This window comes from Leuresthes tenuis, unplaced genomic scaffold, assembly GCF_036924035.1.
Source record: "Leuresthes tenuis unplaced genomic scaffold, fLeuTen1.0.hap1 SCAF_3, whole genome shotgun sequence".
Taxonomy (NCBI): Eukaryota; Metazoa; Chordata; class Actinopteri; order Atheriniformes; family Atherinopsidae; genus Leuresthes; species Leuresthes tenuis.
Genome location: NW_027325357.1, coordinates 835,855 through 979,575, shown reverse-complemented (window position 1 = coordinate 979,575; position 143,721 = coordinate 835,855). Strand labels below are relative to the sequence as shown.

Below are 143,721 nucleotides of genomic sequence, written 5' to 3'. Positions count from 1 at the left end.
CTCTGGGTGTGTGATTCATGTTAAAATCTGCACTCAGTGACTTCAGCTCAGGCCTATTTCAACATCTTTAATTAATGAGCCAACAGGAGGAACCACAAACGCAGCATCTCAGCTCCAGATGAGAGGCAGGTTCGGGGAGGCTGATGTGCCATAAAGGCAGAAAGCACAGAGCCAGCTGTGACACGGCGAAAGCGTGACAGTGGAGGCAAAAAGACAAGGAGAATTTTTATGAACCTGTCCCTGGAGTTCCCACAGGTTACAAGGCTTGTATGTCACGCTGTAAAAGTGGATTACAAAGACGAAGCCGAACAAAACTAACAGGTGTTGGAAAGGCAGTCAGAAAGCTCACATATTCCTTCAATTTGGTTTGGTTTGACATTGCTTTGCAACAAAATCATGTTGTTTACCAGAGAAGAAGAAGAAGAAGAAGGGCTGAGAGAGATGCTGCAAATCCCATCCGTTGGATTTCAGAAACATTTATTCATCGCAGGAGGTCAACAGCGAGCTGAAGCTCCTCAGTTGAGCTCTTTTAAATCAGCAGACGCCACAGCTGTGCATCAGTGGTACCTTCACCCAGATGAAGCCCTCCATGCCCTGGACTCTGCTGCAGCCCCAGACCATCACAGACGCTGCTTTAAACCTTCCTCTGAGAACAGCTGGATGCTCTTTCTCAGCAGTTTTTCCCAGAAGCAGCTGAAACGTGGACTCATCTGCCCACAGAACACGTGTCCACTGTCTTTCTGTCCCTCTGAGATGAGCTGGAGTCCAGAGAACTGGGCCGTGGTTCTGCTCAGAGCTGATATATGGCTTCCTCCTGGTGTGATGCAGCTTCAGCTCACATTTCTGGATGCAGCCGTGGACTGTGTTGAGTGGAAATGCTTTTCCCAGCTCCTCCTTGTCACGCTGTAAAAGTGGATTACAAAGACGAAGCCGAACTAAACTAACAAGTGTTGGAAAGGCAGTCAGAAAGCTCACATATTCCTTCAATTTGGTTTCTTCTGCGTCACACGGAGAGTCAATCTAAAAGGAGGATTTTGGTTGCATGACATTGCTTTGCAACAAAATCATGTTGTTTACCAGAGAAGAAGAAGAGCTGAGAGAGATGCTGCAAATCCCATCCGTTGGATTTCAGAAACAGTTATTCATCGCAGGAGGTCAACAGCGAGCTGAAGCTCCTCAGTTGAGCTCTTTTAAATCAGCAGATAATCACTTAAAGTTAAATAACTAAAGGATTTTCTGGCAACAAAAGCAAAGAGAGGATAATGACCGGGATGGATTTTCATCAGTTAACTTCATGCAAAAGGCAGAGACCAACAAAATAAAAGGAGGTGATGTAAGGAGCTAAAGTTTAGCTTTAAAAAAGAACCCAAAACAGCGTTTGGTGTAGCTTTAACTGTTGAAACGACGGCCTCATCGTGCAGGACTGACTCTGGACTCTGAGTTCTGCTGCAGAACGTCTTGCTGCTGAAGTCCTGGTCCTGGTTGGGATGCTGGGCGCCACCGTCCTGCTGCAGAGTGAAACTCATGAGACGCTTCCTTAGAGGCCCGAGGGTCAGCAAAAAAGGAACCGCTGCTCGATCTCTGAATAAAGCTTAAATAAAACTACTCCAAAGCAGAGCTCCTCATCTCATACTTCTCTGCAACTTCTGCTGGTTTTTAACAGCTGATCAGGAAAAAGAAATATCTCTGATGTTTTAAACATCTGATTATGGCTAATAAGGGCTATATTTCACCCTCTTATAGCTTATTATTGTCACTCCATTTCAGAATGAAACGTCCGTTATGTGGCAAAAGTGAAAAGCTATAAGAATAAGTTCAGTTATTCAGTTGGTTAAAATGAGCCGCCCTGTTATTCCTGTTCTAGCTCTCCTTATCTGTCAGAAACCCTCCCTGATCCCACCTTTACTGACACCAAAAAAGAAAGAAATATCCATTTAAAACTTGAAACACTTATTTCCATTTTAATTATCTGAGATTTTGACTCATCTCTGTTGTATTCCCACTCTTCTTCAGGCATTTTCAGCGCTCTACACGACTGCTTCATGGCCACAGGAATAATTCACTGTGGCCCTAACCTTTGCTCTTCTTACTTCTGGAGTCAAATCATTTATTTCCTAATGAATTCTTCAGCTGAAATGTTCTTGTCGAGACTCTTTATAGGTCTGAGGAGTAACTGTCAGTTTAATTCCATTCAGTTTTATTTAGATTTCTAATCACTGCTTAAAATCTCAGGGAGTTTTATTTAACGAGGCCAAGACCTGACGGCGCTGAGAAATCCAACGTTGAGCAGCGCCTGGTTAGAATAAGGAGAACCACCTTTAAAGTGGGAGAAACCTCTCAAAGAGCCTGAATCAGCCAGTCTGCAGGGGGGAAGCAAAGGAAATCCATCCATCCAGTTTCTATACCCGCTTAATCCAGCCCAGGGTCAACTCGGGGGGGCTGGAGCCCGGTCCAGCCTGGGCGGGTCGCCGGTCCATCACAGCCCAGTGAAATCGATCATAGGAAGTAAAACGTTTGGGATCATTCGTAATTAACCTAATGGGGGCAAAGTAAAATATTAAAACAAAGCATTTTCATCCAGAATAGACACTGAGGCGAGTCCCTGAGCAGCAGGTGCCGTCGTAGTTACTCTGAATAAAAGCATCTGTGGGAGTCATGCTGGAGGACACTGATTTTCTGGAGTGAAGTTCAGCTCTCTGCTGCTGTGTGGATTAGCAGCAGAAGAAGAGAGTGAAGCTGCATCTGCAGACTGGAGTCTGACCGGCTGCGACCAGCCAAATGTGGGGGGAAAGCAGCTGTTCATTAACCTGCATCAAACACCGCTGAGCGCTTCAAAATGCAAATGTTTCTGCTTTTATCCTTCACTCAAAGTGACGATGCAAAGAGTAAACTATGCTGAACTTTATCTTTTCTGCGTCAGAAGAAGTCGAGTCAAGAGAGACAAGATAGTTTAACAAATAACTGATAAAACGAGACAAAGAAATCAGAAAATATAAAACAAAAGCCAGAACAACAACTAAGGCAAATCATAAAAGAGAGACAGGAAGCAAAGAACAGACTGAGACAGAAAGAATGAATCCTGATTCAGAGCCAGAACTTCAACATCCTGAGAACATAAAGAAGAAAGAATCAAAGAAAACACAGAAAAAAACAAGATGAGGAGATCTGATGCAGAATTACTAATCAGTTTCTCTCAGATTCTCTCAGTTTCTCTCAGTTTCTCTCAGTTTCTCTCAGATTCTCTCAGATTCTCTCAGATTCTGTCAGTTTCTCTCAGTTTCTCTCAGTTTCTCTCAGTTTCTGTCAGTTTCTCTCAGTTTCTGTCAGTTTCTCTCAGTTTCTCTCAGTTTCTCTCAGTTTCTCTCAGTTTCTCTCAGATTCTCTGTTTCTCTCAGTTTCTCTCAGTTTCTCTCAGTTTCTCTCAGTTTCTCTCAGTTTCTGTCAGTTTCTCTCAGTTTCTCTCAGTTTCTCTCAGTTTCTCTGTTTCTGTCAGTTTCTCTCAGATTCTCTCAGTTTCTCTCAGTTTCTCTGTTTCTCTCAGTTTCTCTCAGTTTCTCTGTTTCTCAGATTCTCTCAGTTTCTCTCAGTTTCTCTGTTTCTCTCAGTTTCTCTCAGTTTCTCTGTTTCTCAGATTCTCTCAGTTTCTCTCAGATTCTCTCAGTTTCTCAGATTCTCTCAGTTTCTCTCAGTTTCTCTCAGTTTCTCTCAGTTTCTCTCAGTTTCTCAGTTTCTCTCAGCCTGACATATTCCTGACTTACGCCAGCTTCCCCACCAGAAAAGGCTCATACTTGATTAGTAAATCAATTTGTTGATTTATTAATCTCAACAGTCAGTTAAACTGTTGAAGAGCAAAACATAGACCTGATAAATGTTTGAAATGTGTAAAATAACGCTGCGAGTCCCAATTAGTTCCACTTCAAAGCGGGAATGTTGTCTGGAAATTGGATCTGAGAACATGTTGGATTTGATGAAAATGAGATCAAGACCTTGAAATCTTCAGCACCAGGAATCGTAATGCGGTGGAGGTCGTGATGCAGAACGTGATGGAGACGCGCTGTCAGAGTAGACTGGGCCTTCAGGAGGGTTTCACAGTAAATATGAGGCTGCAGAGAAGCTTTTAATGGATGCTTTACACCTTTTTCTTAATTAATGAACAGACGGAGCGATTTTCAGGAAGAGAAAGCTAAATTTTACCAGGCATCAGAATGTGTTCCCCAGCTGGACTCATCACTTCAGTGCAGGAACCGGCTACAACAGACCTCCTCAGGTGTTTCAGTGGACACCCCCCTTTAGTCTTCGTGGTTATTACATCATTACTGGGTTTGCTTTTCCTTCCCGTTTGTCTCCAGCTTGCGTCTCACTGCCTCTGAACACACCTGCTCCTCTTTAACGCTCTGCAGCCATTATTGTGATGGATAATTCAGTATATGCTGCATTTGGTTGTCATTATGTGTGTTAATATTAATGTTAATGCATCTATCTATAGACTGTGGAGTCTGCAATGTTCATCCGACACTTCCCGTCTGTCTTTGAGCATCTTTCATGTGTTCATGAGCTGCAGCAGGCGTCTCAAAGAATGAAGAACAAAGAATTCTCCTGATCCAGCTGTTGGTCTGAGCTTCATGGGGTCTCCTCTGATCAGCTGACAATAACAAATGAGACCCTCAGAGGGTCCAGATGCTGAGATTAACTGGGTTACAGCTACAGTTGGGTTCTGCTCCTTATCTGAGGGTAATTATCCTTGGATATATGGCGGTGAATGAATGGAATCACTGGCACAAAGCAGGTCATACCCCGGTACCATAGGTGGCGCTGTCCCCATTTCAGCTATCGCTAATAGAGCCACTTCCTGTTGGCGTCTTCACCACCAACAACAACAAACTCAGGCATTCAGAAAGATGGAGAACGCAGAGCGAGATGAAGCTGCGTCCCTCTCCATCTGTGATGAGCTGGTTATGGAACAGACGATGCACAACGTTCTCCATCGCCTTGTTTCTTTCTTTCTGATGACAGCAACAGGAATATCGTCTCCTTCCACTTCCGGGTGACGATACCGGGAAAAAATCTGGAGCAGAACGCTCGATCCGATCCGCTGTCGTCTGTTTGGATCGAGTTATCTCGGGTCTTAATTCGATCGTGAGTAACCCGATCCGATTCTTACCGGGGGCTCACACCAAAAGCATTTATTTCTTCTGCCGCCAGAAGCGGCCAAAGGGGCGGGGCTTATATGTATAGCAACTAGCAGATATATAATAATCCATCCATACATCGGTTCCCTCTTTCACCATGGATCGTACTCTGGGCTCTTTGTGTTTCTTTGTGTTTGCGCTCTGCCGTTTTTCGCTTTTTTCTACCTTTTTTCCGCCTTTTTTCCCACCTTTTTTTCCGCCTTTTTTTCCACTTTTTTTCCCACTTTTTTCCGCCTTTTTTTCCACTTTTTTTCCCACCTTTTTTCCGCCTTTTTTTCCACTTTTTTTTTCACTTTTTTCCACCTTTTTTTCCGCCTTTTTTCCACCTTTTTTTCCGCCTTTTTTTTCACTTTTTTCCCACCTTTTTTCTGCCTTTTTTTCCACCTTTTTTCCACCTTTTTTCACCTTTTTTTCCACTTTTTTTTCCGCTTTTTTTTCCACCTTCGGAATCCAGATCGGCCCTAATTGGCTGTCGTCGCGTAGCGTCACTGCTCATTTGCATAAAGTTGAGCCTTTCTCAACTCTTGAAGCTCACAACGCCAGCTTACATTGAAAATTAATGGCAGCTGGCTGCTCACAACGCTTTTGGTGTCAGCCCCCGGTTAGTCGGATTAATGTGTCTCAATAACAATAAAATTAATGATTTAACCATTAATCCGATCCGATTGCCCGAATGTAACCCCACTGACTGTGATCCGACTGGGTCAGGCTTGGTGGTAATGACATTTTTTACATCATCTACAGGATTTAAAGCCGTCATCTTTGAAAATAATCCAGCATTGAGATGGGGGGATTGCTGTTCTTCTGATACCTTTGCAGGAGACCCTTGAATGCTCAGATGAGGGTTTTTGGCTCGCTGTGATGGGCTGGAATGACCATCCTGTTCTGAGTCCATTGTTCCCTCTCAGAAGTGGATGCTCTGCTGCCTTCGGTGGAAACTCTATCACAGGTGCAGGAACTTCAGTGCATCCTGTCCTGCTCAGATTTCACGGCAAAATGAACTGTGGCACTGACTCAGGTGCAGCTTCTGCAGCGATGTGGCGCCTCTAACTGAAGATGAACCATAAAAAACAACAAACCAAATGTCAGTTTGTCTCATCTTTTTTCTGTTTTGTCAGGTTCATGTTCAGTTTATATTTATACCTGCTGTTTCCAGCCGGATGCAGCTTCTTTGATTGTATTTTTTAATCAATTGTGGAGAAAACCTGTAGAATTTCGATGGATTCCTCTAAATCTCTCACCGTGAACCAACTGGGGCACTGAAAGGGTTAAATGTCAGCATGCCTGGTGTGAGTTTCTCCTCTGCATTCACTGTCCCCGTGTCCCGGGCCAGCTGATCCAACTAATCAGTTCTAATCAGGTAACCAATCAGGGCACAGGTACAGCAATTAGGACGCGCCGGGGATCCTGAGAGTCCCAATTATAAAACCTGATTTGGCTCTAATGTAGAACAGCTGCTGCTGAGTGCTCTGGGTGACGGCTCGTATTCCCCTGGCCGAGGACAGAGGTTCCTGCACCTCTCTCACACAGAGTAGGATAATAATAAAACTATTTACTCAGAGTAGTGATGCAGAACCACCCTGAGTCGTTTTCTGGCTGATGCTGTCTCCTCCTCACTCGTCCAACTGGCTCTTACTCTCTCTGCTCTCCTCTGACGATCAGAGACAAAATCAGAGTAAATTTCTGCTGCCTTAAGTGAGGAAAAGTGGTGTTTCAAACCTGCAAAGACAGACAGAAACTGTTTGTATGGGAGGCTGAAAAGCAGGCTGTGAATAGGAGATGATGTCATGAGTTAAAGCGGGTACATGAACCCAGAGTGACTACATGTTGCTACGAGCTGCGCTGACTCAACCTTACCTCACTTAACAGATCCTCTTGAGCCACAGCTGCTAATGGTGTGTAGATGTGGGATGTTTTAATGGTTCCCAGTATAAAAGGCCAGCCTGGAGCTGCTTTAAATCTCTGAGACTTTATTATGCTTAATGGTTTTGGCCTGAGCAGAACGCTGCAGCAGTCAATAAGTCCCTAATGAATCCCCCGAGTAGCTCTTAGCCGGTAGCTGCTACATGCTTCAGGTTGTTTGTTGCCTGCTCTTTGGCGCCTTTTCAAAGATAATCGGCTCGTCCAGATAACCTCTATCGGTTCATTTAAGGCAACGAGGCTCCGGCACGCAGACGTGGAGCAGCTGCCTGTCACCTTTTACTCTTGGTTTCAGGTTCTTTCTTATGTTTTTTTCACTTAGACTCACTCAAGTCACTGATTCTGTCACTTCCCACAGTATTCAGCTTCCTGGTTTCATTCATTGCAAAATCCTCACTTAAGTCCATGTTTTATGCCACGTTTTGTCAGGTCAGGTTTTGGCTCACAGTTGATCATGGTCTTGTTTATTTTAAATTCATAGTTCCATAGTCTGGTTTTGTTTGTTAACCATAATCTTAGTCTTCTTGTTTATTTCTTTGTCTCGTTAGTTTTGCCACAGTTTAGGTTTTTGACAGTTTAGGTTTTTGACAGTTTAGGTTTTTGATAGTTTAGGTTTTTCACAGTTTAGGTTTTTCACAGTTTAGGTTTTTGACAGTTTAGGTTTTTGATAGTTTAGGTTTTTGACAGTTTAGGTTTTTGACAGTTTATGTTTTTGACAGTTTAAGGTTTTTCACAGTTAAGGTTTTTCACAGTTTAAGGTTTTTGACAGTTTAGGTTTTTGACAGTTTAGGTTTTTGATAGTTTAGGTTTTTGACAGTTTATGTTTTTGACAGTTTAGGTTTTTCACAGTTTAGGTTTTTGACAGTTTAAGGTTTTTGATAGTTTAGGTTTTTCACAGTTTAGGTTTTTGACAGTTTAAGGTTTTTCACAGTTTAGGTTTTTCACAGTTTAGGTTTTTCACAGTTTATGTTTTTGACAGTTTAGGTTTTTCACAGTTTAGGTTTTTGACAGTTTAGGTTTTTGATAGTTTAGGTTTTTGATAGTTTAGGTTTTTGACAGTTTAGGTTTTTGACAGTTTAGGTTTTTCACAGTTTAGGTTTTTGACAGTTTAGGTTTTTGACAGTTTAGGTTTTTGACAGTTTAGGTTTTTGACAGTTTAGGTTTTTCACAGTTTAGGTTTTTGACAGTTTAAGGTTTTTCACAGTTTAAGGTTTTTCACAGTTTAGGTTTTTCACAGTTTAGGTTTTTCACAGTTTAGGTTTTTGACAGTTTAGGTTTTTGATAGTTTAGGTTTTTGACAGTTTATGTTTTTGACAGTTTAGGTTTTTGACAGTTTAGGTTTTTCACAGTTTAGGTTTTTGACAGTTTAAGGTTTTTCACAGTTTAGGTTTTTGACAGTTTAGGTTTTTCACAGTTTAGGTTTTTGACAGTTTATGTTTTTGACAGTTTAAGGTTTTTGACAGTTTAGGTTTTTGACAGTTTAAGGTTTTTCACAGTTTAGGTTTTTCACAGTTTAGGTTTTTCACAGTTTAGGTTTTTCACAGTTTATGTTTTTGAGAGTTTAGGTTTTTCACAGTTTAAGGTTTTTCACAGTTTAGGTTTTTGACAGTTTAGGTTTTTGACAGTTTAGGTTTTTGACAGTTTAGGTTTTTGACAGTTTAAGGTTTTTCACAGTTTAGGTTTTTGACAGTTTAGGTTTTTCACAGTTTAGGTTTTTGACAGTTTATGTTTTTGACAGTTTAAGGTTTTTGACAGTTTAGGTTTTTGACAGTTTAGGTTTTTGACAGTTTAGGTTTTTGACAGTTTAAGGTTTTTCACAGTTTAAGGTTTTTCACAGTTTAGGTTTTTCACAGTTTAGGTTTTTGACAGTTTAGGTTTTTGACAGTTTAGGTTTTTGACAGTTTAGGTTTTTGACAGTTTAAGGTTTTTCACAGTTTAAGGTTTTTCACAGTTTAGGTTTTTCACAGTTTAGGTTTTTCACAGTTTAGGTTTTTGACAGTTTAGGTTTTTGACAGTTTAGGTTTTTGACAGTTTAGGTTTTTCACAGTTTAGGTTTTTCACAGTTTAGGTTTTTCACAGTTTAAGGTTTTTCACAGTTTAAGGTTTTTGACAGTTTAGGTTTTTAACAGTTTAGGTTTTTCACAGTTTAGGTTTTTGACAGTTTAGGTTTTTGACAGTTTAGGTTTTTCACAGTTTAGGTTTTTCACAGTTTAGGTTTTTCACAGTTTAGGTTTTTGACAGTTTAGGTTTTTGACAGTTTAGGTTTTTGACAGTTTAGGTTTTTGACAGTTTAAGGTTTTTCACAGTTTAGGTTTTTGACAGTTTAGGTTTTTCACAGTTTAGGTTTTTGACAGTTTATGTTTTTGACAGTTTAAGGTTTTTGACAGTTTAGGTTTTTGACAGTTTAGGTTTTTGACAGTTTAGGTTTTTGACAGTTTAAGGTTTTTCACAGTTTAAGGTTTTTCACAGTTTAGGTTTTTCACAGTTTAGGTTTTTGACAGTTTAGGTTTTTGACAGTTTAGGTTTTTGACAGTTTAGGTTTTTGACAGTTTAAGGTTTTTCACAGTTTAAGGTTTTTCACAGTTTAGGTTTTTCACAGTTTAGGTTTTTCACAGTTTAGGTTTTTCACAGTTTAGGTTTTTGACAGTTTAGGTTTTTGACAGTTTAGGTTTTTGACAGTTTAGGTTTTTCACAGTTTAGGTTTTTCACAGTTTAGGTTTTTCACAGTTTAAGGTTTTTCACAGTTTAAGGTTTTTGACAGTTTAGGTTTTTAACAGTTTAGGTTTTTCACAGTTTAGGTTTTTGACAGTTTAGGTTTTTGACAGTTTAGGTTTTTCACAGTTTAGGTTTTTCACAGTTTAGGTTTTTCACAGTTTAGGTTTTTCACAGTTTAGGTTTTTCACAGTTTAGGTTTTTCACAGTTTAGGTTTTTCACAGTTTAGGTTTTTGACAGTTTAGGTTTTTCACAGTTTAGGTTTTTCACAGTTTAGGTTTTTGATTTTCCGGCTCAGCCTCAGTTCTCTGTTTTTGCCGTTGTGCTTCTTTTTTTTTTTAATAAATCAGTTTATTTTCTGCATCTCAGTCTGCATCTGGGTCCTCACTTCTACGCACCACAGCCGTGACGCTACCGTTGCATTTATGTCGACCACAAACAGGCTTAAAGCCGTGTTTTGACCACAGAATTATCCATCTTTGGGTTTTCCTGTGTCCTTCCCCTGACTTTCTGCATTTCCACTGCAGGACTGCAGAAAGTAGATGGAAAATAACCTTGAAAATGAGCGGGGTGAGGGGGCGGTACTGTTGAAACTACCCCATGCCTTTGAGCTGAATATCTATGAAAGGTTAAGTGCTTTCAGCATCTAATTTCCTCCTTTCTGTTTCAGTGAACTCACGGTCAATCTCCTGCAAAACTGTTAAAGTTTCAGTGCAGAATTATTCAGTTCTTATGACAACAACATTCAAACTCAAACATTTCTGCCCTCATCAGTGAGTGGGAGAGAGAAACATCGACCTGAGGTTGTCAGACAAGATGTGAGAGTAATGATGCAGCGATGATGGTTGTTTCGGAGCGGTTTGGGTCAAAAGTATGTCAAAAGTAAGCTGTTCACCTCACATCAGGTGGTTCAACCTCACACTTTTGGTTCAAATGTGGGTCTACATTGGAAAAAAGGAACAAAATGGAGTGTCAGAGAAATGGAGATGAGCTGCCCCTGTTTTGTATGACAGCATTAGCTGTTCTGATAGTCCAAACATGCTGTGATGGTGAAGAAATGACCTTCCAGGACCCGATTATCACAGCTTTTCACTGACCTTTGGAGTATAACAGTGTTAAACTGAGACTGAAGAACTTTCCAGTCATTCTTCTCCGGCTCTCTCATCCACAGCATCTGTATTAAGTATTTATGGCAAATATAAAAGCTATCCTCGAACCGCTGGGCCTTTGGGTTTGGACAGTATTTCCACTACAAACTGCGAGTTTAGGGACAGAAGAAGAAGAATCATCATCATTTCTGATAAAGTGTGACTGGACTGCCCCCCCCACTGATAATGTCATGTGATTTAAGGACACTGGGATTTCTGAAACATATGCTATAAGTTTGCATGAACATTAATGCTTCATACATGTGCTGCATGGAAGCTCTTCAGGCTTCACATGCACTGATTTGTCAGCCATTAACCACTGAGAAAGTGTTATCTCAGAGCTCCGTCCTGCTTTCAGCTATCTGCACTAAGAGAGTCTCTGATCCACACATACAAGGGCTTCTTGATAAGTCACCTGGACTCTCAGCTCCCCACTTATAACACACAGCTTTATTTGGCCTTCCTGCTTGCCACTGATAATCAGGGAGCTGATAAATCTGCAGCCGATATTGGCTTCGTGTTGATAACTCGCCTGCCGAACTGCAGCCGAACGACACTCAGACAAACGTCTCATTTAGAGGCTTGTTGTGTTCTGAGCTGCTGCAGTGTGGGTGGTTCCTGACACACATGATTATAATTCACTGGCCTTGCTTTGCAGCCACGGCTGCAGCAAAACGCTTCCAGGGTCAGAGGTTTGAGTCCCGGAGGAGCAGCCATGCGGAGTTCCAGGAGTGTTGGCTCTCCTGCAGACTCCATCGCTGCTTCTATTGTCCTTTATTTAGTTGAGTTTTGTGTTTTTCATCATTATGATTGTTGAAATGTAGATATTGCGTCTGGATTTGACGGGTTTCTGTTTTAAAATAGAAACCCTCTGGATCAGAATCGGCTGCACAGTTACCATCTGAGAGCATGTGATGCCTTCACTTACCTGTGACCTGTCACCTGAGTTTTCCACCTTTGTGCTTCAGCTTGTTTGGGTCAAACATGAGATGACCCCCGCAGCTGAACACTGAGCTCAGGAACAATATATGTTTTAGATGCTTGTTTTAACCAGACCTTTGGAGACCTTGATGCTGCATTTGTGATGGAACTGAGTGTCTGAGTCCTCCATGTTGGGGGGGGGTAAACTAACGATGACACTGGGATGCAGATATTAACTCGCTTAATTCTGATTAATTCTGATTAGTAAGAATCAATGTCATCTGTCAGTAACGATGGTGCGGGGAGGGAGGACCCAGATCCAGACTTCTCAAAAAATCTAAAGGTTTATTCCAAAGGCAAAAAGGCAAAAACAGAAAGCGCCGCTGAGACGGATTATTAAAACTCTCAAACTGTAAATGTAAGAAAATAACAAAACTGCAAACAGAAAACAGGTGACTTGAGTGAAAAATTAATTAATTAATTTACTAAGTAAAAAAACATGACGAGAAATTAACATGGAACTGAAAAAGAACCTGAAACATAACAAAGAATCAGAAAATAAGGACGATCAACACATAAAACTGTGACATCATCAAGGTGTTTGAAACAGCCATAACTAATAAAGCATTAACTGTCACAGTTTATGTTTTGATAACCGTGTTTTCAGATCATTTGTCATGTTTCTGTCATGTTTCTGTCATGTTTTTGTCATGTTTCTGTCATGTTTTTGTCATGTTTCTGTCATGTTTCTGTCATGTTTCTGTCATGTTTTTGTCATGTTTCTGTCATGTTTCTGTAATGTTTCTGTCATGTTTCTGTAATGTTTCTGTCATGTTTCTGTCATGTTTCTGTCATGTTTCTGTCATGTTTCTGTCATGTTTCTGTCATGTTTTTGTCATGTTTCTGTCATGTTTTCTGTCATGTTTCTGTCATGTTTTTGTCATGTTTCTGTCATGTTTCTGTCATGTTTCTGTCATGTTTCTGTCATGTTTCTGTAATGTTTCTGTCATGTTTTTGTCATGTTTCTGTCATGTTTCTGTCATGTTTTTGTCATGTTTCTGTCATGTTTCTGTCATGTTTCTGTCATGTTTTTGTCATGTTTTTGTCATGTTTCTGTCATGTTTTTGTCATGTTTCTGTCATGTTTCTGTCATGTTTCTGTCATGTTTCTGTAATGTTTCTGTCATGTTTTTGTCATGTTTCTGTCATGTTTTTGTCATGTTTCTGTCATGTTTCTGTCATGTTTCTGTCATGTTTTTGTCATGTTTTTGTCATGTTTCTGTCATGTTTTTGTCATGTTTCTGTCATGTTTCTGTCATGTTTCTGTCATGTTTCTGTCATGTTTTTGTCATGTTTCTGTCATGTTTTTGTCATGTTTCTGTCATGTTTTTGTCATGTTTCTGTCATGTTTTTGTCATGTTTCTGTAATGTTTTTGTCATGTTTCTGTCATGTTTCTGTCATGTTTTTGTCATGTTTCTGTCATGTTTCTGTCATGTTTCTGTCATGTTTCTGTCATGTTTTTGTCATGTTTTTGTCATGTTTTTGTCATGTTTCTGTCATGTTTTTGTCATGTTTCTGTCATGTTTCTGTCATGTTTCTGTCATGTTTCTGTCATGTTTCTGTCATGTTTTTGTCATGTTTTTGTCATGTTTCTGTCATGTTTCTGTCATGTTTCTGTCATGTTTCTGTCATGTTTTTGTCATGTTTTTGTCATGTTTTTGTCATGTTTCTGTCATGTTTCTGTCATGTTTCTGTCATGTTTCTGTCATGTTTCTGTCATGTTTTTGTCATGTTTCTGTCATGTTTCTGTCATGTTTTTGTCATGTTTTTGTCATGTTTCTGTCATGTTTCTGTCATGTTTTTGTCATGTTTCTGTCATGTTTTTGTCATGTTTCTGTCATGTTTCTGTCATGTTTCTGTCATGTTTCTGTCATGTTTCTGTAATGTTTCTGTCATGTTTTTGTCATGTTTCTGTAATGTTTCTGTAATGTTTCTGTCATGTTTCTGTCATGTTTCTGTCATGTTTTTGTCATGTTTCTGTCATGTTTCTGTCATGTTTCTGTCATGTTTTTGTCATGTTTCTGTAATGTTTCTGTCATGTTTTTGTCATGTTTCTGTAATGTTTCTGTAATGTTTCTGTCATGTTTCTGTCATGTTTTTGTCATGTTTCTGTCATGTTTTTGTCATGTTTCTGTAATGTTTCTGTCATGTTTTTGTCATGTTTCTGTAATGTTTCTGTAATGTTTCTGTCATGTTTCTGTCATGTTTCTGTCATGTTTTTGTCATGTTTCTGTCATGTTTCTGTCATGTTTCTGTCATGTTTCTGTCATGTTTCTCCCATCAGCTTCACTCATGTCACCTGCTTCATTGTCATCAGCTGCATTCATTCAGTAATCACTCCCTCCTCAGTATTTAGTTTCCTGGTTTACTCATTAGTTACATCTGGTCTCCTGCCTCATAGTCTTGTTATTTATTCATAGTCTTTTTATCATTAATTCACAGTTTAAGTATTTCTGAATCCAGCTCTTGTTTCTGCTTCCTGGTTTTGTGTTTTTTTGGAATAAACCTTTTGATTTATTGAAAGAACTGCATCTGGGTCCTCCCTCCCCATCGTTCCTGACATTAACAAACAACCAGTTTGGGCTGTTTTCTGCATATTTGTGGAAACTCTCAGAAGGTGAAGGCTTTTCGTCTCATTTCAAAGCAACGCAGATGTTTTCCTTCACACTCGAGTTGGGATTCCAAGATGGCGGCTTGCACAGACACAGCGATCGCTGAGCTCCTGTTCAACGCTTTGCTCGTATTCATGTAACAACTCATCCTGACGACTAGCAAGAAAAAAAGAATTCAGGAATCCTGGAGACAAACATAAGCAAGAACAAGCAGAGACGTGATTCTTCTGCTGAAGAACAGAGATTATCGAAGTGACCTGTTTAAACCTCATCAGGTAATTCAGTTTCAGCAGGTTGCTATCTGCAACTTGACCACTAGATGTCAGTCATTTTTACACACTGCTACTAAAATAAATGGGAAAGATAAATAAAATCCAACCAGTGTGGATGAAAGTTTGAAACCCACACATGGATCCACATGAAGCTGCTTCGTTCTCTGATGAGAAAACATGTCTGAAAAGCTTGATGAAAGTTTAGTTTTAGTATGTTTCATACACATTTAAAACTGTCATTCAGCCCATCACAGGTCTGATAGTAGACTTCAGCCTAAACTCTGAAGGGTGACTCCTCCTTTCTCCTGTTTCCAGTCAGCAGACAGAAAGTCAGAGGTCTCTAAAGGCCTTTCTGCTTCTTTACGGGTCAGAGAAAGGTTTGGCCTCATCGCTGTGGCTGCACACAGACAGACGGCTGCACATCGTTTCTTTTTAAAGACGACTGCTGCTTCTCTCCCTCTCTGAAATTATGCACACATGCCTCCCGTGCACACGCACACTTCCACACATACCAAATTAGTTCATTATTATTGAAGGTGACACAGAAAGGTTGTGGAATAAGAGGAGCTCTAATGGTGCTGCAGATTGCAAAATAGGGAGGAGGACAAGATAATCAGGTTCCATTCTGTCTTTAGATTTTAATCTAGACTGAACTGTTGTCAATTATCACCACACCTCCTGAACCTGGCCTCAGCACAATGGCTGCTTAACGAGAGTGCAGGTGATTGGAGAGAATGGGCTCATGTTTAGCAATAACAACCAGGAGGACATTTATCACTGATTAGGCCGTGCATTGCACCTATCAACAGCTCCAATAATCACAGTAAAGCACAGGCTCCAGGTTTAATGGCTCAGAGAAAAAAGAAAAGAGGCTCAGCTCAGTTAACCGGAAAGTTCTCTTCATTAGCATTAAAATGGAGTAATTCTGAAAGTGCACAAAGAGCCAATGTACAGAATACAAACTGAAGGAGATACAGTTTGAATGCAGAATCTTGTCTAAAGTTTTCCTCCAATCTCATTTGACGTTTGAATATTTCTACAATCTGTGTTGAAGTCGCCATTTGAACCCGAACAAACCTCAAAGGTTCATTAACTAGTTAATTAAATCTGTAATCTGTTGGTTCCTTCAGTCCAAAGAACAGAAACCAGGAGCAGGAACTAATCGGACAGAGAGGAGGAGGAAGGTGAAAGACATTATTATTAGTTTCCCAGAGATATGGTGACAGGAACAACTCCAACACTTCTCTGCAGACGGAGACTGCAGACAGGGAGATAACAGCAAAGGAGGAGGATTACTTTGTATAAAACTACATTGAACTGTTGAGGCATAGTAACTATAATTTTAATGAATTAATTAGTTGTTTTTTTTTAAATCTCTAATTATCAGAACATTTCCCGGACATCGGTGTTATAAATACTGTATTATGCAGAATGTATTGATCCTATCTGTGCATGTAATTAATTCTGTTTACTGCTCAGCTGGATCAGAGCATTAAATCAGAACTGAAAGCAGAAGAAGAAACGGCGTTCAGCACTAAAAAGGCTTCTGGAGAACAAAATAAGGAGGCGACATCTTCCTCTGCTGACACAGCAGCTGCTTAAACTTCATGTTTTTCCTGTTGTTGAATAATATTCATCGATAACGTTCATCATCTTCCATGAATTATGTTAAATAATCCCTTAAAGTCACAGAAAAGCTGCATCTTTAGCTACAGCTTCACCATCCAGGCATCAGCTGTGAGGCACACAGCAGCCAGTTGGCTCACCTCCTCGTCCCTGCAGCCTGTGCAAAGTCCTTCTCCTTGTCTTTAAATCTCTGCACCCCCCCCCCTGCCTATTCCCTTCCATCTGTTCCCCACCCTGCGGTGTTGTTGGCCCAGAGCTCTGGAATGTGACGCCTCGGGTCTGCGCCCGTGCACATCTGTTGCTTCTTCAAAGATGTGCAGAAACGACTCTGTGGACCAGCAGCTCCTCTTTCTGCCTCTTAATAAGAACGTAGCTCCGCCCCTCTGCATGCACACGTTCTGCTACTGTCCAAGGTTTCTTCTTCAGCTACATCTTCTGGGCTCTTCTGCCTTCTTTTGTCTCAATCTGAGACACTGTTGAAGCTTCTTGATGGATTTACTGCTCAGTTTCTGCTGATTCTTGGGGGAGAGTCTTGCATCAATCTGCTGATGTCAGTCTTTGTTTGAGTTATTTGGATTTCGAGGTGCTGCAGACTGGGATTTGTAAATGATAGCATCTGTTAGCAACCTTTCCAAAACCCGAGATGTTCTAATTAAGTCTGGGTTCTTTCTGACTGAGTGAAAAGCATCTCACATGATCCAAGCAGGCAGGAATCTGGGAATCTTTTAGGACCCCCGTCTTTGTCACATGGTCTGTGTCATGAGGTCCAGTGTCACGACCTTTAAACCCTCCAAAGCCGATTGGAGGATCCTCACCAGTACAGAAGTTTAGTTTATTCCCTCAGAATAAAGCTACACACGTGGACAAAATTGTTGGTACCCCTCAGTTAAAGAAGGAAAAACTCACAATTCTAACTGAAAGCACTTGAAACCTACAAAAGTAACAATAAATAAAAATTAATTGAAAATTAAATAATCAAAATCAGCCATTACTTTTGAAATGTTGATCAAGATAATTATTTAAAAAAAAAAAACTAATGAAATAGGGCTGGACAAAAATGATGAGAATTGTGGGTTTTTCCTTCTTTAACTGAGGGGTACCAACAATTTTGTCCACATGTGTATATATGTATATATATATATATATATATATTTATATAGCTTCTGAGGATGTTCAGCATCACTTCCGTCTATGATATGAATCGCCAGCATAGATCATTTAATCTGATGCACCAATATGTGGATCAATGTTCATCACAAAGAGCTAAAACAGGCTAAAGTCTTAGTGCTAATCAATTCTGCGTGCATGTGCGTGTGCATGTGCGTGTGCATGTGCATGTGTCCGACAGTCAGGTCTCTCATACAAGAAGAATGAAATTAGAATTGATTGATTGACTAAATATCTCAGTTATGGTGAAAGGTTACCCATCACATGACGATATGTGTGCACAGCAGCAGAATATCAACATTTATCGATCTCAAGCTGACGTGCACAGCTAAAGCAATTAGGTGATCACCAACATGCATCTTCTGATGATTAGATTTAGCTTTAAATTATTCTAACACAGCAAATTAATGGCGATCAATCTGAGAGGTTCTCTTTGTTCTCCTCTGTGATGATTACAGTCAGTCGGGTTTAGCTTGTGGTGACAGCTGCTAAAGTATAACTGAAGCTGAAAATAAAAAGGAACCTAAAGGAAATACAAGTTCTTCAAAGGAAGCATGTAGTCTTAAAAGCAGAGTCAGCGTTTCACACAGTGCTGGTTCCACAGGAGACGGGTTCTGCAACGAGATATCTGAAGTAAGCCGGAGGTTTACCACCGGAGGCTGTATGTCAACAGTTCTGCAGCTTTCTGAGACCTTTAAAGTGTCCTGATCAACAGTTCTGCAGCTTTCTGAAACCTTTAAAGTGTCCTGATCAACAGTTCTGCAGCTTTCTGAAACCTTTAAAGTGTCCTGATCAATAGTTCTGCAGCTTTCTGAAACCTTTAAAGTGTCCTGATCAACAGTTCTGCAGCTTTCTGAAACCTTTAAAGTGTCCTGATCAATAGTTCTGCAGCTTTCTGAAACCTTTAAAGTGTCCTGATCAATAGTTCTGCAGCTTTCTGAAACCTTTAAAGTGTCCTGATCAATAGTTCTGCAGCTTTCTGAAGCCTTTAAAGTGTCCTGATCAACAGTTCTGCAGCTTTCTGAAACCTTTAAAGTGTCCTGATCAACAGTTCTGCAGCTTTCTGAAACCTTTAAAGTGTCCTGATCAATAGTTCTGCAGCTTTCTGAAGCCTTTAAAGTGTCCTGATCAACAGTTCTGCAGCTTTCTGAAACCTTTAAAGTGTCCTGATCAACAGTTCTGCAGCTTTCTGAAACCTTTAAAGTGTCCTGATCAATAGTTCTGCAGCTTTCTGAAACCTTTAAAGTGTCCTGATCAACAGTTCTGCAGCTTTCTGAAACCTTTAAAGTGTCCTGATCAATAGTTCTGCAGCTTTCTGAAACCTTTAAAGTGTCCTGATCAACAGTTCTGCAGCTTTCTGAAACCTTTAAAGTGTCCTGATCAATAGTTCTGCAGCTTTCTGTAACCTTTAAAGTGTCCTGATCAACAGTTCTGCAGCTTTCTGAAACCTTTAAAGTGTCCTGATCAATAGTTCTGCAGCTTTCTGAAACCTTTAAAGTGTCCTGATCAATAGTTCTGCAGCTTTCTGAAACCTTTAAAGTGTCCTGATCAACAGTTCTGCAGCTTTCTGAAACCTTTAAAGTGTCCTGATCAACAGTTCTGCAGCTTTCTGTAACCTTTAAAGTGTCCTGATCAACAGTTCTGCAGCTTTCTGAAACCTTTAAAGTGTCCTGATCAACAGTTCTGCAGCTTTCTGTAACCTTTAAAGTGTCCTGATCAACAGTTCTGCAGCTTTCTGAAACCTTTAAAGTGTCCTGATCAACAGTTCTGCAGCTTTCTGAAACCTTTAAAGTGTCCTGATCAACAGTTCTGCAGCTTTCTGTAACCTTTAAAGTGTCCTGATCAACAGTTCTGCAGCTTTCTGAAACCTTTAAAGTGTCCTGATCAACAGTTCTGCAGCTTTCTGAAACCTTTAAAGTGTCCTGATCAATAGTTCTGCAGCTTTCTGAAACCTTTAAAGTGTCCTGATCAACAGTTCTGCAGCTTTCTGAAACCTTTAAAGTGTCCTGATCAATAGTTCTGCAGCTTTCTGAAACCTTTAAAGTGTCCTGATCAACAGTTCTGCAGCTTTCTGAAACCTTTAAAGTGTCCTGATCAATAGTTCTGCAGCTTTCTGTAACCTTTAAAGTGTCCTGATCAACAGTTCTGCAGCTTTCTGAAACCTTTAAAGTGTCCTGATCAACAGTTCTGCAGCTTTCTGAAACCTTTAAAGTGTCCTGATCAATAGTTCTGCAGCTTTCTGAAACCTTTAAAGTGTCCTGATCAATAGTTCTGCAGCTTTCTGAAACCTTTAAAGTGTCCTGATCAACAGTTCTGCAGCTTTCTGTAACCTTTAAAGTGTCCTGATCAACAGTTCTGCAGCTTTCTGAAACCTTTAAAGTGTCCTGATCAACAGTTCTGCAGCTTTCTGAAACCTTTAAAGTGTCCTGATCAACAGTTCTGCAGCTTTCTGAAACCTTTAAAGTGTCCTGATCAACAGTTCTGCAGCTTTCTGAAACCTTTAAAGTGTCCTGATCAACAGTTCTGCAGCTTTCTGAAACCTTTAAAGTGTCCTGATCAATAGTTCTGCAGCTTTCTGAAACCTTTAAAGTGTCCTGATCAACAGTTCTGCAGCTTTCTGAAACCTTCAAAGTGTCCTGATCAACAGTTCTGCAGCTTTCTGAAACCTTTAAAGTGTCCTGATCAACAGTTCTGCAGCTTTCTGAAACCTTTAAAGTGTCCTGATCAATAGTTCTGCAGCTTTCTGAAACCTTTAAAGTGTCCTGATCAACAGTTCTGCAGCTTTCTGAAACCTTTAAAGTGTCCTGATCAACAGTTCTGCAGCTTTCTGTAACCTTTAAAGTGTCCTGATCAATAGTTCTGCAGCTTTCTGAAACCTTTAAAGTGTCCTGATCAATAGTTCTGCAGCTTTCTGAAACCTTTAAAGTGTCCTGATCAACAGTTCTGCAGCTTTCTGTAACCTTTAAAGTGTCCTGATCAACAGTTCTGCAGCTTTCTGAAACCTTTAAAGTGTCCTGATCAACAGTTCTGCAGCTTTCTGTAACCTTTAAAGTGTCCTGATCAATAGTTCTGCAGCTTTCTGTAACCTTTAAAGTGTCCTGATCAACAGTTCTGCAGCTTTCTGAAACCTTTAAAGTGTCCTGATCAACAGTTCTGCAGCTTTCTGTAACCTTTAAAGTGTCCTGATCAACAGTTCTGCAGCTTTCTGAAACCTTTAAAGTGTCCTGATCAATAGTTCTGCAGCTTTCTGAAACCTTTAAAGTGTCCTGATCAACAGTTCTGCAGCTTTCTGAAACCTTTAAAGTGTCCTGATCAACAGTTCTGCAGCTTTCTGTAACCTTTAAAGTGTCCTGATCAACAGTTCTGCAGCTTTCTGTAACCTTTAAAGTGTCCTGATCAATAGTTCTGCAGCTTTCTGAAACCTTTAAAGTGTCCTGATCAATAGTTCTGCAGCTTTCTGAAACCTTTAAAGTGTCCTGATCAACAGTTCTGCAGCTTTCTGTAACCTTTAAAGTGTCCTGATCAATAGTTCTGCAGCTTTCTGAAACCTTTAAAGTGTCCTGATCAACAGTTCTGCAGCTTTCTGAAACCTTTAAAGTGTCCTGATCAACAGTTCTGCAGCTTTCTGAAGCTCTTTCACAGCTTTTCTTTGGACATTTTCTGCTTTTTCCCTCATCTTCAGTCCTTGTTCCTGAGCATTTTCAGTGTTTTTTCTTTGTTCAGCCACTTAACTCTGACCTTTGACCCATTCAGGCAGAAAAAAGGCTCCTAACTCAAGGGATGAACCAGTGTTGTGTCGACACAGAACAGACAACTTAGCAAAGAAGCCATTTTAAACTGGATCTTTAGGCACTTTGTCACAAAGACACATCATTTCTTCCCATTTCTTTAGCTGCATCTATGAAAAACAGCAAAGAAAACACAGTTTGACAGACAGAAAATAGGATTTCTGCAGCAACAAGGTGATTCCCAAAGAGCTATTAGCTGAAAACTTGGCATATCTCAGCATGGTGTGCAGTGTGTCCTTAAAACATTTGATGAAACTGGACAAGTGGAGGACAAAAGAAGAAGTGTCAGGCCTAAAAAACTATCTCCAGCAGATGAACAGGATCTGAAAGTGATGTCCTTAAGAAAGAGGAAAAAATCCAGCTGTGACCTGACAGGACCTGAGAGATGCATCTGGACCTTCAGCTGATCCATCTACTGTTGGCCCAAGCCTCATCAGAAATGGTCTCCATGGAAGGGTGGCTGTCAAGAAGCCGTTCTTAAGGAAGGGAAACAGGGAGAAAAGGCTGAGCTGTGCCAAATGACACAAGAAGTGGACTGAAAATCAGTGGCAACAGGTCTTATGGAGGGATGAATCCTCCCCAGAGCCCGGACCTCAACATTATTGAAGCAGTGTGGGATCATCTGACAGAGAACGGAACAAAAGGCAGCCCACATCCAAAGAAGAGCTTTGGGATGTCCTTCAAGAAGCCTGGAGAACTATTCCTGAAGACTCCTTAAAGAAATGACAGAAAGCTTGTCTCAGAGGGTTCAGGCTGTGTTGGAGAATAAAGGAGCTCAGACCAGAGATTCACTTTAAAGCTGCTTAGAATTTAACTGATACACTATATTTACACACGTTTTAATAACTCATTGCACATATTTCCTGTTTTCTTAGGGCTTAGACTTGCACTCTACTGTTTCTCTTAAGGCAAACACATACAAAATGAACCAAAACTCTCAGATTGAAGGGAAAGATGCTGGAACTATATTTTCATGTCTGGTCAAATCTTATTATGGCCCAAGCCTCATCAGAAATGGTCTCCATGGAAGCGTGGCTGCACTGATCATGTTTGTGTCTTTCTCTGATGATGTCAGGACTCCAAAGACCTGAAGATGGAGATGATTGAGAAGATGAAGCAACTCGAGTGAGAGGAAACTGAAAATAATATGAAGTGACTCTAATCTGCACCAAGCCTGTCAAAACTGTAAAACCCTCCTTCAGAAACAGTCCTGAGCGTCTTGTCCTTTTTGCATACTTGTGAGAAATATTTTAAACTCCATGCTGGCTGTATGAAGCAGCCGGGCTCCTCGGGAGCTTCTACCTGCTCCAGGTCTCACAGGCTCAGCCAGCAGCTGGCCGCGGGCTGTTAGCCAGCTGTCAGTGTTGCTAGTTCAAAGGGAACTTGAAAGAAACAACCAGCGCCAGCAGCAGTAAGAGAAGCGCCGACTGCTGAGTGATGTCTGGCCTCATCGTACGTGGGGCTGTGAGCGGGAAGGAGGAACGTGGAGCCATGTTTGGCTGGCCAACAGTGGCTTTTTGCACACGTTCTTTCATCAAACTTCACTTTAGCGCTCCAAACTTGCGTTTTGATTTTACATTTCATGTCAGAAGATGAGGATTCAGACGGAATTCAGTCGAATTAAGTGATTTTTTCTGCTCTTTTCTGCACTATATTTCACAGAAAATGTTGTGTTTCACCATCCGGAGCAGATCTAAGATCTGGTTTCATTATTTCACTCTGTGATTGCACAGCCTAATCCCTCAGATCGCATGTCTGACTGCAGTTTCAGGCAGATAAACTCACGTCTGGGCAAGATTATATTGTTAAAGTGACGTTGCCAGAACTGCTGCCTGTGGGAGCTGTGACTCTTAAGGCTTAAAATGGATTCTTGCTATCCTGATTAGCTGCAGTCACAACCCCAGCACACACACAGACTGGCTTCAGTTGCTTTTCACTTCATCTTCAGTCCGTTTACTTCAAACTTTAAACTCCTCTGTCTTCAGGAAAGATGCCGCTGGACGTCCTTCTGTTTCTTCTGTGCCGAAGCCCTTCTCCTGCTCCCCTGGAGTGTCGGTAGGTGGTGATAGTTTAGTGGAAGGGCACGTTTTAAAACCTTTGAGTCCTTTCCAGTTTGACTTATTGTGGATAAAATGGCACATTTTGCAGCTCTGAAGTCACGTTAACTGAAAGTTTCATCAATTATTCACCATCAGCAGGTCTTTTGTCCACAGAAGTCTTTGTTTGCAGATGTTCAGGTGATGCAAGAAGGATTAAATCAAACCATCGAACTTGATCTGGACTTTGATATAAACGGCTGACATCATGTTTCTTCCTTCAGACACGTGATGAAACCCGATTCCACCGTCAGGATGTTGTTTCACACCAAGCTCATAGGATTAGTTTTCAGGCTGCACAGTTAAATAAAAACTATTCATCTGAATGTTTTTTACTGATGAATCACCTTGAAGCGAACAGAACTTTGTGTTGCTGGAGTGAAAATATCCAACTTTAGACGTTACTTTCTGCCTCTTCTCTGCTATCAGTGAGTCCTTTTCAGAGGGTTGATGTTGAAACATCTGTTAAAGGACTCAAAGCTGCGCTGGTTGGTTGCGCTTTAAAGGTTTCAGAAAGCTGCAGAACTATTGATCAGGACACTTTAAAGGTTACAGAAAGCTGCAGAACTGTTGATCAGGACACTTTAAAGGTTTCAGAAAGCTGCAGAACTATTGATCAGGACACTTTAAAGGTTACAGAAAGCTGCAGAACTATTGATCAGGACACTTTAAAGGTTTCAGAAAGCTGCAGAACTGTTGATCAGGACACTTTAAAGGTTTCAGAAAGCTGCAGAACTGTTGATCAGGACACTTTAAAGGTTTCAGAAAGCTGCAGAACTGTTGATCAGGACACTTTAAAGGTTACAGAAAGCTGCAGAACTGTTGATCAGGACACTTTAAAGGTTTCAGAAAGCTGCAGAACTGTTGATCAGGACACTTTAAAGGTTTCAGAAAGCAGCAGAACTGTTGATCAGGACACTTTAAAGGTTTCAGAAAGCTGCAGAACTGTTGATCAGGACACTTTAAAGGTTTCAGAAAGCTGCAGAACTATTGATCAGGACACTTTAAAGGTTTCAGAAAGCAGCAGAACTGTTGATCAGGACACTTTAAAGGTTTCAGAAAGCTGCAGAACTGTTGATCAGGACACTTTAAAGGTTTCAGAAAGCTGCAGAACTGTTGATCAGGACACTTTAAAGGTTACAGAAAGCTGCAGAACTGTTGATCAGGACACTTTAAAGGTTTCAGAAAGCTGCAGAACTGTTGATCAGGACACTTTAAAGGTTTCAGAAAGCTGCAGAACTGTTGATCAGGACACTTTAAAGGCTTCAGAAAGCTGCAGAACTGTTGATCAGGACACTTTAAAGGTTTCAGAAAGCTGCAGAACTGTTGATCAGGACACTTTAAAGGTTTCAGAAAGCTGCAGAACTGTTGATCAGGACACTTTAAAGGTTACAGAAAGCTGCAGAACTGTTGATCAGGACACTTTAAAGGTTTCAGAAAGCTGCAGAACTGTTGATCAGGACACTTTAAAGGTTTCAGAAAGCTGCAGAACTGTTGATCAGGACACTTTAAAGGCTTCAGAAAGCTGCAGAACTATTGATCAGGACACTTTAAAGGTTTCAGAAAGCTGCAGAACTATTGATCAGGACACTTTAAAGGTTTCAGAAAGCTGCAGAACTATTGATCAGGACACTTTAAAGGTTACAGAAAGCTGCAGAACTGTTGATCAGGACACTTTAAAGGTTACAGAAAGCTGCAGAACTGTTGATCAGGACACTTTAAAGGTTTCAGAAAGCTGCAGAACTATTGATCAGGACACTTTAAATGTTTCAGAAAGCTGCAGAACTGTTGATCAGGACACTTTAAAGGTTACAGAAAGCTGCAGAACTATTGATCAGGACACTTTAAAGGTTTCAGAAAGCTGCAGAACTGTTGATCAGGACACTTTAAAGGTTACAGAAAGCTGCAGAACTGTTGATCAGGACACTTTAAAGGTTTCAGAAAGCTGCAGAACTGTTGATCAGGACACTTTAAAGGTTTCAGAAAGCTGCAGAACTATTGATCAGGACACTTTAAAGGTTTCAGAAAGCTGCAGAACTGTTGATCAGGACACTTTAAAGGTTTCAGAAAGCTGCAGAACTGTTAATCAGGACACTTTAAAGGTTACAGAAAGCTGCAGAGTCTGGAGCCGGAAACACAGACAAAGATGCTGCTTTCTGGCCTTTTAAAAGTAAGAAAACGAATTTGAACAGAGATGAGCTTTTGTTTTCGTTGCCTCCTACATTTCAGTTACTCATTTCCTTTCCTGCACCGAGGCCTGGAGCTGCACAGCAGCCAAACAAAGGCCGCATGCCTCAGCATTTCAGACGGTGCAATAAAAGTGAGAAGAGAAATGGATCTGAAAGCAAACACCGTAATTAACCATCACTGTGAGACAATGCTGCTGAAGGAGGAGCGCCGGTGGCATTGTTCGCTGGCAGGGACGCTCACACAATGTGGCCCAGGCTTAAGCAGTCAAGCTGCTCAGCAGGGATTGGGGGGGGGGGGGGTGTAAGAGGATTGGCTGTAAGTGACCTCCAGATTGCTGCCTTTGGTTTGTGACGACTCAGAGAGCTGTTCTACAACGTGGCTTAGTTCATAATGAGGGAGAGGGATAAACACAGGCTGCAGGAGACGGACCAAGATGCTTTTACTTCCCAGCGAACATGAGGCGGTTTGTCACCTTAAACTCACTGCTTTTTGCTAATTCTGTGCTCAGATTTAAGTCTTTTCTACGTGACTCCTTCCTCCAAAAAAGTTTTCTACCGTTTCAATCATTTTTTCTAATGTTCAGCTTCAAAATGTGCACAAAAGCCTGGAACCTGGTTTTATTTATCCAATAAACTGCTTAACTCTTTAAAGTTTAAAGCCTTAAAGTTTCCAGTGTTTGGATGATGAACCAGTCCTGATCAAACTGACAGAAGAAGAAAGAAATACTGAACAGAGAGTTGTAATACAGAGATTTTATCTCAGTTGAAGACGACAGAAAAACATTTTTAATTGCAAATTGGGATTTTTTTGGGGCAGATTTTACACTTTTCTCATGTTTTCTATTGATACTGTTTTATGGGATGCTTTTTGTTACAATAATCATCGTGAAAATCTTTGATATTTGGATAGTTTGGATCCTCTCTGATGATAAATGAATAAATAAAATCCCATTAATGTTTAATTCTTTAGACAAAGAGACAGAACAAGCGAACCTCAGTTTAAACTCAGAATAAATCCGTTTTTACCTCTCAGGCGAGCAGCTGCAGGTCAGCAGAACGAACACTTTATTAACTTTGGATCTTTTATTTTTATCATTGTGTCACGTTGTTTCTACGATTTGACGCTTCAGAATAATTAAACTCTGTGTGTTTGCATGCGAGTCAGGCGGAAATCCATTAATTCCCGTGGGAATCGCTGTAATCTCCAGCAGGTGTGCAAAGCTCCACCTTCGGTGTCGCTTCCCGTCTGCAGGTGCGTTGAGAAATTTAAATTTTTCTGGTGGATTTTGGAGAGACTTGGTGCCTGAAAGACAGATAAATCAACTCGTGAACATGTTCCTGCATCAAATTAACTTTAAACTGGACTGAAAACCTGCTGCTCTACTCAGAGCTGCTGTTAGGAACAAAAATATCCTCATTATTTCATTCACCTGATTAGATTAAAGTTTTTCCAGGACATATCTTTATTTTGTGTGTTTCTGAAACTCACAAAAGGAGAAATTTACCAGCTTTTACTAAAGTTAAAGGTTGTTCAGGCTTCAGTTTGGTGCTGGAATTACAGTAAATATTATCACTTAAAGATCTCACCAAACATCTTCTGGTAAAATATAAAAGATGCACAAAGCCAAGTCAGTCCTGTTCTGGTGAGTAATAGAATTATAACCTTTATTTAACCAGATAAAAACCCATTGAGATCAAGGCCTCTTTCACCAGGGCGACATGGGGGGAAACGCACGCCATGGTGGTCAAAAACAGGCAAACAACAATCAAACACAGACAGTAAAAAACAACTAAAATCTTAAAAGGCAAGAAAATAAGAAAAAATAAAGAGCAGAAGTTATATATAATATATAATTTAGAGATTATTGTGATTATTAACAGCTGAGGGGTCGCCTCCCTTCAGCAGTGGAAGGACAAACGCTGACTTTAGGTGGTGATTAACTTCAATAAATCTGAAGGAAAGAGATTTTAGGCAAACTCAACATCATCAAGGAGGGGAATTTAATTTGGGGAATACGTTCCCACTCAAAATTAGATAAATCATGCAAAAAAAAGTCTCTTTTAAGTAAGACTCGTGGTTTAGTTTTGGGGAATTTTTGGGCATTTATTGTAATAAGATCAAGAAGCGATGATCTTGAAGGGTATTTAATGTTAGGCCAGGCTTAGGTTGGGCTGTCTATTAATTGGCTTAGATTTAATGAATCACAGATAGATTTCATCTGAAGCTGATGACAACCAGTCAAGGTTTAAATCCCCACAATGACAAACTGGAGTCTGACTCTGAGTTCTTTAAAGAACTTAAAGCCCATCTTCAGGCTGAGGGAGGCCCATAGCTGTAAGTTTCAATGCCAGAAACTGTTTACTAATGGATAAAGAGGAGAGAAGCTCAGAGGCTACACCTCCACCTTTCCTGGGACGATCACAGCAGAATACGTTGTAATAAAGATTTCCTGATCTGAGACTGATTTATTCAAAGTTTCAGACAACACAGGAATGTCGGTTCCAGTTGTCTGGACCCAGATCTTAATTAAATCAGTCATCAGGGTACTAATATTCTTCAGAAAGGAGTCTGGGCTGAACATTGCCTGATAGTAGAAGGAGGAGAAGGATGAAACCTTTTCGTTTTATGTTGGAAGTTGACTCCTTGTCAGTTACCAGGTCAGTAAACGAGGATTTTGTGTACATAAAGCTGTCAGATATACACCTCAAAGGGAGAAGATGAACTTCTGGTAAGCAGCAGGACAGCCTTGGATGTTGGGTCAGATGACCAGGTGCAGGTCGCCGACCTGGAAGGACCCAAAGGTCCATGAACCCACAGCTCGACAAAAACGACCCGCGAAAAGCAAAGAAAACACAAGAAACAGCACAAAAACGAGCTTTATTGTTTCTGTCCTCAGGCAGATCGATAAGGAAGGCAGCAGCAGAGAACCTGAAATCATTTTAGGAGTAAAAACTAAAACTTTACATGATCCATCACAGATATGTAAATGAGCTTTTTGTCAGACTGGTTTTAGTTTGTTTTTGACAACAGCTGCCGGCCCTGTGCTCAGGGAGTCCTCTGCCTCTGCCTCAGGAGGCCTATCACCGATCCCCTGCCGTGTTTCAGCGGGCTGCGTGTGTTCAGAGGTTAGTGGAGCGTGCACGTGTGTCATCGAGTCCACGATAACAGTGCAAGCAGAGCTGTCTGCTGGTGTTCCTCATGCTGTGATGTTCCCCCTGATCCAGGTTAAGGTGAGGAGAGACCAGGTGGCTGAGTTATGGTCGGTCAGCCTCTGTGTGCAACAGAACCAATCACTCCTCACTTCGCAATTACAGAGAGCAGAGGGCTGCAGGTAATCACCATTGATCACGGTGCGTGTGCACGTGGTGGGGGGGGCGGGGGATTGATCCGGCCAGCCCAGCCTCCGGGGAAGATGCTGTGAGTGAGAGAGGCGATACGATAGATCCACAGACAGAGACACGGAGATCAGAAAATACAGCAAAGTGCCTCTTAAACACGTCTAAACTTTGCATGCATTTAAAAGATGGGGGGGGGGTGTCCTGCAGCAGCATGCAAGGATCCCCAAAGGCAGGGAACTGTTAAACATGCCCAAGAACAGCCTCCATGGCAGCATCTTCTGAGCTCAGCAGAGAGCTCTGGGCTGAAGCTCCACGCAGACAGACAGTAAATCAGGTTCAGTGTTGCTCCTACATTCAGAATTACACAGAGAGACGTCTTCCTCCATCTTTAGTGGTTTTAGGACGGAGTTATTTGTGCTTTCAGCCACTGTTTGCTGGTTTAGGATCAGGAGGATGTCTTCTTTGGACAGTCCAGAGTCCAGAGAGAATCTTTTCACAGCAGCAGTGGAATCGTCCACCTGGGATGGAGCTTGTTTTCAAGGAAACTGACAGGCTGGTCTGACAAAAACTGAGTTTGTTTTCAAGGAAACTGACAGGCTGGTCTGACAAAAACTGAGTTTGTTTTCAAGGAAACTGACAGGCTGGTCTGACAAAAACTGAGTTTGTTTTCAAGGTAACCGACAGACTGGTCTGACAAAAACTGAGTTTGTTTTCAAGGAAACTGACAGGCTGGTCTGACAAAAACTGAGCTTGTTTTCAAGGTAACAGGCTGGTCTGACAAAAACTGAGCTTGTTTTCAAGGAAACAGGCTGGTCTGACAAAAACTGAGCTTGTTTTCAAGGAAACTGACAGGCTGGTCTGACAAAAACTGAGTTTGTTTTCAAGGAAACAGGCTGGTCTGCCAAAAACTGAGCTTGTTTTCAAGGTAACCGACAGGCTGGTCTGACAAAAACTGAGCTTGTTTTCAAGGTAACAGGCTGGTCTGACAAAAACTGAGCTTGTTTTCAAGGAAACAGGCTGGTCTGACAAAAACTGAGCTTGTTTTCAAGGAAACTGACAGGCTGGTCTGACAAAAACTGAGTTTGTTTTCAAGGAAACAGGCTGGTCTGACAAAAACTGAGCTTGTTTTCAAGGTAACAGGCTGGTCTGACAAAAACTGAGCTTGTTTTCAAGGAAACTGACAGGCTGGTCTGACAAAAACTGAGCTTGGCTTATTTAAAATCAGTGGAGTAAAAGCTTGTTGTTGTTTAAGGACGTAGTTCATTACCTCCATCGTCTGCTGTCCTTTCAGACTCCGGAGGTCCCGTCTTTTCCCCTTTCTTTGGTCGAGTTACGCTGCTCCTCCTTTTGATTAATCTCTCCTTGTGGAAACGGGTATAATTTAGTCAAATAACGATTTATTGAATAACATTAAAATGGCTTATTTTGCTCTTTAATATTTCACATTTTCATTATATTCGCACACATCCACTGAAGGATGCTTTGGGATTAACATGGAGGCTCACCTGAACTCATCAGTTTATATCAGAGCTGCGTCCACTGGAGGCATTCGTGCGTTTTCCGTGCGTTTTCCGTGCGTTTTCCGTGCGTTTTCCGTGCGTTTTCCGTGCGTTTTCCGTGCGTTTCTTCGCCACGCAGTCCTTCAGTGAGCCTGAAGAGTGTTATCTGTGCTCATATTGAGTGTCACAGCTGCAACAAACCCATTGATCAGAGTCTGAACAAACAACCGGGAGGATCTGGTGCTTTGGGACTCCTAAATATCTCTTTTCCAGGAGAGAAGAACGGGGGGGGGGGGGTGTCACCATCAGAGACTGTCCGTTCAGTGAGTCACTACTGAATTTCAGTGTCAGTCTGCTGTTCCTCCAGGTGTGGGGGGGTGATTCATCATAAAGGAGAGCTGAAGGTACCGAAAGTGAGCCGAAAATCCTGCCATTTGTTCCAGTGTTATTCTGCGCTGTAAGAACTCATCATGTGGTTAATTATGCTGGTCTTTATGTTTCATTAGTTCTTTAGAACTAAACCTGATATCAGACAGAACTGCAAACCTGTTACTCTCTTTATTCCAGCTTTATTATCTCTGAATCATATCCCAGGTAGAAGGTGTTTTCCCCCGACCAATCAGAAGAGACCTGCCTGAATTAAACGCAGTTTTCTCAGAGTTTAAAGAGTTGAGTGGACTGCAGTGTCTGAATAATCACAAGGAAGCATCCATCCATCCATCTTCTTTACCCGCTTAATCCGTCGGGTCGTGGGGGGGGCGGAGCCTATCCCAGCAGCATCAGGCGAGAGGCGGGGTCACCTGGACAGGTGTCAGTCCATCACAGGACCAGAGACAAACACACACTCACTCCTCAGGAGGATTTAGAGTCACCGGGTAACCCAACGGCATGTTTTTGGGTGGTGGGAGGAAGCCGGAGAACCCCGGAAGTTCAAATTAAATTAAAGAATAAATCAGCAAAGCTCATGTAAGAAATAACCACGTCTGTTATTTGAATTTGTTTAAACGCCATAAATAAGTCGGACCGAGACCCATTCTGTGAAGCAGACTTGGTTTGGTTGCTTTGTCCACATCAGCCCAGATAGACTTTGATTTATCGACATCAGGAGCTTAAAGAACAGAAACTGTCCCCATTTCATACATCTGCCTCACGGTGAACACCGAGCCTCATCATCTGGTCTGTGTCAAGCACAAATAACAAGAATAAAAGTTATTATGAGCAGGTTGGTGTTCAGCAGGTCACATGGAATGGGAGGCAGGAGGCTCAGGGCAGCAGTTAGTCCCAGAACTTCAGTGTTTTCTTGAGATATGTTGACAATATAAAATGTTAATCCAGGGGTTTAAAGCAGCTTTGACCATCAGACAGTTTATCTGTGCAGTGATCAGAGCATAAAACAGTAGTTTGTTTCACTGCTGAAGTAAGCAGGAGCCTCCAAAGTAAGAAGTCTGACTTTGTGATGTGGATTCATCATTATCCTCCGTGTTTTTTCCAATAAAGACATGAAGAACATTCACCTTCTTTAACCTTATTCCACACACTTAACCTTGTTAACTCCAGACACAGATTAACAAAGATTAATTTTGCTTAATGAATCAGTCTGAAAGGCCTCAGTAAAAATCCTAAAATGAATAGATGACAGATCTCTTCTGAAAGCATCTGTGCAAATGGAGGTTACCAAACAGAAAAAGATGTCCCAGAAACTGATGGAAATCAGAGGACGACAGACGAAGCTCGTGTTCTGGTCAGATTTTGTCTAAAGCCCAGGTGTTTTATTCCTGAATGTGGCTGAAAGCGAACCTACCTGCAAACACTGAACTCCAACAGAAGCTTTGTATCCGTACACAATAGAATTCAACACCTGCAGATGTTCCATGCCCATTAGTCCTCTTTGCCATTCTCCTCAGGCTATGACACATCAATGTTATTCTCAGCAGAAGCTGTGGAAATCACATTAAAAAAGCCTGGCCAGCATGCATTAATCACTTCCATTATTCAGGCGAAAGCACCAACACTGCACAGCTTTAAATGTCCAGTTAGGACTCTGGTTGAAGGGACGATGAATGTTTTTGGAGACCCGAATGCAGAAAGAAGTAGTCTGGAAGCAACAAATGTAGAACTAAAGAATTTATTGAAGAACAAACCAAAAGCAGAGCTGAAACGCATAACTTCAGTTGACCTTTTGCTCCTTCTTTAGCTCACTTCCTGTTTTATTTTGTAGTATTTTCCCCATTTTGCTGCGCTTACTTCCTGTTTGACTCCTGGTTCTCGTCTCAGCAGCTATTTGTCTGCAGTTTACGCCCTCAGTCGACTTACCCCGTGCTTTTAGTTATTACCTGTCGGGTCATTTCATGCTAACATCTCGAGCCTCCTGGGTGTTCGCTGCGTTTTTCTGGATTTATCAAAGAAACCTGCCGGCTGGATTCCATCTCTCTCATAGTCCTGCATTTGTCTCTGCTCCTTCAACAAATCCTGACAGTTTGTGTCGTTAAGTGTAAAAATGATTGAAAACTTGACTTCTTGTCTTCCAGGTGATTTGCATCCGTCTTCACGTTGCCATGGCAACCACGTCTCCATGATCCTGTCTCCAGGAGGGAAAAGATGGAAGTTAGTTGGTGAACAGAAGCCTGATGATATGTTGCCTCGTCATCCTTCAGCAGCACTTTGTTCCCCGACTGAAGAAGTTAGATTCAGATAGTTGATCAACTGCTTCCTAAACTTCCACACTTTGTGCTCTGTTACATGTTCCTTCACATAAAAAACATATTTATCAGCCGTGAAACTTCCATCATACGTGCTTAAAGGGGAACTCTGGTATTTTTAAACCTTTTAAACTCCGTGACAGTCGGCTAACTTCACACAGAGTTTGCTGCTGATAGTTTTGTGCAACATGGCAGGATATTTATCAGATTTTGAGTAAGATGGAGGTTCTTACCGGAGTGAATAAACTGTGCTGCAGGGGGGCGTGTGGATGAAGTGGTCCCAGTAGAGTGCCTGTGTAGAAATCCCTCCGTTAGCTCTCCTATAGCTGCAAGTAGCCACATAACAGCAGCTATGAGCTAACAGAGCTATGAGCTAACAGAGCTATGAGCTAACAGCAGCTATGAGCTAACAGAGCTATGAGCTAACAGCAGCTATGAGCTAACAGCAGCTATGAGCTAACAAAGCTATGAGCTGACAGAGCTATGAGCTAACAGAGCTATGAGCTAACAGCAGCTATGAGCTAACAGAGCTATGAGTTAACAGAGCTATGAGCTAACAGAGCTATGAGGTAACAGAGCTATGAGCTAACAGAGCTATGAGCTAACAGAGCTATGAGCTAACAGAGCTATAGCACACGTTCATTCATTCATTCTTCTTAAAGTATTGGTGAAATAAAGACAGATAATGCCTTATTTAGAGGCTGCATCCTCTAAGCCCCGTTCTCTCCGTTATATGGATCTCCAGTTATCTAAATATCTTCCGAAGGACGCCGACTTTCACCAAACTGTTCTTGGTGAGCAGATGAACGTATTTCATGCCAGAAATAAGGTCCAGGTTTAAAAATACCGGAGTTCCCCTTTAACTATGGGATGTTTCAGGCTCCCCTGAGCCATCCCTAACTATAAGCTTTATCAGAAAGGAAAGTTTCAGCCTGATCTTAAAGGTAGAGAGGGTGTCTGCTTCCTGAAGCCAAACTGGCAGCTGGTTCCACAGAGAGGGGCCTGATAACTGAAGGCTCTGCCTCCCATTCTGCTTTTAGGGGCCTGATAACTGAAGGCTCTGCCTCCCATTCTGCTTTTAGGGGCCTGATAACTGAAGGCTCTGCCTCCCATTCTGCTTTTAGGGGCCTGATAACTGAAGGCTCTGCCTCCCATTCTGCTTTTAGGCGCCTGATAACTGAAGGCTCTGCCTCCCATTCTGCTTTTAGGGGCCTGATAACTGAAGGCTCTGCCTCCCATTCTGCTTTTAGGGGCCTGATAACTGAAGGCTCTGCCTCCCATTCTGCTTTTAGGGGCCTGATAACTGAAGGCTCTACCTCCCATTCTGCTTTTAGGGGCCTGATAACTGAAGGCTCTGCCTCCCATTCTGCTTTTAGGGGCCTGATAACTGAAGGCTCTGCCTCCCATTCTGCTTTTAGGGGCCTGATAACTGAAGGCTCTACCTCCCATTCTGCTTTTAGGGGCCTGATAACTGAAGGCTCTGCCTCCCATTCTGCTTTTAGGGGCCTGATAACTGAAGGCTCTGCCTCCCATTCTGCTTTTAGGGGCCTGATAACTGAAGGCTCTGTCTCCCATTCTGCTTTTAGGGGCCTGATAACTGAAGGCTCTGCCTCCCATTCTGCTTTTAGGGGCCTGATAACTGAAGGCTCTGCCTCCCATTCTGCTTTTAGAAACTCTGGGAACCACAAGGAAACCTGCAGCCTGAGAGCAAAGTGCTCTGTTGGGGAAATATCCAACTAGCATGAAGGCTGCAGGTCCATCTGAAGGAAGCAGGGTTTTACTCACCGATCTGGACTCGTATCATCCCAGAAGAGTTCCACAACCAGTTCATGCTCCCAACTCATCTTCAGCGCACACGAGTACCCTGAAGTGTAATGTTTGAACACGAAGGGCGTTGGGAGCTGAGAATCTGATGTTTATGGTACTTATTATCATGGGAAATTGGAAAAGGTGGTTTTCTGCAAACAAAAAAAGACTGTAGAGTGAAAGAGGGGGAAATAAAGACATAATGAAGAGAAGGAAATGAAAACCAGTCCTTTGTTTGGGAGTCAGGCGACTCTTGTCTGCGTCCTTCACTGGATCACGTTGATAAGTGAGCAAGACGGAGCGACTTTTGTTCACAGCGTTTACGATTGACACGTGGCTGTAAAGCAGTTCCACATGTGCTGAAAACATCTGTAAAAGGCCTTAAACCGGCTGTCAATAAGTGACGTTCATGTGCTGCTTGTATGTGATGCACGACGTTTCTTCTGAAAAGAATTCACAGGCTTTGCTGCCAGCTTTGCCTGCTCTTCCACGATCTTTAGCGGGGCGTTGAGCCACATCTGGGTCACCTCTGAGACGTGCACATCTGGAATCAGCAGATCCGCAGCCGGTGTGTGTAAACAGGAGAAATCATCCCGTTCTGCATGTTTTTTATTTGCATTTACCTGAGTTGGAGGCTGACTTCTGCCTGTCAGTCCTTCCAGAGGGAGAAGGTGAACACGGGGTTGTGTACACATCCGGCCCCAGGTTGGGCAAGTCGAATCATGAAGGCACTTAGGGGGCAGTTCAGCCCCCGTTTGCTTCCCACGGGGAAGAACGGTTCATTTAGCTCCCTCCTCAGCTCTGGAAAGTCCCTCTGGAAGAATGATGACACACTCACAGCTTGTGTGCAAATAATCCTTTTAGATATTCCATTCTGTGGTGCATTAAATTGAATATTTTCACTTATTTATATACTTTTCTAGAGCCCTGGTGCTGATGTATTCCATGTAAACATAATTTGCATTAATGGTATGAGACAGCAGCAACTTGTTATTCATCCTCCGCTTCGCCGCCACCCGGGCTCCAACAATCCAGGAGATTTGTTCTTCGTATCTCCGAGCAATGGGTGGAGAACAAGGTCTTTAATGTGCACATGTGCAGACAGGGTCCCACACTTTGTGCTGCAGCAGCTTGAGTAAACTCAGCTGTACACTGAACCTGCTGCTTTTCAAAGACGACTCAAAGAGTCGACTCTAAAGCACAAAATTAGGCAGTTTCACACATTACTGGCTGCAGCGAAAGCAGGTGACTGAAAGGGGAAATGTTGAAATGTTAATTGTAATCATTTATTAAAACTCTTCTCTGAAGATGACATCTGGAAGAAAAGTTCACCTAATGATGATAATCATTTGAACAAACGGATGGACCGGTCTTAAGAGGCTTTCTGTTCTCGCTGTCTTTATATATTCTTCTCTAAAAATACCACCAGTGTTTTACGCCTGCGGCAAAGTATTTCAGACCAGACTGTATTATTGTCTGTCTTCACTATAACTGGGTCAGCCGTTATTGGTTTCTGCGTGAATCCTCTCCTTTAAGCTCAGGCAGAGGAAGCTTTTACCTGTTTGTGGACTCCTCCGTTCAGACTGTTACCTTCACAGAAATGCATCCAGCTGTAAATTAGTCAAACGGATGATAAAGAACATGAGACTCAGGTTTTTCTCTCCTTTTGCAGGAATCGTTCGCATCCAAACACAGTTTTTGGGCACTGATACCAAACATTTTGGAAAAAAACAAGGTTTTTTTACTGTTTATTGTCTTTGATTGTTGGGTCTGGAAAACCAGACCACAGGCTGCATTGTGACATCAGATTTTGTGCCATTATTTCCTTGGTTTAATACCACAAATATGCGCCAAACACCTTCTGTTGACATGGCAACGGCAGACCTATCCAAAGTAGCATCAGTGCTAACCGAGCTAACAGGACTTTTTACATGTTTGTCCATAATTTTGCAGTTTCAGGCTGAATTATGAGGACGAACAGACGCATCGGAGCACGTTATGGAGCCCACTGCTGCAGTTATGTTGCAGACAGAAAACTGTTCTGGGATCACCTGGGAGTCCTGTCAAAAGGCTGAATGCACAGTGTGGCTGAAGCTCCTCCATCCATCAGAGGGACCGTGTTCATGGACACATTAGTCACTTTAAACTGTATTACTCACTTTGTTTCTGCAGACTTTTAACACCACGTCCTCTTGGGGTTTTCACTTAATTAACTTTAAATGCAGCTTGCTAAAAGGCAACAAATAGATTAAATTAGATCACATACATTCAGCTTCATTAAAAGACCTTTGCAGTCCTTTTCTTATTAAAGAAGATCCAGATGGCTGAATTTCAAACATTAAAAAAGCAGACACTTCATTTCCTAACAGTATTTTCACAAGAGGGACATTATTTCTGCTGCTAATTCTTCACAGAAAGCGCTTTGTCAAGTCAAGACGAAGTGCTTCTTTTCTTTATTTACCCACAAACAGAGAATCTGAGGCGTCCTGCTCTGCATGACTCAACCCCTGCACACCACACCCTGTCAGGAATCTCACCTCATTAACTTTAGCACTTAATGACAGACCGGGAGTTAAGATCAATTATGTCGCCTGTGTCACCGTTATTTTCCCAAAGAACTGTCCCTCTCCTCTAAGTGATCAATGCACGCCCTGAAGTAACCGAGAGACATCTTCTGTTTTCACATTCCTGCACCAGCATCCCCTGAGGGAGGTTATTTTAGACGGGGGCCCCTCCTTACTTGGATCAGTGGATCAATAGCAGGACTTTGCATGCAATTCCTCAGTAATTCATTGAAAACCTTCAGTGACCTGCTCTGTGATGTCTCCTCAGGATGGAGACATGCAAAGAGACAAAGAGAAAGTGAGACCGGCTGAAGGTGGTGTGATTGCATTCAAACACATGAGCTCATCGGTATGTAAGAGAGGGGTGAAGCAGCCAGTGCTTGTAAACAAACACGTAAACCTGAGAGCAACAGTCTGTAATTAGGTTAGGGATCTGGGAGCCTATTGCATCTACAAATGGTTATTGATCATGCAACAGGTGGCACAAAACGAACGGTGAGCGTGTTTCTGTGCAGAGGAATCCTCTGTTTAGGGATCTGTGTTCACACTGGAACACCTCCACCTTGTTTGCTCGTGTGTGTGCACGTTTGTGTGCACGTTTGTGTGCATGTTCGCAGGCGGAAGGAAGAGGGAGGGGCATTCATGGGGGATATTTACACCTATTGTCTCGTCCATCAAACCCTGCTTGATCTGTGAGTCTTTAATTTGCTAATTAGACAGTTAGACCCCTGTTTGTTTCAAAAGGCCCCTTTCTAGATGCCTATCTGTTTTACGAGATAATTCTCTGAATGCGCGCCCTGCTCTGCGTGTCCCAGCGGGCCCTTTGTCATGCCTCAGCTCACTTTGACATATTTTACAGCTTTCAGCAAAGACACGAAGTCTAGTGGTTGACAGATGGAGTCAGATGATGTTTTTCCTCCCTTGGTCACAAAGGAATTAGTCTCAAAGGTCTGTTTTAGTTTATTTACCAGAGAAAGTCCAAAAGCAAGAGTTGCTGGCATGAGCACAGGAGCAGGGACTGGAACTGAACAAGCACACCTACTGACACGTACACATAGGGTTCATTTTATGGAGAATGTCAGAGGTTATTTAGCTGAAATTACTGACATTTCTGTGGGAGTCCAATGTATTGACTGTCACTGCATGTTCAGCATGTACAAAACCAACACCACAAAAGCAGCACAAAAGCTGTGGAAAAGCTGTGGAAAAGCTGTGGAAAAGCTGCACAAAAGCTGTGGAAAAGCAGCACAAAAGCTGCACAAAAGCAGCACAAAAGCTGTGGAAAAGCTGTGGAAAAGCTGCACAAAAGCAGCACAAAAGCTGTGGAAAAGCAGCACAAAAGCTGTGGAAAAGCTGTGGAAAAGCTACACAAAAGCTGTGGAAAAGCTGCACAAAAGCTGTGGAAAAGCTGCACAAAAGCTGTGGAAAAGCAGCACAAAAGCTGTGGAAAAGCAGCACAAGAGCTGTGGAAAAGCTGTGGAAAAGCTGCACAAAAGCAGCACAAAAGCTGTGGAAAAGCTGTGGAAAAGCTGCACAAAAGCAGCACAAAAGCTGTGGAAAAGCTGCACAAAAGCAGCACAAAGGCTGTGGAAAAGTTGTGGAAAAGCAGCACAAAAGCTGTGGAAAAGGTGTGGAAAAGCTGCACAAAAGCAGCACAAAAGCTGTGGAAAAGCAGCACAAAAGCTGTGGAAAAGCAGCACAAGAGCTGTGGAAAAGCAGCACAAAGGCTGTGGAAAAGCTGTGGAAAAGCAGCACAAAAGCTGTGGAAAAGGTGTGGAAAAGCTGTGGAAAAGCAGCACAAAAGCTGTGGAAAAGCTGTGGAAAAGCAGCACAAAAGCTGTAAAGGCGGAGCCTATCCCAGCGGTCATCAGGCGAGAGGCGCAGGAATACACTAAATATCAATAGAATCTTAACTAGTTTCACCAGAATTTGAACTTAAAGACCTTAAACTTGTGCAATGAAGTGAGAAAAATGATTTGGATTTTGGTTGCATCTAATTTAAAGCTGCATACTGAATCTGGAGGATGTGTTTCGTCAGGTTTTGGTAATGTCTGAGCTGCTCTTGTGCCATCCGTGGTACTGCAGAGATTCCAGCTGAACTGGATGCTCAGCTGATCTTACAGGGCCTTGAAGGGGCCGCACAGACTCTTTCTTCTTCACTTTGTGGTTTGGCAGGAGGAACCACATCAACCTACCCACCCGTGTGGCATTTACAGACTCTGGGGCAGGGGTTTGTGTCTTTAAATATATAGCAAGGCACCATTTTCACCATTTTCTGGAGTATTTTCACCTGTAATCCTTCTGTTACTCGTCCATATCAGCTCTCCTATTAGTCAAAGTGTCTGAGTGAAAGTGGCTTAAGTGTGATAGGGCAGTAAAGGTAATTAGTTGAAGGAATGTAATCCTGTGGTGCTTCTATGACTAAGCTGAGAGGATTCAGTTTGAAGGCTCAGTCTGAGAGATGGTGCCTTCAGTTCTTGCCTCACTGTGACTCTGCGGCTCCATCATAAAACTCAGCTGCCTGTAAAGCCCTGTCTGTGACCCGTTAATGAGAGGTTTGATGAGGCATCGCAGCCCTGCAGGACGACCTGTGTAACTTTGTCACAGATCGCGGGGTCAGAGCACGCAGCTCTCGGGTAATGACCTTTTATCATGAAGAGCAACGCGGCCTTTTTTTCAAACGCTGATATTTTCGAATGCCCTCAGGCCGGCTCCACTCAGAACATCAGAGTTATCTTCGACCACAGGCTGAAAACTCATCTCTTCCAGAAGTGTCTCGTGTCGCCTTGTCCCCGCTGAGTCATATACCCTCCTCCATATCTTTCTCCTCTCCTGGCTATAATATGCTCTTATCTTGAACTTAACAAAAGCCTTTTTCCCTCTCCCCTGCCTTTCATTTCCCTTATTTCACTTTAAGGCGCTGCTCTCTTGCACAGAGCTTCTCACAACACTGCATTACTGTCAGGACACTCTGGCCTCGGTCTAATGTCTCCAAGCATGTGTCCCACACACCGAACATGATGTGCTTTCACTTTTACACCAGTCATAATTGTGAGAATGCTTTAAGGCATTCTCACTATTGTTTTCCTGTTTCTCTTTTTTGGCACTTAACTACTCCTGCAATCTTTCACCGATTTCAACAATTTTGGTATCAAAACGTTCAGCTTGTTCAGCACATTCCGGCTATGACTTTTGGTGTTGATATCTTTTATACTTTTTAAACTATTTAACTTTTATTAAAAGATTTCCCGTCATTCAAATGAATGGAAATTTCTTTCAACTCTTCAAAAACTTCCTCTTCTTTCCAACCTAACTAGTTCAACATACATTCAGCTGGAGACACCATTCAAACTTTAAAATGTTCACACGACATTCAGCTATTATCTAATGATTCAGCTTTTTAAAATATTAAGCCAATTTTGAAATATGACAGCTTAAAAAACATGAAAATTTTTGCTCCTTCTTGATTTTTATGAATGAGAAGATTAGAGTGGCAGACTGATCATTTTAACTTTTTCTGATATTCAAACAAATTCCTCTAACTTTCATACTGTTTAACTCAGACAAACAAATTATACCTTAAAATGTAGGTACACTTGTCCTCTTTCAGCTGATGTAACTACTAAAGAGCTCACATTTACAGAATTTCAGCTATGAGCCTTGAAGCGAGAGAAACCTTTCAATTTCTCTCACTAACTCCAATGAAAACTGTGGGTTCAACTGTGTTCAACTTGCTGCCGTTTAAATTTTCTTCACTCCATTGAAATAAAAACTACATTGCCGCGTTCCTCCAAGCCTTCTGCTTCTTACGGTCTTCAAATTATTTTCCTCGCTCTTCCAGTTTTCTCACAGGAGGTCATAGTATCCAAAAAAGCCATTTCTGCAGGTTATACAGGGAGAGAGCTGCAGCTGTTGACAAACATTGCTGTCACTGATGACATCACTGATGACATCACTCTTCCACTCCCTGCTGTATATTACACTGAAGCCATTTTTACTATTATTCACTTGATTTCTGCAAAATTTTCACTGGATTCAGCTTTTTGAGCACGGTAAACTAATCCCATTCAACTTAAAAAGCATTCTCACTGCTGTTTCGCAGGAACAGCTTTTTTCTAGTTCATTCTTGTGACTATTTTCTCTGATTACGGCCTTCATTAACCCCAACACGGCAGTAAACTCCCTTTCAGGCGTGTTTTTGTTGCTCTCAGTCAGACGTTTCTCCTACAACAACCTGCAGGGACTCTGTCTTTGAAGGACATTCCTGCAACATCTAAGGGTTCCACCTTCATAATCCATCAACTCTATTCCCCCAACAGGTCCTGGGGTTATAAGGTCAGCTGTTAGAGTGACTTATGATCCAGATTATCTCATCTTATTGCCTGTTCACAGCATGAAGATCCAGAGTCAGATCAGAGGGAAATGGTCGCCGCTGACATTCCCAGACAGCTGATAGTTGCTTGCATCATCTCCATGGAAACACATTATTTGAGTGACCTGAATGGCATCTTCATCAGCCACAGGAAGCCACCGCAGCAACTATATCTGACCAGATTACTGCTGACGGAGCAGTAATATCAATCATCTACGGTGCAGCAGAGTGGAGGAGGACCGTGGCTGGTAGGATGAAGTCTGTTTGCCGTGTTGGTGTAATAAATAAATAATATATATGTAATAATGCATCGTTAAAGACTCGTCAGCTGGAACAAGTGGGATTATTTCTCTGCCAGGGACCTGCTGAAAGTGTCTGTTTCAGATGCTGAACTCCAACAAACGGTTCCACAGCCTGATGAGAAGGAAGGAGAAAGTCAGGAGGCTCCTCAGCTCCTCAGCACCATCAGCACCATCAGCTCCATCAGCACCATCAGCACCATCAGCTCCATCAGCACCATCAGCACCATCAGCACCATCAGCACCATCAGCTCCAGCTCTGAGTGGTGCCACAGCCCATTCCGACCCGGTCTCTTTCTTTACTTGTTGTTATTTCCTCCTTCAGGTTCTTACAGGATTTACATTGTTTAGTATTTATTTAGAGTAAGTTTACAGTTTAAGTACGTTCCTGATGAGTCTAATGAGTGCTTCAGGGTTACATTTCACTGCATGTTGGACCGCTCCCCACCCAGGGTGCACCCCGCCTCTCACCCAATGACCACTGGGATAGGCTCCAGCCCCCCCCCCCCCCCGGCCCTGAAACAGACTAAGATGGAAAATGGATGGATTCACTGTATAACTGCCAGGATTCAGGTCTACTTGGGGTTGGACCCAAATGCTGGATTACAGGAGGAGCAGCAAAGGTCACCGTGGCTTTATTTGAGAAAATAAAGGTGCTGCTGAAGCAGGATTAACAACAACAAAGCAGAAAGCAATAGAACCAACTAACAGAACCAAAGAGGAACAATGAAAGTCTGACCGACTGACTTAAAATTAAAACTGAGGGAAATGATGACATTTACGATGATCTGACGAAGGAACAAACAGGAGAACACGTCCTGCAGGAGTGATGAAGGGATTACCGACAGGTGAGGCAATTAGCACCGGCCCAGGTGTGAGAAAACTGGACTAAAGCTAACAGAAATGAACCAAAGGACAGGATCTTACCAAAATAAAACAGGAAACATAAAAACATAAAACCGTAACAGTGTTTATGATGACTGAACTCGCTTGAATTTTAAGTCTTGACCTTTGGTGGAAGGTCAATACATCCTGAGTCCGTGGTTAAAAGTACTGAGATGGCAACATATCAATAGTTTGTTCTTTTCTGTGGGGCAGCGTTCACCTGACAGGATGAAAACCCCTAAACATGAATAGTTTTATAACCCTAACCATGGATTTTTACCCCAGAATATACTGCAGACCTGATAAAAAGTGGCAGGAAACATGAAGATGAACGTTTCCTGAGATATTTAGTAAAAGGCTCACATATTCTGAGTGAACAATGATGGAAAACTGGAGGCAGAATCAGGAGAAGCCTGATTCTTTGGGTTTTATGAGTGTTTCATTCTCTATTTTGTTGAATCTTTAACACACTTTCTTTCGGTAAATCAGGCCGTGTATTCTGACATTTGTTAGGAGCATCTTAACCTGCATTTATTCCTGTCAGAACGCCTCACTTTCACACTCTGAGCACGGTGACAGGTGCAGAGCAGGAGCGTGCATGTGGAGAAACACGGGTGTGCTTTTAATGCACGAGGGTGGGATGTGTGTCCTACATGTGTGCACAAAACCTCACAAACTGTTTGTGAAATCAATAAACAACGAGCTAAGATGCACACACACACTCAGATATATCCCCCGTCACATTAGCCCTTCTGTGTTTCTCTGCCCCATTTCTTTCTGCCAGGGCTGGGATGAAATATTAACGAGGAGGACGGCACCCTAACCCACATACTGTATCCTCTGCTGCCAATTCAACTTACTGCTTTAACAGCCCCTGAAGCAGAAAACACACACAAACACTGCTGTTTGGTCTCCTCTCGTCCTGAAACAACCCCCACATCCCAGAAACTCGCTGCTGCTGGTGTTCACGTCCACACGGTGGGGGCTGGATGCAGCCACACATCGCTCACCAAAGCTATTTGGTTTCATCGACTTGTGAACACCCGCCGAAGATGGAAAGCCGTCCTATCAGAGCGGCCGTTTATCTTACTTGTAAGATTGATTGAATACAGTGTGAAGTTTTCCCATCACATGCTCATCAGATAATCTGACACGCTCTGAATACCTGCCATTCAATAATCAATTTACGTGCTATCTTTTAAATTACTCTGTCAAACCATTTCTTTGCTTCTCCCGCTTTTCTCCCCCATCATCTGCTGCTCGGTGCCTCGTCACCGCCTACAGATTTTTGCACATTTAAAAGCCATCCTCTCCCCATCTTTCCTCTTCTCTATGGGGCAATTATGACACTTAAGATATAACAGTGCAGTCCTGCCAACATCCAGAATGGGGGGAGTCTTCATTAGAAAGAGACGAGGATGGTGGGGCAGCGAAACAGGAGTGCTCTCTGGGAGAAGGGAGTTGTCACTTTTCATTAGACACGGTCACACGGAGGAGGCCTCGGCTCACCCGACACCTCTCCTGCACCCATCCAGGGAGACAAAGAGCTGCAGAGTTTCCTTGTTCCCCCTCAGAGTGAGTTTGTTATTTCAAAGCCGTGTCTATCTCTGTCCCTGCTGTTTGTTGCTCTGCTTCTCTGCAATCCAACCTGCTTTTTGTCGTGTAGAATCACATGCAAGGGAGTCGCTTCTGAGCAGAGAGTGACGACAAGTCAGCTGAATAAAGGATGAGGAGCTGTGGGAGGAGGAGAGATTTTTCCTGTCTTAAAGGAGCGTAAAAACCGGAGGACAAAAGCAGCAGTGAGCAGTTCTGCTGTTCTGGGATGTTAGCTTAGAAATGCTAACATGGATCACACGCTGTGTTCTTATGGCTAATAATCACTTCTACTGAGGGATTAATGTGTAGTCAAACCATAAAAAGACTCGTAGGATGTTAGCTTGTTTGCTACTTCCTTTAGCAAACTTTACACCATAAGGTTCGTCTCCACAGTAAAATTCAACATGTGGTTTTCTGACCTAATTACTGATTTTTTTAAAGGGTTTCAGCTGCTCCTGTTGTGCCTCACATGCAGTCCAGTTGCACATGTGGACCGTCCCTGTCTGTCTCTGTCTGTTCGGCTGAACCGTGAAGCTTTGACTGATAAATGCACATCTCACCTCTGACCAACCAGGGAGTCAAAACTTTACTTTTTACTTTTTACCGTAAGAAGGGAAGATTTTAGAAGGAATTTTCTGAATGAAACCAGGTCATTTTATTCCAGTCCTTCAGCAGACTGTAACTTCATCATCTCCTCCTCCATTTTTGCTCCATTTGTCAGGCTCAGTATTGTTTTCGTCCTCCTTCTCCCGGCTCCTCCGGCTCCCTTTGGGCGTTGGTTTACCCGTCTTGTCATTGGCACTTCTGTCGTGTATCTTCATGAATATTGAGGCGGCAGCCCTCTTCTGCAGCTCCGGGTCTGTCTGAAGATGTTCGGAGCACCAAAGCTCCTCCAGCAGCTGGTTTAAGATGTTTGAGCTGCAGTGGGCTGGAAGTTCCTGATGCTGGGTACAGCTGGAGTTCACAGACAGTCTTCTGTCGGGTCCTACAGTATCTTTGGGCTCCGCTGAACAGTCAACATGTCCAGTTTCATCCTTACTCTGATGCCTTCCATCAGTTTATTCTAAAACCTTTTATTGTCCTGCAAAGACATACAAGTTTTATTAAAGCCTCCAGGAAGCATTTCAGAGTAAGAATACTCTGAAATATGAACTGTAAGTTAAAGTGGGACCCATCAGTCAAAAGATGGAGACTAAAGTGACCTAAAGAGCACCACTTACCAAGAAACTTTCCAGAGTTAGAGGAAGAAATGTTCAGATTTGACTTTAGTCAAAAGAGATGCGCCAAAAAGAGACGGAGGAGGTGGTAGATAAAGGTGAGAATGAGGGATTCATCTGTCCGGGAGCCTAACCTCAGGGATACTGAGGAGAGTTTGAAGTGTTTCCTAGATTAGTCACCACTTAATGATTCAATAACCCAGAGGTGTTGGTTGGAACAGGAGAAGAAAGTAAACATGTGGCTGCAGTAATGTCACCGTGGATCCACCTCTTTGGTTCAGACTGAACTGTGCAGCATCCTCTCTGCTTCAGCTCCTCGTATCGCCTCTACCTTCCACAAACTGCATCAGCTGCCTGTTTCCTTCCTCCTGAAGTGACCTTTTACATCCTTGTTTCATTTAAATCTTTACTTGTGTTTGAAAAGTTCTGTATAAATAAAGTTTTTGTTCAGCTAAGAAGCAGAGTACCAAGTCTCTGACAGACTTTTTACTGGCCTGTTCTCTCCTTTTGTCGTTGTCTGCTTCCACCTGACAGGAGACAGCTGGTTGCCTCGTTAGATTATCGCTCTCTGTTAATATATATCGCTAAATATTTGTATTATATGAATATGAGAAGACTCTTCATAGCTTCCTGTTTACCATATTCTGGGTCTACATGCAGGCTGAAGCTCCTTCTGGACCTCTGTGATCCTCTCAGGAACCTCCTCTGGTTCTGCCAGCCCTCCAAACAGGGTCGGTCCAGGCTGTTCTCTCTGGTGGAACCAGCAACAGATGCTATCAGAGCATTCGAGAAGCTCTTCGCTCTCAGTTTCTGACACTTTTATTTCTAATATCTTGTGTATTCATATGTTCATAACAGGGAAAATAAACAGGAAAATGTACCAAAGATGATGGAGACGAGCTTTCAGCTTCAGTCCTGCATCCTTCCAGATGTTTTCTGATTGGAGCTTTTCATTTGTGACGTTAAAACAGCACATTTTCAGTGTTTAACTCCTCCCAAAAGTCACGGGACATTTTTCTATCAGCACAAAAAAACACTGTCAGATAGAAGTAGTTCTGGGACGAACCAATATGTTCACAGAGCTGTTTCATCCTCCATCCCCACTGATGTCTTTCCCTGCAGAGAACATTGTTAGAGCGAACGACTCGCTTCAGAATAACATGTTTTTACTTGGCTTGGCTTTTCTTTTACCTTCTTTACAGAGTAGACACAGAATCACAGCCATCGCGCTTCATTCTGATGCTGCTGCTGCTGCTTATTTGATCCATGAGGACTCTTAATTAAACCTAAATTAGATTAAACCCCTTTAATGACCACGTTTAGATTTCACTCAGACCGAAATAAGAAGTTTACTTAAAAGTGACACCTGCTCCTGTCTCACACAAACGATATTATGAAAGCAAAGCGAAACCACATTAAAGCCATTTTCCAAATGACAGTTAACCAGTTAATTGACATGAGAATAACATCTGTAACATCTGTACAGGAGAGCAGAGGAGCTGGGTCTTTATGTTTGAATCTGATGAGGTCTTAATGAGACTCATTTCTTACAAAACTATCACAGGATGTACATGACCTGGTGCTCAAATGTAAAAGATCTCTGGAGGACCCTGTGTGGCCTGTGCAGACCAAGAGGTTTTTATATGTGTGTTAATGTGGCTTGGATCATAAAAGTGATGAAGAATGACAATATAAATGCAGTCCCTTCAACATTTAGCTCATTTCTTAGCTAAATGTTGTGAAATACACAGCTGCTGAGGAGAATTTGCTGATGATAGCAACAAAAAAGAGCGAAATTCTACCAAAGTTGTGCTTCGGAGGAGCAGTGAATGCAGCACGGTGTGAAGCTGTGGGTGGAGATAAAGATGGATAATGTGACATAACAGGACCTTGTAGATCTGAAGGAATGACATAGTTTCAGACTCCCGAGCTCTCGAGTTTGTTTGTTTTCTCATAATATGTCCTTTTAAATAATACTGTGAATGGGATTAAGTTCATTGATAACTTTGATATCTTTTGGAACTGTAAGGAGGATTTCAGACCTGATGGAGTGGATCCAAATCCAACTGGATGCAGAGTACTTGCTGCCCACTTACGTCATGCTGTTGGGACGGTAAACATGAGAGTACAGATAAGGGTGAAGGACAGCCGGCCCTCCCCCTCACCAGACCCTTTACTCCACATCACCCAAGGTCTCCAAAGGATGTCTCAGCTGGGACTCCAGCCAGGACTCCAGCCAGGACTCAAGCCAGGACTCAAGCCAGGACTCCAGACAGGACTCCAGCCAGGACTCCAGCCAGGACTCCAGCCAGGACTCCAGCCAGGACTCCAGCCAGGACTCCAGACAGGACTCCAGACAGGACTCAAGCCAGGACTCCAGCCAGGACTCCAGCCAGGACTCCAGACAGGACTCCAGCCAGGACTCAAGCCAGGACTCCAGCCAGGACTCCAGCCAGGACTCAAGCCAGGACTCAAGCCAGGACTCCAGACAGGACTCCAGCCAGGACTCCAGCCAGGACTCCAGCCAGGACTCCAACCAGGACTCCAGCCAGGACTCCAGCCAGGACTCCAGCCAGGACTCCAGACAGGACTCCAGACAGGACTCAAGCCAGGACTCCAGCCAGGACTCCAGCCAGGACTCCAGACAGGACTCCAGCCAGGACTCAAGCCAGGACTCCAGCCAGGACTCCAGCCAGGACTCAAGCCAGGACTCAAGCCAGGACTCCAGACAGGACTCCAGCCAGGACTCCAGCCAGGACTCCAGCCAGGACTCCAACCAGGACTCCAGCCAGGACTCCAGCCAGGACTCCAGCCAGGACTCCAGCCAGGACTCAAGCCAGGACTCCAGACAGGACTCCAACCAGGACTCCAGCCAGGACTCCAGACAGGACTCCAGCCAGGACTCAAGCCAGGACTCCAGCCAGGACTCCAGCCAGGACTCAAGCCAGGACTCAAGCCAGGACTCCAGACAGGACTCCAGCCAGGACTCCAGCCAGGACTCCAGCCAGGACTCCAGCCAGGACTCAAACCAGGACTCCAGCCAGGACTCCAGCCAGGACTCCAGACAGGACTCCAGCCAGGACTCCAGCCAGGACTCAAGCCAGGACTCCAGCCAGGACTCAAGCCAGGACTCAAGCCAGGACTCCAGACAGGACTCCAGCCAGGACTCCAGCCAGGACTCCAGCCAGGACTCCAGACAGGACTCCAGCCAGGACTCAAGCCAGGACTCCAGACAGGACTCCAGCCAGGACTCCAGCCAGGACTCCAGCCAGGACTCCAGACAGGACTCCAGCCACCACCATCTACCAGGAAACGCAGGGAACCCCCTCCTCTTATATCACCTGTCCTGGCAGAGTAGAGCACAGGGGGCTGTGCAGGATGTTCAAGGAGCAGCAGCAGAGTTCAGAACAAAGATAACATGCCACGATGCGTTCAGGGTCCCTGCTATGGCAGTCGTACTACTGACAGCTGTTCTGAGGACAAACTGGGACCCAGCAGGGTTCCTGTATTAGTAAAAGAAGGAATGGAAAACAGTCTACTTGCTGGGTGAATCTATCTCATCTGTTAACGGTACCATGTACAACTCAGAATACAACAGAGACCAGAGTGAACTCCACAGAGCTCTACTTAATATTAGATCTCTGTCCAATAAGTCACTGTTAGTTATAATTTCACACAATTTAGATTTTCTTTTCCTGACAGAAAGCACAAGTGCTGCTGCTCTTATTGAAACAGCACCCCAAAACTTTAGTTTTATGGATAAATGCTGAAATGTGAGGAAATGTGGGGGGGAGCTGCCTTATTTAAAGATATATTCCAGTGTAAAGATCTCATTCAGTCATTTCACTTCTTTTGAATATCTTAGTTTTATTTTAAAGGGTGTTCCTAAAATTCTGTTCTTAATCATTTACAGATCTACTGTGTGAGTTTTATTGATGAATTTTCTGAATTATTGTCTGTTATCTCGACTGATTTGAACCATTTTATCTTGACCGGGGATTTTAACATTAACATATTTAATATGACGGATGGTAAAGCCAAAGAATTTATTCTGTGCTGGACACGTTTTGGTTTGTGGCAACAGAACCGACCCACCTGGTCATTTCTAAAGGTGCTGATATTTCTTCTGATGTACTTATTGATTTGGCTTTATCTGACCATTTCTGTATTTTATTTGATTTATTGATTACTCAGAATGTTCAAACAACAGCTTTTCAGTTAAGAAGAGGCACATTAGAGAGAAAATACGTGCTCAGTTCAGGGAGGCCACAGCTACGTCACCAACAGTGAGCAGTTAACAGACTGCTGGATCATTTCAACTGAAGAATTCTGAATGTAATGGAAGCTGTTGCACCGATAAAAATCAAGATTAAGAATCAACAGCAGCTTAAGCAAACAGAAAATACCACAACGGTCAAAAACCTGAAAACAGAGTGAAAGCTGAACGTAAGTGGAGGAAAACGGAGCTTCAGATTCACTCTGAGCTGTACAAATAAAGCCTGAGAAGTTCCAACAATGAGCTGTGCAAGGCCAGAGAGCTGCTTTATCTGAACTGATTAATAAGAATACCAACAATTCTCCAGCTCTGTCTGCTATGGTGGAAAAACTCAGTTAAACCCAGACCTCCTCTCCACTCAGAAATGCAACGAATTGCCAACTTTTTTAGCCAAAAAATCAAAACAATTGGACAAAACTTTGTTTTTACCTGAGTAGAAAGTGATCTCCTACAGATAGTTAGCAGCTCACTGGCATCAGGCATTTATCCAAAGTCCCTAAAGACAGCTGCCATTAAGCCACTCCTAAAGAAGAGAACTCTCTGATGAACAACTACAGACCCGTCTCTAACCTCTGTTTTATATCCAAGATCATTGAGAAAGTTGTATTTAACCAGCTCAGTGACTTTCTGAATGAAAGAGGAAGTCTCGATAACTTTCAATCAGGCTTCTGATGTCATCACAGCACTGAAACAGCTCTGGTTAAAGTGTTAAACGACATCAGGTTGAATACTGATTCTGGTTCTGTTTCAGTCCTGGTTCTGTTGGATCTCAGCGCTGTATTTGATACTGTAGATCACAGAATCCTGTTGCACAGGCTGGGAAACTGGGTTGGACTTTCTGGAGCGGTCCTTAACTGGTTCAGGTCCTATTTAGAAGGCCGGAGTTATTTTGTGACAATTAGCAGCTGAATCTGAGCGAGTGGCCATGACTTCTGGAGTCCCCCAGGGGTCAATTCTTGGACCTCTTCTGTTTAGCTTGTATATGCTCCCTTTGGGTCAGATATTACAGAACTTTAACATAAATTATCACAGTTATGCAGATGATACACAGCTTTATGTGTCTGTCACCAGATGACTGCAGCTAGCAGAAGTACTGTGTCAGTGTCTGGAGGAAATAAACTCTGGTTTAAAAGCAGCTTTTTACCAACTCAGAAACATCAACAGAATTAAAGGTTTTCTCTCCCAAAAAGACCAGGAGAAACTCATCCATGCATTCATCTCCAGTAGACTCCATTACTGTAATGGTCTTTTAACTGGACTTCCCAAAAAAGAGCATCAAACATCTGCAGCTCATCCAGAACACTGCTGCTAGAGTTTTAACCAGGACTCAGAGATCTGAACACATCACACCAGCTTTAAAGTCTTTACTCTGGCTTCAAGTCAGTCACAGAATAGATTTTAAAAGCCTGCTGATGGTTTATAAATCCCAGAATCTTTTTAGGCCCAAACAAGTGGAACAAACTGCCAGAGTTAGGGTTAAGTTTAGGTTAGATTAACCCAGAGATTAAACTGTCACCAAAGGTGGACATTTTTAAATCCAGGTTTAAAACATTTCTTTTCTCGTGTCTCTATGCATGAAAACTGCAGGATATCTGTTAACTTATCTAGACTTTTACTTTTTTATGCATTTTTATTATTTTATTTCTTTCTATTTATATTCTTTTACATATTTTTAATACTTTTTCTGCTCCCTGCTGCAATGGTTTTATTTTATGTGAAGCACTTTGAATTGTTTTGTTCATGAAATGAGCTACAAATAAATTTGACTTTGACTTATTTATATATATCTATATAGATATATATACATATATATACATATATATACATATATATGTATATATACTCACAAATCTGAGCAAAGTTACTAAATCAGGTGACTAAGTCAGACTGCAGTCTGGGGTTCAGTTCAGTGGTGAAAAATTCCTCTGAAACAGCCCAATAAAAATTATTTTATGATTTCTTTGGCTAAGATTTTATATTCAGTTAAGTCTTATTATAGGCTGACATATAAATTAACTGCAGCCATACAGCCAGTATGAGCAAACACAAGGTAAAACACACAGATATGTCATAATATTTCATATATGACACACACACACATCAAATGTTTGGTTGATTTTGATGAATCAAACTTTAAAAGTAGATTTCTTATCTTTATAAACTCTGTGTTTGCGGTTTTTTGGGCTCCTGGTGTTTTATAACCGACTTGTTTCTTTTCGTCACGAATTGAAGAGAAGGCACGCGACTTCTCTGCATTGCACGAATATTGATAAACTGCGTGACGATCATTCACTTCGTGGATCAATGCATCATCACAACTCCGTCGGGGGGGGCGGCGTTGAGTAAACATATTGATTTATTTGCTCATGATTAGGGCTCGTGCCTCCAGAGACAAAAATAGACCCGCGTGAACATGAACGTGGCGCAGCGAGGAGACGAGGGTGATGAAAGAGGGGTAAAAAAATGGCAAAGGAGGAGAAAATAGGCGCAGATCTGCTGAATGAAATGACAGAGAGGTGGAGGGACCGGGGGAGGCAGTCTGTGGGTGGAGTAATTCAGAGAATGCAAGGCACTGCCCTCCCTCCTTCCACTCCTCCTCCTCCTCTGGGTGGAAATTCATCCTTCAGGCTCGGCAGCGGACATTTGCGTGGAGGACCCCGGGAGAACGGGACGCGTCCGGTCGGTGAGGCTCCAGGTCCGACAGCAGCCGGGAACAGCGGCCGCATCGCGGCTCCGCAGCGAAGCAGCGACCGCTGACAACTCCACAAACCTTGTGAAAATCTTCCAGGCTTTTTCTCCTCATCGCAGCCGATTTTTCTCCGTTCCTCTGTGGGATTTTGGAACGGGCTTCCTCTCACGTCTGGGTTGTGCGCTTTTAGAAACCTTTCCAGCCGCCGCTGCCAACTTTGGATCCGCGCAGACAGCCGGTCGCCTGACAGCGGGGAGACGGAGATCTGACACCCCGCGCAGAGCCTATATTTGTCCGCTTCGCTCCGCGGAAAACTGAGCTGCGCTGCCGCCGCCAGACTTCCAGCGCGAAGGGGAAAAGCAGGATTTAGAGTCGGAGGATATAAACCGGAGGAGATTTGACGGTCAGTGTCTTGGTTTCTCTTTTAAATCATGCCTTTGTGTAGTTGTGTGTCCGCTGGGTGGGAATGTGGCTGCTGCAGCCCGAAATGTTGCTGGAAAGAGAAAGTGTCTGTCGGACGGAGGCAGGACGATGTTTCCGCGGAGCGGCGTGAAATGGGTCTGGTAACACATCCGGGTCTGGGTCTGCAGCAGCTCTGTGGTCCCGGATATTTTTAGGCTGTTATTAGCTGGCTGGGCTTATCCCGCTGCCTCCTTCCCTCCTTCCCCCTGCTGCCTCCTCGTCTCCTTCTGCCCTTTTCCTCGCCACCTTCGGACAGCTGACCCGCCAGGCTTCAGAACCGAACAGGTGCATTTTAAAGGCAGGCCGGGACCCCCCCGCCCCAGCCCCAGACTGTGTTACTCGGGTTTATTTTTGGCACCGCGTCCCCAGGGACCCTGAACTCCTCAAGTCTCTAAAATGTGCGCGGAGTGACTTGGTGCCCTCATTGTTCTTCACACTGTCGGCGCGTGCGTGGACTCCCGTGCGACTGGAACTTGGTTTCGTGCATCAGCTCGGCAGAACCGTGCCGGGTGGACTCAAACCTCATTATCTGGCCGGTAATGACGGCGGAGGGGCACGCGCAGAGGCGGTGCGCGCGTGCAAACATGCCAGTGTGAGCAGAGGTGAAAGAGGTGCGCACCTCCTCGTGATTCCGCTCACGTCTGCTTTGCCATGGAGACGTTTGACAGCCCGCCGCGGTGTGGCCATCTGACAGAAAGAGGAGGCAGAGTGAGACTGAGGGTCCCCACAGAGCCGCGCACGGGCCCCATCTCCTCACGTGGGACCAGGTTTTAAACGGCCAACATCATCTTATTCCAATCCAAGACTCGACAGCCACCTCTTCTCCATTTGCTGACATTTTATAGACAAAGTAGTTAATCGATGATGAAAATAATCATTAGTTTTAACCGTAGGACGTTAAATGGGGCCATAAAATGGAAGGAATGTGTCCTTGTCCTGCTGCTGGGGGTTTACAAGCCTCTCAGGTGTCCCTGTAATGTTTTACTGGAACCAGGGGGCCACCCGAGCCGAGGCCGGCGGCCTGGCCCCACCTCAGAGGCGTTTTGAGTCTCTGGGCTGCTGTGGGCTGACCTTTAGGACGTCAGGACGCCCCCTTCTTCAAAGGCAGGTTTAACTTATTTCCCACGCCGGTCTTAGATAAACAAAAGGACTCAGTTAGGGGCGGTTTGGAGGGTTTGGAGTGGTCCCATGGGGGCCATCATTCAGCCGGAGGCCTTCAGGTCCTCCTGTTGCCCCCCTGATGGAAGTAAATCGATACGTTCTCAGTACATCGCCCTGGATCCTGTTCTGTGTCGCCTTTGATGACGTAAAGCAGGCAGCTGAGCACGCTGCTGTGTGTGAATAGGTGTTGTGTTGGTTTCCCTCGGAGCAGCAGCCTGTAGGGATCCTGATGGTGTTGGTTTCCCTCAGAGCAGCAGCCTGTAGGGATCCTGATGGTGTTGGTTTCCCTCGGAGCAGCCTGTAGGGATCCTGATGGTGTTGGTTTCCCTCGGAGCAGCCTGTAGGGATCCTGATGGTGTTGGTTTCCCTCGGAGCAGCCTGTAGGGATCCTGATGGTGTTGGTTTCCCTCGGAGCAGCAGCCTGTAGGGGTCCTGATGGTGTTGGTTTCCCTCGGAGCAGCAGCCTGTAAGGATCCTGATGGTGTTGGTTTCCCTCAGAGCAGCCTGTAGGGATCCTGATGGTGTTGGTTTCCCTCGGAGCAGCAGCCTGTAGGGATCCTGATGGTGTTGGTTTCCCTCGGAGCAGCAGCCTGTAGGGATCCTGATGGTGTTGGTTTCCCTCGGAGCAGCAGCCTGTAGGGATCCTGATGGTGTTGGTTTCCCTCGGAGCAGCCTGTAGGGATCCTGATGGTGTTGGTTTCCCTCGGAGCAGCAGCCTGTAGGGATCCTGATGGTGTTGGTTTCCCTCGGAGCAGCAGCCTGTAGGGATCCTGATGGTGTTGGTTTCCCTCGGAGCAGCAGCCTGTAGGGATCCTGATGGTGTTGGTTTCCCTCGGAGCAGCAGCCTGTAGGGATCCTGATGGTGTTGGTTTCCCTCGGAGCAGCAGCCTGTAGGGATCCTGATGGTGTTGGTTTCCCTCGGAGCAGCCTGTAGGGATCCTGATGGTGTTGGTTTCCCTCGGAGCAGCAGCCTGTAGGGATCCTGATGGTGTTGGTTTCCCTCGGAGCAGCAGCCTGTAGGGATCCTGATGGTGTTGGTTTCCCTCGGAGCAGCAGCCTGTAGGGATCCTGATGGTGTTGGTTTCCCTCGGAGCAGCAGCCTGTAGGGGTCCTGATGGTGTTGGTTTCCCTCGGAGCAGCAGCCTGTAGGGATCCTGATGGTGTTGGTTTCCCTCAGAGCAGCCTGTAGGGATCCTGATGGTGTTGGTTTCCCTCGGAGCAGCAGCCTGTAGGGATCCTGATGGTGTTGGTTTCCCTCGGAGCAGCAGCCTGTAGGGGTCCTGATGGTGTTGGTTTCCCTCGGAGCAGCAGCCTGTAGGGATCCTGATGGTGTTGGTTTCCCTCAGAGCAGCCTGTAGGGATCCTGATGGTGTTGGTTTCCCTCGGAGCAGCAGCCTGTAGGGATCCTGACGGTGTTGGTTTCCCTCGGAGCAGCAGCCTGTAGGGGTCCTGATGGTGTTGGTTTCCCTCGGAGCAGCAGCCTGTAGGGATCCTGATGGTGTTGGTTTCCCTCGGAGCAGCCTGTAGGGATCCTGATGGTGTTGGTTTCCCTCGGAGCAGCAGCCTGTAGGGATCCTGATGGTGTTGGTTTCCCTCGGAGCAGCAGCCTGTAGGGATCCTGATGGTGTTGGTTTCCCTCGGAGCAGCCTGTAGGGATCCTGATGGTGTTGGTTTCCCTCGGAGCAGCCTGTAGGGATCCTGATGGTGTTGGTTTCCCTCAGAGCAGCAGCCTGTAGGGATCCTGATGGTGTTGGTTTCCCTCAGAGCAGCCTGTAGGGATCCTGATGGTGTTGGTTTCCCTCGGAGCAGCCTGTAGGGATCCTGATGGTGTTGGTTTCCCTCGGAGCAGCCTGTAGGGATCCTGATGGTGTTGGTTTCCCTAAAAGTTGTTTTGGCGCAGTAAGAAGTTGAGATTCGGACATATTTCTAATGAAAACACGATTGTTACATTGAAAAACTACGAGCTTTCCAGCTGTACGTCTGAGCAGAACCAGTTCACCGCCTGGCTCTGCATCTCTGTGGGCTGACAGCGTTTTTAAATGAGCTAAAGCTACTTTTCTTTTGTTATCACCATCAGAAGTAACTTTTCATATCAGCGAACATGTCTGTGACATCATCTTATAACAGGCGAGTCATCAGCGTCCAGTTTGTACCGAGGAAGAGGAAATGATTTGTTAAAGGTTGGCAAGAACACATCTGGAAAATGGAGGATCGTACAGGAAAGCTGTGAACTGGCCTCAAAGGACCAGTGCAGGCAGATAAATCCGATCAGAAGAAGAAGAAGAACACTAATGAAACTCATTGCTGTTCGGCAGCATCTGAGGTGGCTGCTATCTGCAGGTTGACCACTAGATGTCAGTGATTGTTACTTTGGATGTTGGGTTTCAGGGTTAGAACAAGGCTGAGGTCAAGAGGTCAGACATGTTCCTGCCTCATCACTTTAAGGCTCCTTTAAGGTGTCTTTAAGGTTCTTTTAAGGCTCCTTTAAGGTGCCTTTCAGGTGTCTTTAAGGCTTCTTTAAGGTTCTTTTAAGGCTCCTTTAAGGCTTCTTTATGGTTCTTTTAAGGCTCCTTTAAGGCTCCTTTTAGGCTCCTTTAAGGTTCTTTTAAGGCTCCTTTAAGGCTTCTTTAAGGTTCTTTTAAGGCTTCTTTATGGTTCTTTTAGGCTCCTTTAAGGCTCCTTTTAGGCTCCTTTAAGGTTCTTTTAAGGCTCCTTTTAGGCTCCTTTAAGGTTCTTTTAAGGCTCCTTTAAGGTGCCTTTCAGGTGTCTTTAAGGCTTCTTTAAGGTTCTTTTAAGGCTTCTTTATGGTTCTTTTAGGCTCCTTTAAGGCTCCTTTTAGGCTCCTTTAAGGTTCTTTTAAGGCTCCTTTAAGGTTCTTTTAAGGCTCCTTTGAGGTTCCTTTAAGGTTCTTTTAAGGCTCCTTTAAGGTGTCTTTAAGGTTCTTTTAAGGCTCCTTTGAGGTTCCTTTAAGGTTCTTTTAAGGCTCCTTTAAGGCTTCTTTAAGGTTCTTTTAAGGCTCCTTTAAGATTCTTTTAAGGCTCTTAAGGCTCCTTTTAGGCTCCTTTTAAGGTGCCTTTCAGGTGTCTTTAAGGCTTCTTTAAGGTTCTTTTAGGGCTCCTTTAAGGTTCTTTTAAGGCTCCTTTGAGGTTCTTTTAAGGCTCCTTTAAGGTTCCTTTAAGGCTCTTTTAAGGTCTCTTTAAGGTTCTTTTAAGGCTCCTTTGAGGTTCTTTTAAGGCTCCTTTAAGGTGTCTTTAAGGCTCCTTTAAGGTGTCTTTAAGGCTCCTTTAACACTCCTTTAAGGCTCCTTTAAGGCTCCTTTGGCTCTTAAAGCAAACGTTGGCTTGTGTCGCTCCTTTCTGACTCCCGAGCAACTTGAAAAGTGTTAAACTGCAGCTCGTGTTGCTTTGTCTGACCCATTTTTAAGGGTTTTTGGATAAATTGGAAAAACTCCAAATGTTTTGCTTCATCATCTTTTTAGATTTTAGAAAACCATCCAATCATCTTGTTTGAGACCTCAGAATCAGTAAATATTGAAGATTCTCACATAAAAGGGGGTAGAAATCCGTCTCTAATTGTAATGCATGTTTAAAACCAGTCACATAACGTATAAAACTCTTCTTTCTGCTCAAACTATCCATCCAAACACGAGCGTTCAAAGCTGACCCCCCCTCTGAGCTCCTGTTGAGTTTGTTTTAATTGGGGGGGGGTAACACATGAGCTCAGGTTTAGCCGTAAGGTGACGGCGGTGCTGCCTTCAGCTGTTTTCTCAGTGCCTCTGAACTCAGAGGAGGAGACGGAGCAACATTTCCTGACTTGTTGGAAGCTGTAAATCTGCTCGGGCTCTGGCTCGGAACAGCATTCTTCTTCGCTGTTTTTCTGTGGCTGGCTTTCTCGTGCCGGAGGAGAGTCACCCGGTTTGAAGACATATTTTCTGACTGTGGCAGGCTGAATTCGGATGTCTGTGTGACGCTCCTGCAGCACTCGCATGTGAAAGCGTGTGAATGTGAGGCAGCAGAAAGGCGAGCACGCTCAGCCGAGTCGGATGAAAAAAGGATTAAAAAGCAGATTAGTGTTCCAGGCAGTCGCAGTAAATAACCTCATCTTGTAGTTTTTTTTTAATTTGGTGCCAGAGAACACGTGCACGCGCACACGTGCACGCGCACGGCGGGGCTTTGAGGCCCTGCAGCAGCACACAGGTGAGAGCCTCCTCCCGCTCTGACCTGTTTCCAACCTTTTCTCTCAGATTTCGCAGAGGAATCTCTGAGCTAACCTGTGAGGGGGAAGGAAGCGGCGTGCAGCATGTGGAGCTGCGTGTTTCTGAGTGTGAAACGCCAGCGGAGCTCGCCTCTGAAAGGCGCCTCAGTCTCCAGTAAAACTAAAGAAGTTTAAACTGCCCACGGCAGGAAAAAGGAGCTGCTTGTTGCAACCATCTTGTCGCGATGATCAGCTCGATAGTAAGAGCTGGAGCTGTAACACACACTTGGTATTTGGACTGTGTTTTTATCTGATGTGATGTGTGCAGCTCAGAGAAAACCACCGCAGCCTTCCTGCTGGAGCGCTGCAGGAATCTGAGTCTAATAAGTCCACAGAATCTGAGGACAGCAGCGTTCTGTTTCTTTTCCACAGATCAGTAAACCTGACCACAGCTTTGGTTTTATCCCGTTTTCATCTCAGCAAACAAACGAGATGTTCATTGAAAAAGTAAACTGGAGTGGCTGCTTTCCCCCAGAAACACCAGTCCTCCTCTTCCTCCCTCCACCTCTGAGTATTTCCTGCTGAGCTACTCCCCGTTTCAGGAATCAATATCATCCAAAATAGGATTGAGCTCTCTTGTTATAAAAAGCTTTGTGTATCCTCCCATGATGAATAATCTTTGGCTCTCAGACTTTAGAGGGACGGAAGCCTCTTCTCGCCTGTTAGGGAGCAGGATGCCTTTTTGCAGGCGGGGGCTAAGCCTGCTTTATCACACGGGGAGATGAGATTTGGATCCTTTTAGCTGCTGTGGGCTGCAGCAGGGTGAGGCTTCGCCAGCCCTCCTCAGCCTGCAGTTGGCTACGTTTCTGTTGCTGTGAGTCATGCTCTGACCACGGCTGAAACGCCACTTGTCAGAGCTCAAAAATAAACCGCCCAGCGGATGTTTGAAGACCCTGACGGGCTTTTCGAAGGTGTGGGACGGAGCTATTCTTAGTGTGAGATCCAGACAAGATGGACGAAACTTGGCTGAAGTTGTTTCCAAGAGTCGAACTGATAACTGGAAACATATTTCTGACAGTTCAGCTCAGTCGGTGTTTTTGTTGCTGGGCTAAAAGCAGACAGAATGGGCTGCTGTCTGCCGGGTTGGTGGAAGAACCCTGAAAGCTGCCGAACATTCAGGCGTCCTGACTGGGCCGCAGCAGCTGCTGTCCTCTGGGTGGCGCTGTTCAGGGCAGATCAGGCGCTTCTTCCCGCTGCAGCCGCTGCTTTCGCTCACCTCGAGCTGCTGAGGAAGTCTTTTCGTTTGAACCACAGAGAGAAAACCTTTTTACTGCTTTAAACAGCTTAATTCCTCCGCTCAGGAGGTGTATTTGAATGCACCATGAAGTCTCCTGTTTCCAGGTCCGGTTGGAGCTTTCCAAAGCGGTGCAGACTGAGAGCTTTAAACTGTGATTACAGATGATTCTGAGAAAGTGTGAAGCTCGCTGCCTTTAGTGTAGCAGCGTAAAGGATCAGCTGCAGTCTGAGGAGGAGAACTGGGGGTGAGACTCCAACTCATCGTGTCAGGTGGGCCCCGCTGTAATCAGCAGCATAAGGGTCCAAAAATGCATCGTGGTGTTTTAGGATCACAGAAATACTTCAGCAAAGTGTTCCTGATGGATGCTGGACAGTTGAATGAGTCACAAACTGACAGAAGTGGTGATAAATGTTGGGGTCGGGGCTTTTAGAAAGGAAAATCTGACTCTGAGACAGTTTATCTCTTTTCTTTTTGCCTGATACTCACTGACACGAGTTACAGGCTGTCCATCTCAGCATCAGTTTCATTCCATAATGTCAGACTTTTACGTCATCGGCTGTAAATCAAACCGTCCGGCTCTGAACCATGTGGCCGACGCTGTCATCAACCCAGGAAAATAAGCTGTGACCTCAGAGGCTGAACACCCTCCTGCTCCCGTGACTAACTCACCCCGATGCCTCTGAACGCTCGGCGGGTTCGGGGTGAACGCTCGGCCCCCCCTCGGCGGGCTCGGGGTGAACGCTCGGCCCCCCCCTCGGTGGGTTCGGGGTGAACGCTCGGCCCCTCCTCGGCGGGCTCAGGGTGAACGCTCGGCCCCCCCTCAGCGGGCTTGGGGTGAACGCTCGGCGGGTTCAGGGTGAACGCTCAGCCCCCCCTCGGCGGGCTCGGGGTGAACGCTCGGCCCCCCCTCGGTGGGTTCGGGGTGAACGCTCGGCCCCCCCTCAGCGGGCTTGGGGTGAACGCTCGGCGGGTTCGGGGTGAACGCTCAGCCCCCCCTCGGCGGGTTCGGGGTGAACGCTCGGCGGGCTGAGGGTGAACGCTCGGCCCCCCCTCGGCGGGTTCGGGGTGAACGCTCGGCCCCTCCTCGGCGGGCTCGGGGTTAACGCTCGGCCCCCCCCTCGGCGGGTTCGGGGTGAACGCTCGGCCCCTCCTCGGCGGGTTCGGGGTGAACGCTCGGCGGGTTCGGGGTGAACGCTCGGCCCCCCCCTCGGTGGGTTCGGGGTGAACGCTCGGCCCCTCCTCGGCGGGCTCGGGGTGAACGCTCGGCGGGTTCGGGGTGAACGCTCGGCCCCTCCTCGGCGGGTTTGGGGTGAACGCTCGGCGGGCTCGGGGTGAACGCTTGGCCCCCCCTCGGCGGGCTCGGGGTGAACGCTCGGCCCCTCCTCGGCGGGTTCAGGGTGAACGCTCGGCCCCTCCTCGGCGGGTTCGGGGTGAACGCTCGGCGGGCTCGGGGTGAACGCTCGGCCCCTCCTCGGCGGGCTCGGGGTGAACGCTCGGCCCCTCCTCGGCGGGCTCGGGGTGAACGCTCGGCCCCTCCTCGGCGGGTTCGGGGTGAACGCTCGGCGGGCTCGGGGTGAACGCTCGGCGGGCTCGGGGTGAACGCTCGGCCCCTCCTCGGCGGGTTCGGGGTGAACGCTCGGCCCCCCCTCGGCGGGCTCAGGGTGAACGCTCGGCCCCTCCTCGGCGGGCTCGGGGTGAACGCTCGGCCCCTCCTCGGCGGGTTCGGGGTGAACGCTCGGCCCCCCCTCGGCGGGCTCAGCTGTTTGTTCATCCAGCGGCTCATTGTGCCCGTGCAGGACGGCAGCTCAACGCCTCGGTGGAACTTTGCAGCTTGCCGTGGACGTGAGGATGTCTCCCGGCTGCTGGTTCTCAGGAGCCTGCAGCTGACCTTTCTGTCAGCTCTGCTCCAACTCTAACAGTTCGTCAAGTCAAAGTTTGTTTCTGTAATCAGAGGCTGAACAGATATAATCAGTTAAAAAGTTCAAAGTCTTTGAACTGTTTCCAGTCAGAGTCGAACGCTCGGCTGCAGCAGCATCAACCGGCCGGCGTGCCGCCCGACCGCCTCTGACAGCCAGAGAGATGAAATGGGCTTTGAAGTGATGGACGGTCTGAGCTGCTCTGATGTGAGAAGCAGCGCTGCTCCAAAGGTCAGAGGCCACGACCAATGAGGCTCCAGCACGGCGCCCTGTTAGCCCGGACCGGGGAGCAGCGGAGTCAGAGAAAGAAAGCTGCTCCCAGAACCTTCTGCTCATTTAAAATGAGTCCGAAGCAGATAGAGTGTGTGAGAACATCAGACTCCTGATGTTGGAGGCGAGGAAACGGGGGGGCAGTGCAGTAATTAGTTCTGCTTATCGTGGCCGGTTTTATTCTCCAGCCTGTTTTGGGTGGTTAACCTTCTGGACACCGAGCCAAACGGTTGCCTGGCCAACCATGAAGGAATTCCACCTCCGTGCCAGAGCCTTTTAAAGCTGCGGGGGGGCCTCATTGGGTTTGGCTTCGCTGCCGGTGCAGGGGCCACATGCTGAGCTTTTTACCAGGAGGAGTTTATTACCTGGGGGGGGGTTAAAGTGTCCGGGTGGCCCCTGAGGGACGAAGCTGGTTCTCCTCCTCACTCAGTTGTTCCTTCAGTGGCTGTGATGTTGGAACCTGTGAAACGCTCTGAAAGCTCGGCGCTGTCGGTTCCGTTTGAGGTCATCGGCGCAGGAAACCGACCGCAGCGCGCCGGAGCCTGTTGGTGCGGTAACTATGGCAACCCGTCTGCCATGAGGGCCAACCGGAGCAGACATTTCTCACATATCTGCGTCTTCTCTGCAGGTCCGACTGCACAGCTGACAGGAAGTGATGTCATTTAAAACTGCTACTCGTCACGGTTTGTGATGTCACGGTTTGTGATGTCACGGTTTGTGATGTCACGGGTCGCTCGCTCAGAACCAGCCCCTGGAAACCAGCCTGATGATTGTTTTCTATGATTAAACACTCGATCTGAGTCCTGATCGAGGCTTTTTTTTATCCCAGTTTCAGCTTCTATCAAACAGAAAGAAATGAGCAGTGATGATGAAACTTTCATCTTTGATCTTCTTTGGCTGAGCCGAGGACCCACATGCTTCCTCAGCCACAGCCTGAAGCCGTTTTAACAGGGCGTAGTGCACGTGTGCGCGTGCACGCTCAGCGTTGACTTGGGCAAACAGCTCAGCCCAGGCTGGGAGCTTTTTAAGCCTTGGTGGGAGACAAATACAGCTGAGAGAAGCTGACACGTTAAATCTAACAGTCAAACACCAGCCGGCCGGCTTTCCTGTGTGCGTCTGTGTGTGTGTGTGTGAGTGTGTGTGCACGTGTGTGTGTGTGTGTGTGCACGTGTGTGTGCACGTGTGTGTGTGTGTGTGTGTGTGTGTGGACTCAAACACTCACAGCTCTGTACTTTGACACAAACAGCAGTAAAGCTTCATGTTGCACAAACCCTGCAGGAGTGATGGAGTCAGCAGGAGAATCGTTCCCCCAACAGGAAGAAGGAGCAGTTCTGCTCCGGTTCTACTCCGGTTCTGCTCCGGTTCTACTCCGGTTCTGCTCTGCTCAGGTTCTACTCCGGTTCTGCTCCGCTCAGGTTCTGCTCCGGTTCTGCTCCGGTTCTGCTCTGCTCCGGTTCTTCCCCGGTTCTGCTCTGCTCAGGTTCTGCTCCGGTTCTGCTCCGCTCAGGTTCTGCTCCGGTTCTGCTCCAGTTCTGCTCTGCTCCGGTTCTGCTCCGGTTCTGCTCCGGTTCTGCTCCCTGAGAGATGCCCACATGCTTGGTTTGAGATGCTGCTTGTCTGTGATTGGCTAATAATCTTTTGGGGGTGTGATCACATGACATGAAACTTGTGTCACTCCTGATGAATGTTGAGCTGCTGGTCATTTTCTCTTTGGTTCTGGACGCCTTCTGGACCTCTTAAACCAGGTGTTTGTTACGTCCCAGCAGCAGGGGGGGGGCCTCAGGGCCGAGCCGGCACCGGATGGATCTCTGGGCTGGCGGGGGAACGCCTCGGTTTCCCTCCGGGGAACGCCTGAAGGAGGCGGCTGGGCAGAGTCATTTAAAACCAAACGATGTTCCGTTTGCTTCAGTTTACTCTCGACAGGGTTTGTTCTGTCAGACCAACAGTTTGTTTCTTTATTCCAAAGATCAGATGTTCTCTGGGACATTAACAGTTCCTGGCAGAATGAAACGGGTCAGGATGGCGTGAGTCAGCCGCTCGCCGTTTATCCCTCTCTGTTCATCCACCCATCGAGCTTTTTATCCCCGATTCTTCTGCCAATCTCTCCCTGACGGGCGGTCAGTCCGCGGGGCGAGAGCTGCCGCCTGCTGCCATGAGTCGCGTCCTGCAGAAGCTGCCGCCGTGGGGGGGCTCTGGCTTTCACTGTGTTTATGGGGGCCAGGGGGGTGGAGCAGGGATTCTGGGGTGACCCTGTATGTGGGACCGGGACGGGTTGATTGATTGGACCACAGTTTCCCAGCAGAAGGAGGTGAGGTGGAGAGAAAATGAAGGAGGGGGGGCTGTGGTGACAGGAGGAACAACATGATGGAGCAGTTCAGTTCCTGACCGTCCTCCAACACCTCAGAGGCCGGGGGGGGGGGCAGCTGTTTACACAGTTGGTGCTTTAAAGAGCGATAAAGTTGGGTAAAGGCAGTTTACCCAACTTTATCAGGCTTTACTTATTCAGGCTTTACTGAAGGGTGGAGGCGGCGAGCCGAAGGGTGGAGGCGGCGAGCCGAAGGGTGGGGGCGAGCCGAAGGGTGGAGGCGAGCCGAAGGGTGGAGGCGAGCCGAAGGGTGGAGGCGGCGAGCCGAAGGGTGGAGGCGAGCCGAAGGGTGGAGGCGGCGAGCCGAAGGGTGGGGGCGAGCCGAAGGGTGGAGGCGAGCCGAAGGGTGAAGGCGGCGAGCCGAAGGGTAAAGGCGAGCCGAAGGGTGAAGGCGGCGAGCCGAAGGGTAAAGGCGAGCTGAAGGGTAAAGGCGGCGAGCCGAAGGGTAAAGGCGGCGAGCCGAAGGGTGAAGGCGAGCCGAAGGGTGAAGGCGGCGAGCCGAAGGGTAAAGGCGAGCCGAAGGGTGAAGGCGGCGAGCCGAAGGGTAAAGGCGAGCTGAAGGGTAAAGGCGGCGAGCCCTGCAGAGGAAGACGCCCTCCTTGACTCCGCCTTCTCCTTCCAGCGGCCGGATCATCACCCTGAGGTCGTCCCCTCCGAGTTATTTTCATTCCTCTGACTGTTAGGAGCACTAAAGTCACCGTGAGGTGGACGGTCTTTGTGTTTCCCAGCGATTCTGGGCTTGTTTAGGAGCCAAAGCTCGGTACCTGAGCGCCGGGAAGGTGGACGATCCGCTCTGCCTCCAGAGCTTTAAATTAAACCCGAATTATTAAGTTAAACTGTTAAAGTTGTTCAAACCACAGTTGAAATCAGTCTTTGCTGCAGTGAAGTTGGTCTGAAATAGATGTGTGAGCCTTGGAGGGCGTTAGTTCAGCTGTGACAGCGTGGCGCTGACAGGTGAGAGGACGCCAAACGGCCGCCAGCACGGCCCTCACATCCTGTGCTGAGTGAAAGCAGCAGGACTTCTTATTGGACCCCGGATATGTCACGCCAAGCAGGCTCCGCCTGTCACCAGCTGTGCACGGCTCCTCACAGGGCTGAGCTGCAGGCGTCCCGAGCCGCCGGGCGTCCCGAGCCGCCGGGCGTCCCGAGCCGCCGGGCGTCCCGAGCCGCCGGGCGTCCCGAGCCGCCGGGCGTCCCGAGCCGCCGGGTCTGCTTTCTTTTACACGTTTGGTCGTATTTCTTCTCTTTTCGTCTCCAGTCATCGTTCGGCCCTCTTTGACCTTTACTGAACATAGACTCGGCTGCTGCCACCATCCCTCCGCCCTGCGTCAGCCTCCAGCCGGAGCATCCTGAGGCGCTCCGGGTCAGGATGGACATATTATACTTCTGGGTCTGGCCTCCGCCCAGCTCTGACCTCAGCTGACTCCTTTCTGGGGAGCTGAGGAGGTTCTTTCGCTGCTTCCACCGACGGCACAAAGTTCAGTTTCTGCTCTGATCAGCCTCAGACTCCCTTCCTCCTCCTCCTCCTCCTCCTCCTCCTCCTCCTCCCCTCCTCCTCCTCCTCCTCCTCCTCCTCCCTTCCTCCTCCTCCTCCTCCTCCTCCACATGTTTTTTTCTCGACCAACTCAATAGCAGCGTCGCCTTGACACAACCTTCAGCAGCACTCTGCTCTCAAATCAAAGCACTTTGGGAGTCTGCTGAGAATATCCCCATTTAATTGACTTATTATCATCAAAGAGGCTTTTTCTGCACTTCACACAGAAACACACGAAGGCTGAAGCTGTTGATGTGAACGATGCAGACGGGGAGCAGAAAACGAGCTCCTTTAGCTACCTTGAAGCCACTCAGTGGACTCTTGTACGGTGCTGATGGTGTGTTTGTGTCACCAGGGAAGAAATGAGCCAATGGCAACAACTCCAGCCTGATTCCTGCCGACATTTCCCTAAATTCTTTCCTGGCGAAGTGTTTCGCAGCGTTTGGCCGAGGCTGACATCTAAAGTCTACTGATGGAGATCAGCTGGTCGTTCTGGTCCATTTGACTGTGATAAATCCAGCAGATGGGAGGCGAAAAGTCTTTAAAACTCTGCCAGAGAGTTGAAGGTCACATTGCTCGGTGTAAGCCTATCAGCTGTGGCCTGCTATTAGCATAGAGATAAAGTCTCAGAGCTGAGCTGAGCAGGGAGGTGGAGGTGGATCCAGGGATTTCTGAGGTTTCTGGGTAAAAACAAAGAGTTTGACTGACTGACAGAATGGGAATTACTGAGGGGGGGTGCAGCACTTCAGCCGGCTGGACTCAGGAGTGACTCCCCAAACTGAGACTGAGAGGCGGGTGCAGCTTTGCTGCTAATTGACCCGACCGAGTCATGAAATGGAATGGATTGCTGAGCAGATTTGTGATGAACCTGTTGTGTTTGCAGTGGGTACCGACCCAAAGGACTGCTAAACATCGGACCCAAATGACTGCTAAACATCGGGCCCAAATGACTGCTAAACATCGGGCCCAAATGACTGCTAAACATCGGGCCCAAATGACTGCTAAACATCGGGCCCAAATGACTGCTAAACATCGGACCCAAATGACTGCTAAACATCGGGCCCAAATGACTGCTAAACATCGGGCCCAAATGACTGCTAAACATCGGGCCCAAATGACTGCTAAACATCGGGCCCAAATGACTGCTAAACATCGGACCCAAATGATTGCTAAACATCGGGCCGAAATGACTGCTAAACATCGGACCCAAATGACTGCTAAACATCGGGCCCAAAGGACTGCTAAACATCGGGCCCAAATGACTGCTAAACATCGGGCCCAAAGGACTGCTAAACATCGGGCCCAAAGGACTGCTAAACATCGGACCCAAATGATTGCTAAACATCGGACCCAAATGACTGCTAAACATCGGGCCCAAAGGACTGCTAAACATCGGGCCCAAATGACTGCTAAACATCGGACCCAAATGACTGCTAAACATCGGACCCAAATGACTGCTAAACATCGGGCCCAAATGACTGCTAAACATCGGACCCAAATGACTGCTAAACATCGGACCCAAATGACTGCTAAACATCGGACCCAAATGACTGCTAAACATCGGACCCAAATGACTGCTAAACATCGGGCCCAAAGGACTGCTAAACATCGGGCCCAAATGACTGCTAAACATCGGGCCGAAATGACTGCTAAACATCGGACCCAAATGACTGCTAAACATCGGGCCCAAATGACTGCTAAACATCGGACCCAAATGACTGCTAAACATCGGACCCAAATGACTGCTAAACATCGGACCCAAATGACTGCTAAACATCGGGCCCAAATGATTGCTAAACATCGGGCCGAAATGACTGCTAAACATCGGACCCAAATGACTGCTAAACATCGGGCCCAAATGATTGCTAAACATCGGGCCGAAATGACTGCTAAACATCGGACCCAAATGACTGCTAAACATCGGACCCAAATGACTGCTAAACATCGGGCCCAAATGACTGCTAAACATCGGGCCCAAATGACTGCTAAACATCGGGCCCAAATGACTGCTAAACATCGGGCCCAAATGATTGCTAAACATCGGGCCGAAATGACTGCTAAACATCGGACCCAAATGACTGCTAAACATCGGACCCAAATGACTGCTAAACATCGGACCCAAATGACTGCTAAACATCGGGCCCAAATGACTGCTAAACATCGGGCCCAAATGACTGCTAAACATCGGGCCCAAATGATTGCTAAACATCGGGCCCAAATGACTGCTAAACATCGGACCCAAATGATTGCTAAACATCGGGCCGAAATGACTGCTAAACATCGGGCCCAAATGACTGCTAAACATCGGACCCAAATGACTGCTAAACATCGGACCCAAATGACTGCTAAACATCGGACCCAAATGACTGCTAAACATCGGGCCCAAAGGACTGCTAAACATCGGGCCCAAATGACTGCTAAACATCGGGCCGAAATGACTGCTAAACATCGGACCCAAATGACTGCTAAACATCGGACCCAAATGACTGCTAAACATCGGGCCCAAATGACTGCTAAACATCGGACCCAAATGACTGCTAAACATCGGACCCAAATGACTGCTAAACATCGGACCCAAATGACTGCTAAACATCGGACCCAAATGATTGCTAAACATCGGGCCCAAAGGACTGCTAAACATCGGACCCAAATGACTGCTAAACATCGGGCCCAAATGACTGCTAAACATCGGACCCAAATGACTGCTAAACATCGGACCCAAATGACTGCTAAACATCGGACCCAAATGACTGCTAAACATCGGACCCAAATGACTGCTAAACATCGGGCCCAAATGACTGCTAAACATCGGGCCCAAAGGACTGCTAAACATCGGGCCCAAATGATTGCTAAACATCGGACCCAAATGACTGCTAAACATCGGACCCAAATGATTGCTAAACTTCGGGCCCAAATGACTGCTAAACATCGGGCTCAAATGATTGCTAAACATCGGGCCCAAATGACTGCTAAACATCGGGCCGAAATGACTGCTAAACATCGGACCCAAATGACTGCTAAACATCGGGCCGAAATGACTGCTAAACATCGGACCCAAATGACTGCTAAACATCGGACCCAAATGACTGCTAAACATCGGGCCCAAATGACTGCTAAACATCGGGCCCAAATGACTGCTAAACATCGGACCCAAATGACTGCTAAACATCGGACCCAAATGACTGCTAAACATCGGGCCCAAATGACTGCTAAACATCGGGCCCAAATGACTGCTAAACATCGGACCCAAATGACTGCTAAACATCGGGCCCAAATGACTGCTAAACATCGGACCCAAATGACTGCTAAACATCGGACCCAAATGACTGCTAAACATCGGACCCAAATGACTGCTAAACATCGGGCCCAAATGACTGCTAAACATCGGACCCAAATGACTGCTAAACATCGGGCCCAAATGACTGCTAAACATCGGACCCAAATGACTGCTAAACATCGGACCCAAATGACTGCTAAACATCGGGCCCAAATGACTGCTAAACATCGGACCCAAATGACTGCTAAACATCGGACCCAAATGACTGCTAAACATCGGACCCAAATGACTGCTAAACATCGGACCCAAATGATTGCTAAACTTCGGGCCCAAATGACTGCTAAACATCGGACCCAAATGACTGCTAAACATCGGGCCCAAATGACTGCTAAACCTCAGATAAAAGGCCTTTTTGACAGGCTAATGCTGCCAGTTTAAGCTGTTTTTAAACCAGCTTAAACCTTGCTTTCCAGCTCTGTGCCTCAGACAGAAGCAGCAGGTGAATCCAGATGTTGTCCGATGCAGCTGTGGTCTTAATGAACAGTTTTAATGTGTGTGAATGTGTGTGTGCTGCTGGAGGATTTATAAGCCAGAGAGAGATGAGAACAGATGAGAATCGATGAGCTGCATCACCGGGGAGGAGATGCCTCTCCCTGCAAACTCATCCCGAGCAGCACCCTCTGTAGCAGGCCTCCCACATCAGTTCTGCTGGTGCACGGTAGCTGGCTGCAGTATCCAGGTCAGTGCGCACGTGCGTGCGCGCTCTCAGAACTCTACCTGCACACAGCTGACCCACATCGGCCTGTTTATCTTGGCCGAGGTGTGTGTGGAGCTAAATGAGGCCTGCAGAGCCGACAGGGAGGAGAATCGGAGCAGATTTCAGGGTTCTGAGGCCCGTTCAGCTCCCTGATCCCTCATCAGTCTGACCTTTGACCCTGCTGGTGTGTTGAACTGCTGTAACAGAGCCCAGAGCCTCATAAGTCTGACCTTTGACCCTGCTGGTGTGTTGAACTGCTGTAACAGAGCCCAGAGCTTTCCATTATCTGAGCAGCAAAGTGAAATAAAGCTGCATCTGTCGCATTGTTTCGGATGAATCCGTCAGCTTCAAAGCAGAAGAAGAAGTGCTTTTCTGGTTGGATCTGTGGCGCCGAGTCACAGCGCTGCGTCTGAAATGAGGCTTTCATCCCGTTTGTAAACGCCCACTCTGACACCTACTCGTGTAAAATGAGTGGAGATGTAAAAATAAAGCGTGTGAGAGTCATCCGACCGGAATAGCAGCTGGTGAGAGCAGAGGTTCTGCTGAGGCTCTGCTGAGGCTCTGCTGAGGCTCTGCTGAGGTTGGGATGAGGTTCTGCAGAGGTTCTGCAGAGGTTCTGCTGAGGTTGGGATGAGGTTCTGCTGAGGTTCTGCTGAGGCTCTGCTGAGGTTCTGCTGAGGTTCTGCTGAGGCTCTGCAGAGGCTCTGCTGAGGTTCTGCAGAGGTTGGGATGAGGTTCTGCTGAGGTTCTGCTGAGGTTCTGCTGAGGTTCTGCTGAGGCTCTGCTGAGGTTCTGCTGAGGTTCAGATGAGGTTCTGCTGAGGTTCTGCTGAGGTTCTGCTGAGGTTCTGCTGAGGCTCTGCTGAGGCTCTGCTGAGGCTCTGCAGAGGTTCTGCAGAGGTTCTGCAGAGGCTGTGCTGAGGTTCTGCTGAGGCTCTGCTGAGGCTCTGCAGAGGCTCTGCTGAGGTTCTGCTGAGGCTGTGCTGAGGTTCTGCAGAGGTTCTGCAGAGGTTCTGCTGAGGTTCTGCTGAGGTTCTGCTGAGGCTCTGCTGAGGTTCTGCAGAGGTTCTGCAGAGGTTCTGCAGAGGTTCTGCAGAGGCTGTGCTGAGGTTCTGCTGAGGCTCTGCTGAGGCTCTGCAGAGGCTCTGCTGAGGTTCTGCTGAGGCTGTGCTGAGGTTCTGCAGAGGTTCTGCTGAGGTTCTGCTGAGGTTCTGCTGAGGCTGTGCTGAGGTTCTGCTGAGGTTCTGCTGAGGTTCTGCAGAGGTTGGGATGAGGTTCTGCTGAGGTTCTGCAGAGGTTCTGCTGAGGTTCTGCAGAGGTTGGGATGAGGTTCTGCTGAGGCTCTGCTGACGCTCTGCTGAGGTTCAGATGAACGCAGCTCTGAGGTTCTGCTGAGGTTCTGCTGAGGTTCTGCAGAGGTTGGGATGAGGTTCTGCTGAGGTTCTGCAGAGGTTCTGCTGAGGTTCTGCAGAGGTTGGGATGAGGTTCTGCTGAGGTTCTGCTGAGGTTCTGCTGAGGTTCTGCTGAGGTTCTGCAGAGGTTGGGATGAGGTTCTGCTGAGGTTCTGCAGAGGTTCTGCTGAGGTTCTGCAGAGGTTGGGATGAGGTTCTGCTGAGGCTCTGCTGACGCTCTGCTGAGGTTCAGATGAACGCAGCTCTGAGGTTCTGCTGAGGTTCTGCTGAGGTTCTGCTGAGGTTCAGATGAAGGTTCTACCTGGACCTGATGGTCTGCTGCTGAGGAGGCCGCAGCAGGGGGGTGTCACCTGGGAGGGAAAGTTCACGGGCCGAGATTCTGAACACTTAACCAGGTGTGTGCACGTGTGTGTGTGCACGTGTGCGTGTGCCATGTGCACGTGTGCGTGTGCACGTGTGCGTGTGCACGTAGAATGTTACCCAGCTGTCATTTTCAGTCTCACAGCTGCACCCAAACACACGTGAGCAGCTGCTGCCAGCTGGCAGCGTCCGTCAGGTCTGAGCTGGTGGTCTCCGCCACACACATGCACGTGCACACGTACGTGCACATGCACGTGCACCCCCCCCCCCCCCCCCCCCCCCCCCCTGTTGTGCTGAGGCCGTTAACATGAACCACATTAGAAAGGCTTGACAGCAACATTTTAGCTGGAAGCAGAGTTGATGCACATCAGAGGTTGAATTCTGACGAAGTGAAGCAGAGTTCTGCTGAGGAGGAGCAGAGTTCTGCTGTGGAGGGGAGCAGGAGGAGCAGAGTTCTGCTGTGGAGGAGCAGGAGGAGCAGAGTTCTGCTGAGGGAGGAGCAGAGTTCTGCTGTGGAGGAGCAGGAGGAGCAGAGTTCTGCTGTGGAGGAGCAGAGTTCTGCTGAGGAGGAGCAGGAGGAGCAGGAGGAGCAGAGTTCTGCTGAGGAGGAGCAGGAGGAGCAGAGTTCTGCTGTGGAGGAGCAGAGTTCTGCTGAGGAGGAGCAGAGTTCTGCTGTGGAGGAGCAGAGTTCTGCTGAGGAGGAGCAGAGTTCTGCTGAGGAGGAGCAGAGTTCTGCTGTGGAGGAGCAGAGTTCTGCTGAGGAGGAGCAGGAGGAGCAGAGTTCTGCTGAGGAGGAGCAGAGTTCTGCTGAGGAGGAGCAGGAGGAGCAGGAGGAGCAGAGTTCTGCTGAGGAGGAGCAGAGTTCTGCTGTGGAGGAGCAGAGTTCTGCTGAGGAGGAGCAGAGTTCTGCTGTGGAGGAGCAGAGTTCTGCTGAGGAGGAGCAGGAGGAGCAGGAGGAGCAGAGTTCTGCTGAGGAGGAGCAGAGTTCTGCTGAGGAGGAGCAGGAGGAGCAGGAGGAGCAGAGTTCTGCTGAGGAGGAGCAGGAGGAGCAGAGTTCTGCTGTGGAGGAGCAGAGTTCTGCTGAGGAGGAGCAGAGTTCTGCTGTGGAGGAGCAGAGTTCTGCTGAGGAGGAGCAGGAGGAGCAGGAGGAGCAGAGTTCTGCTGAGGAGGAGCAGAGTTCTGCTGAGGAGGAGCAGGAGGAGCAGGAGGAGCAGAGTTCTGCTGAGGAGGAGCAGGAGGAGCAGAGTTCTGCTGAGGAGCAGAGTTCTGCTGAGGAGGAGAAGGAGGAGCAGAGTTCTGCTGAGGAGGAGCAGAGTTCTGCTGTGGAGGAGCAGGAGGAGCAGGAGGAGCAGGAGGAGCAGACCTCCTCCTACCTCGGTGTTCTTTCCTGATTTTCTTTCCTGTTCTCTCTCCTTCTCTCTCTGGGATTCTTTCCTTTTCGCACAACTTGCAGCGTTCTAATGATCCTCCTGAGCTGAGCAAAGCATCGCGGCGTCTCCCTCATGAGCCGTTATCCTGCGCCCACACGTGCACGCCCACACGTGCACGCCCGCACGCACACAGTGAAAGCGCTGATGCTTCTGAGCTCCTCAGTCTAATCAGAAGTGGACGAACCCCCCCTCCATTTTCCTTGTTTATGTATCTCTCAGCTCAGCCTCAGATTAAATCTTTTTGGGGAAACACGCTGAGGCCCGCGGGCCCAGAGCCCGGAGCCCGGAGCCCGGCCCGGATGAACGGTGCTTTCAGGGCGCGCCTCTTTGATCTCGGTGAAGGTCACATTTCGCCGCCTCCTCGCCTCTCCTCTCCCGGGTGAAACAACACGGCAGCTCTCTCTGGATGTTTGGGGGCCGGCTGGGTGGCGGAAGCTCTTGTTTTCCATAAAGGATTATGATGGATAAGGATCTTGTTTATGGAGATAATAAATGTCTTTCCAGTCGCTGCAGGTTGTGTAGAAAATAAATCCTCCTCATTGTGTTTGTGGAAGGTGGGAGGTCCGGAGGCGCCGCTCCGCCTCCAGCGTTCCTGGAGTCTTTGGAGGCTTCAATGATGAATGATTTGATTTGGAATTCATTATTTTTCCTGTTTACTCCGCAGCGAATGGAAAAAAACAATGAGCCCTTTGAATCCTTTTCCAGGCTCACCTTAACTCCACCCGTCCCTTTTCCAGGCTCACCTTAACTCCACCCGTCCCTTTTCCAGGCTCACCTTAACTCCACCCGTCCCTTTTCCAGGCTCACCTTAACTCCACCCGTCCCTTTTCCAGGCTCACCTTAACTCCACCCGTCCCTTTTCCAGGCTCACCTTAACTCCACCCGTCCCTTTTCCAGGCTCACCTTAACTCCACCCGTCCCTTTTCCAGGCTCACCTTAACTCCACCCGTCCCTTTTCCAGGCTCACCTTAACTCCGTCCTTCTGCTCCCTGAACTCTTGTTTTTTGAGGCAGGTTCACATCTGCTTCCAGCTGTTCGTCACTCCCTGATTGTAGCGGAAACGTCCGCCTGCAGCTGTTATTCCCCTCGGCTGGAGCTGTTATCCTGTATAGTTCTCCTCTGCCCCCCCCCACCTGCATCACCACACTGAGTTGGATAATAAGGAGTCAGTCAAATTTATTGTCTTTAGTCTTCAAGCTTCAACTTATTGGACGGAAACTGTTTCAGGATGAGAGCTGCAGTGATTGGTCATCAGTTGGCAGGAATTTAGTTTTAATTTGTCTCATTTGTTCATTGATCCAGCAGATAAGAGAGCGACAGGAATGAGTTCCACAGCACTTCCATTGAGTGTAACCAGTTTAAACGCCTGCTAAGACGATTCTCTTCTTTCCCTCTGTTGGACCGTCAGATGTTCTGTGCTGCAGGTACCGCCACCTGCAGGCTGCCCGAGGATGAGCCTGAAAGCCACCTGAACACGAGGCGATGGAGCTGCAGGTGGTGCTGGGCTGAGAGGGTTAAGGCTGGTTTGGTGTGTGACTGAAGCTCAAACATCAGCAGATCTACGGGCCGCCGGCTCGCTTACAGACGGCAGAACGCTTTTTGTCCGCTTTCAGCTCAGAGCTCCTGATAAAACCCGATAGTGGACTGGATAGTGATAAGATTGCCACCTTTCATGTGGGAGATCTGGGTTCAAATCCCCTCCATGAAAGGTACTACTTGCAGTAGGGGTCCTTAGGCAAGGCCCCCTAATCCTAAACCTAACCTCCAGCAGGGGTCCTTAGGCAAGGCCCCCTAAACCTAACCTCCAGTAGGGGTCCTTAGGCAAGGCCCCCTAAACCTAACCTCCAGTAGGGGTCCTTAGGCAAGACCCCCTAACCCTACATGCCTACCTGTAAGTCGCTTTGGATAAAAGCATCTGCTGAATGCATAAAAACATAAACATAAACCTGATAAATGGCTGCAGACGCAGGACTGAGTTCTGATCAAACACAGAGGCCAGGTGTGGATGAGCTTTGGACCACAGTTAGAATAAAGGTCCATATTTAGGCCGATAGACCAGGCTGACTCTTTGGTTTTGTTTGGCGTGCTGAGGCGTTGCACAGCTGGATGCACACCTGGATGCTGTGTGAAATGGGCCCCGAGGCAGTGAAGTTAGCCGGTTTAGGCATTAAAAACAGCTCGGTTAGGTTTAGGAAAGTCTGAAGTCGACCACGTTAGAAATCTCCATTTTTTTCCGTGCTTTTTTGTCTCTCTTTGCTCTTTAAGTGCTTCATAACTCACAGGAGTTTTTAGGCTGGGCGGGTCCACTGTTGGCACGACTCTCTCCTCGCCGCCTCATGGTCACACATACGGGTCGTTCGCGGCAGCTAACGGGGGAGCCGCCGCAGACTGGATGCTGGATTTGCTTTGTGATTGATTGCATTTCTGGGTTTGGATTATATTTTTCTGTAGCTGAGCTTTTTGTTCCAACTGCTGCCGAGCTAATTACAAAAGTAATTACGAGCGCGAATGCAGATTAATTTGAATTGACTCCAAAGCAGATTTCAGAGGTAGCACAGATTGTTCAGGCACAGAGGTCACAGCTCTGAAATCCATCTGAAAGAAGCCACAAAGACACACATTCCTTCTCTCTGGCTCTCTCCCACACATGCTGTGGAAGAACAATGCAGACTTCTATCCTCACATCCGAAGAATTATCTCTGTTTACACGCTGCAAAGCAGCCTGCGTGAGAGCGCCCGCTAACAGCCTCAAATGGGCCTAATCTCCGTGCTAAATGTCTAAATCTTATTGTGAAGATAAACACAGTGTAATCCAGAGTTTCAGAGACTCCAGCTTCCCCAGAGCGTGAGGAACAGCAGATTTATGCTAGGGGTGAGCAGTCGTGATATTTGTGTCCGCGGTGGCGTCAGCGGCTTCCTCAGGAAGGCGGCCATTTTTAGAAAAACTCCCCTGTCTCTGCCAATAATAGAGGCATCAGCTGAGACTGTGAGGGAGGGGGGGGGGGGGGGCAGAAATGTTGACAACATGTCCGTCTCCCTGATTAGCTGCTGTGTGGGAAACGCCGTCACTATAACTGCGTCCCGGGGGGGGTTCTGCGTCCTCATTGGTCGCTGAGGGGAATTCCAGCCGTGGAATTTCCTTACAGGTTCAGACGGGCCCTTTCACACTCCTGCTGCTGTGTGTGGAAGGCAGGTTTCAGACAGACTTCCTGCTTCCATGTGGACTTAAATGTGTGGGTTCCAGGGCTCACGGGGCGGTGAGGGGTCGGGACAAGGCGCCACTTGAGGTTAGCTCAAGCTTTTCCATCAGCAGTTTGTCGTCAGGATGCCCCACCTTCCTTAGAAGAAGGCAAAGGGGAACGGGCTGCTGTTAGCTAAGGTTTGGGCTTAGCTTCTGTAGAAAGTCTATCTGTGGGATGCTGTCCTCTGAGCAACAGGCTCTAACCGTTTAACTGGACCTCCATCATGTGTCTGTGGTGGTGAAGTGGACCGGTACTGCTGCACACATGTTGCTTTACTCTCTGCTGCAGGTGGCTTCTTCTTCTGTGGACCGGTTTCTCACCTCTGGGTCAAAGCCCGGGAACAGCTTCTGTCTTTCAGAGCCACACCGACTGGTTCGTGTTGGTCTGACTTTGGGCCGACATGTCATTTAAACGTCTTCTTTTAGCTGGACTGAAACAGTATTTATTTCAGTTTGCAGGATTCCAAACACAAAGTTTAAGGGTCTTAAACTTCCTGAGATGTGAACATTTCATATCTTTTACTCACAGCACTGCATTAAGCTCGATGCAAACTAACAGGAAGACGTCTTATCCAGTCGTAGTTTGGATCCATCCAGATTAAAAGTGACAACAAACTGTTAGAGCAGAACCACGAGCCCCCTTATGGCTCTGCTTATTACACAGTTATTACTGGTGTCTGTTGGCATTGTGGCCTGTTGTTAACACCAAATAGGAAATGCATCTGCAGCTTTCTATCTATAGGCCTCCGTGAGCAGTTTTCACATTGTGTTCTGTGACTGACGCCCTCTCCGCTGCCCCCCCGCTGCCCTCTCCCCCGTTTCCCCGTGCACGTACCACCTGGTGGAAGAGGTTTATTTATAAATGAAAGCTGATAGAGGAGTGTTTGTGAGGGGAAAAGCAGATGCTTCATACGCTGTAAGAAAAGCCTGAACATGTTCTGCATGTTTCAGCTAAATCAGAGCAAAGAGCAACTTCTCTTTCTCAGGTTTTACAAACCAAAGCTCTGATCTGATCTTATTCAGAAGCAGAATCTGAGATGTTTTTGGACAGATGGCGTCTCGGTATTTTGATGTGACACCTCACTCAGTTCTTTGTAAAAATGACCCACAGTCCACCCGATTCCTGTCGTTTTAAAGAAAGAAACTTTTAAAGAAAGAAACACGGTCTGAGACACGGGCCGAAACACGGTCTGAGACACGGGCCGAAACACGGTCTGAAACACGGTCTGAAACACGGTCTGAAACACGGTCTGAAACACGGTCTGAGACACGGGCCGAAACACGGTCTGAAACACGGTCTGAGACACGGTCTGAAACACGGTCTGAAACACGGTCTGAAACACGGTCTGAAACACGGTCTGAGACACGGTCTGAAACACGGGCCGAAACACGGGCCGAAACACGGGCCGAGACACGGTCTGAGACACGGGCCGAACCCCCTCAGCGCCACCTTTGGGGTGAATAAATCTTTGTTTGTGAATGACAGGGCGGGAAGGAGCATGTTTTGATGTGGACGGAGCCGTAAACTGTCCCTAACTGTGGCTCCGGCTTCAGGCCAGCTGTTTCTCCTCCAGCTGTGGGTGGAGGAGGCGGAGCGAGTCTGTAGGTGCTGAGGTAATTACAGCTTTCTGAGCATTCCTCGTCTCCATCCCTCATTCTGTGTTGACAGCGCTTCTTCATGGAGCTGCAGAGACAGCGGCGACACTCCCCCGCCGCCGCCGCCGCCATCTCTGCTGTGAGCAGGCAGGCTGGGTTTCTGATGGCTGGCTGACAGCCAGGAGATGAATCAAGTGGCCTTGAAGGAGATCTGAGAGCAGGTTGGGTGTATCTGAAGCCTCTGAGGGAAGGAAAGGAAGAAGTTTCTGATACAGAAAGCTGTGCAACATGTAAAAAAACACATCCTGAGACCAAGAAAAGCTATGAAAGAAAGAAAAAAAGCAAGATGGAAGCACAGAAAGACAGCGGTGAGAGGAAGGAGAGGGGAAACCGGAGGAAGCTGCCCCCGGCACTGCAGCTGAAGGTACCCAGCATGAAAGGAGAGGAGCTGCTTTCAGAAGGTTAAAACTGAAAACCGGTAAAGTGCAGCTAAAGGAGTTTAAGTCTGACTCCGTCTGAGAGGACTGATGAGAGTTCAGAAGCTTCAGCGGAGGGGAAGCCTCGCTCAGGTGGTTAAAAACAAAGTTCAGTGCAGGAGGTGGTGCTCTGCAGGAGCCGGGCGGAGCAACAAAGAGGCTCTTTCAGCCGGTCCAAGCCTCCGAGGAGGCGGCTTGTTGTTGCTGGGGAGTCCTGCTGCGATTTCACTTTCTCCAGCGGTGCAAAGTGGAGTCACAGCGGGGGTCTCCCTCTTTCCCTGACTCCTCTCTCACTCTTTTGTGCCTTCTTTCAGTCTCTAACTGAAACCCTCGGGGGAAATCATTTGTGCACACACACACGGGGGGGGGGGGCTGTACGAATAACAAACCCTGAGCTCGGACGCTGACACACACTCGGTTTGACCCCCTCTCACAATGGAGAAGGCATGCATTCATTAGAGGGCCAGAGAGAGCTCTGACTGCTTCACATTGTTGGTTAAAAGCGAAAGTCACCTTCACCTCCCTGCATCACCTCTTTCACTCATTCCTTCCCCAGACTCCAGTCATCGATGAGCATCAGATTCAGACCAGATTCCCCCCCCAGCTCGGGTTGGAGGGGGCTGTGAACGTTCCCTCCTCTCACCTCTGTCCTTCTGTCTGTTTGTCTTCTCACAGATCTCAAAGGCGCTCGGCACAATGGGCCCCCGAAACCTCTGAGGGACGAGCAGGAAGGACAAAGGAGAGAGGAGGTGGGGCAACAGAGGAAGGCGCCGGGAGGGGGAGTTGAAAAGAGGGATTTGCTTTATCTGTCGGGGGTGCATGTTCCCCCCTGAGACCCTCCGCTCCCACTTGGACATCCTCCTTTTTACGTGTTTTCTGCATCAGTGACAGGCAGACAAAAGGCAAAGAATGTGCAATAAACTAGGTGTGGGGTGGCCGAGGGGCAGCAGGGGCCTGGATGTCAGACTACCCAGGACTAGAGTCTTGCTGCTGGGCTTGGTTCTCGCCACGGCGTGCTGGCTCCCTCCGCCGGCCCGTGCAGAGGAGATCAACATGTTGGGTGACATGGCGCTGATGGAGGCAGGTGGAGAGGGCGAGGCGGTGGGCGGAGGCAAGCTGGAAGCCTCCATGCACTCCTCGCTGCTGCGCGACTTCCAGGAAGTGACGGAGGGGCTCCAGCTGATGGATGCCGCCGACGCCGCGGCGACTCGGCAGAAAGCGGCGCCGCCCACGGCCTTCCCAGACTCCTCGGCGGTGGTGGGCCGGATCTTCCAGATCAAGGTGCCGAACAAGATGGAGGACATTTACGGCGGTGACGTTGCCAAGGTGAGTGAGAGCCTGGAGTTTTCCACTTTTACTAAATACTTCATGTTTAAATGTTCCTGCATTCATTCTCACTCTGACTCCCACACAGTCGGGCCGTAAAAACCTTTAACAAGATTCACTTCAGAGTAAATCAGTTTGTTTAAAGTTTAAAAGAGACGGGACATCGGGTTCAGATCCGTGGTGATGTCCTAGTATGACATCATCTCCTCGCCGTAAAACAAACCTGTTTCCAGGCAGTTCCTCTCAGCAGGTCCACAGCTTCCATCTCTCTCTGGATGGAGCTCCATCCGAGCCTGACAGGTGGTCCTGTTCTTGGTGCTTTGCCGCCATCTTGTGTTGTTACTAACGTGTTATTACCAGCTGTTGGTTTCACTCGGATAAAGCAAAAGAGGAGCAGAACGGCGGCTCAATGGTGCAGCATGTTGGAGACGCTCAGTCCGTCTCTGGGGCGACTCCTCGGTGCTCGGTCCGTCTCTGGGGGCGACTCCTTGATGCTCGGACCGTCTCTGGGGCGACTCCTTGGTGCTCGGTCCGTTTCTGGGGCGACTCCTTGGTGCTCGGTCCGTCTCCTTGGCGACTCCTTGATGCTCGGACCGTCTCTGGGGCGACTCCTTGATGCTCGGTCCGTCTCCTTGGCGACTCCTTGGTGCTTGGTCCGTCTCTGGGGGCGACTCCTTGGTGCTCGGTCCGTCTCTGGGGCGACTCCTTGATGCTCGGACCGTCTCTGGGGCGACTCCTTGGTGCTCGGTCCGTCTCTGGGGGCGACTCCTTGATGCTCGGACCGTCTCTGGGGGCGACTCCTTGGTGCTCGGTCCGTCTCTGGGGGCGACTCCTTGGTGCTCGGTCCGTCTCTGGGGCGACTCCTCGGTGCTCGGACCGTCTCTGGGGCGACTCCTCGGTGCTCGGACCGTCTCTGGGGGCGACTCCTTGGTGCTCGGTCCGTCTCCTTGGCGACTCCTTGGTGCTCGGACCGTCTCTGGGGGCGACTCCTTGGTGCTCGGACCGTCTCCTTGGCGACTCCTTGATGCTCGGACCGTCTCCTTGGCGACTCCTTGATGCTCGGACCGTTTCTGGGGCGACTCCTTGGTGCTCGGACCGTCTCTGGGGGCGACTCCTTGGTGCTCGGTCCGTCTCCTTGGCGACTCCTTGGTGCTCGGACCGTTTCTGGGGGCGACTCCTTGGTGCTCGGTCCGTCTCCTTGGCGACTCCTTGATGCTCGGACCGTTTCTGGGGGCGACTCCTTGGTGCTCGGTCCGTCTCTGGGGCGACTCCTCGGTGCTCGGTCCGTCTCTGGGGCGACTCCTTGATGCTCGGACCGTCTCTGGGGCGACTCCTTGATGCTCGGACCGTCTCTGGGGGCGACTCCTTGGTGCTCGGACCGTCTCCTTGGCGACTCCTTGATGCTCGGACCGTTTCTGGGGGCGACTCCTTGGTGCTCGGTCCGTTTCTGGGGCGACTCCTTGATGCTCGGACCGTCTCTGGGGCGACTCCTTGATGCTCGGACCGTCTCTGGGGCGACTCCTCGGTGCTCGGTCCGTCTCTGGGGCGACTCCTTGATGCTCGGACCGTCTCTGGGGCGACTCCTTGATGCTCGGACCGTCTCTGGGGCGACTCCTTGATGCTCGGACCGTCTCTGGGGCGACTCCTTGATGCTCGGACCGTCTCTGGGGCGACTCCTTGATGCTCGGACCGTCTCTGGGGGCGACTCCTTGGTGCTCGGACCGTCTCCTTGGCGACTCCTTGATGCTCGGACCGTTTCTGGGGGCGACTCCTTGGTGCTCGGTCCGTTTCTGGGGGCGACTCCTTGGTGCTCGGTCCGTTTCTGGGGCGACTCCTTGATGCTCGGACCGTCTCTGGGGCGACTCCTTGATGCTCGGACCGTCTCTGGGGCGACTCCTTGATGCTCGGACCGTCTCCTTGGCGACTCCTTGATGCTCGGTCCGTCTCTGGGGGCGACTCCTTGATGCTCGGACCGTCTCTGGGGCGACTCCTTGGTGCTCGGTCCGTCTTAAAGCTGGTGATAGTTGTTTCTGACTCCGGCTGCATGTCTGAGCCGCTGCTCCTGCTGCTGGATGACTTTCAGACGCCTTCCTGGTGATGGAGAGGCACCAGAAAGGCCTGAAACATTCGTCATGTGCAGACACGGAGTTCGTTAGGGGGAAACTTGTTCAGCCTCAGCACTTGTGTCGACTTCAGATGAACTGCAGGAGACGAGCCATTTCCCTGACAAATATGTGGGTGAAATAAAGCCGGCGAGGGAAGCTGCTCCAAATCTACCCCGAGGAAACAGATTTGTGGCCATTCGGAGCAGTTGGCTCTTCTTTAATTGCACCACATTTTCCACAATAGCCAATTTTCTGTAATATATTTAGTCCTGTGTCTGAGGCCTTAAAACTTCGTCCTCCCTCCTCTCCCATCTTCTGCTTCTTCTTCTTCTTCTCTCTTTTCGCCCTTCTCGTCTTTAACCTGCAGCTAGAGCCCATTTCAGCCATCCGTCTCCATCTCATTCGCTCCACCCGTCCCTAATTGTTCTGACACACTGTCTTCTTCCTTTTTCACTCCCAGCGTTCCTCTTCTTCACCCTTCATGCTATCATTTCTCCACCTTCCTGCTGTTCATCTACCCGTTTTTTCCTCCTCTCTTCTTCTTAATTATTCACTCACTTTCCCCCCCCCTCCCCCTCTTCTTTTATCTCCCCCATCACATTCCAGCCTTTCATATCCTGACCCCCCCTCCCTTCCTTTTAAGTTCAGTCTCTTTCTTCCATCCCTGTCACATCACATCAGATCATATCAATCATGCTCCCCAGCGATGAGCAGCGTGAAAATCTACTTGTACTTTTACCCGCCTTTAACAAAGCTCAGCCCGTGCACGCCGCACGGCGGGCCGAGGGAACGCCAGGCGCCGTCACAGAAATGTCGGCTTTAAGAGGCGGAGGATGCTGCGGTGTCAGAAAGTTCGGTCCTGTTTCACAGCACAACTTCAGAGAGCCTTTTACAGCTAACGGATGACTGAACGGGGCCGTTTGCCCAGCTTTACATCACACAACGGGCTCCATATGTGTTCTGTCTGAGACTTTCAGGGACTCTGATGTATATTTCATTTGACAGATGATACTAAACCTTCTGGGTCAGTCTAAGCTTGTAGAGATTTGGAGAAACACTTTTTCTCATGTCCTCATTTCTTCCCTCGCCTCTCCTCCATCTTTACTTTTCACGCTGCCAATCACTTTGGTGATAGTTTCCATCTCTTCTTCTCTCTGTTTGTCCAAACTGATTGTATCTGCCACGCCAGAGCGGGGGTGGGGTGTCCGGGAGGACTGGCTGGGAGCTGATGACGAGCAGCAGGGTCGGGTTCAGACGAGATGTAGAAACTGTGCTCCACAGTCCTTTAAAGGGAAAAATACTCCAGCCTGAACACTTCTGCTTCCCCCTCCTCTCTGTTCTTATTACACTTTTGAACAATTCACCGTGCCTCTGCCTCCCCATACCTGCGACCCCCCCGAGGCATTTGGAAGGTCGGTGCTCAAGGTTTCGGAGCGAAAGGCCAAATCAATTTCTCTGCTCGCTGCTGCTCTCAAACGAACGGCCTTTTCTCCTGAAAAAAGTCTGAGAGGTGTCAAGCTGACCGTGACAGCCCGCCTGCTCATTCACCTTCTGCCGAGCAGCTGAATGCACGCCGTTTATCCATTCAGAACGCTTAGAGCGAAGCGTTCTCAGCTGGGAGTGCAGGACTTCAACCTCACAGCAGGAGGAGGTTTTATCCAGTTCCAGCTGCCGCAGCTCATGTTTAATGTGTTTAGATTGGGAGGGTTCTTAAAGGCCCTAAAAGCTGCCAAATACAGCAGTAATAGTGGAATAATCAGCCAGCGCAGAGAAGAAGCTGCCGCCTGATGCATCAAAGTGCTCCTGTTTATCGGCCTCGGCGCAGGTGTGTGAACGCTCACATGCAGCGTTTCTACTTGAAGGGTTCGAGAAAATCGTTTCAGATTCTATTTGATCGAGACCAGCGTTCCAACTTGATTTCAAGTGCACCTTCTTCTCTGAGAAGAGGGTGATTTTAAGGTGCTTCAGCTGCTAAACGGCTGCTGAAGGTCTGGAGAGGAGGCCGTCTTTGGTTGGTTGGTTAGATGCTGCTGCGTCTGTGTTCAGGTGCTGCAGGGACCGCTTGCATCGGTTATTAACGGCCGGAAGATCAGAGTTTCTGGCCAACAGATGAGTGCTCTCCACAGCCTCATTACCACAATCACCAGTGTAATTAGCTGATTGGCTGATGGCTTTGCTGGCAGGCAGGCTTACTCTGTTCTTTCCTTTCTTTTTTTTTCACTCTTCATTTCAGGAAATAACTAACGCCAGCTTTTAAAAAATAAGAACTTGAGAACATTTCTGTTTGCCTGCAGGCGTATTTTGTGTAACAGCGGGACGATTCCAGAGAGGTTTCTCACTGCTGGGGTTAGGGTTAGGTTAGGTTGGGTTAGGTTAGGTTAGGTTAGGTTAGGGTTACCTAACTGTGAGAGTTCTTAAAGGCCCTAAAAGCTGCCAAATATACCAGTAATAGTGGAATAATCAGCCAACGCAGAGAAGAAGCTGCTAACCCTAACCCTAAACTAACCCTAACCCTAACTCTAAGTGCTCCTCCCACCACCTGCTCTCGCTGTGTCAGGCTTCGGATGACAGACAGTTTATCTGGTGTGAGTACAGTGCTGTTCAGAAGTTTAAGGCCCGGTGTGATGCAGGTTCAGGGTTCTGTTGGGGTCACAGCAGCTGCTGCAGGTTCAGGGTTCTGTTGGGGTCGCAGCACCTGCTGCAGGTTCAGGGTTCTGTTGGGATCAGTGGCTGCTGTCGGCGCAGACGTCGGGTTTCTTCATCATAAATGGTTGCTGTGCACGGCTCTCGCTGCTGTGGAGGCTGTGCAGTAGTGTCCACATGCAGGGGTCCGGAGCACAGAGCCAGTTTGTTGGGTGTTTTGGGCCTCTGGCTCTGCTCAGTCCTTCTTACAGACCGCCTCAGCGCTGGTTTCAGTCTGTTCTCCACCTCAGCTCTGGTCTCAGCCCTGGTTTCAGTCTGTTCTCCACCTCAGCTCTGGTCTCAGCCCTGGTTTCAGTCTGTTCTCCACCTCAGCCCTGGTTTCAGTCTGTTCTCCACCTCAGTGCTGTGGTTTCAGTCTGTTCTCCACCTCAGAGCTGGTTTCAGTCTGCTCTCCACCTCAGAGCTGGTTTCAGTCTGTTCTCCACCTCAGAGCGGGTTTCAGTCTGTTCTCCACCTCAGAGCTGGTTTCAGTCTGTTCTCCACCTCAGTGCTGGTTTCAGTCTGTTCTCCACCAGGCCTCTGGAGAAAAGTCAGACGATCATTCGAACTTCTGACCCGTCTGATGATGGATAAGAATCTGTCCCAAACAAAGAGGGTTTTCAGTGGTCTGGTGCAGACAGCTGTGCTGTGTGTGCTTGTCAGAACTCATGGGCTGGCTGTTTGGATCGCTCACCTCTTGATGAATGGAGACATTAGCTTGCTGTTGTAGTGGGCTGGCCCCCTCGGGGGCATTTTGCTGTGAAAACTCGCTTTCTCTTCCCCTCCCAGCTCCATCCTGACCCTTCCTCTTTGTCCCAGCAGCTACAAGCCAAGAAACAATGTTTTTTCTTGCTCCCTCCTCTGTAATTTTCTTCTTTTGCTAAACGTCTTCCACATTTTCTTTGTGTTGGGCTTAAAACCACAGCTACCATCCTGCCCTCCTTCTCTGTGCAGCTACATCTCAGCTTTCACAGCCTTTTCAAAGCTCTCTCAAGGCTTCCCTGGTTCAGTTGTGACTCTGATTGTGGTCCTCTCTGCTCTTTAAAATGCTGTTTTTACAGAGAAGCTCTCCCTGTAGGTCAGGAGCTGTTCGCTGGCAGGATAGCAGTGGAAAACTGGTATTAAGGGAACAGGAGGAGGGAGGAGGCTGCCCAGAGATAAAAACACCAGAACATATGAGTCACCGAGCTGTAAGCAGCATGCTGCGATGGTTGCTGGCACCGCAGCCACGGTGGCCATGTTGCTATGTAATTAAACGTACAGCAGGCGAGGCTTTTGGATTCATATGTTCCAAATTATATGCTCCCACGGATTCATTCATAATCTGCTGTTTGACTCGGTGGAAAACATTCCCAAGTTGCAAACTATTCAGCTACTAGCATCGGTCAGCGTTGGATTTCCATCTGACCTTTAGCTCCCAGACACCAGGACCTCACCTTGGTTTCTCTGCAGCTCGGCCGGTTCAGATGTTCCAGTGACGGTCCGCCGTCTCGCCTGCAGGCCGCCGCGCCCGGCATCTTCCCCACTTCAAGCAAAGCCCTTCAGTATCATGTCTCTCATTATCCCCGAGCAGTGTGTTTAAGATTTAATGGTTTGTGTCAGTGCTGGAGCTTGTTAACAGTATAAAAATAGCTGATGTTTTATTCACATGACAAAAAGCACCGAACGCTGATGACGAGGAAGGCTGGAGGGGAACGGAGTCCCTTTTATCCATATCTCAGCAGAAATGATGGGAGCTTAACTTTGGATGACGTGTGTTTAATTGTCCATTGTTCCCTCCATTGTTGATGTGTCAGAGTGGATTTAACGGTGCCCACGGCTCTGTCTTTAGTGTGCTGATGACTGTGGATCATTCAGCTCTTTCTGCTTCAGCGTCTCAAAGCTCAGACTGAGGCGAACACATTTATTGGCGAGCTCCGTTCTTTTGTCACTTTTTAAATGCTCTGTGTTTTCAGAGGGTCTCTCATGTTCAGGAAGTGAGGTTCTGCTTTGGGCTGCTTTGGGCTGCCTCGGTGTCTTAATGTGGGCCAGCTGCACTGCTCTCTCGGAGCCATCGGACCTGACGGAGCTCCTAACATTTACACAAAACTTTTCTACGTCTGAACTGATTACTGAATAAATTCTGAGTAGAACCTGCAGCATTTAGCCTTGATATTGTTCTGTATCACACCTACATTCCCCCTGACCGTCCATCGCACCTCCAGCCAACCTGCTCAGCTCTTCTTTCTCCTCCAGTGGAAGCTCAGGGGGGGTGACTGAGATGGTTAGGAGAGTTTTACGCATGGCGCAGCAGTGGCTCAGAGCAGGTAACCTCCCAGCATTTAGCAGAAGAATTCAGGGAAGAATGTAAAGAGTAATTCTCCGGTTTGCCTCTGAAACGTTTCACACGGCAGCATAGAGTGACGCTGAAGTTTCACTGAGCTGAGACGCCGCATCGCGTCACATCAGCGCTCCTGTCGGGGTCCTCGCAGCGAAACGTTGGCCCACGGCCTCGGGGTCGTCTCAGACTGAGGCTGCAGTGGACTTTCTCTGCTGCTGAGGCAGAACTGAGGCAGAACTGAGGCAGAACTGAGGCAGAACTGAGGCAGAACTGAGGCAGAACTGAGGCAGAACAGAGGCAGGACTGAGGCAGAACAGAGGCAGAACAGAGGCAGGACTGAGGCAGAACAGAGGCAGAACAGAGGCAGAACAGAGGCAGAACTGAGGCAGAACAGAGGCAGAACAGAGGCAGAACAGAGGCAGAACAGAGGCAGGACTGAGGCAGAACAGAGGCAGAACTGAGGCAGAACTGAGGCAGAACTGAGGCAGAACTGAGGCAGGACCGAGGCAGAACCGAGGCAGAACCGAGGCAGAACAGAGGCAGGACTGAGGCAGGACTGAGGCAGGACCGAGGCAGAACCGAGGCAGAACCGAGGCAGAACCGAGGCAGAACCGAGGCAGAACCGAGGCAGGACAGAGGCAGGACAGAGGCAGAACTGAGGCAGGACCGAGGCAGGACCGAGGCAGGACCGAGGCAGGACCGAGGCAGGACCGAGGCAGGACCGAGGCAGAACAGAGGCAGAACAGAGGCAGGACAGAGGCAGAAAGCCAGCTGACGGACAGATTGTTCCAGCTGAAACACACACCTGTGGAAGTTGTTCATTTATGGTACCGGCTCAGCTTCCCTTCCCTCGGCGGGTCGAGTCAGCGCCTCCTCTCACTCATTAACGTCTCCGACCTGAAGACAAACAGCTGGAATCGAACGCTGACCAGCTCCTGTTGGCCGCTGTAAGCGCTCAGCTTCCTGAGTGTCTGCCACAGTGTGTGTGTGAGTGTGCACGTGTGTGTGCATGTGTGCGTGCACGCTTCGCTGCAGGCTGCATAGCTCAGGCTGCTCTCCACCTCATGCTTTAATGACTCGGTGTCGGTGGCTTTAATTGCGGGTGTGACACAGTTGTTGGGAGACCAGCCGCAGCCCAACATGCTTTCTTTCTGGACCCGTGGACCTCTGACATTTCACCATCTGACAATAGAGCCATTTATAGAAACTGTTTTTCCTGGAACGTGCTCCATCTCTGGGACTCTACTTCCCCATTGGGCTGGGTCATATATCCCAGTCTGGACTTGAACTGGAGCAGCTCACGGTTCTGGGGGTTTTTCATGCCTCTGACTCCGTGGATCGCAGCACACTGACGTCCCTTTAGGGCTTCATTCCTGTTCTTATTGTGCATGAAGTAAGGTTTCTGTGATCTGCCCCTCAGAGGTGTTCGTATCTGTACCTGTAGAGCAGAAGGACCGCTCCCAGGGGCTAAGTTTAAGGAAACTTCTGTCAGGAATACAAACCTTGATGACCCTTTACTCCTCAGGGAGGCTTTCCATGATGACGTCCCTACCTGGAACCCTGTTTACACGGGATGCACCGACTCGTCTTTGCTGGACTCGCTCGGTTTCAGAGCAGTTTCCTGCTCCTCCTCCCTCTTAGAGACACACATTCCTTGATGAATCTTCGTCAGAGTTTATCCACCACGTCTCCAGCATGCTTTTATTTTCTGGGAAACCTTTTGGCCGTGCTGTTCTGCACTTAAAATGAAATGTAATTGCTTCACGGTAACGCCTCCAAACTGCTGCTGGAAATCTGACCGTGAGTTCAGTTTGATGGAAATGAAGCAGCATTGTTTTTGAGCTGCAGGTCTCCTCTTCTTCTTTGCTGGACTGCAGCCGTGTGAAGGTGCCTGCTGAGAACTTATTTTGTAACCGCAGAAAATAGGCTCCAGAATGGATTTCCACTCATAAACATCTGCATGCCTGCTGGGCACCCTCTCTTTCTCCTCCACCTATCCATCCATCCCTCCTGCTCTTGGCCTCACATTTTCCTCTGGAAACACTTGACCATGCCAGCACTTCCCTCTTCGGTCCTGCAGCTTTTGCTTTCTGGCTTCTCTCGGTCTTGCCTCACTTCTCACGTGCTCATCACTCCCCTCTTGTTTTCTCCTCGTCCTCATCCATCCTTCCACCCCCCTTCCTCTCCTGATGCACCTACTCGTCTCTCCTCCCCTGATCTGTCATGCTGTCCCTGCTAACAATGGGCTCCTTTCTTCATCTTCTCCTCTTGCAGCAACAATGATCTGCCTTCTTTCACCACCAACAGACTTGACGCCTCCTCTTAATATCTCTGTTCAGGAGCGCTCCCACCTTTTCTTTCATTCTGTGTCTCCTTCCCTCGTCTGTCTGACTTTTTCTCTTGAAACATTTGTGTTAGCAGTCCTGCTTCTTTGTTTCTTGCAACACTTTTGGTATGAACCACATCATTAGTTCATCAGATGACACACCGTAAGGAGCAGGGTGCGCTGCCTCTTAATGAAATGAATTATTTATAGCTAATAGGACCTGAATGAAACTGAAGGATGGGGAAACACTCGCCTACAAATATGAGCTCATAGCGACTCCATCCATCCATTTTTTATACCTGCTTAGTCCAACTCAGGGTCACTGGGGGGTGGAGCTTATCCCAGCTGTCATTGGGCGAGAGGCAGGCTACGCCTGGACCGGCCGCCAGTCCAGAAAGACCAGAACCAGGAACCTTGTTGCTGTGAGGTGACGGTGCTAACGGGGTAAAATAACCCTTTTAAATGCTGAAGTATCTTCATCTGAAGGGGAAACTCTGAGCAGCTCGGTGGATTCTTACAGTTTTCAGCAACATGACACAAGCTGGTCCAATAAAATGATGGATCAAAAGTCAATAAAGACCTTTTCCAAATAAAAAAAAACAGTAAATCTTTCTTACTGAGGGTACAGTTGGATTTCAGGTCAACATTTAATGTTTTTATGTATTTATCTGCTTCGGCTCGGGGGGGGGGGGGACTGCAGGACTGGACTCAGCTCACTTTTCCTCTCTTTAAGATGTGAAGAAGCTGAAAACAGAATAACAGTTAGTAGGACTGACGTTCTCCCGCCACAACAATCAAGTCTGAGGGAATTTTAAATGAGACGCGTCCAACTATCTCATCACAGCCTGTTAAAGCGTCTAAATCCAGTTTGGAAGTTTTCTATGAAGATAACACGTTTAACAGTGATGAACTTCCAGATGGAGCGGCATCTATAAGGCGAGCCATCGGCTGCTCTGCTGTCCGTCTCTGGCGTTTTGCTCAGGCTGTAATGCTGTAAAGCTGCAGACCGCAGCCTCTGAGGGCTCTAAACCAAACAGCTGAGGAGGCAGCGGGGGTGATGCAGAGTGAAATGAGGGCGATGCCACTGATATGCGATAATGTCTCCAAGCGTTTCATGCCTGTCGCTCATGTGGACTTCAAATGCAGTTTGTTGCTCCGTCAGTGTGGCTTATAGCGCCGATAGTCACGGTGGCTTTGTGGCTGACGTGTCATAGAGGAAAAAAGATGATGAAAGAAGCCCAAACTTTGATGAGATTATCATTCATTTCCTTTTAATTAAGAGTCTTTGAAGTTGGGTGGAAACAGAAGGCTGCTGATGACATGTCAGCCTTTCACCCGCCGTAAAGCGCCGTCTCTCACTGCCTTTTAATGCCTTTAACATTAACGTCAGCTGCACTTGGAGCAAGAAGTGATTGTCTTCCCCCTTAAAGTAGGGCCTGGCTTTGAGTGTTTTTGGAGGTGAATGGGACTTGATTTCGCCACATGTTCGTAGGACCAAAGTTATGAAATGATCATTAATGTCCTTTACAGGCAGATGTTTGCCATCAACACTTTTACTGTTCTTTTTTGTCAGTTAACCAGTAATAAGTGCTAACTGTAGCCATCCTGCATGTTTCCTGTAATCAGGACTCAAGATGAAGCGAATGTAACATTGTTATAATATAATTTATATCACTGTTCACAGAGATGACAAACTGCAGTTATACAGAGAAGGAAGGACTGCTGGGAGTTACAAATACACTTCTAAACAGACCAGTTAAATGACATCCTTCCTTTACAGTAACATACTGTTATTTCGTGTCCCATCGGCCCTTCTGTTGCTGTGCTTTACGAGTTTTATTAGTTTTATCCTGCACACTGAGAGGTGCATCCAAAAAATATCTTTCCTACTGTCACCATTTTAAAGGGGAACTTCATAATGTTCTTGGAACAAAGCAAAATGGAGCCTTCCTGTCAGATTGTGTGTAGATAACAGTAGAAAAACAGAAGAAAATGTGGTGTCAAAGAGAGACGAAGAGATCCCAGCATTGGACACTCACCTCTTCAGGTGTGGAACAGTCCACTGTTACTGGGGGACACGCACCTCTTCAGGTGTGGAACAGTCCACTGTTACTGGGGGACACTCACCTCTTCAGGTGTGGAACAGTCCACTGTTACTGGGGGACACTCACCTCTTCAGGTGTGGAACAGTCCACTGTTACTGGGGGACACTCACCTCTTCAGGTGTGGAACAGTCCACTGTTACTGGGGGACACTCACCTCTTCAGGTGTGGAACAGTCCACTGTTACTGGGGGACACGCACCTCTTCAGGTGTGGAACAGTCCACTGTTACTGGGGGACACTCACCTCTTCAGGTGTGGAACAGTCCACTGTTACTGGGGGACACTCACCTCTTCAGGTGTGGAACAGTCCACTGTTACTGGGGGACACGCACCTCTTCAGGTGTGGAACAGTCCACTGTTACTGGGGGACACGCACCTCTTCAGGTGTGGAACAGTCCACTGTTACTGGGGGACACGCACCTCTTCAGGTGTGGAACAGTCCACTGTTACTGGGGGACACTCACCTCTTCAGGTGTGGAACAGTCCACTGTTACTGGGGGACACGCACCTCTTCAGGTGTGGAACAGTCCACTGTTACTGGGGGACACGCACCTCTTCAGGTGTGGAACAGTCCACTGTTACTGGGGGACACTCACCTCTTCAGGTGTGGAACAGTCCACTGTTACTGGGGGACACTCACCTCTTCAGGTGTGGAACAGTCCACTGTTACTGGGGGACACTCACCTCTTCAGGTGTGGAACAGTCCACTGTTACTGGGGGACACGCACCTCTTCAGGTGTGGAACAGTCCACTGTTACTGGGGGACACGCACCTCTTCAGGTGTGGAACAGTCCACTGTTACTGGGGGACACTCACCTCTTCAGGTGTGGAACAGTCCACTGTTACTGGGGGACACTCACCTCTTCAGGTGTGGAACAGTCCACTGTTACTGGGGGACACTCACCTCTTCAGGTGTGGAACAGTCCACTGTTACTGGGGGACACGCACCTCTTCAGGTGTGGAACAGTCCACTGTTACTGGGGGACACTCACCTCTTCAGGTGTGGAACAGTCCACTGTTACTGGGGGACACTCACCTCTTCAGGTGTGGAACAGTCCACTGTTACTGGGGGACACGCACCTCTTCAGGTGTGGAACAGTCCACTGTTACTGGGGGACACGCACCTCTTCAGGTGTGGAACAGTCCACTGTTACTGGGGGACACTCACCTCTTCAGGTGTGGAACAGTCCACTGTTACTGGGGGACACTCACCTCTTCAGGTGTGGAACAGTCCACTGTTACTGGGGGACACTCACCTCTTCAGGTGTGGAACAGTCCACTGTTACTGGGGGACACTCACCTCTTCAGGTGTGGAACAGTCCACTGTTACTGGGGGACACTCAAATCTTCAGGTGTGGAACAGTCCACTGTTACTGGGGAGCTCTCGGTGAGGTGTGGGCGGCCTCATGTGTGCTGATGGAAATGCTCACTCAGCTTTGCATGTCTAGACCGGTGTCTGTCCTCGTCTTTGTGTCTGAATGCTTCGGTGTGTGTGTTCCCCTGATGGCGCCTGTTTGCTGGTTATAGCATTAATGACGTGTCCAGGGAACACTGCCGCTGCATAATTTATAAACCAGGATTTATTTGCCGCTGAATGAACTTGTGGGGGGATTGTTCTTGGTTTTTTTTATTTTTATGTGCGTTGCCACTCCCCCGCGATCCATTTCTCTCCATCGACTTCCCGCCAGGGGGACGTTCCCCAGCTGAATAACTGGCCAAATCATTTTAATTGTGCTTTGGTTAAATTACAATTGGAAGCGCTGCTTTTAAGCTTGTGAAGGGGAAGCGGAAAGGTGTTAACTCTGGTTACTGGAGTGCCACTGCTGGTATTTATCATGCATACTGATTTACTCATCAGCAGGGTACATCCAAGGGCGTAACCATGGTTTAGACATTGGGGGGGTCCAAGAAAAACTAAATTGTTGAGTGCATTATCTACAATTCTTTATTTATATATGAAAAATTGGACATTTAGAACATAGTTTAGAGGACTACATTGACCATGTAAGTTCACATCTAAAGGAATAGTGTAATTTCTCCGAGACAGTGGCTGCCCCCCCACTTTGTTTTGGTTAGCTGCTTACTGTTTACTGACCTTAAACACACCTACCAATTACAATTCTGCTCTTCCAGTAGTTCAGTAGCAAATAGGACAGCTTCCAATGGAAAACGACCAAATACCCAAAGCATGTTTATGGAAATATTTTAATAAGGACAACTAATGATGTAACAAATTACAGACTTTTCCTTTAACAAAAAATGTGCTGAGGACTTTTAAGTCCAGGTTCATTTCTATTGTGTCAATGTCTCAAAATGTGCATTAACAATGAAAAGTCTAATAGTCTAATGTTATTTTTGTTTTAAGTTCTTTTATTTTGAAAGGGGGCGGAAGTTTATTTTGTTGATTCTGTGTTGGATTTCCTGTTCTGGTACAATCTGCTCTGTTGAGCAGCGGCTCCGTCAAAAGTAGAAGTCCAACGTAAAGATAAGGAGAGCCGGCGGCGCAGCCGTTACCACGGTAACACACAGAAATAAGTTGAAAATAAATAAGACATAACAAGAGACCGATCCCTTGACAGGGTTCATAAAAGGAGAACATGCATTTTACATATTTTCTTCTGTATATTGGGGGGGACAGGTTGGTATTTTCTCAATATTGGGGGGGACACGACCCCCCCAAAGAATGCATGGTTACGCCATAGGGTGCATCCCTCGGTGGCTGATGGTAATACTCACACCAGCACAGTATAAGGGGGCAGGTCCAACAGCCATAAGTGACCAATCGTCTGGTTTCACTCTCATGGTTAAATTGTTGTTTCACAATAATCTCTAAAGTCTTTGCCATTGTTGCCAAAGTGTATGCCCTACATGTCCCTAACACCCACAGTCAGTAGTTACCAAATGTTCTGCATCTTAGAGCTTTGTATGTTGGAACATCTGTTAATCGGCTGTCTGTTATTTATCATTCAGATTTCAGAGATGGGGAAAGATTCCCTCCCAGCCTGGCTGCACTGGGATGCCAGCAGCAGAATCCTGCAGGGTCTTCCTTTGGAGGAGGATAAAGGAGTCCACTACATCTCTGTATCCATCGCCAACCATACAAAAGCCTCCTCTTCTTCAGAGGTGTTTTCCATTGAGGTACACCCTGAAGACCACTTGGATACAGATTCTGCCCAGCTGCTGTCCAACCAAGCTTCCACTGAGGTCGATGTCCAGCCACTGATGTGTGGCAACGAGGAGCCAGTCACGGTGCTGACTGTGATACTCGATGCCGATTTGACTAAGATGAGCTCAGAGCAGAGGGTGGAGCTCCTGGATGACATGAGGAGCTTCTCTGGGGTGGGACTCCAGCATATGAAAATGCTCCCTGTGGTCAACAATAGGCTGTTTGACATGTCGGCGTTCATGGCTGGGCCTGGAAATGCCAAAAAGGTGAGTAGGTAGAAATGTAAAAGTATAAATGGGAATGTATGGATGAATTTCAGTCAATTGTCTAACTGTGGAGGTGTAATCTTACTAAGAACGTTGTTTATCTTCTCAGGTGGTGGAGAATGGCGCTCTATTGTCTTGGAAGCTTGGCTGCTCGCTAGATCAGAGCACAGTTCCAAATATAAACAGTGTCCAGGGTCCTGCAAAAGAAGGCACTATGTCAGCCAAGCTGGGATACCCCGTGGTGGGGTGGCACATTGCCAACAAGAAGCCCCATGTCCCTAAGCGGGTGAGGCGGCAGCTAAACAACACTCCGACACCTGTTCTGACGTTGCCTCCTCCAACGACTGTAGTAGAGCCACCGGTGAGGATTATCCCCACCCTCTCCTCCCCCTCTCTTGCTGCACCAACTGAAAGCTCTGCTCCCCCAGTAAGAGGCCCAGTTCCCCTTCCAGGAAAGCCTACCATCAGAATCCGCGACCCTATCGCCCACACCCCAACGCTGGGACCCCCTCAGCCAACAAGAGTATTGGAAACCAGCAGCACCATTCCCATCCAGCCAACCATGACCAGACCTACTTATGTGGAAGCCACTGCCACACCAGCCACAACTACTACAAAACCCCCTAAGAGGAAGAAACCTAAAACTACTCCAGTGTCCAGAGAGCCATCCACAGCCAAGCCACCAGGGCGCACCACTCCATCATCTGGTGTCATTCCAGATCCATACAATGAAAAGCCCGTCCTGAGGAACCACATTGACCTGGTCAGTGCTTTGGTGGGCACCTATTTTGAAGTTAAGATCCCATCTGATACATTCTTTGATAAAGAGGATGGAACAACAGATAAGCTGCGACTCACTCTGAGACAGAACCACAATGAAGTGGTTGGAGAGGGATCCTGGATCCAGTTCAATACCACCAGCCAACTCCTCTACGGCCTGCCTGATGTACAGAATGTGGGTAAACACGAATACTTCATGCAGGCCACAGACAAAGGTGGCCTTAGTGCGATTGATGCTTTTGTGGTCCGTGTGAACCGCTGGCCTTCCAATGACAAGACCCCTGTTCTTTTCACGGTCCGCCTCGAAGGAGAGCCTCGATCAATAACAAATGACCTCCACAAGAAGATCCTTTTGGTTAAGAAGCTGGCATATGCACTCGGGGACCGCAACAGCAGCACAGTGAGTTTAAGGAATATCAGCAAAGGGTCTATTGTGGTGGAGTGGACGAACACCAGCCTCCCGCAGCAGCCATGTCCAAAGGAACAGCTCGCTGTAATGAGCAGGACCCTCGCTGATGCTAATGGAAGACCCTCACAGACCTTTAGGTATTCCATGGAGCCTGAATTCAGACCGCTGGAGGTCAAGGCGAAGGGAAGAGCGAGCTGCCGAACATATTCCTTCATCCCACCAGCAGAGATTGAAATACCAGAACCTCCAGCAGTCACCCCTGGTCTGGGATCCAGCCGCCACAGCACAGACGACGTCTACCTTCACACAGTCATCCCTGCGGTGGTGGTGGCGGCGATTTTGTTGATCGCTGGAATCATCGCCATGATCTGCTACAGGAAGAAGAGAAAGGGCAAGCTCACCATCGAGGACCAGGCCACCTTCATCAAAAAAGGTGTCCCGATCATCTTTGCAGATGAACTTGATGACTCTAAGCCGCCTCCATCCTCCAGTATGCCCTTGATTCTCCAGGAGGAGAAGCCCCCTCTCCCTCCCCCTGAATACCCCAACATGGCTACCCCAGAGACCACCCCCCTCAACCAGGAGCTGTTGGGGGAGTACACTGCTTTGCAAGATGAGGACCCCAATGCGCCTCCCTATCAGCCACCGCCTCCCTTCACCACTCCCATGGAGGGCAAGGGCTCCCGTCCCAAGAACATGACTCCCTACAGATCTCCACCCCCCTACGTGCCACCCTAAGACTTGTTTAACCCTCCCCTGAAAGGGTGGGGGGGCGGATGTCTGAGGCACTGTGATGGTTTCCATTCTGGTGTTTGTCTGTCTGGACATTTACAGGAAGAGGTGACAAGAGGTGCTACAGTACACAACAGCTACAGGGGACTTTGGTTTGGGAGGGGGAGACGTGGGTTGGGGGGGGCCTTCAGTGGACAGATGGGGTGGTTGGTTGAAACAGCTGGGAGGGACTACTGTTTTGGTGGTAGCCCAGCTGCGACAGTGGCCTAAGACAAACAAATTGTTGTCACACTGGGCTTTTGGTTTGACCAGTTGGTCAGAAGCAACAATTGGAGGGAAGCTCTCCTTTCCCAGGATTTAGTTTTTTCTCAGATTTGGATACTGAATTCTTTTTTTTTCTTCCTTTTTAACCCAAGACTCGTTTATTTTTCTCTGGACTCAAGTGTTTGCCTAACAACCCTTCTTCTATCTTGCTTTTAAACGATACGAGAAGACGGTGAACTGTCATCAGACCACTGGAAGCAACAACTCGTGTTTTTTAAAGCGGGGAGTGAGTTTCTCTGAGTTTAAGAAAAGCTGTCACAAGGATTTCCGATCAGCCCTGCGGACGACAAGCGAATCGCAGGCTGAGGTGTGTGTGCGTGTGAACAAGTGTGTGTGTTTATTCAGATTCAATACGGTTTGCCTTTTAACACTAGCTGTCTGTTTCTATCCTTATTCACAATGTCTAGTAAAGCTGAGAATAACAAGGTAGCCTAAAAAAGATTTAGAAATGAGTAATAAATAATTTGTTTGTTTTAAAACTCACTGTATATCTGGAAGGATTTCTGATAGATTGTTATATTTTTCTGGTGGTGGAAGGAAATGGGATAAAAGGGGGAGTTCCTCCCCAAAATAACCTGCAGGAGATTTTTATTCGTGTTTTGTATCACATCTCAGTTCAGATGAAGCTCCGCCTCCCTCCCATCGGGAGGAATCTTTGGCTCAGTGAGGCTGACGTGAGGAGACTTCATCGTTCATCAACCATTCAAATGTCAACTTTTGATTTAAACATTTATAATTTGGCGTTTTTCACTTTAGTAACTTGAAGTTAACAGAGCGTGTTGTAAGACTGTGGAATGCCATTTTAAATCATCACGAGGATAAACTACGTAGTTGTGGGTGTTTTATAAAACTATGGGTGCAAAATTAATCCAGTTACAGAAAAGAATGAAGTAAATATAAATGTAAATGTTTTTTAAACAGTATTTTCAGAAGAAAATGTAGCTTTTTCAGGTAGTTTTTTCCATCTCTAACTCATCTATATTTATATTTATTTATTCATATGTAAGTTTATTCATTACTTAAATATATTTAATTACATTTATTGTGTAAAGTGGCATTCCACAGTATTACTAGCTCTGTCATTTCTCCACACGGTGCTTTTTATTTTGGACGAAGGATAATCATTCTTTTATGTAATCAGGCAGTTCTTCTCCCCAGACTGTTGAGCTGTAGAGATGTTCCTTCTTCTCCCCAGACTGTTGAGAACGTCCCAGTGGGAGCTGTAGAGATGTTCCTTCTTCTCTTTAGTCTGTTGAGAACGTCCCAGTGGGAGCTGTAGAGATGTTCCTTCTTCTCTTTAGTCTGTTGAGAACGTCCCAGTGGGAGCTGTAGAGATGTTCCTTCTTCTCTTTAGTCTGTTGAGAACGTCCCAGTGGGAGCTGTAGAGATGTTCCTTCTTCTCTCCAGTCTGTTGAGAACGTCCCAGTGGGAGCTGTAGAGATGTTCCTTCTTCTCTCCAGTCTGTTGAGAACGTCCCAGTGGGAGCTGTAGAGATGTTCCTTCTTCTCTTTAGTCTGTTGAGAACGTCCCAGTGGGAGCTGTAGAGATGTTCCTTCTTCTCTCCAGACTGTTGAGAACGTCCCAGTGGGAGCTGTAGAGATGTTCCTTCTTCTCTTTAGTCTGTTGAGAACGTCCCAGTGGGAGCTGTAGAGATGTTCCTTCTTCTCTCCAGTCTGTTGAGAACGTCCCAGTGGGAGCTGTAGAGATGTTCCTTCTTCTCCCCAGACTGTTGAGAACGTCCCAGTGGGAGCTGTAGAGATGTTCCTTCTTCTCTTTAGTCTGTTGAGAACGTCCCAGTGGGAGCTGTAGAGATGTTCCTTCTTCTCTCCAGACTGTTGAGAACGTCCCAGTGGGAGCTGTAGAGATGTTCCTTCTTCTCTTTAGTCTGTTGAGAACGTCCCAGTGGGAGCTGTAGAGATGTTCCTTCTTCTCTCCAGTCTGTTGAGAACGTCCCAGTGGGAGCTGTAGAGATGTTCCTTCTTCTCTCCAGACTGTTGAGAACGTCCCAGTGGGAGCTGTAGAGATGTTCCTTCTTCTCTTCAGTCTGTTGAGAACGTCCCAGTGGGAGCTGTAGAGATGTTCCTTCTTCTCTTCAGTCTGTTGAGAACGTCCCAGTGGGAGCTGTAGAGATGTTCCTTCTTCTCTTCAGTCTGTTGAGAACGTCCCAGTGGGAGCTGTAGAGATGTTCCTTCTTCTCTTTAGTCTGTTGAGAACGTCCCAGTGGGAGCTGTAGAGATGTTCCTTCTTCTCTTTAGTCTGTTGAGAACGTCCCAGTGGGAGCTGTAGAGATGTTCCTTCTTCTCTCCAGTCTGTTGAGAACGTCCCAGTGGGAGCTGTAGAGATGTTCCTTCTTCTCTCCAGTCTGTTGAGAACGTCCCAGTGGGAGCTGTAGAGATGTTCCTTCTTCTCTTCAGTCTGTTGAGAACGTCCCAGTGGGAGCTGTAGAGATGTTCCTTCTTCTCTCCAGACTGTTGAGAACGTCCCAGTGTGAGCTGTAGAGATGTTCCTTCTTCTCTTCAGTCTGTTGAGAACGTCCCAGTGGGAGCTGTAGAGATGTTCCTTCTTCTCTTTAGTCTGTTGAGAACGTCCCAGTGGGAGCTGTAGAGATGTTCCTTCTTCTCCCCAGACTGTTGAGAACGTCCCAGTGGGAGCTGTAGAGATGTTCCTTCTTCTCTCCAGACTGTTGAGAACGTCCCAGTGGGAGCTGTAGAGATGTTCCTTCTTCTCTCCAGACTGTTGAGAACGTCCCAGTGGGAGCTGTAGAGATGTTCCTTCTTCTCTTTAGTCTGTTGAGAACGTCCCAGTGGGAGCTGTAGAGATGTTCCTCCTTCTCTTTAGTCTGTTGAGAACGTCCCAGTGGGAGCTGTAGAGATGTTCCTTCTTCTCCCCAGACTGTTGAGAACGTCCCAGTGGGAGCTGTAGAGATGTTCCTTCTTCTCCCCAGACTGTTGAGAACGTCCCAGTGGGAGCTGTAGAGATGTTCCTTCTTCTCTCCAGACTGTTGAGAACGTCCCAGTGGGAGCTGTAGAGATGTTCCTTCTTCTCTTTAGTCTGTTGAGAACGTCCCAGTGGGAGCTGTAGAGATGTTCCTCCTTCTCTTTAGTCTGTTGAGAACGTCCCAGTGGGAGCTGTAGAGATGTTTCTTCTTCTCTTTAGTCTGTTGAGAACGTCCCAGTGGGAGCTGTAGAGATGTTCCTTCTTCTCTTTAGTCTGTTGAGAACGTCCCAGTGGGAGCTGTAGAGATGTTCATATTTTAAAGGACACCAACGATTGTGGCTGAGATTCACGAGGAAGGAAGAACCTTGAATTTCCAGTAATGAGCTCACTGAAAAACAGTCGATGAAAATCTCCTAAAGTGTTTTTAATTATAATCACAAAGTTTTTAATACGGCCTGGAAGGGTTTGACTTTTAAAGGAAACACAATTAATGATTAGTCTTCAGTGATTTGTAAAATTTAGCCTAGAAGTTCTGATTGAGTTCACTTTTTCTTTCCTTGTCATGGGTCACACTTGGCTTTTATTTTAGTGTGTGTTTGCATTTCAGATGTATCTCCCACAAAGATGGAATGACCCATATTTTATGTAATCACAAATTTTATTTTTACATCCTTATATATGTTTGATGGTGAGTTTCAACTGAGAGTGACCCTTTGCAATAATAAAGTACGGCGGCTCGGTGACTGGTCGATGCAGGCTCACGCGACTGACTCGTATTGTCATGATATGTTGGTTTTCACGGGATGCCAAGGCTTTTTTGCTTATCGAGTGTGCATTGTAATAATAAAACCAACTGGTACCTTAAACAAAACCATCAGCTCCTCGTCATTCTTGACTCTGACTCCGTCTGTCCTTGCAGGTTCTGTTGGGAGTTTTCTGTCCATGAAAACGCGTCGCGCTCCTCCATCAAACCCTGACGCTCACTGTCACTTTTCCGCTGCTCCCACTTAGCCTTGGATTGATAAATCAGTCTGAAGTCCGCCAGAGGTTTTACCCTCCCGGACAGCTTTTTGGGCTGCACTGCCGAGCTTTCCTGCTCCATTATTCTGCCTCTGAATGACCAGAAAGACGATTCGGTTTGAAAGCTCAGCCCGGTCCGTCTTTCCACACATTGCATACAAATGATTTGGATTGATTGCGTGGAATATTGATTAGATGTAAACAGTTTGGCAGCTCTGTTGCACCTCTGTGACAATTCCTGGCAGAGTTTAATTTGGAGGTGGGGGAAGCGGTGATGAATGAATTCCCAGGACGCTCCCGGTTGCTAAAATGGCGAAACGGATCATAGTGATGACAAAGATTAATGGAGGATTGATCTGGGTTTGATTGAGACAACTTGTGAGGTGGCTTAATGTGACCAGGCTGTCAAAATAAATCAGCATAATGCTCATCTGACAGCTAAGGCTGGTTCAATCAACACATCTGTGTCTGCTTTCTTCATGAAAACCAATTATAGGAAAAAAGTATTGGACTGGATTGAATTCAGAACATTCTGTAACAACGCCGGGATTTAAGCAGAATATTATTAATACTATCTGCAGGTGGAACATCTGATGTAAGACCTGGAAAGATTCCACGTGTCCTGAGGTTGCATTTTCCAGGCTCTAATCAATCACCTGCAAAGGATCAATCTATCAAAGATGGGTTGATGAAATGATGCATGACTCCTGCTCTGTAAAGTTGGAGATATTTGAAGAAGAAGCTGCTCATAAATCCTGTGCTGCTGCCAGCTGACTTTAAATTGACAGATTTATCGAAGAAAACGTGATGAGACGTCAGGGTTGGGTTTTACAGCAGAATTACACCTTATAAACCTCTAAAATAAGAACATTTCTCTGAACAGAAACCCCAGTTACTGTATCTGACTGCATATTTAAAGTGTGTCACAGTTACTGCCATCTAGTGGTCAAGTTGGAGACTGCAGCCATCTTAAATGACAGCCACCCGCTTTCTGACAAGAATCTGCATCTTTATCTAAAAGCTCATTTAGCATCAAGGACAAAGAAAAAAATCAGCATCACTACAGTGAAATACCACGAGGTTCTTCCTTTTTGTGCCCTTTAGCACGCTTTTACGCACCTTTTATTCCAGAAACATGACTGCTCTGCTCGTTCTAAGATTATAGAAACATAACAATTCATTTAGCAAAGTAATTAGATGGTAATTAGATGGTAATTAGATGGTAACAGAGACATGGCTTTCTTTCAGTAGGATCTTTTTTCCCTGGTAGATCCCACAGATCTTTGTTACTGTAACTTAACACTGAGTTTCATGAGGTTCTTAATGTTCCTGCTCTGAGATTATAGCAGCTTTCCAAGTCTGACTGGAAGGGAACGGTCCAATCTGTTGGTTTCCTTAACTAGGATATTATTTTTTTAATTGGCTCTATATGAATTAAGTAGATTATGATGACAATGAATTGAATTCCAATTGGCTTGAATTGGACTTTATTACTTAAGTGCCTTGAGATGACAATTGTTGTAATCTGGGGCTTTATAAATAAATTTGAATTGAAATGAATTGAAACCAAAAGGAAATTCCTGAATTAGCTCAAACGATCCTCACACAAGCTCGACCAACCTGGTCCTGTTTTGAGCAAAAGAAAATGAAAAAGGGTCTGTAACTGTGCTGTCTTTGACGAGTTAAACACGAACTGTTTGATAAGTTTACTGCAGACTGACTTCAGAAAGTCTTTTCACGTTAATTCTACAATATAAAGTCCATGTATGTCATCAAACTGTTTGTTTGAAAGAAGCCTTTTAACATCACAGGAATTTCACACAATGAAAGGTGAAAAAGAGCCATTTTGCTTGAGTCAGCCCTCTGATAGATGATGAGTTCTCTCTGGAGTTGTGACAGCCTTTATGAGATGTAATTTCAGCTGACAGAGTGGCTTTTTTTAAGGTAATTGAACATCCCGGTGAAAGGCAGCATTTGATGGTTGTGCAGCTCTTTGTTTGAGGAAGTGTCCACAAGGCTTCACTGCTGTAGTTCTGTTTGAGGGGACGGTTGATTAAAAACCGACACAAACAGGATGCAGCTGAACGCATCACATGCTCTGTGTGGAGGTGACAGGGCGGGGGGGGGGGGGATCGGGACTTTAAATTGGAAATAAATTGTCTCTCCATCCACAGAAAAGTCATTCAGAAAACAATGGAGTCGGTGTCCTGCAGCCCAGCCGTTTCACCACAATGAGACACTCCTTCAGAACATTGGACCTGCCGGGTCATGTTTGTGTGGCTGAGCGTGTGCAGAACTTTAAGTCTTTAAGTCTTCCATCCGAAAGAACCAAAGCAACACCTCTACAGGTAGCAGGAGGGACAAAAGTTCTTCTTAAGCAGGGAGAAGTTGGTGAATACACAGCACTTTAACCACGGGCTGAAGGATCGGACAGATCGGACCTCAGAACAGTCACTTCCTGATTGGGTTAAGCTTTGGTTACTTGGTTAGGGTTAAAATATATGGCGTTATGGACCATTCCGAATTCTTAAGCAGGGAGAAGTTGGTGAATACAAAGCACTTTAACCACGGGCTGAAAGCTCCGCCTACTTTTCCAGCCTTTTGCTGCTGCCATCAGGTTAAAGATGAGCTCAGATTTGTCCTGAAACAGTAAAACGTCTCACTTTAAACGTGTTTACTCAGTTCATCTTGGTTTAGGAAATATTAAAAACTATTGCTTTTGGTTTTAGCATTCAAACCTTTTTGGAACAGGAGCTGTATGGAGCACATTCAGACATCAGTGGATGCACCTGAAACACTTTCGCATGTGGTCCTGGAGAAGCTCAGTATTCCAGTCACCAATGTTCCGACTCTGCCTTCCAACAGCAGCCCAAATTATGAAATTATTCAAGTCTAAATGCAACATATTCATCAGTGACAGTAAGCATCCACAGCAGCGTGTCTTTATTGGAAAAAAGCAGCAACTTTAACTGCTGCACATTAATAACAACGGGCCAAAAAGCTGCAGTGCAGCTGGCTGAGCGTGTGCAGAACTTTAAAAAGACCAAGTCTTCCAACCGAAAGAACCAAAGCAACACCTCTACAGGTAGCAGGAGGGACAAAAGTTCTTCAAGTTCTTCTTAAGCAGGGAGAAGTTGGTGAATACACAGCACTTTAACCACGGGCTGAAGGATCGGACAGATTGGACCTCAGAACAGTCACTTCCTGATTGGGTTAAGCTTTGGTTACTTGGTTAGGGTTAAAATATATGGCGTTATGGACCATTCCGAATTCTTAAGCAGGGAGGAGAAGTCTGTGAATACACAGCACTTTAACCATTTGCTGAAAGCTCCGCCTACTTTTCCAGCCTTTTGCTGCTGCATCAGGTTAAAGATGAGCTCAGATTTGTCCTGAAACAGTAAAACGTCTCACTTTAAACGTGTTTACTCAGTTCATCTTGGTTTAGGAAATATTAAAAACTATTGCTTTTGGTTTTAGCATTCAAACCTTTTTAGAACAGGAGCTGTGTGGAGTTTCTCATCATTGTTTTTCCTCGACCTCACATTCAGACATCAGTGGATGCACCTGAAACACTTTTGCATGTGGTCCTGGAGAAGCTCAGTATTCCAGTCACCAATGTTCCGACTCTGCCTTCCAACAGCAGCCCAAATTATGAAATTATTCAAGTCTAAATGCAACATATTCATCAGTGACAGTAAGCATCCACAGCAGCGTGTCTTTATTGGAAAAAAGCAGCAACTTTAACTACTGCACATTAATAACAACGGGCCAAAAAGCTGCAGTGCAGCTGGCTGAGCGTGTGCAGAACTTTAAAAAGACCAAGTCTTCCAACCGAAAGAACCAAAGCAACATCTCTACAGGTAGCAGGAGGGACAAATGGTTCAGGAGCGCTTTCACATTGGAGCAAACATCAAGTTCTTCTTAAGCAGGGAGAAGTTGGTGAATACACAGCACTTTAACCACGGGCTGAAGGATCGGACAGATCGGACCTCAGAACAGTCACTTCCTGATTGGGTTAAGCTTTGGTTACTTGGTTAGGGTTAAAATATATGGCGTTATGGACCATTCCGAATTCTTAAGCAGGGAGGAGAAGTCTGTGAATACACAGCACTTTAACCATTTGCTGAAAGCTCCGCCTACTTTTCCAGCCTTTTGCTGCTGCATCAGGTTAAAGATGAGCTCAGATTTGTCCTGAAACAGTAAAACGTCTCACTTTAAACGTGTTTACTCAGTTCATCTTGGTTTAGGAAATATTAAAAACTATTGCTTTTGGTTTTAGCATTCAAACCTTTTTAGAACAGGAGCTGTGTGGAGTTTCTCATCATTGTTTTTCCTCGACCTCACATTCAGACATCAGTGGATGCACCTGAAACACTTTTGCATGTGGTCCTGGAGAAGCTCAGTATTCCAGTCACCAATGTTCCGACTCTGCCTTCCAACAGCAGCCCAAATTATGAAATTATTCAAGTCTAAATGCAACATATTCATCAGTGACAGTAAGCATCCACAGCAGCGTGTCTTTATTGGAAAAAAGCAGCAACTTTAACTACTGCACATTAATAACAACGGGCCAAAAAGCTGCAGTGCAGCTGGCTGAGCGTGTGCAGAACTTTAAAAAGACCAAGTCTTCCAACCGAAAGAACCAAAGCAACATCTCTACAGGTAGCAGGAGGGACAAATGGTTCAGGAGCGCTTTCACATTGGAGCAAACATCAAGTTCTTCTTAAGCAGGGAGAAGTTGGTGAATACACAGCACTTTAACCACGGGCTGAAGGATCGGACAGATCGGACCTCAGAACAGTCACTTCCTGATTGGGTTAAGCTTTGGTTACTTGGTTAGGGTTAAAATATATGGCGTTATGGACCATTCCAACTCTTCTCATGACCCTAAAGGCCTGTTTTTTCAGCAGTCTGAATCAAAGAGACATCAGGGTCAGAGCTCTGATTTAAATAACTCACAGCAAAGAGCCTTGGAGTTAGTCTGGACCCACATGAAGAGACAGAGAACCCCACAGCGAGTTCATCGAGCCGCCATTACGACCTCCCTGATGCTGAAGGGCCTGCTCTGGGGCCACTGCTTTTCCTTTTCAATCCCGCTGTGAAGGAGCCGCCTTCATAAGATGACAAAGGATTTTAGTGGCTTGTTGTCCATTAAATTAGAGCCAGGCAGAGCAGCATTTATTCTTCACCATAAGCCTTGACGTAAGGAACAGTGTGTGTGATACTTTCTGGGGTTCAGCAGGATTTGTGTGATGTGAATTCTGTCCGACAGAGCGTTCAGCCCAAAATATAAACTGTTATTCTCCTCCTCTGACAGCATGTGTTGTTGTAAATTGGTTTTGATGGGGAGAACATTTCAATATGAGACTTGCACCCCCCTCCTTCTGCATTGCCACACCAGGCTTCATTATATCTGCGTCTTTTCACATATCAGATGTCAGGAAACTGCTCAGTGCTCAGCCTCGTTGGGCTCGGTGTAAACCTTGGAAAAGCTCTGTGAGCACTCGTATAAAACAGCTCAGCTCTGTTGGACTGGGGAAAGTTGTCCCATTATCTGTCTGTCTGTCCGCCACTTGGTCCAGATCTGTCCGTCTCCGTGAGACGGGCGGACAGACGCACTCGAAGGCGCCACACTTGTCTGATTCTCAGCCATTTTAATGGAACAGATTCTGCTTTCAGCGCCTCTCCAATCACTCATCCTGTCACACTGAGTGTTTTTGACCTGGCATCTTCCAACAGAGGGGTGTGAATAGACACCCCATCCTTTCTGTCCCCCTTCAGTCCTTCTCTTGCTACTTTTTCATCCTCCTCTCCCTCACACTGCCCCTCTCCTGCCTTTGTAAACCACACAATGCGTTCCTGTCTGCTTTTACTGAAGTGCTGTCACTTCTTCTGCCCTCATTTTGGTCCCGCCTGTCCTCTTCAAACCCACCACTCCTTTTTGTTGGTCTTTTTCTCCACTTTACTCAGTTGCTATTATCCCAAACTGGAAGTGATGCAGCAGCGATAAAAACAGCTAACAGCGCTCAGCTGCCATTGCCTTTTAAACTGAGGAGGAAAGGTTTGTCAGTATGAAGTGAAGAAAAGAGGAAAAAAGGCTGAAAATCATCTGCGTCCTGAAGAAAAAGTCAAATGTAGGACCGTAGATGAAGTCGCTGTGTGAAATGTGAATAAAAGCAGAAACAGATGTGTTGGAAATCAACTAAAACCAAATATTTTATTCACAATAGAACAACAGAGTAAACATCTGGAAGAGTTCCTGAGTCCAGGACAGAATCAGGTCTGTTTTTCATCCAGGACTGATGTTCAGATTTCATGTTCTGTAGAGACTCTGCCTCACTGAGGTGCTCTTTATGCTGTTAATCAACCGAATTGGATGGATGATCGTGTTCCTGCAGCTGTTTCTTTTCAGCTCCGCCTACTTTTCCAGCCTTTTGCTGCTGCATCAGGTTAAAGATGAGCTCAGATTTGTCCTGAAACAGTAAAACGTCTCACTTTAAACGTGTTTACTCAGTTCATCTTGGTTTAGGAAATATTAAAAACTATTGCTTTTGGTTTTAGCATCCAAACTTTTTTAGAACAGGAGCTGTATGGAGTTTCTCATTATTGTTTTTCCTCGACCTCACATTCAGACATCAGTGGATGCACCTGAAACACTTTCGCATGTGGTCCTGGAGAAGCTCAGTATTCCAGTCACCAATGTTCCGACTCTGCCTTCCAACAGCAGCCCAAATTATGAAATTATTCAAGTCTAAATGCAACATATTCATCAGTGACAGTAAGCATCCACAGCAGCGTGTCTTTATTGGAAAAAAGCAGCAACTTTAACTGCTGCACATTAATAACAACGGGCCAAAAAGCTGCAGTGCAGCTGGCTGAGTGTGTGCAGAACTTTAAAAAGACCAAGTCTTTTGGCTGCACCAACAATAATATAATAATGAGGTAATTAGGCTTCTGGCTGTTAGTTAGTCACACTGTTACAGTGAAATCAGCTGTTCACACGTGAAACACTCGTTTTCAGGGGAACTGATCACGAAACATCGCAGGCGCTCTTAGCTTATGTGTAGGTTATGTGAGTCAGTAACGAACACGTTTATTTCTGGTGTCTTTTTATCAGTTTAATGTCCCAGTTTTCTCCTAAAAGGGAGCCAAAACATCTGTGATTGGTCCACCTGGCAGGCTGTCACACCGCGTTGGCTTTGCTCAAACATGACACCACCGAGGATTGAGAGTATAAAACGTAAGAGACTGTGATAAAATTGTTCATCATGAACACAAACACGGCCAAACTCAGCGGACCACGTTTCATTATTCATCAGGACACCAGCCTGAAATATTTAGCCAAAGCAATCAGAGAGTTTTCAGGACCGACAGCTGGAAAATCTTCGACTGGCTGAGCCTCCGTCCAGCTGAGCTGCAGCTTGTTTTACACTCCATGAAATACACCAACAATACATCATGCACAACACATACTGTGCACACATAAATATACTGTGCACATAAAGAAACATAAAGAAACATAAAGAAACATAAAGAAACATAGATAAACATAAAGAAACATAAAGAAACATAAAGAAACATACTGTGCACATAAAGAAGCATAAATAAACATAAAGAAACATAAAGAAACATAAAGAAACATAGATAAACATAAATAAACATAGATAAACATAAAGAAACATAAAGAAACAGAAAGAAACAGAAAGAAACAGAAAGAAACATAAAGAAACATAAATAAACATAGATAAACATAAAGAAACAGAAAGAAACAGAAAGAAACAGAAAGAAACATAGATAAACATAAATAAACATAGATAAACATAAAGAAACATAAAGAAACATAAAGAAACATAAAGAAACATAAAGAAACATAAATAAACATAGATAAACATAAAGAAACATAAAGAAACAGAAAGAAACAGAAAGAAACATAGATAAACATAAATAAACATAGATAAACATAAAGAAACATAAAGAAACATAAATAAACATAAAGAAACATAAAGAAACATAAAGAAACATAAAGAAACATACTGTGCACATAAAGAAACATAAATAAACATAGATAAACATAAAGAAACATTAAGAAACAGAAAGAAACAGAAAGAAAACGCTGAAGAACTCCATCACTGTGTCTTCTGTTGTCTCATCTTTGCCATCAAATAACTCGAGAGGCTTCATATGGGACCATGATACTTTGCATATTGATGGGAAAATAAACAGCCCATACAAGCACATACATATAGATGTATATCTGAAGTGTGGGATATAAATTACGCAGCCGATAAAAGGCTCAACCTGAATCATTTTCATGAGCTGCTCAGGACCCAAACCTGGTGTTCACATGTGTCTTTAAAACATTAAAGCTGGATGAATAACAAGTTAAGGATTTACGTTCTACCTCTAAAGTCTGGAACAACGTTTTATCCTCAGCTTTTTTATCACTTAGACAATAATCAGGTTTAAATGCTCATTGTACCCCAGAAAAGGTCTTTGTGACAGTTTCAGTTAAAACGTTAAACATAAATTAGATTAATTTTCTTTAGGGTCAGAACTGTGCTCATTAACAAAAAAACTATCTTTCAGCCATGACTGGATTACTTCTTCTTCTCTGCTCCCCGATCACCTCTGGAGCACCACAGGGTGCTGGTTTGGGCCCGTTTTAGTCCGTTTTGTTTCACTAACTCAGAAGTGACACCAGTCTTCTCTTTATGTGGTTCTTCTTCTGATCTGAGAAGTGTGTTTAAAGTTTATGATGTTTATATCATCTCATATCTATTGTATCTATAACTGTTTTAATGTATAGATTCAAGGGTTTTATTTGTCACACAGATAATCATACTTAGTACAATGTGCAGTGAAATTTTCTTTTTACTTGCTGCCAAGAATTAAGGATAAGAATTTAAATATAAATAAAAAAACCTTGGCACAATAATTTCAGACAAAATAAGAAAATAAGAAAAATCCTTCATTTTATATATATATATATATCATCTCTTAGAAAGTCACAGAATACATTTATTCTAAAATCAGAGGATACCAACATAGCACACAAATAAAACTTCAGGGTTAGATTGATTTATCTCAATTTCAACCAATTAATTGCAGCCAAGTGTTCTATATGTTGTTATTTTAAATATTTTCTAATCTACATCTAATTGGGTGAACTTTCAATGTAAAAATGATCCTAAATTATTATCAACTGTTCCCACTATTAAGCTCTTTGCACTCTTCTATATAAATTATGAAGCTGCACATTCTCATCATGGGTTTTATCTTCAGTTACTACTTTCTTCGTGTTTCCCTCATCGTGACCCTCTCCTTGTGTTCAGGGTTAGAGTCTTTTTCTCTGTGTTCTCTCATTATTATTAGGGTTAGGGTTAACCTCAACCCACCCTAACCCTAACCCTGACACTCTCTACTTCTTCTTCTCCTGTTCTACTTGTTCAGAATTCGAAAAGATAAATTCCAGGCTATAAAAAGTATTCATGAGCACAAAAATCCTCACATAAACGTGAGGATTTTATTGAATATTCTGTAAATACATTTATTCTGTCCACGGAGCACCATCCCACACTTTGTTGAAGCTGGATATTTCCTGCATCTCACTTGTTACGGTTAGGTTGATATTATGCGTTGTCCTACAGCCATTTGAGTCTAATCTGGAGTCTCTGGACTGCAGATAAAATTCATTCTGTTGGGCGTCAACGTCCCCAAATGTGATTATTCTCCTTTCAAATTCTGCTGTAGTGACACTGCAGGCAACAAACACCCACACCACAGCCCTCCGAGTTTATTGCTGCACTCAGACACACAGGGGAGGTGCGCACACATCCACACAAAGAAGGCAAACGTGCACAGCAAGACGCTGGAATGCACACACTCACATTTCAGTGTCACAGCTATTTTCCCATCATCTCAGCTGTGGTTAGTATTCTGTCTCAGAGCCCAGTTCAGTATGAAGCAGCTCTCATTTGTATGTTGATAAAATGTAATCCCCAGGTGCACGGCTGTTTGTGTGCACGCTATCCTTCTGACATTTACAGAATGCCAAGCAAAACACGGCTCTGCCAGCTGGGCTGAGATGTGTGTGTGAGACATTAACGGTCTGTGTTGCAGGTATCAGTGAAGACCTTTCCTTGTGTGAACTGTGTTTTTTTATTTCGACTCAGGCTGATGAACACAGGAAATGAGACGTTAACGCCGGCGTCTGACAGCAGCTCAGCAGGAGCCGTGTGACGGCAGGTTGACTGAAGAGAAGTTACTGTTTCTGGTGTTTTAACACCTTATGAGACCCATAAGTCATCTCTTGTGCTGAAGAACCTCATATTGAACTGAATCTGCTGGAGGGCCCCTTTCAGGCCCCTGCAGAACTCCTACTCCTACATTACAATATTGTGCTCTTTTCTGTTCCATCGCTGAAGAATATTCAGTGATTACATGAACCGTGAAATCCATATCCAGAGAGTGGTAATATAAGAGGTAAAAATCTGTTTTCAGAAGCCAAGGACAGACGTGTTACTCTGACATTGACGCGCAGTCCGTCTGCTGGCTTACGTAATCAAAGTAATTGTGTTATCAGGTAACACTGACCTTTCGAAACGTGTCCTGTTTGTAATTCTCCCACTGAGCAGAGTCACTCTACCTTCTCATAGGTTTTTGGCATCTTTACAGAAAGAACTGCCTGATAGTTTAACCCTGCTGTCACTCAGTGACGAGCCTCCTGAGATAAAATGCCATCAACCACTCAGTTGTACGGTGTTTCCACCTAAAACAGAACCGTTTGGCCCGCTTCGCTGCATGAAGACGGTTAACCTGATACGAGCTCTAACACAGGCAGCTGAAAGAATGATGGATATAATTAAATAACAATAATAAATATCCCCAGATATAATTAATGTTATATGTGTGATGATGTATGACAACAATATAAAAACTGAAGCAGCAAAGTAGCTTAAATCACTTGATTTAAGTTTCATCTGGAGCAAAAAAACATTCCTCCTCCTGATATTGATAACAGGACTATAGATCAGCAGCTATTAGCTTTCTAGCTAACATTCAGTTGTGCTAACATCTGTTAGCTTCTCTCCTGCTGTCTCTGCTTTCATAAACTGTATTTTAATGCAGCTGAAATCCTAATAAAGCCTCTTATTTTCTGTTTTATTGTCTGTTATCAGGCATCACAGTGATTCAGCAGTTAACACGACACCTTAACCAGCAGCCTCTGATGTTACAGATACAACACGGTCTGATAAAATTAGCTGTTTTTACTCTGGTTGGACTTTGATGGGACTCAGAATATTAGTTCACATTAACAGGCTGAAGCTGCTCAGATGGGCAGAGGCACATTAAGGACAATATGATGGCGTGCTTGTGCTTGCGGGGCAGTTCTGGTGACATTTCAACAGAAATTAGATTAAAAACAAGTTACTTTTAGTAAAAAAAATACAGGACAGAAAAGAAAAAGTGTCTCTACTGCCCAGCCCAAGCCTCAGCTTCCTTCTGTTCTCTGCTAGCTTCCTTCTGTTCTCTGCTAGCTTCCTTCTGTTCTCTGCTAGCTTCCTTCTGTTCTCTGCTAGTTTCCTTCTGTTCTCTGCTAGTTTCCTTCTGTTCTCTGCTAGCTTCCTTCTGTTGTCTGCTAGCTTCCTTCTGTTGTCTGCTAGCGTCCTTCTGTTCTCTGCTAGCTTCCTTCTGTTCTCTGCTAGCTTCCCTCTGTTCTCTGCTAGCTTCCTTCTGTTCTCTGCTAGCTTCTTTCTGTTCTCTGCTAGCTTCCTTCTGTTCTCTGCTAGCTTCCTTCTGTTCTCTGCTAGCTTCCTTCTGTTGTCTGCTAGCTTCCTTCTGTTGTCTGCTAGCTTCCTTCTGTTCTCTGCTAGCTCAATCGTGCTAAGCTAACTGGCTTTTACAATGGAGACACTGTTTAGTATTTTTTTTCTTTTCTTTGAAATGCTCCTAAACTTTAGACATTTTTCCTCTTTTTCTCTGATTTTGCTCCTCATTGTTTTCTCCGGTTTCCTCTTATCAAACCAAGCAAACGTGGGAATTAAAGGAAGGATTTCAGCTTAGTTTGATCTGTGTCGATCTTCTCTAATGGTGTCAGATCTAATTTAATGCACCAACAGAACTATTTATTTTCTCTTTTTTAAAGTGAGTAACTCCTCGCTCTAACATCCCTTTATCTTTACAAACTGCTTACAAATACAAACAAACATGTCTTATTGCATGTTTTTCAATTCCAAATATGAAATACTCGATGAACGTCAGTGGAAGTTTATGACGATCTAAATGAAAAACACACACTATGGGTTGTCTGTTCAAGCAGGTGTTACAACCTACATCACATGTTCATAAAGGTAGCAAAAACATTTGCACAATTCAGGCCGTGCAGATTCCCCTGTAAACATTTACAAGCAACATCTCTCCACTCAATGCCACAGTTTATGGATGTAAATAAACAGTCATCCCCTTCCTCCTCCTTATGAGGCATTAGCTGAAGGTGGATGTTGTGACGTAGGAAGACGTGAAGCTGATGAATCAAACCTTCAGCTGAAGGAAAAAGCTGTTTACTGTGCAACATTTTTCACTGCAACATGACGTTATTTCATGTTCTGTCATAAAATCAGGCTGAATCGAGTCTTTCTTAGTCCTCTGACTCCCCTGCAGCCCCCTTCCCGGCACCATGTTGCCTGTAAACTGGTCAGTGTGCTGCTGGTGCTGAAGGCTGTTAAAGCTAACGGTTACTAAGTGTCCATGGAAGCTGTATAGTTTAAAATCAGCTCAGACACTGCTCTCATGGTGCAGAAAATACTTTTAAACAACAGTAAAACTAACTGGAGGCTGTGCGAGAGCCTTAAGTGAGAACAAAGTGTCCCAGAGCAGAATAAAACTCTGGTTCTTTGTGTCTTTTACATCAAACACCTGAGTGAAGGAGTCCAAGTTAACCTCTCACAGATGTGTGATACTGGGTCATACTCTTCAATGAATAAATGAGTGAGTATCATCATTTGTGTCACGATCCATGTATTTTTTTCTGTTTAGTCTTTGCATTTCCTCCCTTTTCCTTCCCCCTGCCAGTCGTCAGCTTCACTCCCTTCACCTGTGCTCCTTGTCCTCAGCTGTAGCTTCTCACTAATCGCTCTCCCACAGTATTTAGTCTCCCAGTTTAGAGCATTCTTTGCTCTAGCCTCTGTTGATACCCTCGGGTTTCCCCGGCTGTCTTGGGGCTTCCCTGAGTAATGTACAACCTGGTTTTATTGCTTTTACCAGTTTAGCTTTTTGGTATTTCCAGCTTGGCTGTGATTTTCGTTTCTATTGAATAATAAACCAAGTTTTAAGTTGCCTCCTGGTTCCTCCGTCCTCAAACTGTGACAATTTGTTGCTTAATTTAGAGTCGATTTACAGACTTTTAGGCAAATCTGATGTTTCAGGAGAAATCTTCCATTCTATCATGGAGTTTTTTTAGTTTCCATCTGCTCTGGACACATCAGATCTGTGATGCATGTCGTGTTGCTGCGTTTCCTGCCTGCAGCACAGATATCAGATCAAAATAAAGAACTGACACTCCTCTTCCTCCCCACTCTCCAACGGCTGATTTCAAAGGTTTATGTCAGCCCTCTACGGCTTCCAGATCGGAGTGGTCGAGCCAGGAAGCGATGGCGCCCAGAGAGGAGCGCTTATTTAGGGGGAGAGATTGGCTGTACTGCAACGAAGCAGAGTTAATAAAGGGAGGGAGGAAGGAAGGACAAACAGACCGGAAACCAATGTTAGAAAAGCAAAAATGAATCCCTGCCAAGATATAAAAGAAAGTGATGATGTCTGTCATTGTTTCAATGTTTCATTCAACTTTCACTGCTTGAGAAATCAGAGGATGGAGGGGGATTGGTGCAGAGGAAAGAAACAGGAAACAAAGGAACAACTCCAGTTCAGCTTCTCTTCATTGGCTCCCTGTTAGATTCAGGATAGAATTTAAGATTCTTCTTCTCACATATAAAGCTCTTAATGACCGAGCTCCATCACATCTTAAAGATCTCACAGTTGGATATTTCCCCAACAGAGCACTTTGCTCTCAGGCTGCAGGTTTCCTTGTGGTTCCCAGAGTTTCTAAAAGCAGAATGGGAGGCAGAGCCTTCAGTTATCAGGCCCCTAAAAGCAGAATGGGAGGCAGAGCCTTCAGTTATCAGGCCCCTAAAAGCAGAATGGGAGGCAGAGCCTTCAGTTATCAGGCCCCTAAAAGCAGAATAGGAGGCAGAGCCTTCAGTTATCAGGCCCCTAAAAGCAGAATGGGAGGCAGAGCCTTCAGTTATCAGGCCCCTAAAAGCAGAATGGGAGGCAGAGCCTTCAGTTATCAGGCCCCTAAAAGCAGAATGGGAGGCAGAGCCTTCAGTTATCAGGCCCCTAAAAGCAGAATGGGAGGCAGAGCCTTCAGTTATCAGGCCCCTAAAAGCAGAATGGGAGGCAGAGCCTTCAGTTATCAGGCCCCTAAAAGCAGAATGGGAGGCAGAGCCTTCAGTTATCAGGTCCCTAAAAGCAGAATGGGAGGCAGAGCCTTCAGTTATCAGGCCCCTAAAAGCAGAATGGGAGGCAGAGCCTTCAGTTATCAGGCCCCTAAAAGCAGAATGGGAGGCAGAGCCTTCAGTTATCAGGCCCCTAAAAGCAGAATGGGAGGCAGAGCCTTCAGTTATCAGGCCCCTAAAAGCAGAATGGGAGGCAGAGCCTTCAGTTATCAGGCCCCTCTGATATCATAGCATGATATTTTCTTCCTACTCTGGATTTATTCCTGATATTTGTTCCCAAACCGAAGGGAGAAGGGCCTTCAAACTGGATTTAGCTTTCAGCTTGAAATGAAAGAAGCTAATCTGAAAAAACCACAACAGAAGTACTAACTGGCATTTATAGATCCTGCTGAAAATGGCCCAAACCCGTTCATACATGCCAGTCTACGCTCAGAAACACAAACCTCTGTTTAAAACTCTGTTTATTAACCAGACCTGTGGTGCTAAAACTTCAGTTTGCAGGTAAAATGAGACAAACTCTGTGATCTGTGGATATAAACTGAGGTTCAAACATAATTACTGTGGAAAATCCCATTTATCAGCTGGTTCTTAGTGGAACCAACTCAGAACTGGCTCTAGCATCAAAGTCATTTGTTAAAGAGGTAACTGAGACTTTCCCTGGTTAAATAGAAGTTCTATAATAATTCATGGGTATTCTGTCAGCTAAACCCACAGCTACGGACCAGCAGTCCCTCCAGGTTAACAGCGGCTCTCAGTGGTGAAATAAATGAGGGAATAATTATAATTCAACAGTGTCAGGCTCTCATTTAGCAATTCAACAAGAAGAAAATATATTTTCACCAGAATAATTCAAATATTAATGGTTGTTTAGGACAGAATCTACTGCAGTTGGCAGGCTGACAGTTTCTCTTTGGCAGCATTTTCTTCTTCCCAGCTGGAGTGTTAAAGGTCAGGAAAGATGGGGAGATGTTTACAGCGCAAATTACGGCGAAGCGAAGCAGCCGGGGGAGAGCTTACAGACTCTGGTGGGCTCGGCTTGACTCATTAGCTCGAGCTGCTGCAGCTCCATCAGCCTGGAGATCTGACAAATAAAGCACTGGACTTCTGGAGTTTCATTAGGAGCGCATTAAGGTGTTTGTCAGTGAGGACACCTTCACATATATCCTGAGCTGAAATAGCTGGCAGCTGGAGGGAAGCGCAGCACTCTTCTCCCAACTGCTGCAGTGTGCAGCTTTTCACCTGGAGGCAGTAAAAATAGGAGCTCCTTTTCTAACTACTGTCACTTAACTTGATGGGTGATCCACTTGGAAATGGCAGTAAACCTGCAGTGATTCTGGGAGGAAACAATGACCTGGAAAACACAGTAAAGTGCACCGGACATTTATTCAACTGATTATGAGGGATTCTCTTATTTTGTTCTGACTGATGCTGGATATCTTCTGCATTTAATCACAAAAGGAAGATGAAATGCACTCTGCAGTATCCCGGTTCCCCTGCTACACGAACCCAGGGTTTGATGTGTGGCTCTGACTCAATGCTGTCATTTACTTTCATTTATTAAGACTGTTTGGATCAAAGGTGTTACTGTTTCTTTAATGCACTTAAAGCAATTATCACCATTAACTAGCACACATAACTGTATGATTAGATTCTCTGAGAAAGTATCAACAACGCTCTGCAGCCACCTCTTTCCAGAGATTGTGGCTCCTGGTCGGGTGTCTTGGATTAACTTGGCTTTACTGTTCGCAGTAATGGATCCATTGGATCTCCTTTTCTGAGACTCAGAACACAGCATTCAGTTAATAGATGCTCTGGGACACTTAATCACTGATTTATGAGTAATCTGATCTCTGTTTGCATGCATTTTATGTGGTATTATCAGCAGAAGCTATACGTTTTAATGCATTAGTTTCAACAAAAAGCTTTATTGCTGAACTAGAATCTTTGCAACCAGCTTTTTAAACTCAGATACAGCTTTAAGCTCCCTTTGGACCTTTCAGGAACCTCCTCTGGTACCGATATCCCGACTCAATAGGCAGTCTCAGTCCAGAATGTTCTCCTTTGTGGTTCCAATGATGGTGGAACAAGACAGCAAATGCTATTAGAGCAGGGGAGTTCCTTTCAAGCTTCTCCAAGCAGCAGGTTACCTGCTGACAGGTGAGGGTGTCAGGATTGGGTATAAAAGCAGCTTCCACCAAAGGTTCAGCCTCTCCAACAAGGATGGGTCGTGGCTCACCGCTTTGGGCCAAACTCCATCAGAGAATCATCAATAAGTTCAGGAAATATTCCTCAGAGTCAGACTGTAAAGAACTTTGGTCTTTCAGCATCTACAGAGCAGGATATTGGGAACAGATTCAGGGAGTCTGGGGAAGTCTCAGTGTGGAAAGGCCAAGGACAGAAAGCCCTGTTGGATGAGCTCGGAGCCCTCAGGCAGCACTGCAGGAGAAACCGTCAGGCCACCATGATCCATACAGCCACATGGGCTCAGGAGGAGCTGGGAAAAGCATTTCCACTCAACACAGTCCACGGCTGCATCCAGAAATGTGAGCTGAAGCTGCATCACACCAGGAGGAAGCCATATATCAGCTCTGAGCAGAACCACGGCCCAGTTCTCTGGACTCCAGCTCATCTCAGAGGGACAGAAAGACAGTGGACACGTGTTCTGTGGGCAGATGAGTCCACGTTTCAGCTGCTTCTGGGAAAAACTGCTGAGAAAGAGCATCCAGCTGTTCTCAGAGGAAGGTTTAAAGCCAGCGTCTGTGATGGTCTGGGGCTGCAGCAGAGTCCAGGGCATGGAGGGCTTCATCTGGGTGAAGGTACCACTGATGCACAGCTGGATGTTGGAGTTCTGGAGAGACAGATGCTGCCATCAAGGTGCCGTCTTTTCCCGGGAGGTCCGTGGTTATTTCAGCAGGACGATGCCAGACCTCATTCTGCAGGACTTCCAGCAGCAAAACTCTTCCACGTCAGCTGGAACCAGTCGTGTTTAACACAACTCAATGCATCCAGTTATCTCTCAAAAATAGTAAATTTGTGGCTAAATTAATACTTTTGTTTGTACTGATACACATATATAGGTCAGAATAAGTCCTAACAACCTCTGAAAGACATCAGATATTAAAAGTATTGATAGAAATGTCTCCATGTAGCCATGGATGGTTTCACTGGGACTGAAAGTGTCACAAACAGCTTAGTCACAACAGAGAGCTGGAAAGAATTCAGAGCTAAATGCCAAAGTTTCTAAAAAGAATGTATAAAACTGTGCATTCTTTGGCCGTGATGTGACCACATGCCTCAGGCTCATATCCCGCCCCCAACACCCGCTAACAGTCAACACAAAGCACCTCCTGGATGTTTAAAGTCTCAGAGCTGCTGGTCTGTGGCTCTTTACAGTGAATTATGGCATAAAAAGTGGAATAAAAGGAGCCTGACGCACACATTAAGGATGGATGGGATCCCTCGCCCCAGATTTGTTATTTGAAAATGAAAGTTTAACAGTTGAACCAATGATGATGATGTCACCAGGTCGCCTTAGTAACCAGGCTGCCGTGAAAAATAAACTCATGATTCATGTCCAAAAAAGGTGGTGAATGTCCAACTGTCTCCAAAATGAGGATCTGTGTGAGCAGAGCTTTTAAAAGGCCTGTTTAACTCTGGTTTGAGGGAATAAGAAACCAACACGTGCTGCAGAGGCCATCAGTAATCAGAAAACCCCATCCTCCCCCATCCTCCTCCATCCTCCTCCATCCTCCTCCATCCTCCTTGAACTGTATTGGACGGCAGAGACTGTATCTCAGACTTTAATTGGTCATTGTCAGGACACTGTGAGCCTGGCTGTCCAACTAAAATCTGGACGGTGCTCAATATAATGGATCCTTATTGGTTTCTGAATGCCAGACAAACGACACTGGAGGTGAGAAAAATGGCTTATTGATGACTGTCTGAAACTGTGGCGGCTGTAAGGAGTTATAGACCTGCTGAGGACGCTGAATCGACTCAGTCCTTCAAGGCTTTACCATGCCCCCAAAAGAACCTAAAAATAGATAAAAGTCTAACTTTTTGTCTCCGAACAGGGGCTGTTTTTGTGTCTAATTCTGCAGGAGAGCGCTCTGCTTTCTCACTCTGAGACTCAGACTTTCTGTGGATCAGACATGGAATAATGTTCATCTGCAGCTGCTCCATACTGGAGTTACTCAGTTTCTGTGGATCAGACATGGAATAATGTTCATCTACAGCTGCTCCATACTGGAGTTACTCAGTTTCTGTGGATCAGACATGGAATAATGTTCATCTCCAGCTGCTCCATACTGGAGTTACTCAGTTTCTGTGGATCAGACATGGAATAATGTTCATCTACAGCTGCTCCATACTGGAGTTACTCAGTTTCTGTGGATCAGACATGGAATAATGTTCATCTACAGCTGCTCCATACTGGAGTTACTCAGTTTCTGTGGATCAGACATGGAATAATGTTCATCTACAGCTGCTCCATACTGGAGTTACTCAGTTTCTGTGGATCAGACATGGAATAATGTTCATCTGCAGCTGCTCCATACTGGAGTTACTCAGTTTCTGTGGATCAGACATGGAATAATGTTCATCTCCAGCTGCTCCATACTGGAGTTACTCAGTTTCTGTGGATCAGACATGGAATAATGTTCATCTCCAGCTGCTCCCATACTGGAGTTACTCAGTTTCTGTGGATCAGACATGGAATAATGTTCATCTCCAGCTGCTCCATACTGGAGTTACTCAGTTTCTGTGGATCAGACATGGAATAATGTTCATCTACAGCTGCTCCATACTGGAGTTACTCAGTTTATGTGGATCAGACATGGAATAATGTTCATCTGCAGCTGCTCCATACTGGAGTTACTCAGTTTCTGTGGATCAGACATGGAATAATGTTCATCTGCAGCTGCTCCATACTGGAGTTACTCAGTTTCTGTGGATCAGACATGGAATAATGTTCATCTGCAGCTGCTCCATACTGGAGTTACTCAGTTTCTGTGGATCAGACATGGAATAATGTTCATCTCCAGCTGCTCCATACTGGAGTTACTCAGTTTCTGTGGATCAGACATGGAATAATGTTCATCTCCAGCTGCTCCATACTGGAGTTACTCAGTTTCTGTGGATCAGCACAGGGAATAAACTGTGTATTGGATTAGATTAGCAGCTCGGCACAGAGTAGCTCATCTGATTCAGATTCCTACACATTAGCTCTCACATGCAGCTAGCTCTTATTGCTACTAACAGAAGGTAAATGCAGAATATAATTCATTTAAAAATTATTGGAAATGTGTTCTGAACCGTGCTGAAAGTGTGTAGAAAAGCAACAAAAGTACACTGAACAGCTATAAAACTAAAACCACAGTTTGGACCAAACCTCTGGCTCAAAGTGCCTCTGACACAGCTGCTAATATGGACTGTTTCTGCTTTGAAGTGGTTGGTACAAACCAAAAGTGCTTCATAGTAAGAAGGCAAATGTACTCTTTACCAGAAGAAGTATATGTGGAAGTTTAGATTCAACAGCTGTTAAACGCAGTTGGAAGCAACCCTGTTCAATTCCCATTTCTTCTTCTTTGAATGACTGTTTCTCCAAACCCGTCAGGGTACAAACGTGCACTTTAAACCATCCGTTCTGCACGACTGACACTTCTGAGAAGTTATTTATCGAGGACAGAAGAGTAGAAAAGACGACTCGTCGATTACTGCATCGAGTTAAAGAGGTCAAATCATTTTCTGAAGGGAAACAAGTCCTGCAGCATGCAGAAAACACCAGGATTTGATAAGAATATGCAGGAAGAACACACTTCTGCATGCAAAGTCCAGTCAGAGCGCCTGAACAGGGTCTGCTGGCAGGACTCTGGACCTTCTTCCATCATGATGCCAGCAGGTGCATCATCTCCAGGAGATGACAGCAGGATGCATTGTGGGAGGAGCCCAGCAGAAGGAGAGATCTTCCCAACAGGAAGTGCAGCTGAGGTCTTAAAATGCACCATTAATGACGCTCCACTTTGTTTCTGCATGAGCTGGGAGTGAAAACCAGCTGTTTGCACATGTGGAACGCTGCTTTTCAACAGCTCAGTGACATGGTTCACAGGAAAAGTTATGGCCATAAGACCCAAAGTTTTCTGACAGAATGAACAGAACCGTAGTTTCTTTCTTTAGTTGATTTATTGTCCTCTTTTACCTGCTTTTTTCCTGCTCATTTAGTTTCAGCTCCAGACCTTTTGCCTCCTAATTCCTTAAAGAAATGAAAGAACATGGAGTGAAACAGCTTTCCCGGTCCATTATCGGCCTGTTCCCAGCTTATCTGCAGACCCACGTCCTTCAGAAAAGTACAGGAAGTAACCGTCTTAAATCAAAGAACTGTTGCTTTTATCCAGCTTCAGCTTTCATGATGGATTGTGAAAAAGCATTTAAATGTGCTCCAGTATCACCTAAATGTAAGTTTTACAGTTTTTATTCTACAGATATGAATATGTTGTGTGCATTTCTGTTGTTCCTGCTCACATGAGCACGTTACAGGAAGTAGATTTGGAATTTATTTCTTAGTTTAAATGAAGGTTACAGGAAATAAAATTTGATATAAATTAATGTTTCAGCAAATGAAAAGAACTCAGCTGAAATAACAACGAACTGACGACATCAGGAGGTCAGTCAGAGCTGACTCAGAGCCCCCCCCCACAGTCACAGAGAAACGACTGTCCTCTTTTCTTATGACACTGGAAATGCTTCATATTGGGAGTTAGTTTGCTGGCCTACATACAGGCTGAACGCTCCAGATCCTGCAGCGTATTCCCACTGTGCTCGCCGGGCTCGAAGCTCGTTATACGGACGTATGCAGCCGGAAAAAGATGCATTCTGTGAGATCAATTATTGTGATGTTAAGCGTACTTGAAGCTGAGTTACCTCTCTATTTTCTGTTCTCCTTGAACTCAAGCATCAGTCATAGCGACGTCCTTGTTCCCTCTTTTTCCGTTTCCCCGTCACTGCCACAAGGCCTACTGAATAAAACCTGCTGAAACTCTATGCAATGCTCCTTTAAGCACGTTTCTAATCGCTCTGATAAACGGCCCAACCTGCCGAGGACTGCAGCGTTTCCTGGGTTGGTGAATCCGAGCTGGACAGAAGTAATCCCACCTGCTTCCTGAGCTCCACTCGCAGCGTTGCAGAAAGCATTCAGAGCCACACGAGGACCCCGGAAAAGCAGCAGATTTAATATGATTCCAAGCCAAGACTTGGTTATTGCAACGTTCTGCTGTTACCGTATATTACGACTCATTCAGCAGCATATAAATCATTTCAACATCATAATTAAATTCCATGCAGCGTGTTATTAAAACGCAATGATGGAGACATTTTATTATCTGCGTGATTGTTCCAAGCCAACAGCTTCCCGTGTTCATCCTGCCTCGGTTACCTTTAAACACAGCTCCACCCGAGGACGTCCAATACTCTCCGCTATTCTGAATTACTGAGATGGACTTAATTCATGCCATAAACACGTGCGTATTTAGGTCTGTGCTGTTGGCGCCTGAGCGGCCATGAATCACAACATGACACATGATGAATTGTGTACATATGTGGATGCCAATATGGAGCGAGACGCCTCAGTGGCCCGGCTTTCCATTTCGTTTCCTCTCCCATCTCTCAAGCTTCTTTAACCCACACAAAGACGAGACTGAGATACTGAGATTTAACTGGAGCTGCATGAAATCAGAGCTTTCAAATGATGCCTCGATTGCCGCTCGTGTATCATTTGCCTCGACTTCCATATGCGGCAGCGGGCTTTGATCACCAGAAGACACCAATCTTTTTATAGGATCTGTACTAACAGAATAAATCCAACATAGATAAAATGGAATGACTCTTTCTGTGAGAGTCTGTTTAAGGATGATGAAAGCAAACTTCCCCTTTAGAAATGATGGTCCCCTCTCATTAGATGTTGCTCTGGAAAGTCTCTGTTTTGTGACTCTGGACACATCGGAAATCATTTCTTTAAGAAGGATAAAAGACGACACTAATATGGAACCGTTTCCTCACATGAATGTTTTGTCTTGTTTGCTTCAGCTCTGCCTCACGTTCCCACGCTGTCAGACTCGCCTCAGGCCTCCACCAGAGCCGGAGCAGAAAGAGGCTCGTGGCCATGTGACAAAATAACTGATTCATATAAAGTTCTGAGGAGACTGGAGGAAAAAGCAAGAACCCATTCTGTTTTAGGCTGGATCAGGAGGACTTTCATTAAAACACAGTACCGGTTATAATGGGGGACCCAATCAGTGACTGATTCACATTGAGTTTCACCCGTGGTGTTCCTCAGGGTTCTGTGTTGGGCCCCATGCTGCTGCTCCTGAGAAACGTTTAATTTCACTGTTTTGCAGATGATGTACAAATCGATTTGCCCTAAAACCCAAAAAGTGTTTGTTGCAGCCACCGTTTGCTCGTCTGAATGACTTTAAGTCACATTAAGATGAGCTTAATCAGATGAAAATAAGTCTTGCTGGAAGTCTTTATGGGCACTATTGGTTTCATTTGACTGTAATTGTCACGATCCGTGAAAGCACTGGACTCAGATGCAGTTTAGAATCAATAATCTGATTTTATTTATATAATGATAGTCACTTGATGAGCAAAGCAATAGATTATAAATCCCTAACCCACTCTCCTCGGTACCTATGGAGAGGAGAGACTATAAAACTTATCAAAAGAAAGTTCTCTCCATGCTAGGAGGACAAAACAAAAGGTTTTATAAATCTTACAGATAAACTTATCCCTCTCCGAACCGTCGGAGGCTCTATAGAAATTTAACAAATCAATAAACAAAAGAGACTCCTTCTAATGGAGTTGCTATGAAAGTTATAACTTTAAATCAAAGACACTCCTCTACCGGAGATACTACTGAATAAATCTATGGAAAAACTTACAACAAAAAATCATCTCAAGGAGGAAATCATCAATAAACAAGATCTTTGATACTTAGGCTTTGGTTACTTTGGAGGCTGGAGGAAGAAAAGACAATTCAACACACTGGCAACGAGACGCAGACTAAATACACCTGAAGAACCAAGGGGAACAGGGGGAAACACTTTGGGAATCAGGGGGAAACACTTTGGGGAACAGGTGGAAACACTTTGGGAAACAGGTGGAAACACTTTGGGAATCAGGGAAGACAATGAGACACACGGGAGGAAGGGAAAGTTATCTGAAACCAGAGGAGTTGTAATTTCAAAATAAAACAGGAAGTGACAAGAGAAGGTACAAAAACCTCAGAGCCTCTGTGAGACCTGACAGTAAAAGTCCATCTTCTGTGCTTTAAGGCACAGTTTCAGGTCCAGTTTCTCTCCATCAGTTTTCCTTTCGACTTGAGCAACTTTTACCAACTTTTATTTTCTTTTTTGTATAACTGCAGCTTGAATGTTGCAGTTATTCTTGTTCCTGTGGCTGCATTTTTATTCAGTGAAGCACTTCAGTTGTTTTTTATGTACAATAAAAACAAAGGTGACCTTAACTGACAGTTACTTTGTGCAAGCAGCTCGGGATTACCAACCGATTACCAACCGTCATGGCAGCTCGCTGCGCTGCAGCTTGTTCAGAGGACCTCCCAGAGGAGAGAGTCTGGGATTATAACAGTTTGGCTGTACCTCATCTGGCTGTCAGGAGCGTCTCATCAGCTTGGCTTCTGTCAGGTTCAAACTGGCAGAGGGAGGAGGGTCCTTTGGGCTAAATGCTAGCATCAGTAAAGAGATAAAACTAACACTCTGATGTCCAACACGTATCTGAAGAGCTTGAATAAGGATAAACTGACTTCTCTTTCATGATTCTTCTGTTTAAAACTAAGAAAGCTCCGTTTGGGTTCAGGTTACAGACCTTTTCATTAAGAGGTCAAAGGTCTGGGAAACATGAGCCAGTCATCTGTAATATGCTCATCTTCTTCAGCATTTTAATTAACCCAGTAAGTATTCTAACATTTGCTAATTAGCAGTAAACATGAGCTACAGCTGACGATGATGATTCATTTTTAGTTGAGTCATATTTGGTCAAAAACCAAAGTATTGGACACATTTTTTTTTTACAGAAGTTAGAGAAGAGGAAGGAGTGACTATCTGCTGGAAACTGATCCGCCTGATTCATCAGGATTCAGCACTGTCCCCCCCGCCTGATGCGAAAGGCAAACACAGACAGTAAAGAGCTGGGAAAGTGGCGTGTTACCTTGAGGTAACCATGGGAACGGTAATTAAACCAAACATTATGAGGTCAGATTTCCAATCGCAGACAGCCCAGCAGCAGCCTGAAATAAAGAAAGTGGGCCGAAACCTCGTTAAACTTCCCATTTCTCTGAGTTTACACCTAAATGTCTTTATTTTTACAGCATGACTACGGTTTAAGCAACACGCCAGTTCCCACTTTAAAGCTCAGAATAATCATCCGACCCGGCCCGGCCCGGCTCGGCCCGGCTCGGCTCCTCCTCATTACAGCCGCCCATGAGGTCAGTCGGGCCCTCCAGAACCTCACGGGCTGAGAGGACAGATGGACGGACACAGACGGGAACAACAGAGAGCAGAAGCTGCTGCTTTGCTGTTCCAGGACGAAGAACTATAAATGGAGCTCTTAATTAAGGTCCTTCAGCCCCCAAACATGTCACCGAAGGCTGGAGCTGCTGCTCAAATCCAACTCTCCTTTTTTTTCTGAAGAGGGCCTGGAGAGGGACAGAGGGGTGAAAACAGAAAGAAATGAAGCAGACAGTAAACTAAGGGCAGAAGCATCCTGATGGGCACACAACAAGCACAACTCTTTAGAATAAAGTTCATAAAGTGCTGCATGTAACTGAAGGAAACATTTAAACCAGCTGAGGCTGAAACACATGATGCAGTTTGGACTGGATGCAGTTTTATCTTAAAACCTTTGCTGAACGCAGTCCAAAGGATGTTAAATGTTAAAGACGTTTAAACAGCCTGTTCTAAAAGAAAAAAGCTTTACTTCTTTACAAATCGCATGTTTCTGCAGCTCTTCTTTCACAAATGCTTTGCTTGAGCTTCTGTCTCTAAAAGAGTTCATTATTCCTTTCAGAGTGAAAAAACAGCCACCAGGCAGCCGCTGTGTGGCATGAAGTCTTTTCTTTTCTTTTCTTTGGCACAAACAGAACGATGCTACCGCTGATAAACGTCTATTTTCCCTGGAAAAGCTCATTTCCACTTCTGTGACGGCAGCATTAATGCAGAAAAGCTCACTGAGATTTTACAGCAACATATGCTGCCTTCAAGGCCACATCTTTTCCTGGGACGTCCCAGCATTGTTCAAGCAGACCATGGAAAACCACATTCTGCCACAGTCCAAAGGCCTGGCTGAGGAAGAAGAGGTACGGGTGCTGGACTGGCTGCCTGCAGTCCTGACCTGTCCCCAGCAGAGAAACAACCACCCCCCCGCACTGCTGCACACCTTAAGACCTGTTTAAGGAGGAATGGGACAAAATAACAGCTGGAACTCTGCATCACCTGGTTTCCTCAGAGTCAGAGCGGCTTTAAGTGTTGGCAGAAGGAAACTAAGTGGGAAAAGGTTCTGACTTTATGGGATGCTGCAGGTCTGAGGTGTAGAAATGATGTTTGTTACCAGATTAAATGAAGCTGAACAGGAAATCTGTTGAGTTCACACTGTCTGACAGGAAGTAAAAGTAAGAGAAAACATCAAAATAACGTTTTTTGCAGAAAACTATCCCAAGTTTTTCCAATTTGTGGCTGTAAAAGTTATTTTAAGCCTTTTAGGAATGTTATAACATGTAAAACTGATCAGTTTAGTCTGTTTATGGGGTTGACAGAATGAGTAAAGGCTGAAAATCAACACATACAACCACCCCCCCGCACTGCTGCACACCTTAAGACCTGTTTAAGGAGGAATGGGACAAAATAACAGCTGGAACTCTGCATCACCTGGTTTCCTCAGAGTCAGAACGGCTTTAAGTGTTGGCAGAAGGACACAAAGTGGGAAAAGGTTCACTGACTTTATGGGATGCTGCAGGTCTGAGGTGTAGAAATGATGTTTGTTCACAGATTAAATGAAGCTGATGAGACATTAGTTCAAATTCCAGCTTATTTTACCCAAAATGCTGTAGTCTTTACCTAAATTGGCGTCAATAATACAGTTTTATTACCACTCAGCACATACTTTCATGTGGCATCTCTATCTTTTATTATGTTCATCTTAATCTTTATTTGAATATATCTTTAATTTGAAGTCATTTAAAGAAATGATGTTTGTTAACAGATGAAACGAAGCGGATGAGACGCATTTAAAAACCTGACATCAAAGTCAAAGTTCTTATATTTTCACACTTTTCCTGAATTTGTCCACAGAAATAACAAATGATCAGTTTTCTATCGTCTCACATGTGACTGAGTCGTGGTTTAAAAGGCTCAGTCTGCACCAAGCAGCTCACCAGCATTGCTTTGGAGAGCTGAGATGCTCAGAAAACGTCTGAATGGCTGCTGCAGTGCGCTCAGCACTAAATTATCACATCGCCAAAGAGCTGCTCGGCGCAGTGCTGATGAGAGAAATGTTTACTGTGAATAGATAACAGATGTGATGCTGAATTATTTATTTCAATAATGTCTTCCATTTCTGTCATTGCTGACGGCAGCAAACAGGAGAAGTGGGGAGTGAGGGAGAGGCATGTGCTGTCAGCTATTGTCACTCTTAATAAACTATGGCAGCCTGCTGACTAATTAGCCACAATTCTGCTCATTGGGGCTTTGAGAGATGTTTGAAAATCTCGTCCGAGTCACAGTGTGGCTCAGCCAGGAGGAATGTCACAGCCAGGCTGGGCTAAGCGGTGCTGGCATGGCATCAACTAAGACTCTCTGCATGGCCCCCAGCCCTGGAGGAACTCAACAACAGTCGGAGCAAACTTCAGGCTGCAGTCCACGACCTCCTCTGACCTTGGCAGAAAAGAAGGGAGCGATAAGAAAAGTGACCGAATGGAACTGGTGTTAAAACCAGTTAAAGCTTCCCAATGAGAAGGTGGCCGAAGAAAAATGAGCCCAATGTTTAAGCTGATAAATCAGCCAGTTTCACTAATTGTTTCCTCACTTAGTTTCCATCGACTCTGTGTCACAACGGTGATAAATTACAGGGTATGAAGGGGTGTAAACGTGGATATTTGTGGCAGCATAAAGTGGAAATATCTCAGGAGAGCACAACACAACATTTGTTACAGCATGACAGCATTTATGGAGGCCATATATCACACGTTAGTGTCAACACTTTATATATTCCAAATGTTTTTGGAATAAAGTTTCGCTGCGAAGGAAGATATTGCTGCGTTGCTTTTTACACATTTAATTTATTTTCTGGTTCTAATATCTAACTTCAGTCACATCTGGAGTGTTCGGCGAAGGGAAATTACAATAATCACTTATTACAGACCTTTTATGTTACATTTTTCCTCAGAAAAACAACAAAATGAGCAGAAAGAGCTCACAAACGCACCGTGTTCCTGTAAAATGAAATTCTGTCTCATAGTGAGGCTCCCAAACAGCACCTGGCAGCAGCCAGTGGGGGAAGTTACCTGTATGACGTCATCAGAGATCAGCTGTTTGACTGCAGCTGGGACTCTTTAAACTTCCTGGTTTGGTCTGAATGTGTCTCCTGTTGAAAAGAATCCAGTGAAACTGGATTATTGCTCCTCAGAATATGACAGAACATCCATCCATCTTCTATACCCGCTTAATCTGTCGGTCGGGTCGTGGGGGGGGCTGGAGCCCAGCGGCCATGGGGCGAGAGGCGGGGTCACCTGGACAGGTGTCAGTCCATCAGACACCAACAACCACTCACTCACTCCTGAGGACAGTTTTAGAGACACCAGGTAACCTGACAGCATGTTTTTGGACGGTGGGAAGAGGCTGGAGAACCTGGAGAGAACCCAGATTATAATAATAGGGAGAACATGCAGCTCCACACAGACAGAACCAGCCGGAGTTGAACCCAGAACCTCTGCTGTGAGGCGATGCTGCTGAACCCTGCAGAACAGAAGAGAACAGAAAGTAGAAACCAAACAAACTCCTGTTCTTGGCTCCTGAAGCTTCTCCCTGCGGCTCATAAGGACCTCGCTGCTTGTTTTCCGTTTGCTGGTCCCGGCCCGAAGCTGCAGGATCCCCGGTGCTCTGGTTCCAGAGGGAGTCCGTGTGCATCTCCAGGGGATTTCCAATCCCTTTGCTGCCTGAAATCCTGTTGCCTTTGTTCTAATTTGACCTGTGCACATGTAGGATCGTCTTAAACCCACCAGGTAACCTAACAGCATGTTTTTGGACGGTGGGAAGAGGCTGGAGAACCCGGAGAGAACCCACACATACACGGGAGAACATGCAGCTCCACACAGACAGAACCAGCCGGAGTTGAACCCAAAACCTCTCCTGTTGCCTTTGTTCTAATTTGACCTGTGCACATGTAGGATCGTCTTAAACCCATTTTCATACACGGTTTGTTGAGTTGCCCCCCGTGCTCTCCGAGTTAAACGCTGCCCAGAGCACGCCGTCATGTAATTACACTCACAGGCGAGGGGGTGTTGTGCAGGCTTAGCAAGACTTAGCCTGATTAAACCGTGGAGTTCTCCAATAAAGAGGAACAATATGCCAGTCTTGCAAGTGTTGGTCCTCAGAGAAACCAGAATTATTATTCAGATAAACGACTTCTCGGAGATTATTACAGTCAGAGGGAAGCGCCTCGCTCTTCTTCTTCTCATTAAAAGCCGGTGCAGGTAAAATCCTCCCCCTGCTCCAGCTTCATTTATTTAACTCTGTAAAAGTGAGCGAGCTGGACTGGACCCAACATTTACAGACTGGAAGAAGAAGAAGAAGCTGGATTGGTTTGATTTATCACTCTAAAATAAGTGCTCGGATGCATCTGAGCTCACAGGTGAAGCTTTTTAGGACCTGCAGCAGCTACCATCTCACCAATAATTACTGTTTCTCTCAATGAAACATGAACAGAAATTATTTGGCTCCACGACGTCTTTCTGGGCCTCATTCTTCCTCATTTGCTCCTCCACTCTTCCAACAGTGTTCACAGCTTCGGTCTGCTGGGGAAAAAAGGCTTTAATTAAGTGTCCGACTCTGGAGACTTACCCTCCTCCTTTCTTCCCTTCTCATCCAACACTCCCTCATCTATCCCTCATCTATTTCATCACTTTCTTCATCTCTCCTTCCACTCACATTCCCATCAGGCAGCTTTCTTCTTCATCTCTTCACCACACTGGTGTTCCCTGGGCTCTGATTGGCACAAAGCAGATGTTAAACAGCTGTTGCAGAGCAGATAGCTGGCTCAATCCCCTCGACTTTCCTTATCCTCTGCTGTGCTTTCCATCATCACCCTCTGAACATCAGGTCTTCAAAGCCTTTCTGACCCCATCTCTCTCTCTCTCTGCTACAGTCTGACATGTTTCAGAGGATCAATCACCAAACTTCCAGCTCTCACATGGGACAGAACAATCATTGTTTTGATCAAATACTGATCAATAAACCTGAGTAAAAAGGTGACATTACAATAAAACACCCAGTGCACAGGACTGGTTAGGTTCAGGCCATAAAAATGACGGTTAGGTTTAGGACAACATGGAAGTTTACCTTAAAACGGATCATGTTGAGTTCCAGATTCCCTCTGAAACAACTTAACTGCTCCTTCTTTAAAAGACCAACTTTATCTGAAACATGCACAAAGTCAGAGTTTAAAAACGAGCACAGAGGTGATGTGAAAGATGAGCTCTGCACTCAAATATCTTCTTTCTTCAGCTGACATCGAATGATCAGAGATGCTTTGTGTAATTTACAGGAAAAGAAGCTTTAATCGGCTCCAGGTTTTAGCTTTTTATGAGACCAAATCATCATTTACTGCAGCCAAGGGTCAACATCTCAGCAGCTCCGACTTTCTGTAGTAAAACACCTGCTTTTTGAACACTTTCAGACAGATCAACAGGCTTCTTTGGCTGTTTACTGCTGCAGGACGACTCCAGATATGATGCAGCCTTCGGGAAGCCTCGGTCCAGCCGACATCACTCTGAGATAAATGTAGAGGCTCCACAGCCATTTCCTCTCCTGCGTCTCTCTTCACAAGCGATTCATTTTCTTTAAAGTGTTCTGCAGTTATACATCAATCTTTTTTGCCTCCTCTTTTCTGACCCGCTGCTCCTTTTCCACTTTTAAAAGCTTTGATGGTTTCTTTGAACAGGAACATCCAGAGATCAGACTGTTTGTGCACGTTTAGACTCAGGCAGAAGAAGCCAAAGAGCCCAGAAGCTGCTGCTGAACTCAGTGAGCCAAAGGAATGCATCTGTGTGACACCATCCAGCCTTTACAAACATCTGGAGAGCCGCAGTATTTATCTAATGTGCTGCGGACTCGAGGCATCCTCAGACTTTAGAGTCGAGGGATCTTTTTACATGCAAGTACAGCAGTTCACTGAGGTCAGAAAAATCCCTTCAGAGGAGAAAAGAAAAGAGAATTTTCACTTTTTAGATCAACATCGAATTCAAAAGACCTCGACCAGCCTGATTTCACCCTGAAGTTTCACCCTGAAGAAGAATTTGCACTCAGACTTTAAACAGAGCAAAGTTATGGAGCAAAGCAGCAACTGTCAGTGTGGAAATGTTTCGTTTCTGCAGCTGCAGACTGAATAAAACACAGAGATTCGTGCATGAAAGCGCAGCAACAACAAAGTGCATGTGAACATCGTTTGGTGCCCGATTCAGTTTTGGACCGTAGGAAGTTTTCTGGAGTCAGAAGCAGAAAAGATGCAACAATAAACATGTTTCTGCCTTTTCCTGCTCACACGATATTTATAAAGGAGGTGGAAATAATTCGGATTATTCTCATTAGTTTTTCCGGTGTTCCTTTATTTAAGGAACTGCATGACATCATCACATCTAAGAGCTCGTTTAAGATGCTTTCAGTCATGAAAACACAGATTTCTGTTCATCTGATCCTGATCTTCACCAGTTTCTCTGGTTTTACTTCACATTTTCATTCAAAAACCCTCAAAGGGCTCGATTCCTAACCAGCACCGAGATGCATTAAAGCTGTTTAACGGTGTAACGGCTGCTGTTTAATCAAGCTGAGCCACCGATGAATGCTTTTAATAAACCAGTCATCGTTTGGGCTCAATGTGAAGAAATACGATCACATGTTTGCATGTTACCGACCGGATCTCTCTTCTCTGTAAGGAGATGTAAGGCTGCAGCCCCAGACTGAAACGGCTTCACGGCTGCACACAGGACATCAGACGGGACCCAACCAGGAGCCGTCTGTGGTCGTCCTGATCAACGCTGATCTATCAGAATCAGAAGGTGAGCCTGATGATGGCAGAAAACAACTCCAAGAAGAGGGAAAAACATCACGAGGCTGACAGAACTTTCAGAAAAGAGGAAAGAAACATGCATAATTCATTGAGATGGCCTGAATTTGACCTCAGATATGTTTCATTAAAGAGTTTTTCACAGAGTTGCTGATTTCAGGCCATTTCAGCGATGTTGCAGATGTTCTCTCACATCCATCTCAAAGAAAATAGAAAGATGCCTCAGAAGCCGTCTTACTGAATACTTTCAAACCGCTGGCACATGTCATGTATGACACATTTCACTTCAACTCCTGACTTTAGGAACTAATGCTTTTTGATGGTGACATAAACGCCTGTTCATGGAGCAGAAACTCAGTTTGAACTGAAGGCAGTAACCCCAACACCTGATTTAAACATTGTGAATTTATTCTGAGGGATTATTTGATTTAACAGAAATAAAAACAACTAAACTGACCACCAACATGAGGCAGTTCTGCAGCTACAATCTTCAGCTCGGCAGGTTCACAGACAGGCTACTAACTCCTTCTATTCATGCCTCCAGTCCTGGTGAAACATTTGATCTGCTTCTTCACTTTCTAACTTCATTTGGACTCATTTCTGGACCCAAACACAGGATTGTTTAGTAAAGAGTCTCTAATCTCTTCTCGTCTTTACAGCAAACAAGCAGCCCAAAAACAGGCTTAATCACAGAGTCTCGAGGCGTCAAACCTCTCCTACAAATCCAGCGGAGAAGCTGCAGAACGGCACACCGGCAGGCAAACACCAGGAAGGGAAAAGGTGGAGACAGAAGGAAGAACCGGGACACCGACGGGGAAGGTCAGTCAAAGGCAGGCAGGGTTGGGAGATCAGGCCAAAGGAAAAGGCTTAAATACAGGTTTGATTACTGATGATAGGACTGGATAGAGTAGTGGTATGATTGCCACCTTCCATGTGGGAGACCTGAGTTCAAACCCCCTGCATGAAAGGTATTACCTCCAGTAGGGGTCCTCAGGCAAGACCCCCTTCCCCTACCTGCCTACCTGTAAATCCCTTTCTGCTAAATGCATGATGAGGAGCACCTGAGTGCACAGAGCTGACTGATGAGGTGGGAGTGGCTGAATGGATTGGGACCATTTTAGCCTTGAAATCGATGTTTTTGAGAGGTCGTTTTAACTAAAAAGGATCAAATTATAGATGAGAATCCAGGGAATTTATCAGTGGAAGACACCATCAGTACATCTGTGCTGTCGTGTGTCACTTTTATCCACGTTTTTCTGCCCTTTTACAGCTTTCTCAGAGAAGTGACTGCACAGCACTAGAAATGCCCCCACAGTAAGCTTTGAATGCGCCCAGGAAGACGGATGATTATGTGTTAAAGCGGCCCGCCCATCCCTTTCTAATGGCATGTTTGCGCTGACCTTCTCCTTGACCTGTTATTGTTGGCCTCCCACACAAGTGGAGGTGGTAAATCTGATGTCTTCCCCCTTCACACGACTCCATCCACACAGATAATGGACTCTCTGATGAGTCGGCACCTCATATCATTACGATCCGTCTCTGGTTCCTTTGATACCAGTAATTCCTTTTCTGCTGATCTGTATTTTCAGATTGAGTGAGATGAGTGAAAAAGAATTCAGTAAACCGATGGTTGATGATCATTACGACATAAAAGAGGACCGACAGAACAATTCTGTCCAAATGATTACATACTGTAATCTCAGGTCACATCCAGACATCCCATAATAAAGTCCAGCTTTGGACCTCCTCTAACCACCGGCCAGCTAAAAGCTTGAGATGATTCACTGTTTTCACACTGCTTCACACATCCTTATCACACAGCAGCACATTTTCAAAGTATGAATTTAGTTTTTATTGCAGGTATTTGGATCCCATCTGAGCTACCTGTGAGGTCACCACAGATGCCTCTGCCTCTGTGTGGCTTTGCCCCAAAGTATGTGAAGTATGCAGTGTGTTAAAGATAAAATATGCCTCCACTACTTCTGCTTCTTTTAGTAAAAACACAGCAACAACAAATGGAAAAGGAAATAATAAGCCATCATTCCAGCTCCTAGACGGACAGCTCAGTGTTTGTGGTCCAAGATTGAATCATTTGTGACTTCTTGCTCGGTTTCTTTTTGTCTGGGAATCCTCAGTCAACGCTTTCTTTAGTCTTTTAGGGGTGAAAGCCAGGAAGAAAACCACCAAAACCTGTTGGTGTGAGACATGGAGCCATAAAGTGCTGCGTTCCTGTCGTGGAAAATGGTCGTTGTACACCAAAAGGTGCATAACAGCTGCTACCCTGAGAGTACGTTATTAGTACCAAGCCCAGGAGCTCACACCACCGTGCACAGAGTCTTTTAGACTGAAATTTCTTAGAGGAGACCCAACCTCTGCATTTTAAGTCAGTTTTAGAACCAAGTAAACTTTTACTCGCTAATCTGAGTCAAATAAAGAATTCTACAACATATTTTAGTAGTTTCATTTTTTTTAGGAACTTTTCTGACTGCTGATTAGAATTTTCAGTTTATAGCAAAGCAAAAAAAGTAAGAGTTCTGATTTCGTACTTTCTAGGTACAGTGAATGCAGCACGATGATTAGAGATGGAGAGGCTGATAATTCTACTATAAGCAGGAAGTGTGACGTAGCAGAACTGATCACTGAGGGACGTTTTAATATGAAGGGCGTGTTCTGCCGGTGTAGGGACCAGATCTGCTCGGGGCCCTGCGCCTATTGGCTGGACGTTGGCACGGTAACATAAGGGAATGTGATTGGTCCGGACAACTTACTGAAGAGGTAAAAAAAACAACCTGTTGAAGTCGTTTTCGTGGCTCTTCGTAGGAAACATGGACGGCTTTTACAAAGAAATCCAGCTTTATCTTTCAAAAGGGACCCCGAGCTCATCTGATTCTTATGAAATGGGACGCAATGTAGTTTGTAATAAAGTTGGAGTTTCTATTAAATAACCTCATATTGGCAAAAATACTTCATTCATAAAATGTAAATAGTGGGGTAAACGTAAACCCAAACAGGCGCAAGCCCCCGAGGAGATCTGGTACCACACCGGCGCGTCTTTATCTGCACAAGCGTCCATTTTCTCCATCATACATCCCGATAATGTGTGGCTCAGTATGTTCTTCAGAACTCACATAGACCAGAGAATCCTGTAAATGAACAGACCTTCTGACTCCACATTGTAGCAGGTTTTAGCTGCTGTGAGGTCTAATTTCAAGTCCTCAGAAATGGAAAAAGAAATTTAATTTGGTCGTAATGATCTGCTTCTAAAGGGTTAATTCACACAAATGTTGAACTGGAGGAAACTGAATTCTTTCTGAAAGCAACACAAAATGAAAGCTGATGGGAATCCTCTCACTAGCTCAGTTCAAACGCCTTCACGGCGTAGCGGCTGCATGGCGGCTGCATGGCGGCTGCATGGCGGCTGCATGGCGGCTGCATGGCGGCTGCATGGCGGCTGCATGGCGGCTGCACGGCGTAGCGGCTGCTGCATGGCGGCTGCACGGCGGCTGCATGGCGTAGCGGCTGCATGGCGGCTGCATGGCAGCTGCATGGCGGCTGCACGGCGGCTGCATGGCGGCTGCATGGCGGCTGCATGGCAGCTGCATGGCGTAGCGGCTGCATGGCGGCTGCATGGCGGCTGCATGGCGTAGCGGCTGCATGGCGGCTGCACGGCGGCTGCATGGCGTAGCGGCTGCATGGCGGCTGCACGGCGGCTGCATGGCGTAGCGGCTGCATGGCGGCTGCATGGCGGCTGCATGGCGTAGCGGCTGCATGGCTTAGCGGCTGCATGGCGTAACGGCGGCTGCATGGCGTAGCGGCTGCATGGCGTAACGCTTAGTACGCCCGCTGGCAGCAGTGGAATCATCACATCTACGGTACGGAGAGGATAAAATTCAGAAGTGACACAATCAGAAGGTTGTTTGGTTGGGTTTTCACAGATATGACAGTGAACCCCACACAGCCCTGTTCCATCATCCATTTTCTATACCGTCAGTCGGGTCGCGGGGGGGGCTGGAGCCTTTCCCAGCAGTCATCGGGCGAAAGGTGAGGGTCACCCTGTTCCTCACTTTGAGTAACGTTTTGTTCACTAAAACACAAAGATACACTTTGGTGTCAGTTTATCAGTGTCAGTTGGACTTTGATGTCCACAGGATTGATCCTCTGGGGACCAGCATCCCCAGTTCAGTGTCTCCATGTGGTTCTGCAGAGTCTCACCTGCTCTGTTGCTGCTTCCTGGGCCTTGAAAGACCTTGAGATTGGAACAGCTGACCCACATTTATATTGACTGCTTCTTCCCAGGTTCCCTCATTCTCTGTAATCCTCCCGTCTTTCTCTTTCCATCAAACTCTCCCTTCTTTTTGTTCTGCTCCATCTCGTTTTGTCACCCCCCCACCTACCCCATTATCTTCCTGGGTGACCCCAGAGGTCTGTGCACTGAGCTCACTTGTCATGAATCATTTGGTCAGCAGCTACTGAACAACCCTTCTCTTCCTGTGTATCTTACTCTCACCCCGCCCTTCCTCTCCTTCTCCTTATATCTATTCATCTCTCTGCAGCTCCTGCCCCTCCATTTCCACTGTTTGTTTCTTCCTTTTCTCTTTATGATGCTTTCGGTCCACATTTCTCCCTTTATAGGCTTGCTCCAGTGCATTAGGAAGGAATGAAGGCAAAACTACATCTGAGCATTTACAGTAATTCTCCAAAAACCATAAAAGGAAGGCAGAATTTTAACTATATGGGTCTTAGTTTTTTATGTTTACATTTAAAGCAAAACTGCTTCAACATCTCCATGGAAACATAAACGGAGATGAAGCAGAGCATGGATCCAATATGTGAAATTATCCCTAAAAAACCACATTTAACTACTCTGACCCGTTTATTTTTCTGTTTTTAACTGATTTTTGTAGAAAAATGTTGTTTTAATTCCTTTTTTAAAACCAACCAACCGATATTTTTAGGTGATTAATCGCAGCTCGTCCACTTTGGGTTGAAAGGGTGTTTATAACCTTTTTATAACCACGTTGCAGGAAGCAGAGGCCGACCACGCAGTAAAGGTTTGTGTGGTGAACATACCACAGAAACTCTGATATTATCAGTCCTGAAGGGAAAAACTCTGGGTGCAGGAGTGCAAACATGCAGCAGCTTCCAGGTGGGAAACTGACCAGTGTGAAAAATACAAAAAGTGATTCTTACATTCAATTTAACTGTTTTATCATTAAATTTCCCCCCAAATATTTCATGCTTTGTCTCATTAACGTTTATTTCAACATAGATCAATGAATGAATTTCAGTGCAGTTGTCAGACGTGACCTCTGACCCCTCAGCAGCTGATAGAAGCACATGGACAAGGGATTACTGTGGAAACCTTTGTCCAGCACCACAATACAGAGTTCCATTCACAGGCTTTACTGTGCAGGAAAGAAGCCTGATGTTAACCTCGTCCACTTCTCTGGGCTCGGAGGCGTCTGGGATGGACCGTCACACGGTGGAAACGTGTGCTGTGATCAGACCCATCAGTATTCCACATCTTTGCTGGAAGAAATGGAGCAAAGAGCAAAAGCAGCATCCAGCCTGCTGTCAGCAGCCAGTCCCTGCAGCCAGGCTCTGTGATGGTATGGGGTTGGATCAGGGGGCAAAGCTCATTTCCACTTCTGTGACGGCAGCATTAATGCAGAAAAGTTCACTGAGATTTTACAGCAACATATGCTGCCTTCAAGGCCACATCTTTTCCTGGGACGTCCCAGCATTGTTCAAGCAGACCATGGAAAACCACATTCTGCCACAGTCCAAAGGCCTGGCTGAGGAAGAAGAGGGTGCTGGACTGGCTGCCTGCAGTCCTGACCTGTCCCCAGCAGAGAAACAACCACCCCCCCGCACTGCTGCACACCTTAAGACCTGTTTAAGGAGGAATGGGACAAAATAACAGCTGGAACTCTGCATCACCTGGTTTCCTCAGAGTCAGAACGGCTTTAAGTGTTGGCAGAAGGAAACTAAGTGTTTGGTCATTAATTGGTATAATTTGGTCATTATTTGGTATAATTTGGTCATTATTTGGTATATTTGATCATTATTTGGTATATTTTGATCATTATTTGGTATATTTGGTCATTATTTGGTATAATTTGGTCATTATTTGGTGTAATTCGGTCATTATTTGGTATATTTGATCATTATTTGGTGTAATTCGGTCATTATTTGGTATATTTTGATCATTATTTGGTGTAATTCGGACATTATTTGGTGTAATTTGGTCATTATTTGGTGTAATTTGGTCATTATTGGTATTCAGACCTGTTTGCAGGAAGAATGGGACAAAATAACAGCTGGAACTCTGCATCACCTGGTTTCCTCAGAGTCAGAACGGCTTTAAGTGTTGGCAGAAGGAAACAAAGTGGGAAAAGGTTCACTGACTTTATGGGATGCTGCAGGTCTGAGGTGTAGAAATGATGTTTGTTCACAGATTAAATGAAGCTGAACAGGAAATCTGTTGAGTTCAGACTGTCTGACAGGAAGTAAAAGTAAGAGAAAACATCAAAATAACGTTTTTTGCAGAAAACTATCCCAAGTTTTTCCAATTTGTGGCTGTAAAAGTTATTTTAAGCCTTTTAGGAATGTTATAACATGTAAAAGTGATCAGTTTAGTCTGTTTATGGGGTTGACAGAATGAGTAAAGGCTGAAAATCAACACATACAACCACCCCCCCGCACTGCTGCACACCTTAAGACCTGTTTAAGGAGGAATGGGACAAAATAACAGCTGGAACTCTGCATCACCTGGTTTCCTCAGAGCAGAACGGCTTTAAGTGTTGGCAGAAGGACACAAAGTGGGAAAAGGTTCACTGACTTTATGGGATGCTGCAGGTCTGAGGTGTAGAAATGATGTTTGTTACCAGATTAAATGAAGCTGAACAGGAAATCTGTTGAGTTCAGACTGTCTGACAGGAAGTAAAAGTAAGAGAAAACATCAAAATAACTGTTTTCTTCATCTGCTTCTGCAGAAAACTATCCCAAGTTTTTCCAATTTGTGGCTGTAAAAGTTATTTTAAGCCTTTTAGGAATGTTATAACATGTAAAACTGATCAGTTTAGTCTGTTTATGGGGTTGACAGAATGAGTAAAGGCTGAAAATCAACACATACAACCACCCCCCCGCACTGCTGCACACCTTAAGACCTGTTTAAGGAAGAATGGGACAAAATAACAGCTGGAACTCTGCATCACCTGGTTTCCTCAGAGTCAGAGCGGCTTTAAGTATCATTCAGACTGAATATAGAAACATTCACTGATGTGAAAGTCTGGCTCTCACAGAAAAGATGGAATAATTGAGACCGCTCTGACACATAATGTGGTGGAACATAACGGGTTGAATTACAAACCACCAACATGGAAACAATGTCTCCAGAATCCAGAATGTTTGTGGATTTGCTGAAGAGGACAAAAAACTTTACATCCATTAAACTGAGGAGGTCCAGAAACACAAAACTCCACTTATAAGGGTCGAATCGTACGTCTGCTGGAGTTGTTGCCGTATCAACCAGCCAATCAGCTGGTCTGATGTGAAACAAACACGACCTCCTGAACGTCCCAGCGGGGGTTTGTCCCTTCCTGAGGCGCATCATTGTAACACATCCTGCCTCTTCCATGTAATTCTAATTTCTCTGGTATCTGTCCACAAACTGAGCAACACAACATGACTCTATGACTCCCCACAAAGCTCGCCTTGGTTAGAGCTCTGACCAGCCAAACAAATCCACCACATAATCCTATGAAGCTGTAAAAATGGTCCCAGAACCCCAAAACAAAAAGGTTTGGAAAGTTTGGAGGCGGTTTGATTGGTTGTACAGTATTAATGTAGAAAGTGAAGTCATTCATCAATATGCTGGAATGAAAATCCTTCCCTGGAATCAGTCCAGCTGTTCACACAGGTGCTGCAGGACCAGTAAAGCTGAGGAAAATCTGTACGCTTTCCGGTGTTTTCCAGCGGCTCTGACCTGCCGCTGAGCCACAGATGGAGGCGACACGCTGCAATGAAATGCTTTAACTTTATTTAAAACCCCAAAACTGTCACCGAGGTGCAGAAAACCTTCAAATAAACATCTCAGTTTTCCTGACAAACAGTTTGAAGCAGCGGACGTGCCTCTGCTCAGCCACACCACAGCCGCCGGGGGCCCAGGGGCCACCAAGATGCTGCCTGTCCACACAAAGGAGGACCACCAGGGTGTGAGCAGGTGGAGGGCTTCACCGGCCGGCAGCTGCAGCCACATTCCTCCACTTAGCTCACTGCTCACTGCTGAGCTCCACGGTTACACGTGCATTTTGTGGCGTTTGGAGTAAAGTGAAGCTAACATCTTTAATAGAGCCGCAGAATGGTGGAGAGGTTCTGTTTCCTTCCCACAACAGAACAACAGACACAGCTTTGCACGAGGCATTAAACAGAGAGACGGCATTAAAGTAAACGCTCCGGTGAGGCTGAGAAGCTCCAGCATGGAGCTGCAAACTAAACAAACTCCTCGCAGATGAAGAAAGATCCCAGAGGAACAACCGGAGCGTCGGGAGCAGCTCGAGTGTAAAGTGCAGCCGAGGTGAGAGACCTGCAGCGCTGAGGCAGAAAGGACAAATGTGCAAAAAACAGTCTGACAAATCGCTTCGGAGGCTTATGTGCGTGTGTGTGTGCACGTGTGTGTGCACGTGTGCGGTCATTAAATGACTCTGGAAATTATTTGAATTTTGGTGGAAAACAATGTCTTTCTATCTTTATTTGGCATCCACAGAGACCGTTTAAGAGACCCGACCCAGAGTCCCGACCCAGAGACCCGACCAAGAGTCCCGACGAAGAATCCTGAACCAGAGTCCCGACCCAGTTTATCTGTTAATTTCCCCTTATTGTAAACACACAAATGATTTCTTCATCTAACAAAGTTCTCTCACTTTCACTCAGTCCTTCCCACTGTGCTCCTGTGGATGGAGGCGGCCATGTTGTCTTCCTGACTTTTTATATTAGAAATGATGACATCATACATTGTGTCAAAAGCTGCAGAAAGGTCAGACAGGATGGGACCGTCACAACAGAACCAGGTTCCTGTTCTCCTCTAAATGATTTACTGTCCGACCCTTTTCACAGAAGCCGACGTATCGTCACCTGAAACTGGGCCGGGACTCATTAATGGCACCAACAGAACACACTGGTTCCCCTGCTGATAAAAGCTACAGCAGCAGAGTTTTCCAGCAGCAGAGTTTTCCAGCAGCAGCTTCCCAGCAGCAGCTTCCCAGCAGCAGCTTCCCAACCGCAGAGTTTTCCAGCTGCAGAGTTTTCCAGCAGCAGCTTCCCAGCAGCAGAGTTTTCCAGCTGCACCTTCCCAACCGCAGAGTTTTCCAGCAGCAGCTTCCCAACAGCAGAGTTTTCCAGCAGCAGCTTCCCAACCGCAGAGTTTTCCAGCTGCAGAGTTTTCCAGCAGCAGAGTTTTCCAGCAGCAGAGTTTTCCAGCAGCAGCTTCCCAGCAGCAGCTTCCCAGCAGCAGCTTCCCAACCGCAGAGTTTTCCAGCAGCAGCTTCCCAACCGCAGAGTTTTCCAGCAGCAGCTTCCCAACCGCAGAGTTTTCCAGCTGCAGAGTTTTCCAGCAGCAGAGTTTTCCAGCAGCAGCTTCCCAGCAGCAGAGTTTTCCAGCTGCACCTTCCCAACAGCAGAGTTTTCCAGCAGCAGCTTCCCAACAGCAGAGTTTTCCAGCTGCACCTTCCCAGCAGCAGAGTTTTCCAGCTGCAGAGTTTTCCAGCAGCAGAGTTTTCCAGCAGCAGCTTCCCAGCAGCAGCTTCCCAGCAGCAGCTTCCCAACCGCAGAGTTTTCCAGCAGCAGCTTCCCAACCGCAGAGTTTTCCAGCAGCAGCTTCCCAACCGCAGAGTTTTCCAGCTGCAGAGTTTTCCAGCAGCAGAGTTTTCCAGCTGCAGAGTTTTCCAGCAGCAGAGTTTTCCAGCTGCACCTTCCCAACAGCAGAGTTTTCCAGCAGCAGCTTCCCAACAGCAGAGTTTTCCAGCTGCAGCACTTTTAGGTTTTCTTCTCAAACATTTGACCAGCGCTGCTTCCACGGTGGACATAACCTCTGATGTGCTGGAGGTCGTTTAAAAAGCGGCGTTTCCTTGTTTGCTGAGTGATGTTAATGTTTAACAAATGCAAGCAGCAGCGGGATGCTCCTTCAGAGGGAGGAGGGGCGACATCTTCTGTTATTTTAGGCTCCAGCCCCTCATCTGGCTTCACATCATCTTTGTTTTACGAGGGCAGAATTTATTGGTCAGGCTCTGAAATTAAGCAAATAAATCCAGAGCATCTCCAGCTCGTAAGCGAGTCGCTGTCGGCGCCCGTTAAAGCTTCTGCTCGTCTCTGTTCATCTGTCAGAAAACATAAGCGCAGTAAAATCAAAGTGACCTGGTGTTCTGAGACGTTCAGCTGGGAGCCAACAGCTGCTTTCCTGAGCCTCGTTATGAATGCTGACGCTGAGGCCAGAGGCTGAGTGTCGGGCCACGGGGCGGCCATGTTGTTTCACACCTAATGAGTGGCATTTTAATTTCCCTGTGCACTTATTACTCCTCCAGAGCCTTGACTGTTGATGCAAGAGGAATTCTGTGTGAGCCTTATTTGATTCGTACATTTTCCATCAGTCGTTGACACTGAATCCTCGAAGGTTTCCTGAGATCA

General features: G+C 45.9%; 1 protein-coding gene across 1 annotated transcript; it reads left to right on the top strand.

Moving 5' to 3' along the window:
- The first annotated feature begins 52,718 nt into the window (after positions 1-52,718).
- On the top strand, positions 52,719-98,577 carry dag1 (dystroglycan 1). The gene is made up of 4 exons (XM_072381358.1): positions 52,719-53,345; positions 79,365-80,015; positions 94,522-94,983; positions 95,093-98,577. The coding sequence occupies exons 2-4, from the start codon at positions 79,599-79,601 to the stop codon at positions 96,908-96,910; spliced, it is 2,697 nt and encodes an 898-aa protein (XP_072237459.1). The 5' UTR covers positions 52,719-53,345; positions 79,365-79,598; the 3' UTR covers positions 96,911-98,577.
- The last annotated feature ends 45,144 nt before the right edge of the window (positions 98,578-143,721 follow it).

What these genes read in the sequence shown, in the direction of transcription:
- dag1 (XM_072381358.1), top strand. Translation starts at nt 79,599, where the DNA reads ATGTGCAATAAACTAGGTGTGGGGTGGCCGAGGGGCAGCAGGGGCCTG. An exon ending in ACGGCGGTGACGTTGCCAAG is followed by an intron (nt 80,016 to 94,521) that starts GTGAGTGAGAGC and finishes TTTATCATTCAG; the next exon opens with ATTTCAGAGATGGGGAAAGA. An exon ending in GGCCTGGAAATGCCAAAAAG is followed by an intron (nt 94,984 to 95,092) that starts GTGAGTAGGTAG and finishes TTATCTTCTCAG; the next exon opens with GTGGTGGAGAATGGCGCTCT.